Genomic DNA, 142,021 nt, shown 5'->3' with positions numbered 1-142,021 from the left:
GAACACTACAGGTAGGAGACAAGTATTCAAGTGGGAATTTGTAATTCAGCAAAGGGCCATATTATGCCTCCCCCATTAAAAACAGAGCACTGACGAACACAAGTGGCTGTAGTACAAGCTGTACTGCATTACATGCTGGTGAAAGCCAAAGACTGCAGCTCTACAGGCTCCTATTCCTTTGAGCAAAAGAGAAATTGCTAGGGGTGACTGGTATGGCTAGTTTCAGAAAGAATTTTTCTTCTTCAGATTAATGAAGAGACAGAGCTTTTGCTCTCACACATAAAAGCATCTCTAGTTATAGTCTAATTTATTCCTCCTGGAACACCCAACCATGACCTCTCCTGATCTATACTGCTTTTTCTTGCCTGAGCATGGCATTTGACTGGGAAACTAAAGCAAGAACTACTGCTGAAAACACCTTACTAAAAATATTGAAGTTGTAATAACCAGAGTTTAATCACTGAAGTTCAAAAATCTGGTATGTATATCCCCTCTAAACCACACCATTACATTTACTTAAGTATTGCAATTTTTTTTTTTAATATAACATCAGGCAATTTCGCTTCATGATACTGCCTCCTAATTTTAGCCAATTGCTATTTCCTAACATTCTCTAGATGTAAAAATTAACCGAGAACTCAAATGCAAGTTACTTTGTTCATGCTACTTTTCTAATACTAAAAATCACAAGTACTTCACCACAAATTGCTGCCGTGTTATAACTTGTTTTAAGAAGAGGAGTTAAAGTTATATTAATTTCTCTGAAAGTCTACTTTGAGGACCCAAGAATAACAAAACTTAATGACATCAGGTTTCACAGCTTGAGCCAAATTATCAGATTAGTCCTTTTAAAAAAAAAAACAAAAACCTTATTCGCCAATATAAACTGATCCAATAAGACACATACATTCTGAGTAAGAGCTTGTTCTTCAATTGGAGAAGCTGATTTAGAAGTAGATGACTACCTCTATGTGATTATGTCTGCAAGAACTTTATATGTGTAATTTTCTATCAATGTAGCAGCTTCTGGTAGAAGTAATGGTAGAAGCTATCCTATACACACAGTACTGAAATTGCTACCACTGTATCACATCTCCCCAGTCTAGACAAGGTCTGTAGGATACTAACTGAAAGTTAAAAGGATTTAAGAATTTTCTTCCATTTTGTGCAAGAAAGCATGTTTACTGCTCCACTACTAACCACCACCCTGTAAAGAGACCAAGTAACATCTGTCACACTTGAACCAAGATCAGTAAGCTGGAAGACCTGCCTTTGTAACTGAGATAACATGCATGCTGCTTTCTGAGGTAGTCATGCAGTGGGTAAACAAGATCTTGTTAATGCTTTGTGTGATTTTTGTCTACAAGACTTCACCCTAAAGTATGCTTTCATTTTATCTAATCTTGAAAAACTGAGCTACTCTGTTTAGGATAGAACTGACTTAGCATTTTCTGAAAGGGTACTATTTATGTTAATTCTACATGGACGTATTACAGAAAAGTGGAAATTTACTGTCAAGATGCTGATCTGAATGAGAGGGAAGCACAGAACAGATGGTCAGCCCCATGATGACATCCCGCCATATCCTTGCGTGCGGGCAGACAGCGGGAGGGGGGCAGATGAGATTGTTCAACTTTATAAATGCTTAAGCGTAGGAAAGCTTTAGAAGAATGGGGTCAAACACCCTTAGATAGTCACACTTACTAGCAAGTCATGAACTTGATATTGTCAAATCTAGTATTTGAATCTAATATCTCTGCAATAAAAATATAAATAAAAAGCTATGTATCTTCAAAAATCATAAATCATTTTGAAAGGGGCTGTTTCAAATTACCTGTTTTAGATTAATCGATATAGTATTAACTGTTTCACATTACCTTTATTTTTAGCAATATGCATCTAAAAATACTTTTTTTTTTTTAGTTACTATACAAAGGGAAAGACTTCAGTATGTTCAGGCTTTGATGCAGGCTTTTTCCTTTTTCTTTCCTTCAAAAGGAAAAACATCCCTTTGAGAAATTTTACATTTATGTTGCATTTGCTCGAGGTTTTGTCATTTGTCATCAAAATAACAAAGCAATCCACAGCAAAACTACTTACAAACTATCTACAGCTACTTCAGTCACATCTTTCATAGACACATTTTTCTGTTCCATTATTTGGACAATTTCACCTGTAGAAAAATGTATGACATTTTACTTTCAACACAAAGCAAAATGCACTTGCTGCGTCTCCATTTAAGAGATCAATATTCCAACACCTACATGTTTACATGTTTACAGATGTTTACAGTCACATCCTCCCATTCTTAGTGTTGGTTCCCTCCAGTAACCAAGAAGCCTGGCACTTCCAGCCCTGAAGGCCTTCAATTTCCTCCAAACCTTAAATAACGATATCCTTAGCCTTTCCATGGCATAAAATTTGGAAGAAGTTTCTATACCGCAGGGAAAAAAAAGGAGGATACATTGTTTGGACATTAGACCTAGAGACAAGAGCCACACCAAAAAGCCACTGGTGCCATGCGTTTGGAAAGTTAAGAATAGTTCCAGTGGAGATTAATTGGTGAGCACAAACGAGCAAGATTGTAATATGAATTTGCATAGCTCTTGCCTTTCTCAAGGGGTTAACAAGAACAAATATCTGAATCTTGTTTTCGGATGAGTATCAACTCAAATTGTGTTTCTTGCTTGCACTTACCCTACACAATACCTCTACTGCCAGAAGCACAAGAAAGGATACTTCTTTTTAAAGCAGAAAAAAAAGCCAGCCTTATCCTTCCACTAAAACAGGCTTGAAAAAACAGAGTCCAGGATAAAGGCTATTCTAACAATGCAAATTCATGTATGGCTTTATTAATAGTAAGTTTAAAGAAGTTTTAACCTGATGTTAGAACACAATCAACTTCTTGAGAATTATACAAGGCAGTGTAGAAATCTTCCCGCAAGGCTTCCAATTTTTTGTCATAACAAGGCGCCACAATTACATGGAAAATTTTATCAGGAGACAAATTCTGTGGGACATAAAAAAAGAACATGCGAACTCCATGAAGAGCAAAGACAGCTTCAGGGATGACAAGGATGAAAAATATCACCATAAGCATTATACAGGTAATACTAATAATTAGCCCCTGGTGATAAACTGGAAGACTACAGCACACAGACGAAGTCATTTGCCAACAGTCAAAGCATGAGCAACAATCATCCAAACTCAAGAGTCTTCTGACTGAAACTTGGGCTTATTCCTTCAGACCACATTTTGCACAGCTTTTATTGCATTTGTTTTTCAAGGCAGTCAGAAGGAAGTCAAGACTTCAGAATTCTGTTTTCCAGCTCTGTCACTCCACTTTCATCCACAGCAAGTCCATCAACATTTCTGTATTCACGTGGAGAAAGTGATACTTTCCTAAATTTTACTGCATCCAGATTATATAAGTGTAATATGTAAAAAGAATGGCAACTTTTTCAATATGCACAATTGAGAAGAGAGAAAGTTCAGTTTCTAGGATGCAATGTTCTTTCTTGATACAGGAAAACAGAATAATTTCTACATTATTTTCCTCTGCTCCCTGTTTTGGCTATGGTATAGAACTCCAAAGGCAGCATTTAACAAGAAATCTCTTTAGCCAACCTGGATTTAATATTATGCATAAATATCTAAACCCATATTGCACTGGGAGCACAAGAATTGCTGCCAGCTTACAGCACATTGCATAAAATGAGGTTCTTTGTACTTTTTCTGTATCATAGATACTTGCATAGGAACAGAGCACAATTCATTCCTCAAGTGAAGGACAAACAGTCCAGAAAGATGCTTGATCTTTTTATAGCACAGTAAGATGCATGTTTCAGTATTAAAACCTATTAACCCATCTTTTTAGAAAAATGTAAAGGTAAATAAAGCAAAACTAGTTACCTGCTGCCTGGCAAAGTAGCCTTTCACCAGGGAGCCCATGATCTGTTGTGGAGACTTTGCAGTGCAAATGTGAGAGGTCACAAGATTGGTAAGTACCCTTTCAGCATACCGGATCCAACCTAGAATGACAGCAAATCAAAGTCAGTGAAGCGGAATGTAAATGTGGCAAGCTGACAACAGTAATAGCAAAGCTCTTCTTAAAAATGAAGAGAACTTCACAGTAAGTAGGATGTTTCTGCAAGCTATTATTTATGCAAGTAGAAGCAACATTTCTGCTTTGAAAATGCAGTCTGTGTAGACTGGAAGCCCCGCCTTAAGAACTGTAGAAAACCTCAAGACACTGTTAACAATGGTTTACAATTGGCTATGGATAATCCAGCGTGTCATTAATTCTAGACCTAAAGACCACTGAATGAACAATCTGTTACACCCTTTTGTTAAATCTGTACTTTAGAAGAAGAATAGGACCCCAGGCAACAAAAAATAAGCTGATATTCTAGACCTCACCCTTGGATCAGCAGATACTACAGCAAGCGTACTCTGTTCAGCTGCTTAACTGTAACCTTTTGCTTCCTGAGATTTAATATCCATGTACCAAGCTTGCCTTCTCTAGAAGAGAAGAATGAAATGAAGTATTATCTAAAATGGACGTGGATTATGCCGGGGGGTGGGGGGGAAGGGGAGAAAGGCTTCTTTTACTATTGTCAGGGTAGCCAAACCCTATTTAGAAACACCCCCGCCACACAGAGTCATCAACTCAAATCTCTCTATATTCAACATTCAGTCTTAGATACTTAAGACTCCCTCTCCCTTTTACCAAACTCCTTTGGCATTTTGACTATTAGTTTATCCTCACATTACCCCCAATATCTAGAGCAGCTCTATTATTCCCCATTTTCTAGAAGAGGAACTAATTAATGAGCAGATTAAGATATCTGGGGTGTGTATCTCTTAGGCACTGTAACTCTTACTGAAAACAAGAGTCCAGCATCTTTCACTGCAAGTTTGGAACTATTTTGCTTCATCTACATGAACTCAGAACCAGGTAGCTAAGTGGTGCAGTAGTGTTAGGCCCAGCCCTCTAGGAAGTTTGCTGCTTCTGGTGCTAAGGAGGAGTCCAAAAAAAAAAAAAAAAAGTCTCATTTCATCTTTTATCTTCAATCAGACCAGTGTTTAAATAAGATAAAAACTGCTGCAAGGTACATGCTACCCAGGAAAGGTAATACCTGTAGGTTAACTGTTAAACTTGAATTCAAGAGATTATCAGTTATTTATAAATATGTTCAATTCAAAATACAGGCATGAAGGCCAGTGACAGCACAAAACTGTAATCCAAGTGGTATTCACATGGTTTGTCTGTATGGAAGAGCAATGGTTTTCTGGAGTTTAGCATAATAAACCTTTACTGATGAAAGTGGGAAGGTATAAATGTTCAGGAAACATGAGGATCCTCCACCTGCTTAATATGCCCAATTCAAGTATATACTTTGGGATTAAGAGATACTTGTCCACATGGAAAAGCTCATCCAAGATGCACATGATCTTGCACAAGCATTCATTTATATTCTAAAAAAAAAGCTAGACTACAGATTTACATGTCAGGGCTGTGCTGAATTGCTGATTTTTTAATAGAAGTTTGCTTAATGTTCAATATCAACCAGCAGTATAAGTCTAAGGTATTATCTACAACAAAGGATTTCATTTCTTGGTGCTTGGTATAAAGGCTAGATTAGCATATTCTGCATGATGTGCATATTTAGTCTCACGTGCTGTCAAAACAGAACAAATGCTGCTTCAAACAAAACAAGGACAGTTTTTTCTTAATTAATAGACATTCTACCTCTGGTCGCTTTGGCAGCATTTCTGGACCTCAGCATTCTTCTTCCTTTAAACTGCAACTATGATTACCATTAATCACCACAGCACTCTTAACTATGCAGCTCATTTTCAGAGGCTGAATGTTTTGAATATCGTAGTCGCAAACTAGAAGAAAATTTCACTAAATCCCCCCAAACTGCTGCCAAATATTGCCTAAAGTAACTTAAATTGTTTCTTTCCTTTGCAGTAGACAGAACAAATGTCCAGTAGTTCCAGCTCCACAGTGACCATTAGTCATTGTTTAATTCTACAGGCAGCCTTGGTGAATGAGCAATACAAGGCTTTTATCTGCACTTCACACATGCACTAGCTGTTTCTGCCTAATCATCGACAGGGCTGAATTCCACAGCCACAGTTACAGGAAGCCTAAAATACTAAGTTCTTACATCAACGTACATCTGTACCCGTACAGACTTGCACCCTTCATAAGTTCATTCAGATTCTTGGCCATTTGCTGCTTTGTGTTAGGGTTGAAGAACAAAAAGAAACCCTACAAATCACTGTGTAGGTTCTTACAGATGTACTTCAGAACATACATTATTTTTAGTGGCTTATTGCAAACAGGTCATGTACAGACCTATGCTATAAATATCGATGCATCACTATAAAGTGCAGAAAAAATAAGCAGAATAGCGTTCACTACTCTAAAACCACATTCCTGTAAAAGGAGATGAGTCTGATTCACTGGGACATCAGCATGGGAATCCCCAATAGTTATGCTCTTCCCATATCTGTAAGCCTGCCCCATTTATCTTTTAGGAATTACCAGAGGTTGACAATGCTTTAAAAACACTGGCTGGTTCCTAGAGCAAGTGCTCAATGTTGGTTACTAATCTGGTAAACTAAGGAAGAGAAGTAATTATTTCTGAGGTATTACACACAAAATCAGTAGTTGCCATGTTGTATTTTGAGCAGGAAATAAAAGCAAAAAGTTTTTCCACTTTTTTTTTTTTTTTTTTAAAGAGAATAGCAGGAAAAGTAAAAACAATTAAGACAGACAATAAAATGCCCTTTTATCTGGTTCTGGGGCTATGCCTGCTATGCTCTTTCACTCGGGGTAGATTTTATACCACAGACCACTACTACACAGGTCAATATTTCAATCTGTGGAAAGCTGCACCCAAAGATAAGTAAGAGTAAAGCAGTTACACTTCAGTTCCCATTGACCTTGTATCTACAAAGCTATATAAAAAACAATCTTGTGATAAACAAACACACTCAAACAACATTTCTGGGAAAATGTTTGTGTAATCTAGGGACAGACAGGGGGAAGGAGAACAAGGAACAGAAAATGGACCCAGACCACTGAAGTCAGGAAAAAAAAATTACTTTAAAGATGACCAATCACGAAATTTTTCTATACTTGCTACCAATGGGAATGAAGCGTCACACACTTTCAGGATGGTTTTGCTGTGGTATTTCAGTTCAGTTTTTTGGCACTGTAAACACCCAAGCCTCTCCTCACATCTACACCACAGCAGATCGCTAGCAGCATGACTAGCACTGAAAACAGGAACAGACAAGGCCAAAAAGCTCTCCACTACCTGTTTTTAAATAATTCCAATAAAAGGGGCAGATAATCTCAGCTCTGTTTCTAGGTGCAGAACATTAAAATTATTCCAAAAGAAGTTCTAAAAAAATTCCTTAGGTTCTGAATTTAAATCAACCAACAACAAGACAAAGATGAGTAATAGGGGGATGTTTCAACTTCACAGGTTGCATGCGAAAAAAAAAAGGGGGGGGAGCAGCATATGGCATGTCTGCTTCTGAAGATAGGAGATAACACTTACTAACAGAAAAGCCTAGAGGCATTTTCCTCCCGATACATATATACAATTCCTAATGCATAACCCAGATACTTCCACTGGAGCATACAGAGAATAAACAAAGTACAAGTATAATTCTCAGTAATTAAACTTTAAACTTTACATCAAGGACAATAGCAAATTCTGGAGTCTACCGAACACATACTCTAATTCACTCTTTAACTGTAACATTTCTTTAAAGGAATATAATCCACTTCAGTTATTCCAAAGTTAGAAATATTTTTGTATTTCTCCTAGAAAACCTTTTGAAAAGCACCACAGCAAACTTATTGGGGCGGGGCTGGAGAGGGGAGAATTAGACAAAGGAATGACTTTTGCCCCCTTATTCATATTGGTGTTTTAATTAAGACACTGACTGATCATACAGGGAAACTCAAACTATAGTGTGCTAATAAATGCAAGAAGTAAACAACCAGGACAGAGAAAGACTGGGATGTACTACATCTTTTCAGTTGTGATAAATGCAGATTCTGTTCATAACAGAACATATCTCAGGTGCAAAATTCTCAGAAGTGTGACATTTCAAGTTGGAATTATTTTGCAGGTTTTAGACATCACCTCTCACAGTCAATAAGAATGTCACTCTCTACTTTCCCCTAGATGCAAGTGACAAAATGACAAGTTCAAAACTTTGCATAAGATAAACATAGTTACGGTTTAATCATATCAATTAGCAAAGGTATTCTTTCCTTAAAGGTTGTTTTCAATAAGGGAAGGATATGTTAAACTTTGTGGTCTGGGCATACACACAGCAGCTAGCAACTCTTCAGTCTTAACTCTAGTTCTGTCAAATTCCTCCTAAGGCCTTACACAAAGCACTGAATACTTCAGTGCTCCTGTACCTGTTTTACTATCCAGACACTCACATATATTCATATTTCACATGCTTCTTCTATAGAAGCGATGTGAAATACAACTGGCTACTAGATTCCAGGTATAAGCACTGGCACAGGAAATTGCTCATTCAGATTCCTTTTCTAGCAGAAGCTGTGAACTTTGCAAGGTTCATTTTCAGAAAGAGCAACAACAGACTTCACACACCATACCTTTCTCAGAGCTCAACAGGAGACAACTGTAAGATGAAGATAGGGAACTTATAGGAACCTTTGTATCTGACTGCACAGGAGCTGTACTGAATCAGCACATACCTTATCCAACATGATCACACACATTCTTGTCTGCATGGTTCACATTTATGGCTGTGCCAGCTTACTTGCATATGGGAAACCTGCTGATGATGATGTGTGGTAACAAACTCTGCCCTCCCAATAGCTCAAAGAAAACAGGACAAACTAACACTGCATTAAAACACACCAAGGACGACCAGCACGATAGGTAGCATATACCATGTACTGCAAGATTCAGTGTCTTTCAAAAGCAAAGCCAAAAAGCTGCAAGTTCTGTAAGGTTTCCAAATAAAACCACTCTGTTCTTAGTTCCTTGGTGGTTCCAGTGAGACTAGGCTGAAGTGCAGAAAGGTTTGAGAAACCAATTCTCACCAGGGCAAGCAGAGGCAAACATTGGTAAGGCATGTTCCTCCTGGTTCCTCTGTTGATACCGCTGCACAAATTCCCTCTGACTCTCCAGGATACTGAAATCGGCAGCTATAGTGGTGTCAAATACATAATGCACCCCTATGAAACAAAGTGGTAAGGAAAAGTGAATTATTAGAACATTTTCTATCTCTCAGGTTTCTTCCCAAGTCCCAGGTCTATTAAAAAAACTAATAAGATCAGTGGACATACTCTTTATCCTCTACAAATTTTCACAAGTAGTACAGTCAAAAATGAAAGTCATACATTGAAAAGACTATCTTGTTTGTGTCCTGAATTTAAAAGAAGTAACAACTTGTTAATGCTGACTAGCAACATTTCAAATGGCTGTCTGCTTTCTTATGAAAAGCTTGTCATTGAGCACGTATCTGCTTTTTAATTGAAGGGTATCTCAAGATAGCAGGGCTATAGGCAGTGACTCTTGAAAGTGAGCATTCTTTTAAAGACATGCTAAAGTCACATTTTTTATCCACAGAAACTTACATATCCCACTAACAGGCATATCTTCCACTGCTGAAGTTGCCTGTGAAGGTACACAAGTGTATCACCAACACAGTAAAGACCTTCCATCTGTTTATGTACTCCCTATACACGTACGTAATACTGAACACGTCCCTGCAGCAAGGGAAGCAAAGATAATTAAAGTCTTCTAAGAAAACTGGGACCCACCAGAACTTAGCATTCCTTTCTGATGAAGAAAATACTGTATACTGGGTACAGAGATACATAAAAACATATTGTAAGGAAGACAACAGTTTACAGGTTTATTACCCTCCTTCCTCCCCAAAGTATGTTAAAAAACAAACAAAAAAACATACACACAAAACAAAAACCCACTAAACTACAGGCAACAGGCAAACTGTAAACTAAACTACATATATGTATTTTTTACAATTTCATAGAGCATACACTATAAAGAACAAAGGAAATACAACTTTAACATAAAATAGGCAGATACAGCACACTTCTTGCAAGTTATTTCAAATTACAGAGAAAAACAGAATTAAGAATCTTCTACAGACATAAAATGTCAAAGGACCAGTAGCCATTTAGGGTAAGAATTCCCCTCCTCCCGAGTTACAAAATAATCTTATTGAAACTCATGACCAAACTCTCTTTGATCTTTCGGTAGCAAAGGCTTCACCCATGAGAAAAGTCAAATTAAAGGACTCACTTGTTTTAGTTATGGGAAAACATACTAAAAAAAATAATATGAGTTTCCTCTTCCCCCCTCCCCCCCCCCCCAAAAAAAACAACCCTACTCATCAGTTAGGCTTCCTTACTTTTCTGTTTGTTCAGAAAATCACATGTTGCAGTTCTGTGAGGGTATGTATTGCCACATTGTTCACCACACATTTTCGTTTCTCCTAGGTATGTCTTCCTCTCTTGGAATGCTACAGAAATTAACTGAAAAAAACACCTTGCACATTTTCTTTCTTTCCATCTCCTAATGGATGCAGAGGAAGACAACTCCAGATCTGAGGAGGCTGCTGATTTGCAACTATTTCCTACCTCAGCAAAATGACCTCTTATGGTTGCAGACCTCTCTAAATTCAGTTATCAGGCATCTAACAGAAAAGAAATAAGCCCTCTTTCTTCGGCATATCTATTTATACCAACCCCTTTACTAAAAAGGCTTGCACAGCAACAAGGCATAACAGCACCCAAAGGCATTTTTACATGCCTTTCACAATGTGTAAATGGTTTTAAATTCTGCCTGTTCATACAAGTCATCTTTCAAGGATAAGCCCTAAAAAGTCTCACTTTTAAAATTCTGCTTCTTAAATGGAAAAGAAAATCTGGGTACCTGAGACATCTACTTTCTGATGGAAGCTAGTCTGCTTTAAGCAGCACAGATCATGTGCTTTGAATTAAATCAAGTAAGAAATGCTACTGTATTTTACTTTTTCTTGATACACTCAAAATAAAACTGATAACTCAGTCTTTCAGAACGGAATGAAAATGTCTGTAAAGAAAAAAAAATTAAAACCTGATCTCAGTGTGAAGCTTCTAGAGAGCCTGCAGAAGCAAGGGGGAAAAGACAGACAGCTAAGACAGCTCCATAATGTCCTATTCTATGACCCCTATCATCATGGTAATGCCTCACATCCATTTCTGAAACTTGCACCAGTATCTCACTAATATCACAGAGCACATTTTAAATTGAACTCTAAACCTGATTGTGTAATGGCATTTTATGACTGCATAATAAACATAATTCTGCTGGGGAAGCAAAAACCTAAAATAACCTCCCTTTTCCGCTCCACCATCATAATAAACTCAAACTTACCAAGACTTTTGAGGAAACCACAGAGTCTCCTGGCTGCATCATTCACAGAGAGACTGAATTTAGCAGCAAAATAAGGCAATGACTGAGGGCATATAGACACTGCCAACACTTTGTGTTTTGAGGTATCACATTTCTGGTAAACAAAACAGAAAACACAGAAAACAAGGTGTGTAATTACAACAAGGTTAGTTCTCTATTCTCCCTCCCTCTTCCACTTCTGAAAGCTATTTCTCAGTATCCTATGCTTCAGTGGCCATACCATGAAAATCCCTATGAAACAGCTACCATGTTTCCTGAGGACAGAACAGGATGTTCTTCTGGTCCTGACAATGCTGAGCTGTAATCACCTTGTTTTTGTATGATCCAGAGAAACCCATCCCTTCTAGGACAATCCTGTGTTTGGTCTGTTAAGGGCATAAGGAAAATTCAAAGACATACAGCACCTACAAAGTTTTGATTCCTAGCAGAATCTAATATCCCCAAATAGGAAAAAAGCAGTATGTTTAATATTAAAAAGCATTTAAAACTAATGTTTCCAGGAGTGTGAGCATCTGAAGTTACAAATGCAACTGTGCAAACTATGGATCCGATTCTTTTTGTTAAAGGTTCCTCTGTGGTTCTCTCATTGGAGAAGTTGAGGAAAACCTGCGAGAACCCCAAACAAACCAATTCACAGCACAATGTTTTGTTAGCGCTGAAGAACCATTTGAAAATATCTTAAGTAATACACAGTTGTAAAGCGCTGGTGACTGTGGCATTTATTTGAATATGAATCTTGTGTTTTAGTTGGTTTTTGTAGTCATTAGAGTTTCGTACCTACACTGGCGGAATCCCTGAAAGAAACTAGGAGATATGCCACAGACAAGCCTTGCTCTAGAAATGTTAGAGATCATAGTTTGTACACCCTAAACACTACACAATGGCCCTGAAGTAGAGCTCCTCACTGACTGGTAAGGTACCTTCCTTGCTCACTATCCTATTTAGGATCCTCTGAACTTCTGTTCAGGGTACCTGGCTGCCTCCAAATTGTGAACTTTGGACTCTCTCTGGATAGGATCCCACATGACCTAGTATTTTTTCCTTGATCATCTCCAATTGCTATTTCTTTTTGTCATGTACATCATCATGCTGTGCAGAGATTTAAACTAGTTTTAAGAAAAATGAATCACTATGTGAGGATACTCTTATTGATGATACTTAGGTATATATTAAGAAAAAAACAGCATCAATTCTGAAGTAGCTTTTCCCTACCAAGTAAGAACATAGAAGTCTGGAATGGAAGCAAAAAAATTAAATCAATATCAAGATCTGAAGATTTGAGCACTGTACGTATTAACTACCTTCCAGGGAATCTAGATCTCAGTAGACAATATAAGACAGCAACAGAACACATTTATCTGTTTTGCATGAGTCTTGACCAACAACTTATGTTCCAAATCTAGACTGCTCAAATATGTACTAAAAACGATTCTACTTTCAAAAACTAGGCTTTGGTAACTTCATATTATGTGGACACATTGCCATGAGAAACATCCAGATAATCCCACTAACTAGGATATACATATTTATAAACACTGAACCATAGGCTAATTATTATTACAGTAATGAGGTAGTTGTGTTTTGTAAAAACTTTGCTTCTGTAGGTACAGTAACTTTCTTCTGGCATTTAGGTTCAGTGCTGTGATATTGCCTCTTTGCTGCAGAATTATTTTAAGTACTTCACTATTCGTCTTGTCTTTTGTCCTCACTTCCTCTATATATAAAGTACATCCTGACAAATCTTCACATTATCTGCCTCGGGAAACCAAGTTGCTTAGTCATTCTGTAATTTCCTCCTCCTCACAGAAAACAGCGTACTATTTCTGTCAATTTACCTTATTAAGGTTGAGTATGCGAAAGAGCTCCTTCTGATTCTGCTGGAAAACCCTTACTCCTTCTTCTGATGTCATACAACTGTCACAAGCTAGGCAGTCGCTAAGGAGTATTTTAGCAGTAGCCAAAGTATGAAACTCATTTTTCTGGGAAAAAAAAAGAAAAAAAAGAAGTGTATACATACACATATGTAAATAAATAAACATTTAACAATGATCAACCAATTTTCAGGATATCTGTAATGACACATCTAAAGAGCAAGCACGCTCTATTTTGTTTAAAACAAGACAATCCATAAGGCCCGAGTAACATGTAAGACTACTTAGAAATAATCTGTTCCATCCTTCCCCATGGCACTGCTCCTATTATTACTGTGAAACTGCAAAACACTTATGATCTAAATTTAGTCCTGAAGTCCACATTCTAGTTACCTGATTTGCACTGGATTTCAGGACTGACAGTCCCCATCAATTTACCAAGCAATTGAGAAACCTTTCATTTGAATTATTAAACCTCTTTAATAGCAACACAAGAACTGGAACAACTAGCTTGTTTTTTTCCCCAAGCAAGTACTAGCAGTGTTTGCAATTAAAAGAAAAAAACATTAATTTTTTTTGAACTTTGTTCGCTTCACACAGCAGGATGACTTTGGTAAGAGCAGCTTTTGGCAAAAAACAGAATATAGCTTTAGAATTGACCATTTACTATAATATCAAGAGTTCTATAATTCTGGCTAAAATATTGTCAGCAGCACATCTGTGGATAGAGGTGGACAGAAGTGCAAGGTTAATTAAGAACCCATTCCCAGGGAAACAGTTACAGATCACATACTGTTCTTTGACAGATAAGTTTGTCTCATGTAGAAATGAAAACACATTTTGTGCATTTTAACTGTCAAGCACCCCTCTTTTCTCCCTACAAGCCCTGTTCTGATTATTCGAGGCAAGATTTGCATTCTTTCTGACACTCAAACAACTTTAGACAAACAAACCTTAAACTTCTGTTTAGTGCTTGCATACTAAGGGTTTTTTATTCCTTTTTATAAGGTTCCTTATTTTCATATTATGAGATACGTAGAAGTGCTCATAATTTTCTACCACTGCTTGTTAACTAGTGTGCTTTATGCTCAGTACACTTGAAAACCCTCTGTAACGCCATCCCTTTGGGGCATGCCACAGAGAACAAAAATAAGAGCATACGTTTGAATTTTTTTACAAGGATTATTACCTCTGCAAATTCGGCATTTGAAGTCAATGCATTAACAGATGTATTCTGTGTATCATCATTTTTCTGTTTTTTACTGCATTCCTGAAGCAAAGAAAATCCATAGATTAAGCAAAATGTTAGTTGTTCAATAAAATGAATCTTTGCTGTTCATATCATCAAAAAATTATGTAGCTTTTTAAAATGGTTTTGACAGTCAAATGCATGATGCTGTATTTTCAATGTGCATTTGCCATAGCGAAAACAATTCCTCAGAAATTCACTTGCTTCAGTTTCAAAGTTCTGAGTGTTTTTATCCCCCAAGGGGAAGATTAAATAAAAAACAGGACAAGCCCCACATACAGCGCAACCACAGTCCTACGCGAGCATTCGAGGCAACGTGGAACACCCGTGACACGACAACATTTAATACTTTTCCGGGGGGGGGGGGGGAAATCCCCTCCTTTGTGTGCTACCAAAACGTGCCTAGAGAAAACAAAACGCAGCCGGGCAGCAGCTGAGCGAGAAGGCACGAGGCCACCCGGGGTCACTGCGGCTGGCAGAGCGGCCGGTGACCTTGGAGCCAACACCGAACTCCTGCCTCGGGGCAGCGCAAGGACCAACACGGGCCCGCAGCCGCCTCGGGGGGCCCCCAACGGCCCCGCCGCGCGCCGCCCCCCCCCCGCCTCCCCCAACGGCCCCGCCGCGCGCCGCCCCCCCCCGCCTCCGGCCCCTAACGGCCCCGCCGCGCGGCTCCCCCACCCCCCCCCCCGCGCGGCGCGCGCCCCCCGAAGCGCGAGCGCCCGCCTGAGGGGCCCCGCCGCCGCCGCACTCACCTTTTTGGTGCAGTTCTCGCACTTCATTTGCGAGCCGCCGGCACCCTCCGGCCCGCGCGCGGCTGCCCAGCGGTGCTCCCCGCCGCCGCGCCTGCAGGGCTGGAGCAGAGCGGGGGCAAGGCAGGTAAGCCGAGGCCGCTGGGCCGCCCTCGCGTCGCCGTCGCCCCCGCCCGCCGCCCTTTGTCGCCGTGCCCGCCTCCTGCTCCTCTCGTCGCCCCCGACGGGCGGGCGGGCGGTCCCCGGCGCCACGCCGCCCCGCAGCCAATGCGCCCCCGGGGCGGGGGCGGCCCCGCCGCGCCCCTCACGTGTTCCGCAATTTACTACGGCTTAATTAGCCAACAAACGCCCGCCGGCCCCTGCGCTGCCGGCTTGCGGCCCGGGCGCCCCGGCCCAGGCCCCCACTCCTGCCTTTTCCTCGCCCTTGCCGCGCTCGCGTCTGCAGCCCTCGCTCGGGGAGGCAGGGGGCTTTGCGGGCGCGTACGTTTGGCAAAGGGGCTTTAAGCTTTTTTCGCTTCGTGCAACAGTCGTGAAAGAGATACAGGGTAAAACCCTCATCCCTCTAAAAAAAAATAAATAAAAGGCTGGGAGCCGAGATGCGCAGGGGAAAGCCGGCTCCTCGCAGTGATACCCACGGAGGAAAGGTCTCCTCTGGAAACGCAGAGACGAGACCGCTCCACAGCGCGGCCCCTCCGCACTGCGCCGCCAGCGCCCCCTGCCCCAGCCCCGGGGCAGGGCACAGTCCCCGCCGCCACCCAGCCCGGGCAGGGCTTCTGCATCGCCCCCAACCTGCCTCCCGGTCCCCGGCTCCGGCTCGTAACAGCCGCGTCTCCATCGCGGCAAAGCCCGCTCCCCGCCGCAGTCACAGCGCGCTGGGGCGAGCGGCGGCGCCGGGCCGGGGCGCCCACCGCGGCCCGCCCGCGCCGGACGGGCAGCCCGAGGTGCAGCTCGTTAGCACCGTAAAACAAAACAAAATAAAAAAAAAAGGAAAAAAGGGGGGGGCTGGGAGAAGAAGAACCGGGCACCGTACCTCGCTGCTCGCTTTACCGGCGGTAAACCGCGTCCTCGGCAGGCACGAAGCGCATCGGCGAGACAGCCGGAGGCGGGCAGCGCGCAGCGCCAGGCGTGCCGCGGCGGCGAGCGGGGCGCCCCTCCGCCTCGCCGGCTGCTCCCCGGCACGTTCCCGGCGCGGCCCGCCGCCTCCCCGCCCCCCGCGCGCCGGGGCCCATTGTGGACCTGAGCGCCGTCACGTAGCCGCCGCCGGCGGCAGCAGCGGCGGCGGCAGCGCCCCCGCGCGCGCCCGCGCCCCCCTGCGGCAGCGCTCCCCGCGCAGGGCGGTCGACGCTCCGGGCCCGCGCGCTCGGGAGCGGGGCCGCGCGCTCGGGAGCGGGGCCGCGCGCGGCACGTGATCGCGGGGCACGTGTCCGCCCCCGCCGCGGGGTCGCGCGGAGCGGCCGCGGCCGCGGCGCGACCTTCAGCGCCCCAAAAGCCCCGCTGCGGGCGCGGCAGCACCCGAGGGTGGGGTCCCCCCGGCCTGGCGGCCGCAAAGGTCACAGAGGCGATTTGCCTTCACCGGCATCTCCGTGCGGCTTCTCCCCGCGGCCAGCCGCTCCCTTGTATTTTTTTTTTCAGTCCTGCACAGTTACACCAGATGAATTTGCATTTTTTTTCCTCTGATATTTGTTCTCTCTCAATTATTTTTTACGGAAGAACGGTTTTGAAGTTACTTAACACATAAATTGGCAGCAGCATTTTATTTAGCCAATATGCTATGATCTCCCATTTCTGTAACTACACTGAGGCTGTTACCACACAGACATCAAGAAGTCTCATCTATAACAAAGTTATTAAACGTGCACAGCACCCTTCCAAAACCTCTCAGGCCCCCAGAGCATCAATTCAGATGACTATACATTTATGTGAAAATGCTTGTCCTTCTAAATATCAGGTTATAATATTTAAGCACAAAGGTTCAATTCACATTTTGCTCACTCTCTTAACCCTCCAGCCTAAGAGATATGCATAAGCATACACCTACATCTTTGCAGAGAAGTTTTTCAACTATAAAATGGCTTTTTTAGGAACAAAACCACCAAACTTCCAAAAACCATGCTATTTTCACTTTAAAGTGCAACTTCCCTTTATCAAGTGCACTGGGTAAATCTCTTCCTATTACAGGTTAGGTCTAAATACTTGAATCCACAGACAAAACTATTCGTTAGGCATAAATGATAATGCTGTACAAGAACTACAGACAGTCATGACTGCAGAAGTTTGTAACGGAAGAACATAACTCTCCAAATGCTTGTTTCACTGCAACTGTCTGTAACAGGCATCACAATCCAGAGAAGCAAATGTTTGTTGAGATGGCTGTTAAAAGTTTAACAATGTAATTACATTAGTGTCCTTAAAGATAACGTCAGGGCAGAATGTAAAAATAATGGTGTTTCTTTGTTTTACATGCACAGACTTTAGGTGGAAGTTATCTTATCCTTGAGGCCAAGGATACAGGAATTTCTAGCTATATCATAATGAAAGCAAATACAAACACTATTTATTACCTATTTTTTAAAAAAGCTGATGTTCCTGTACATAGATGCTGGAAAAACTAGCACTAATTCTTGCTTGAGGTGAAAGTTGTAATAGTTGTAATGATCACAATTTCTTGTGCTTCTGCTTTCTTCACTCAAAATGCTTTCACATTCACAGTTAGTATATTAATGCATGTTTTTTTAAGGCACTGTAGTCACTCTAAAGCAATCCCTGTGCAACTTAAGACTTTGGGTTTCCTACAGAATTACTAGAATGCAGCATTAGCTAACATTCAATGTTTTCTGTTCCTTTGGATGAATATTTTCAAACTAAAAAGCTGCATCAATCTTGCAACTTATTCTACATGGACAGAATGGCCATTGTTGCAGTGTCGATTATAGTGGTAGCACCGATGCAAGTTCTAAATTAAGTGTTGTGATTTGTACTTAAAAGCATGGCTCAATCCTTCTGGTTCACACTTTGATGACTGTGCTTATGACATTTATTATCCAAACTTGATACAGTGATTCTTCAAAAGATATGAAAGCTTTAGATAGTTTTATCTCTCTGCACATTTTAAAATATTATTTATTTTCCATTTTATTTTTTTTATAGTCACAGTGCAAAACACTTAACTACATAAAAATTGAAACATGTATGGAAACATTGAAACTTCTGAAAACATCTTAAGTGCACTGACCCATTCCTCTGGTTTAGGAATACATGAACTGAATTAATTTCAATTTAAGAATTCAAGCAATAGAAAAAGAAGAGCAAAAACTTGGATGGACTGGAGGGCACACAACGAATGAATGTTTTCAATGCATGCAATAAAATTATACCTGTGTAATCATTAGATAATTAGATGTCCTTTTTATTTTATTGCCTGGAGTAATTTCTGCTTTCCATTATCTCTTTATAACACTTTTCTACAGAGCATCTGTTATCAGTTACCATCATCACAGTGCCCAACAACCTAAAAAAGAAAGCACCATCCAGTTCTAATCTACTCCTGGGGAGGTAACAGTATGTACCTTTGCTAGACTGCAAGGCTACTTCTGAAGAAATTCACTATTTGTAGCACTTAAGAGTGTTATTTTGCTTTTATGGCCCCTGTTGCTATATTTACCATTTATACCTGTACCTAAAGCGTTCATACTAAGAGTGAAATAGAAGACTAAGTATTTCTCTATGAAAAACCAGTAGATGCCGTAACCCATTTTAAAAAGCTTTAAAGGTTATGCCTCAGTCCTGCAAAGATTATCAGCTCTAAATGCCTCAAGTCAGTGATGGCAGATGCCACTCAACAGCTGTCAGAATTAGCCAATAAATCTTAGTAACAAACTAGAAAACATATTCCATTAAATGAGTACTCTACAGGCTTTATACACAGTGTTCCCATAGAGATCGGGGGCACCGTGCACAGCTCAACAGGATGGTCTCATTTATAACTGGGTCCGTAAAGCCAACTCAGTCCTGTCACAGTACACAACATGTTGGTTTGGTGACTTCTTCCAACCAATTAAGATCAAACACACTAGAAATTTTACCCTGGCATCTTAATAAGATTACACACTTATTGTACTGCTGAATTCCTAAGTTTAAGAGAAGATCTTGGGAAACATGAAAGGAGCTAGAAGAGGTTATTTAAGAAAATGGCCTGAAATTAGAAGACAGGAATAGAAATATAAGTAGTACCAAACTACTGTAAAATAAAGAACAGTTCTGTTATATATGTATGCATGTTCTTGGTTTTGGATCAATGACTTAAAAGTTACAAGTATATCTACTATACAATGCATTACAACAAAGATCTATTTTTATATTATTGAGCAAGGAATCTACAAGTAATCAATTACATTTTTCTGTATGTTTCTTCTGGCAAATAGCTTTTGTTTCCGCAGCGATATGTTTTCAAATTTGTGCTGTTCTTTAAGTCCACATTCAGGCTTTTAAAATGTGTTTCTTCTTGCCTTTTTGCATTGGTAGGGATAACACCACTTACCTATTTCAAAGTAGTGTAGTAAAATCAGGGATTATTGCAGAAAATAATTTCTAACTTCATAATTACAAATCATACCAGGTATCATGTTGTGGCCTTTGCAGAACTGAAGCAGCACATGGTTGCTAATATTCCTGGCAGATAGGTACATAAGAATAAAACAGATCCTCACTTGTATACTACATGGTGTATATTGAGTGGAGGGGACAGGCGAGTTTCTTATGTTTCACTACTGCTCTAGATGCAAGAAACCTTTTCTGTTTTGTATTATTCAAAGTAGTTCAAGCATTTGGTTTCCAGAGAAACTGATTTGTTTGTAAAACCTGACTGACCACAGCTCATAGAAAAACTAATTTCTTCTCAGAAGACTCAGAAAGTCAGCTGCTTATTTGGGTTCAGAACAAAGATACTTAATACTTCCTATTTTTCATCAGGACCCAGCAGCTGGTACCTCGTGACTCACAAGCATGCCAGTTCAGCCTTGCAGTTCCTCAGAGCTCTTTAGGCAACACAAACACTGCAGGTCAGTTTGCATTTTCTGCAACTTCCAGTCAGTTAATTCCATAATATGGGGGCTGAGCTTCTATCTTTAAATAGTTCACCCTGGGTGGTTAGGAAAAACACCACCTCTTCAAAAATTCAGTTACTGCTGACCAACAGCGATGTTCAGGAACAGCTGAACAAACTTCTACCATTTAATGGCCTCGAGCAGACACTTGGGAGTATCTGGATTCTTTTCACGAAAAAAGCCAGAAATTGAGCATGTCATTCAGGAAGGACCACACTCCTGAACAAGAGAGGACTAAATATCTTTCATAAAGTGATATATTGGCTTACATAAAGGGCATTCAAGAAGTTAAGCTAGAGGACAAGTATCTGCACTTTACCCATTTTATCTCAAATATTACACAAGCAGACACCCTAATGGATTAAACAGAAATAATTTTCTCATGTTAGTAGTGTTTAACTGAACTAGGAGGAATACATAGGATTTTTCAAGTGTAATCTACTATCCACAGCAGAAAGGGCACTCAATAGTTTGCCTGATTTGAAAACTCTCCTCCCCAAACAACAGATTTTTCCAAGCCCAAGCCTTCAAATGACAAATGATTCCCCAAATCACAGCATCAATGACATGGTTAAACCAATAAGATTATTGCCCTTGTTGTTTCTTTGCATTTCCCTCTCTGGTTTTTGAACCCTGGCATTTTTTTCAAGACTGTATACACTGTTATAATGACTATTCAAAAATGGATTGCATTCAATTATCATAACTACCGTAGCTATCAACGCTAAAAGCTAAAGCTTAAAAACTATCATATATTTTAAAACAACAGAATTTAGCACCAGCGTTGTAATTTAGCACTGGCAAAAACAACAAAACCCCTCTGGAGTATCCAGAATTCTATATCTGGAGGAAAGAGAAACTTCAGAAAAGTCAGTCTCTGCTTACAAACGTGCAGTTATTCACACATACGCATACGTGCCCCTGACAGCAGGTGCCTGGCGCAGGAGCCCCCGGGCGCCGCGGCCTCCGGCACTCATCGGGCAGCGCCAGGCGCGCAGGGGCGCTGGGGCGGCTCCCGGGACCGCCACGGCAGAGGTGTGCGGTGTGCGGTGTGCCGCGACCAGCCGTGCCAGCCCCTCGGCCTGCCGCACCGCGGCCTTGGCGCCTCACATCACTCAAGGGGGGCAAGGCCACGCCACCAAAACCAGGCCTAGCCGCTCTCCGGGCATCCAGCCTATCTCCGCAGCGCCCGGCCTCCCTCCTCTGCCACCACACAAGCTTTCCTACCCCTTTTCCATAAAGCTAAAACCGTGCAACCTAAAAAAAAAAATCAATGCTCCTGTTTGTGCAGAAGGACCCCCGCGCTCGGCCACCATCTTGCGTGAGACTCTTCCTCTCCTGCTCACAAACTAAGGCAGAGCGATTGCCGTGCGCGGCGAGGGAAGGTCTATTTATGCACTTGTTTGCCCTCACTGAACATGGCTGCTGACGTCCTCCATCCGTCTGAAGCGCGCGTCTCGATGGTGCGTCCTGGCGGCCGGTTTGGCGTTGCTCTATGGTTCGGGGCGGCGGGGCTCCAGGAAGTGGCGGTGCCCGGGCGTCCCATTCAAAGCGCTTCCCCGCGCGGGTGCCGCCGCGCGCCGGGCAGGTAGTGCTGCGGAGGGAGGGGGGGAGGGGACGGCGCCTCTCTCTCTCGCGGGCGGGTGGCGCCGGGGGCGCGGGCGCAGGCGGCAGAGCCTGTGGCGGGGCTGTGCTGCGCGGCTGTGCTGCGGGGCTCTGGCAGGCGCGGTTGCGGGCCGCCGTTGGCGCTGGGTCTCGCTGGCGGCGCGGGGGGCGGCGGGGGGCGCTGCGCCGGCCCCGGCGGGGGGGTGCGGCGGGGAGGCCCCCTCCCGGGCCGCGCCGGCAGGAAGCGGGAGCGCGGTCTCCGGGCTCGTTGTTCTCTGCATGCTGTTGTTTTTGTGTGTCTTTTCCTCCCCCACTGGGTGCCCAGCGAGGTGTGATGTCGGAGCACTCGCCCCGTGTGCTTCTCTGACCCGCAGGAGGCGGATTCAGAGCGGAGAGGTAAAGACGGGGCAGCCTGGTGGGTCGCCCTGAGCTGATGCATCTTTGTTGTGACGCTTTTAGGACGCTCTCGATAACTTGTTCTCGTGCAATAGTTTGGAGGAAGCATATAAGCGTTTATTTTGGCTCTGGAGATCCGTTTTATGTTAAACCCAACAAATTGGGTTGCTAATGCTGTTTGTAAAGCAAAAATATATCTTCCTCTGTAATCTTAAAACTGTCTTAGCAAAACTTCTGTGTTCACACGCTTCTAAAAGCAGACTTAATTTATTATGTGTGACTTTAAGAAGCTACTTCTGTGCTTTTTTATTCTCTGAGGCACTTATCTTGCAAGTAACCGTCTGTGGGAGTATGCCATTAGCTTCAAGTGTCCAAAATTAAGCTGACATTGGCGTTTGCATGACTGAACGAATACTGCAGAGGGAAAGATATAGAAGTTTACATTAATGGACTAAACATGTACAGAAGTGAATTACACTTTAAGTAGAGTGCATCCTTTCTGAAAGAAGGCCAGGTTTCTACAGTGACCTTTATGCATTTGCTACCTTGTTGACACTTTCTAGGTTGTAGGCGGGAGGAGGCTTTGTACATGCAGAGCTACTTTTGGATGTATTGAGAGCACCTTGCACCAGTCATTTGAAAATCCAAATTTGATTCTTGACATCCGGAGGAGACGGAGCGTGTCTTGTGCACAAGTGGCTTTGTCTCTTTCTGTTTTGCGTTCTCTTGGATGTGCTTCTAAGAGATATCGAAATCAAAGTTGTATGTATTCTTGATTTAAATTAAAAGTTTGGGCTAACTCTGCTCTATTAAATACAAAAAAAATCCCCCTGGAGCTTTGTATCTAAACTAGCCAGACTGTGCAGAGTTGTGGGAGCATCATGTAGTATCTAGGAACAGCAAGATGAGTAAAGAACTGAAAATTGCACACTCTTGTTCTCTTGGAACCAGGATGCACCTGGGCCTGCTCCGTTCTAAGTGTTTTCTGTGGCTATTTAAAGCCTTGTTGAATGTGGACATTCTTCTGGAAGCCTGTAACATAGGCAGGTGATACCTACTTAATGCTGAGCTCCTGCTTAATGATTCTGCAGGCAGAGGAGCTGGCTACTTAATGATTAAATTACATCCCTGGCTTGGTGGCTTTTTTTTTTTCCGATAAGTACCAAGTCAATAGGAGGAGTTGCTACTTACTGTCTCAGAATGCTACAAATATTAAGCTTCATCATACAACAATCAAGAAAGTTGATATTTTTAAAAATCCCTCTCTTGAGGAAGTGTGCTTAAAACCCCTTACCTCAAGTAATATAAAGGTTGCAATACAATCATGGATTTCTCCTATTTTGTTTTTAAGGTCAACGTATACCCTGCTAACATTGTGATGCAATACTTAGCATGTGCTTGTATTTCTCATCTCACTTCTGCCAGATTAGGGTCTTCATTAATAATGACAAACATCTCTATCAGTCTGCTGAAAGAGAAGAAAGCAGTAAGCAGCTTGTTCTTTCTCTGGTGATAATTAATTTTGAAAAGATCAGCTGGGTCCTCATATGCCTATTGCTATGCCTTTAGTACAAATCACTTTCTATGCTTGTGCAGATATTAGCAGAATGGAGCCCACAATCATGGCAAAATTCAAATAGTTTTATGCTGTAAATACTAGCTAGAAATGCTGCATGTTTTCAGTTAGTACCCTTTTTTAATCTCTCATCAGATTTTTTTGATCAGTTACTTTCTGTCTCGGTTGAAGGACATGGTCTTGTTGGGGAGAGTCAAGTATACTTGTTGCTGGAAAATCTTGGTTTTATTCTGGAGTTGGCTTGAAAAATGGGAATGCCTTATACGGCACCATATGACACTGGTACTTCACTGTTGGGCTGAGGCTGCAACTCTGTAGAGAAACTCGGTGTCTGTACTGTAGAAGGCTTCAGTATCCTGCTTCAGCTGCCAGGCTGGTCGGTTATGGCTACCATTGCTGTTAGCAGAATAAATGCTATGTCAAAGAACTTCCATTGCTCTTGCTGTTTTATGTTTTTGAAGAGTCGCTAATTCATGCAGCCCTAATGTTATTCCAGGGTCTTGTTTTCCACATTTGCTTCTGAAATCTTTCCATAGGGCTGCTTATGGTAGGAAGGGATTGACTCTTACCTCCCCAAATGAGAAGTTTCTTGGAGAGTTTAGATTCCTGTTGTCTTGTTTTGCGGATTTCTACATGACTGTTTTGTTTATACTTTTAAAGTATGCATTTTTTTTTTCCTGTGAGAAAAAGACATTTTTTTCCTGGACAGTTTTTATAGCTTAATTTAAGACTTAATAAGGATTGGAGATAGTTGGAGTCAGCAACAATTTTAAATTCTTATTCCTCATTTATTTATTTAATTTTTTTTGTCCAGCAGGGTTTTGAGTCTGGGCAGTTGGGAGCTTCTTCTGAAGATGTACATGTTGATTGAAAACCGCACAAGTTTCCTTCTCCATCTGAAGAGGTCACCTGGCATCAGATCTTGGTCTCTCTTTGTTGGTAAGACCATGAGTATTCCTGAGTTTATTTCAGTGCCTGCTTTAAGGGAAGTGGTCCCAGAATAAGTTCCTGAAAGAGCCTCTAACAAGAAATGCACGTGTCTTTCAGGCGGTTTTCTGTGAGGAAGGGGAATCATCATGACTTGAACTTCTTCCTTAACATAGCCCCTGAATGAGTCTGGACTCTCTTCCTCAGTGTGGTCGTTTCAGCTGTAGGACTGATAATTTTTCAGTCTGATCTGTAGAACCTCAGAGGCTCATAGATTGATTTTTTTCCTGGGACCCTTGAAAGATGACCAAGAAAGGAAAGTTAAGTGTATGCCATATAGCAATATGAATACATGAAATTTCCAAAGGGATCCATACTTGCATTGGAAAACCTCTAGGTTTTCAGAAATTGAAAAATCTTAAAAGCCACTGCCCTGAAGCAATGCTGGAGATAGATCTATCACGTGTCTGACAATGAACTTTTAAGGGCACTGTGTATATGTGAAATAGGAAGTCAGACAGGATATTCTGAAAGGTATGTGGTTTTTAAACCTCACTGCATATGCAGAAAAAAAATGGAGTCGTATTTATTAGGACCACCTTGAGAGAGCTGGTAGGAAAAATATGGCATCTCCTGCTTGCCAGTGGAGTAGATGACATTGCAATAACATTGCAGTGCTGTCACTGCTTTCAGTGACATAGTCTTATCAAACTCTCATTGATGGGACAGGTTCTTTACAGTAGCAGAGTCACTCTGGGTCATGAGGCCCTCTTCCACAGCTTCCTCCTGAATGGGAGAAAGCAGTTAGCAGCTTCTGACACAGCTTTATTGCAGCAATTTCCTTTTGGTTCCACAGAGCACTTTCAGGGAAGAATAATCTTGGTAGTCTTTTGTCATGCTTAAAGTTGTACGAGGCGTGAGAGGAAGTATGGCGAAATGGTTACGCTTGAGGGAGTGGGAGTCGCTCTAAAATTTTGTTCCTTGTTCTGTCACTACCTTCTATTTCTGAGCTCAGCCCTCGTACTCTTCTGTTTCTTTATCTGCAGAATGGGAGATTATTATATGAAAGAGGCAGACAGATTTCTCTGAAGTCAGTATGATCAGTGTTGCAATCAAATTTGTTCCTTCTTTTTGAAAAGTAATGGACTTGTGAATATTCATGTGTGTTTCATTAGGGAATTTTGGATGGTTTGAGTTGCCCGTTTGTATCCTAATTTTCTCCCCTTTTATTCTAGGAATAGCCTCCATAGGTTTGGCTGCTGCTTATTATAGTGCAGGTAATGGCCTATCATTTTCCGAATAATTGCTTATTTCCTTTTGGGATATCTTTCATGTGATGTTGACTCCTCTTTGTAGCCTCTGTCTAGCATTACATAGCCTGTATAAAAGTGCCTGTCACACCTTGTGGCACAAATATTAGAATTCAGTAACAACTGTTGCCTGCATAAGACTTACCCATGCTTTAATTCTCTAGTCCTTACTCAGCTTCCCTTTCAATTTGCAAGAGTATTTCTAATACTGATACTCAGTACTCTGTGGCATTTTGCACTTTCAGTATGTTTTTATAAATGTGATTAGCTGATCCTCGCACTCTCCTGGGAAGATACATAATGATTGTGTGCCACCATAATGAAATGATTACTTTGCCTTTGATGGAATTGCTCTATTTCTCTGGAAAATGTTAAATCATTACTGGCAAAAATTACTCATAAAAACACCTTTAAAGAACAGATAGCTGCTACTGTTCCCCCCTCCCAAAATTGAGCAGCTTGCACCAAATGACAGCTATCCTTCCCTCGTTTGATGGAATTTGTTCTGCAGGCCGTCTTGCAGTTCTCTTGCTGCATCTTCTTGTGCCTGAAATTTTAAAGCTTAGTACTGTGTAAGGTTATGCTACAATTTTAGTCAATATATGTTTATTTTAAGAGCAAAGTCCAGTGAAAGCTACTTGAGACACAAGCTGTATCCGCCAACGTGTTTTTTGTTGGTGGTGGTTTTTAGGACTTTGCAGCAAAGTTGTCTCAAACAATGCTGAGCACTATTCTGCTCTGCCTTTACTAGAAGCCTGAGTAAGCAAATTGCTTTTTCCAGTCTTCTGTACCATTGGTTAAGACAGGCTGCCCTATGTAAACATTTCCAGGATGTAAAATACAAGTGTTTGTTTGTCAAGAGGGCCAAATGCTTCCTTTCATGGAGAAACGTGTTTGTTTCAGTGGCTTGCTTTCCATTGTCCCTCACCCTTGTCCTCCGCAGCACAAATATTTGGTGGTTGATGGCAGGTTGAGAGAATGTTTTGCAGATGCTTTTTAAGATGCCTTTGCTTTTAGGGAAGAAGGAAGGATGTGTAATGGTGTTTCAACCTTGCCAGTAATACACATGCTTATAACTGTGCATGATTTGGAGCCCAGTGTAGATGGAGTCTAGAAAATAAGTAAAGAATTTTTCCTTTTTTGAAAGCTATAAAAGCGCAGTAAAATAGCTTGCATTGCAATTAAAGACAAAAATGTTGCATCAGAGAAACCATTTTTTCCTTTTGTTGCCTTCAGAGGGAGTGTGTAGCTCTTGAAAATAACTGCTTGAATATCAAAGAAGGAAAAAAAACTCTCTAAACTTGTGCATTTGCCTTGTTCAGACAGCTTGGCATGGAAACTCTTCTATATGGCCGGGTGTCTCTTTGTGGCAGCACAGAATCTGGAGCAGTGGGAGGTAAGACGCTGAACTCAGGAAGTGACATTGAGCTAGTTTAGAAACAGCTGTCAGATGCTGATTTCAGCTGTCTGATGTGCTTCAATATTGTGCAGTCCAAGCAGACAAGTTCTGCTGTTAGTTTTGAGAAACTCTTTGGAATTGGTATATTAGGACTCGAATTAATAAGGGCAGTGCAATTCTTGCAATAAAAGCAGGAAAAAGTAAAACTGAACATAAGTATGCTTTTTTTTTTTTTTTCTCCTAAGGAGAGACTTGCCCAAAACTGTCTTGTGGCATTCTTTCCCCCCCCCCCCATATGTAAAAGAAGGAGAAAGAATAGCATGTTCAGCTGCTACAACTTGCTGCTTGTACTTGCTGCTCCTGCTGATGGCAGAAGAACCATCAGATAGGGTAGCTCCCTGTTACAGGCTACTCAGCCCTTTTCCACTGGGGAAAAAAATGGTGTTTGTGAAGCTGGTTTCTAATCTTGTGGGCGTTTTTCTGTTGGGAGTTAGGCTGAGAACAGTAACCCACTATATAGGCTTGTCACTTTATTGACCTGAGTTGTTATTAAAATAAGCAACCCACACATGAGACTTCCTGTTCTCGCTGACTTTCCTCAGGGATGTTTTAGATCTTGTGTAAGCCTGGCCCATACAGTACAATTCTGGAATCTTGGAGGGGTTGGTGACTGTCACTGTGTTAGCAAAAGGTGTCAGTAGAACTTAGGTTCACTGTATGCTTATGCTGTAGGCCAAAAGCATACGCCACAAGTGAAAGTTACAGGAAGGCTAGTGTTCAGATCTGATTCCAGGCAGTTTTTATTGCATAAAGAATGAAACAAGCTTTAACTTGCTTCTGGAAATAACAAAGGAGATATGGTAAAGCCTCTGTTAAAGCCAACAGCAGCAAGACTTTGACTTTCATGGTCCAATGATAGGAGAGGAATGCCTCTAATTGAAATAGTTGATTAATTTTTGTTATCAAGATTATTTCCATGTATTATGTTTTTTCTTTTGTCTTTTGAAGCATAGCAATTGATGGTGTTTCTTAAAGTCTTGATTTTATTTTTTTTTAATCTTACAGGAAGCTATATTTGATAAGAACAAGGGAACCATCTGCCTGAAAACATTCAGTCTTTACAAAAAAATATTGACCTTCTCAAAGGCAGGCAATGAACAAGGTGAGAGAGCAGTATATGTACTAGCAACGGCGTGTGCTAGGCAGACAGAAGAAATGCATACATGCCCATTTGATAAGCTATTCCAGAGCTCTGCATTTGAATTAGTCGCATCCATTTTCATCTGTTTCACTCCCAGGCAGCAGATGGCATCATCTGCCTCTCAGGAGCCAAATGCCTTTTCAGTTTAGGGTGCTGAATGCATCATGTTAATTTTTTAATTTATTTGTTTTTTTATCCAAGATAACCAGACTTACAAACTGTTTGTCTTCCATAGTAGTTCATGCCATCCCTTAGGGATGCTAATATGCATGGTAACATTTCCCTGGCTAGCCTGCTTTGCAAGTGGGACTGGTGAAAACCTGAAACTTTGGATATGGGACTTGACTTCTAATCTGGGTTTGGTAGCAGGTGAATTCTTATGTATGGTGTCTGCTGGCATAGGATATCTATCTTGTAGTACTGATGACAGGTTGGGAAAGAAATTTGAGATCTTGGGAGAGGGTGGATGTATGGGAAAACTACAAAGTTAGTGGCCATCCTGTTTTATGCTTCTGTATATATCTTGTACATGTGTGTATGGCTCAATATAGTACACGGGGGTTCCTAACCTGTGGTACACACCCCATTTCAAAGAGAAGTAGCCTAATCCAAAGCAAAGAGTTCCTCACAGCAGGGCCAACTAGAGCAGGTTACTCGGGGCCTTGTCTGGTTGAGTCTTGAATAGCTCCAAGGACAGACTCCACAATCTCTCTGGGCAACCTGTTCCAGTGTTTGACCACCCTCATAGCATGCATATATATATTTTATATTTAAGTGGAATTTCCTGTATTTCAATTTGTGCCCCCTGCCTCTTGCCTGTCACTGGGTGCCACTGAGAAGAGCCTGACTCAAGCCTCTTTACGTCCTCCCATCTGGTATTTATACACATTCATAAGATTGCCCCCTCAGCCTTCTCTTCTCCAGGCTAAACAATTTAATCTCTCTCAGCCTCCCATAGCCTCCCAAGCCCTTCATCTTAGTGGCCCTTTGGTGGACTCACTCCATTATGTCCATGTCCTTCCCATACTGGGGAGCTCAGAACTGGGCACAGTACTCCAGATGTGGTCTCACCAGCGCTGAATAGAGGGGAATAACTGCCTCCCTCGAGCTGCTGGCAGTGCGCTTCCTAATGCAGCCCAAGATGTTGCTGGCTGCCTTTGCCGCAAGGGTGTGTTGCTGGCTCATGTTCAGCTTGTCCACCAGGACAGGTGGACCTCAGGTCCTTTTCTTCAGAGCTGCTTTCCAACTGGTGAGTCCCCAGCCTGTACTGCTACATGGGGTCATTCCTCCCCAGGTGCACAACTTCGTATTTCCCTTTGAACTTCATGAGATTCCTGTCTGCCCCCTTCTCCAGCCTGTCAAGGTCCCTTTGAATGAGGGAACCTGAACCAAAAGCCCAACTCCTGAATGGGTCTTATCCCTTTACACAGCACAGTTGTTTCTGTCTCGAGTTCTAGAACAGATTAGATGAAGGAGGGAAATAAAGACCTGATAGGGCTGTTTTTCATAAACTTTTGTATCAGAAATCAAAAGCAGGGAAACTGAGTCAAGGTTTTCTTATGCTGGAGAAGAGGATGTATTCCAGATCTTGGAGTCTGCATTGGAGAGGACTGCTTTCAATAAGCCTGTCTCAACTGTAGCTTATTCTTTACTGCTGGAAATCTAAAAGACAGACTGCTGTGGATTGTTAAAATCTTGGACAGCTACAGCCCTAAATCACTAAGTGCCTCTGTGGTTGCTGTAGGTTACTTTTTTGCCTTCTGTATTGTGCTCTCTATTAATCTATCATACTGGTTTGTTAATCTTCAAGGCAGTCTTAGCTTTAGTTTTATATTAAGCACTGGATAGATATAAAATTATATCATACTCCAGAAAAAAGTGCATTGGTAGTATGCTTACTTAATATAAAGTTTAAAAAATGAACCCTCTTGACTATTCTGGAAATAAAGCATATGAAATGCTAATGTCCATTTAAAACAGCATAGTCAGTAGGCCCAGCTTAATGTGTTATCTTGTTTCTGTTGAGCTTCCTGATGGAGTGACAGAAGTTGAATGAAGTGTATTATGTGACTTGTTTGAAGTCACTGAGAGACAGGAGCTCCATTGCAAACTGCAGTAGGATCCTCTTCAATGTCAGAGACTTTGCTCTACTTGATAGTCTAAATCAAACCAACTCTAGAGTATGTTCATATGTTGGAGCTGAGCATATGGCTTCCTGAGAGATTTGGTATTTGCTCTGTTTCAAGGACAGTTAATGTGGGGATGCCAAGCTTAACAGATGCTCTGATATGAACAGTGACATTTTTCAATATTTGTTCAATCTAAACTTAACAACTGTTTGCCTACTTGTACAGATAAATAGTTAAAACTAATTAAAATAGGTGGGAAATGTAAATAGTAAACTATGGTCCCCAGTTTCTGTGAGGCAGTATAACTTGTTCGCTAGGGCAGACTATATCAGCTGGTACGTGCTATCTTCCCTCCTTATTTGTCTTGCCAGAGTTGATCAGCAATTGTTTGCCATTGCAAGATTGCCCCTGTTGTATGGGATCAGAGCAATAGTTCTGAAGCTACTCAGGGAAGGGGAGCGTAGACTTCCAGTCACACGAGCCACTAGCAGTAGTAGTGCTGGGAGCTTACTGCAATGCTAATAATGTCTTCTGTTCTTCCTGTCTGTTTACAGTAGTGGCTCTGCTCCATGAGATCAGAGATGTGAATGTGGAAGAGGAGACTGTGCGTTATTTTGGGAAGGGTTACCTGGTTGTGCTACGATTTGTCACTGGATTTTCACACCCACTGACTCAAAGTGCAGTGTTGGGCTGTAGAAGGTGCTGTGTAGACTTTTTGTTTTTTAATTGTAATATGTAAGGTAGGAAATACCAATCATGTGAGTCAGTAATTGCCAACTATTGGGAGAACCATCTTAGCTCCATTTCTGTACTTACTGAATAACGCAAGGAGTTATATCTTTTTTTTTTTTTAACCTCGCATGATTTGAATCACAGACACTTGTGAATAACACAGCCTTCATCAGGAAACTGATCATATTTAGAGATCTAAGACTCCTTTAATCCAGCATTTACTCTAATTCGATCACAATGGTTCTTATTTTTGCTATTTATATTACTGACTGAGTTGCATATTAGAGATATAACTAGCCTATGCTTGTCCTAAAGACAGTCTGAGTAAAAAAGTGAAACTATGAAATCACAATATGCTGAGAACTTTAGGTGTACCAGCATTGGACACTACATCAGCTACTTGAACATAATGGAAGATTTCAGAGCATCTGAACAAAGGTAGATCTTAAATGAGAAGTGTTCAGTAGAGCAGGAAGTATGTTGAAAACCCAGCAGTAATAGCACCTCTTGCTTTTAAGTACACCTAGGTAGTGGTAGATGTCTCTCTTCAGATCTAGATGCACTGGTGAAAGATATGACTACCTTTAGCCAGTACTCACCACTTCTCTATTGAAAGTTACCGCACCAATCAGGCTGTGAACTAAGCTGTTCCAGCTGAACTGAGCTGTTAGCCAAAGAAATTCTGCTGAAGAACTTTAATAGAATACCCAAATGACTGAGGATGTTTTCCCTGAAATAGACTGAGGTGTGTTCATGTGAGCAGCTCTAAAAGGGAGGATATGCTCCAGAAGAGAAGGTAGTGACAAGCTGCAGGGGGGAGGGATTGGTGTCAGTTGAATCTTCTGCCAGGAGAGCTGATCAGAGCCTATTTCTCTGCACTGATGCTCCCAGCAATTGCTGCTCTGGCTGCTTTGAAGTTGGAGCTGTCAGAACCACGTCCACTGTAACTGGCTTCACTGGCTCAGCTGTGCAGTGGCAGAGAGGGCTGATTCCATTCTGTTTTGCAAACACTTATTGTAATTACCAATTAACTGAGGATTTTTAAGTACTGATGATAAAAGCAGCAGCTCACACAAGGAACTTTGCAGCAGGGACTGTTAGAAAAGGATTCCACTTGTTCTGATATGGAAGTAATTGCTTGGCTTGATGCACCTTTACAAGTGGGGTGCTGTCAATAATTTATGTCATGTATTGACTGGCCCTTCAAACAAATGTATTTTCAGGGAATATAGTGTGGTGCTGACAAGAACAGGCACAACTCCACTAACTCTTACATTGTTTGTTCCTTTCAACAGTGATGTGGAAGCAGTTGCCAAACTCATCACTAGTTTTCTGGAACTGGACAGAGTAGAAAGCCAACATGATCTCTCTCAGAGCAGTGAAACAGAGGCTAGTGATGCTGATGAACCAGAGGATCAGTATTAATAGTCATCATGAGCTGAAGAAAGCAGAGGCCTTCAAACATATGGAAAACGTGCTGTTTGTTCTTCAGGAGAAAAATCCCTTGTCTTGAGCTGAGCGTTTCTCTACATGTGAATTTACAGTGGGAGGAATCTGTCTTGAGGCACCTCTTAGTGTTAAACTGCTTCGAATTTCCGCACACCCCCTCCATTCCAAATATGGCCTTTGTAGAGTCCAAAGCAAATTCTGTTTTATTTGTTCCTTTGACTTAGTACCTGGTTGGGGCCAGTGCTGACCTTTGAACTTCATCAGCTCATCTAGGAATAACTGTTTAGTAATGAATTGGTTTGAAGTCATTTATTGCTTTCCCATTAATGAGGTGGAGATACATGTGTAAACTTCCAGTTATCACACATCTGCTGCAGGTACAGTATATGAAATGTAGAAGAGATGAATTTGTAACTCATAACAGTGATTTTTATTTTTTCTTTGAAATAATATAAATGACTGAATATTGCTAACTTGGTTTTAAGCAGTTTAATATATGCAATAAGTTGATGCAGGATAAGGGCACTTTTGTTACAGTCTTTACTACTGACTTGCCATTAGAGACCATTGGAAATCAAAGTTTGAAAGTAACTGTCTGGAACTTTAAATATCAGGCTGGTCAATTTGTTATGTGGTCTTATTTCTCCTGGACTTGCCAAGGAGCCATAAATAATAAATGAAAAATGAACATAGGGATCATTCAGCAGCTTTGACATGTTCTATTTTAATCCTGTTCTGCTTAACTTCTGGGCATAGGCTACCCCTAAATGGAATAGCCTAATTCTGGACTTCAACATTTACCATTTTAACTGCCTATTTAGAAAGATGGGTGGGGGAAAAAGCAAATCTGTTATTTTAGGTAGGGAAGGTACTCATGTCCAACAACATGGCAGCCTAGACTTGTTTAGTATTTCCTGCTTTAGATTGTACTGAAGTGCTAAATAAAAACTTTATTTTTGTTAAGATAGCTGGGATAGTTCCAATGTCAGAGTTGTGCCCAGGTATTATTCCAGATGTGTGTAGCATCCTCCATTCTGCCCTATGGTTTTACAAATGGTTAAAAAATAGTATGATTTTTCCAAGATAAATATTTTTAAAGAAGTAAAGCTACCTCTGTTAGTCAACATGTTTTGTCTAGAACTAAAACTTCATCATGCTTATATCAACATGTTATTACTATGAGGGAAAAAAGTTTTAAAGAGCTGAAAAATCCTTCAACATGCTAAAACTGCTTGCATTAAAGTTCACCTAGTGGTGTTAATGAATTGTATGGTGTTAAGACCCGAATTAGAAAAATGTTTATACAGTTTGATCTAGGAGATCTGAATGGGGTACGAGGTAACTAGGTGATCTGCCTTCAGACTTGCTCAGGAGTAAACGTCTTCTGGCAGCTGTCTCTTCTGGGCTTACAGGAACCTGTATTCCTGTTTCAAAGCCCTCTACCTCTAAAGAAGTGAAATCTGTGAAGTGATTTCAGTAGAAGCTAGATCCTGTAAAATGTTGTACATTCCAGCCCTAACTGAAACTGAGCAAATGCTTATCTGACCAAAGAACAGACTGCACTAAGATTTCACTTCCAGCCATTTAGACCTAGTATGTGAACAGCTGTGAGACAAACATGTTCTTACTGTTGGTTTGAAATGGTGAGTTGTAACATGAAGATAACTGTTCGTGCAGCTTGACTGCAGCACAGAAGCAGGTCTATTATTATTAGACAAGAGATTTGTAACTGTGGCAGGCATCAAAGCAGGCATCTGCTGATGGATGTGCTTGTGAAGTCCTCTGAATTGGTTGGCTAATTACATGGCTTTTGGTCTCTGCCCGCATCAGCTAGAATCGGGAAACTGCCATGTACTAATATGGGAAAAATTAGGTTGCAGTTAATTAAATATAATCATCAAACCTGTTTTTTGAAAAAACTGCACTGGGTGCAACACTGGAGAGATCTTTAAATCTGCCCTAATACACATCCTAGATAAAACTGTTTTTGGAGAGAGAATGAGACTGGGAATTTGGAGAACTGTTTTTCACCCCTCGGAAGTGCTCTAAGGTATTCTGGTACTGTAAAAATTAAGGTGTATAATGTGAATACAGAGGATCAACCTGCAGATGCTTCCTTCTTTGTAGCAAGGATATTTGGAGGAAAGACATAGTAGGGCTGTGCATGGTACTTTGAAATTCTGAGCCCAGATTTGACCATAAATCAATAAAACACAGATAAAACTACTTGCAATCAATCTTGGCTATACTGGGCTGCTGCTGTATTTCCATGAGAGCTAACACCACATGGAAGATACAAACAATGTTGTGTTTTTTCCCATTAAAAAAGTTTAATAAAGGCTTTTTTTATTGACCTAACCCTACATTGCATCATCCTCCCGTTTCTGCTGAGCTTTTTTGTGCATCCAACTTGCTGTACATTCATGATCTGTTAGTAATGTACATACTTCTGATGTATCATGAAATGCGATCATAAAAAGACTAAAACAGAAATGTAAATAAGATTCAGAATCACAAGAAAGTGGAATGACTTATGCTAAGATGTATCATAGTCTGAAATACATTCTGTGGAATAAGTTAGTTGATGTCCAAGGATAGGATCAGCTCCTCAAAGATCTTATAGAGTGCTTCCCACCCCCTCAAGGCATAGTGAATTTTCTGCTGATAATGGGTAGTCAGTGATGCATGCTGGAATGCACTGTGTGTATAGGAAAATATTTTAAAGTCTCAGCCTTGCAGTTAAAACAGCTGGTATAATCCTCTCTTGTAGTGTTTCCACTTTGCATTTGGTGGCTCTTTGTTGCCATAAAAATTAGAATTATTTCAAATGAGAACCTGAGTTCTGTAGAATGAGCTAATATGAAGGGGACTGAGTAAATTCCTGAAATGCTCTGGATTCTACCTGCAGGCCATATGCTGGACACAACTGGCTTGATATGTACAACTAGGACCTCAATATATAGTGATACTGACCTACAGTGTAGGTAAAGAACTTCATAAACTTGGTTCTTGGATGCCATACATGCATGTATATCACAATTTGGTGTTATTTCTCCTGCTCCAGGTTTTGAGCTTCCTGTCTTCAAAAACTTTTTGTCTTTTGTAGTTGGAAGATGTATCCAGATTTTTGTTTTACAGTAACCATGTGTATTGAAAATTAACTTGCAGATTGCAGTTAACATTTGGCTCCAGCAACGTTTGCAGACTCATCAGTGATCTGATGCAGAATGAAGGAAATGTTTAGAATAGCAGATAGGTTCTGTTCTTACCTCTTTCCATTAATCCTCTTTCAGCTCCTCTTTTCTTGTCACTTTTCACTGTTTTGCTGAAGACATTTTGGAGCAGTGATATTTTCCCCCACTTCTGTTGGGCCTAGCATATTAAAAAGCCCAGTAAATGTAGCCTTTGGGGCACCTGATGTAAAGTGGCTTGTACTAAAAGGAATGATGAATGAAAGACTAGTTTTGGCTAGGAAATTAGATGCTTTTCTAAAAGTATTACTGGAGAGTTACTTGCTTAGCTTTTTACATCTCAGGCCGTCTAATAACCTGAGTCTAGACAGCTGTAGCTTATATATGACTTATTTATAAATATGATTTGAAAACCTTTATAACTGACCTTAAATTAGATTCATCCCTGTTTCCCCATACATTTTTCCATTATGTCCTTTACAACTGTATCATGAGTATCATTTGGCAGATGCTTCAACTTCTTAAACTTTTATGCACGTTTGAAATTACTCAGTGTATGCAGTTTGATGTGATCATGGTTTTAGTTCTCATACTGAAAAAAGCTAGACTGAATATTGTACAAAGGGAGAAAGTTACATAATCTAAGCCATAATCCAAGGTTCTGTTATTTCCCAAAATGTTACTTGTTTCAGTAACTAGTATCAATTGTGTAAATCTCAAAGTAAACCAAAGTATTTATACTGTATAGCTGAGATCTGACTTCTGTGCTGTATTTATGAAGTTACATAGATGTCAAAAACCAAGCTGGCTTACGTACTAAATGACGAGCGCTAGTTCTGACACTGTAGTAGATTGCTCAGAGGCAAAAATACTTCTAGAAAATGTCTAGAAATTACTTTTGTACTTTAATATTGCAAGTAGAATTTTAGCAAGGCCTCCTATATTATTAAAAAAAAAGACCATCAATAAAATCAACTTTGGCTTGTTCTGTGTCAATGTAGTCTTTTTTTTTTGTTTGTCCTTATTAAAATGTATAGAAATACTGATGTCTGTCCAAACTACCACTTGGTACAGGCCTATTGAAGGAGTTATTGGGGGTGAGGACAGAAGGAAGGAAACCCAAATACCTAACCTATTACTGACCCTGCTTTCTTTTACAGCAGCCCAGAAGCCTGAGTTGTCTTGTTTTCACATAAGCTACTAAGTGACTCTTCACTGGTAAATATACTTAAACATTTTTTTCTACTTTAAACCAAACTGACAAGCCACATGCAAAACAAGGGCAAGTTTCAAATAGATACTGTATTTTGAATATTAAAGGATTTATTATGGTAAAATAAACTAAGATCTTGTTTAGTTCAAGGTATGTGAACTATTTAGTCCCAAGGCATGTGACTTTAACATGTACATGGCAATCAATTTTTGTTAATTAAAAATCTGCATATGGAGTTAACTCTTGTAGCTTTTCCTCATATAACAGCAGTTAAAGATTTGTCTTATACTGTACTTGTACTTTCAGTAGCTAGATCTATACTAATGTTAAAACAAATCGTTTCAAGAAAACGTCCATATGTGTGCTTCGTACACAGAAGACTTTCAAGAAAGTAATAGACAAAGCAGATGAGATTTATTTTCCCTTGCAGTGATCATCTCAATGGTATTGCTATAGATTATTAAATGTTCAACACAAAAGCAGAATGAAACTTTAGCATTTTTCCTTGAAATTCAGTAGACTTTAGATTCGCTTCAAATATGGAAGAAGCTGTAGTTCTGGTCAGATGTTGCATAGCTAAGTTAGTATATGCCTTAAGTGATTTGGATGGTGCTTCTCTGTGGGCGTGAAACTACGCTTAGCTTAGACAAGGTTTAGTAAAATGTCAAGAAGCCCAATGTGTTAAGGCAGTTTTTCCTCAAACTCATCTTAACTATTGGTAACAAGTTCCTTTTCTGAAGTTCTGTCATGCTGTGTACTGTGATGGTACTGGTCCTCTTTGTACTTCCCCTAATTTAGTGAGCACCTATGCAGCAATTCTGGCTTTTTGAAGAAGTCTGAGCAAGGATGTTCATCTCCTGATCTGAATTTATTCAAAGCTGGATTTAGGACTGACGGTTTTATATATTTCAAAAACTGAAAAGTCTGATCTGGAACAAATCCACTGCTATGTGCTGCTGAAGGACTTGTTGAGATGCTATGGTAGGACACATCTCTGAACATAGCTGATAGAGATATGAGAATGTGATTAAAAACCTAAAACACATGCAAAATATTCTAAATCTTTCTAACTCTTATGGAAGTTGTAAGGACAGCACATGCTGGCCACTGACTAGAACTTCTTGGGAATTTCTCCAGGTCATTGTTACATAAGAAAATGCATATTACCACAAATACAAAATCTGGAAAAAATGTGTTATTTTTCTCCTGTCTTACCAAAGAGCTGAGCTCTGCCTCACTCCTCCTTGCTGTTGCATAGGGGACCAGATCTGATTATTTACAGGGCAGGTGATTTAAGACTCAGTGTTAGAGGAGAAAATATAAAAAACTGAAGCCTATTTCACTAACATTCTTTTATGCCTTCAGGTCACCTTTGTTTAACGACAGTTGTTGCTTCAACTCTTAAGATGACAAACTTTGATTAGCTGCAGATTTCCACTAGCTAAGTTCCCAATAGAGTAAGACAGACTGCAATTAGAACACTCCTAATTTTGAGCTTTTATTGCTTTATCTAAATCATCCACCACTTGCTGCAGCTTTTGTAGGCTGGGGTGGACGTTCTCCTCCATCCACTCATCTATAGTACACTTGTGGAAAACTTGCTCCATGGCTGCTTGGAGATCTTGCACCACAGCATTCCACTTGGATAGAAGACTAAGCAAAAATCAGAAGGAAGAAGTGAGCATAGGGTGCCACAGCATACAAGGCACCAAGCATGTTGGCCAATAATTGCATTTGCAGGTAAGCTCTGCCTCGAGGAAGGACTAGCTACTGGGCCTTTTGAAGGGACGACAGTCCTTCAAAACTACTTTACAAGAAAAGAAGCAACTATTACAGGAGGTTAAAGGACTCTGCCCTCTGCTGATGGCAGAAGGTTGATGCTTTTTATTTGCTGTTTGTGTTTCTGGGTACCATTAATCTTGGCACTTTTCTTATGTAATAACTTTTAAAGTGCAGAAACATGAGTTCAAAAGACTACATACTTTTTCTTTAAAGTCTAACTGAAACCTGCTGTGGGTCTAGCTAGGAATTTTAAATTAAATCCAAATTTATCAGCAGGAGTCTGTGCAGCAGAAACATATAGATTAGCCACTTAGCATGAATCAGCATTATCTCTAGGACAAATTTTGAAGAGCATATGCAGTGACTGGGAGCAGGGGAAATGGATCTGTGTTTTATAAGCCCTGCTTGGAACCTGGCCCATGGTGTGCTCCTATGCTGAGGCTAATGACTTCTGTAAGATGTATTGTATCTGTATAGGAGTAACTACATATACAAGGGAAAGCTTTCCAGAGACCAATTTTGTACTTGTATTCTATGAATTTGTTCAATGGAATTCAGACAAAGATTGAACGTGTTGTTCTTTTAAACTGCATAACTTCATAGTGATTTTTTTTTTTCCAGTGATGCTGCTGAAATATTAACTGCGGAAAGAGGCAAGAACTCAAAGCTATATGTACTTGAATGTCTAAATTATGACAAAGTTTATTTCCCCTATAATGCAAAATAAGTGGCATTACCTTATTGCATCTGGCTGAAAGTGATGCATTATTATAGGGTGAACCATTTTCCTCTTTCTGTGGTAGGGACTGAACCAGCCTGTGACATACCTGAAAATGGATGTCAGTATGAACATTTTTGGAACAGCAGTGATATAAATGTTTGTAGGCTGACAGGGAGGTGATAGAGCTTTAGCTGGACTTCTCTGACACTGATACAGATAATTCCTAAGGAGTAAGTAAAACTGTATTTTTGCTTCCAGTAAGGCTTAACTCACCAAGGAACTTATTTCAAGAATTAAGACAGCACATAGTGTTTAGGAATTCTGCTTAAATAATTTGCTGAATTTGCATCTAAATACTAAGTTCTGCTGAGGTGTCAGTATACAGAGATGTGATACTTTAAATGGGGAGTTTGATTGGCTAAATGACTAAGCACCTTGCTGGATTTACTTGAATGCATATCCTCACTTCTGTAATATATAGTCCCCACGCTCTGGTAAAAAGCAAGAGAATCAATATAAATCTTATTACCTGTTCCTTTCAAGAAGTTCATCCACTGATGATCTGAGGTAGAAACTAACTTGCGTCACAAGTGTGAGGATATTGCTCCCTGGAAAGGTCCCCAAACTTGTGCTGTCCAAACAAAATCCATTAGTTTCTGAATGTACCATGTAATAAAAAGCATCTGAATGCAGCAGCTGGCAGTTTACCTCATGAAAGTATCAGTTTCCAGATTAGACATTCCCAGGAGCTTTTCCACATTTTCTTTAACCTTTTCAGAATAGCCACCTGGGCAGAAGACAGTGGAAGTATGTAAAAGGAGCCTAATCAGAAAAATACTCTTTATGAGCATTTTGGTTAGAGTACTTGGTATTGGCCTAGTTCTTCTCCCTGGATGAAGATTTTTTTACAGAGTAAAAAAGGAAGCAGACCAAGGAAAGAACTGCTGGGATGGGGGGGGGGGGAGGAAAGGACATATGGGGATAGTTGGGGATGGCACCTTAAACATCATTCACAGATTACTTGGGCTAGCTAAAGCACTTTCTAGCTATGAGCTTCTTGTTCAGAGTACTTAATATTTTTGTGCCTTGTTTAAAAATAAACAAGCTGTCTTTATTTTGAAAAGAAGAAATGCAAAATATATTAGCAACTGCCTGGAAAGAAACCAGAAACTACAGGAAGTATTTACCAGACAGTATACTTGCATCCTGTATCAGTTTTTAGAAAATAGGTTAAAATGACAACTTTTCCATGTAAACAAGATCTAAATCTGAATGTAATTAGTCTCACTTATGTACTGGCAATGTGTCAAGTCAGCTTCATAAGCATAAGGAAGTTTGTGACCATCTGCAGGTTAAGACATTATAACAATAATATGGCTATTTTTAAATACATAGGCTACAAGGCTTTCCCCCTCCCATATTGCAAATATGGCAGTTGCCATCATCTGAGTCATGCCAGATGTACAATTTATTGTTTGTAATTCAGGCCATGATCAGTTGAACAATTTGAAAATGTAATAAGCCTATGCTACCCTTGGGGCTAGGCCACTTCACTCTTTTGGTCTAGGCATTAGCTCAGAGAATAAAATTGTCATTATGTACCATTCTGTAGTGCCTGCAGGCATATAGCCAGCGATGGAATCCCCACAGGGAAGAGCTCACACAAAACAGAGAAGTGATCATACCTAAATAAGAGAACATTAATTAATTAGACATTTTGCTATTAAAGTGTTAATAGTTCAATCACTAAAAGTCAGAGAGACATCAGTTTCTCTCTCAGAGAAGGTACCTTTCTACTTCTTAAAGGCTCAGCATTCCTGTTTAACTAATGAGAACAAATTCCAAAACAAAAGACCTACTTGAGCCAAATTAGGGTCAGAAATTGGAATCCAGTTCTCCGGTCTTCTCTTAGACCACTTGACTTACATAAAAATCTTTTACTCCTTTCTTTCTTTGATAAACTCTTCCCTCTCATGGAACTTCATTCTATTCAAATCCACATAAGACATTCAGATATAAGCCAGGTATTGCATTGACTATGCCTTTCATTTTCTTGGGCATAATTAGGTACTGGAAGGAGCTACTCAGAAATACTGCTGGATATTCATTTTAAGGATTCAACAGGGCTGCAAGAGTGTGTGTAGTCCAAATTGTGTTTAAATTCTCTGGTCCTGTACAGCCAGTGTACAAGCACTTGAAAGATCTTCTGCACCTGAGCCGAAACTTTTTTTTTTTTTTAATATTTCATGCACTGTTTTTACTTGTTCCTCTGAAAGTTAAGAGTCAGGGTATTACATAAACAACATAACTTGTGTGGATTAAAAACAGTCATACAGGCATCTAAAAGCAGTCCAGGGTTGCACAAAGTGCAGTCAAGCCTTCAAATCCAATCCACTATTGTTGGTGCCTGCTGATTAATGCTGTAGCAGGGGTTGAATGGAACTTGGGAATCTACCATTTATACTCAGTCAGCTGGGTGAGGCCCAGCAGTAACCAACAGTAGAGGGTGCAGGATTGCAAAGTTCCCATGAGAATCCCCAGCCTCCTTGCACTTCTTTTGGAGTTTTTGAGCAGAAATTTGCTTCCATGTAATTCTTGGAAACATTTAAAAAGATGCTCCTTACCTTTGCCAGCCAGTCAGCGCGATACCTTGAAGCACATCAGCAGGGCTATTGCTTGCCACTTTCAGCCATTGAAGATGGTTTTTTAAGTGATGTCCTATAAGAGTTAGAGACTGATTCACTCCTGTAGCTCCTTTGAAAGCACTAGCAAACCACACCTTGGAGAAGCCACATCTACGATACTTCTCTATGAGAAGCACTGAAATAAGACACAAGAGAACACTTACAGCACAAGTTTTTCTTCATTTTCAGCCTAGACTGTAATGCTCCAATTAAAGGAATTCTGAGCTTGGAACTCTTCTGTTGGAGAGGGAGCCATGAGGCTTCCTGGCATGGGAGCAACTGGGTCATTTTTGCTGATAATACACATTATATGCATTATAAGCTTTAAGAGAGGCAGGCAACTCTCCTTCACTTCTCTGTAGAAATTAGAGTCTGGTTCTTAAAGTATTTCATCAGGGGCTGTACCTGTATCTGCTGCCTTAAAGGGGTAGTTCACAAAAATTCTCACATGGTAAGAGTTGCAGAGCTGATTTCTTGGAAAATACCTGTGGACTGAGTCTGTAGAAGATCACCCCCTTCTCCACTAGTATAAAGCATACCTATTTTTTTTTTCTCCAAGGATTAGAGACTGATCAGACTTTGTTCAAAAAAAAAAAAAAAAAAGTACTCTGGAAACTTCTAAAGGAAGCTTAAAATGTTAAGATAATAGTTAATCATAGAATCACATAGGTTGGACAGGAGCTCCAGAGGTCATCTAGTCCAACCACCTGCTCAGAGCAGGTCCTGTTACAGCAAGCTGCACTGGGCCTTGTCCAGTTGAGTTTGAGCATCTCCAAGGATGGAGATTTGACATCCTCTCTGGAAGCCCATTTCAGTGTTTTATTGCCCTCCTGTTTTCATGTGCCCCGGTACTATATTCTATTTCCCTTGAATTGCTAAATTGTTGCAATGCTATGAAAAGTGGGTATGTAATGAGCACATGCAACATCTGACAACTGGTTCATGTTTCAACAAATAAGTATTTGCATACATTAGATGGCTGATCCATTCTCTCATGGGAATCTTTAGTTTTTCTTTTGAATTCTGTAGATGTATGAAGCCTTGAAGCTTCCTTTGTAGAACTGTTCAGTACTGAGCTATCTGCTCAGTAGTACTGATTTCAGTACTGATTTTAATGCGAGATGAGTTAATACAAAAAACGGCTTCTGAAAATCCCTTACTCTTCTGTCAGCAATTCTACAGCCCTCTTTTAAAGAAACGAGCAGCAGACAATGAAAATCCTTTACAGAAGAAACATGATGAGAAAACTATGTGAAATCAAACAAGATGTCTACCTATGGTATGTTTTAATCATACTAATTTGTTATGGCTATTTTGTTCTATAGGTAACACAGCTTTGCTTTTTCCAAGCAGCTCAGCAAAGTAGTACAAACCTTTGCTCTCCACATCGAGGTCTGCTGCATAGTCCCATATCATTGGCTCCACAAGCTGCGGGACCCCAGACTCTGAAAGGAACAGAATTCTTTTAAGTAATGCAAAACGGCCAGTTAAAGGTGAGAACTAAGTAAATATTAGTGGTGCAGTAACACATAACTAAAACTACTTATGGCTTGTCTCTAGAACTCTTCATCTACAGTTGAAGTGTCCACATGCCCTTTCAGCCTGGCCAGGACTTTGCACATGCTGATTCAGTTCATGTGCCGGGGCTACTAAGTCCTTTGACACCTTGAAACCACTAACACGGGGATCAGCAGGGACAATTCAGAGATCCCCTTCATCCCAAGCCCATCCCATTCTCAGTCCTTTGAATCTATCTGTACACCAAAGGGTCTAGAGCTGCAAATTTTACACACAAGATTTCAGCTAAATTCAAAGGAAATAATCATCCTTTAAAGCAGAGATTGTCTGCACAGAACTTAGCATTTCAAGATGCCTTGAAAGTACAAATGAAGATAGAGCTTTAGCTTCAAGTTCCTTTGTAACCAACTCCCTAACTAGATTTAAACATGAGAAACTTTTACCCTTGGGGAAACTGTAGTAAATTGAGTATTTTAACTGCAGATATTCAGTATTTTAACTGCATCTCATTTTAATTTGTTTAGTCAGTTATTGGCTGTGGCAACAGAGTGCACTGAGCTAGAAGCTGTATTTCTCTTGTGGAAACTGCATGGGTCCTATCCACATTTTTTGGATGATTTCCTACTCTCACAGACGTATGGGTAGATAAATCTGTTTAGAGCAGACCTGTAAGGTGGCTCTGAAAATGCTGAAACCCTGTCTTTATTAAGATTTTACTAGGACTACTCAAATTTTAGCAGTACTTGCCTATTTTTCAACAGACAAGGCTTACGAGTATCAAGGTCATGGAGCTATCCCACAATTCAGTGTTGAGAGATCCTCATGATGTGCACTGTGATCAACTACACTGTCAAAGATGCAAGGTGACAGCTTCTCCTCGTGAATCTGCACCACTGGAACACAGCTGCTGCTGCACAGAGCAACAACTAACCTCAGAAAGTGGTGAGAAGCTTAGAAGCTTAGGCTGAGACCACAAATACTTTTTTTTTTTTTTTTTATGGATAGAGGAAGTAGAATTTATGGCAAAATCCCCCCATGATGACTTATCTTAGGTTTGTCACCTATGTATTACCAACTGGAAAACTAAAGCACATGCATTATGAGACTTGCCCATGGTGACAAAGAAAGTCTGTGACAAAGCCAAGGACTAAATACGTGTCTCCACTTTCTAGTCTCATGGACCATATCTCAGCTATCCTTAGATTTGTTTTTTCATTATTTTTAGCTGCCAGCAAATCTGTTTCAAATGCTTGTGTAAACTTTTTTGTATGCTAAAAAAAAAAAAAAAAAGACTGACTCATCCCATCACTGATCACACACCTGACAATGCTTCCTCACTAATTCCTCTCAGCATATCATCCCACACAATAGGTGTCACGGTGGGATAAGATGAGGCCAGACAACTTGCAACTGCTTTTATGTGGGACAAGCACAGCTTCTCTGGAGTGTTCTCTTGTTGCTGCAGCCACTGTTTTGACTCCTCTCCTTCACCAAGGTAGTAGACCTGAAATACCAAGCAAATATTCCTATACAAGAAGTGAGGATTAAGGGGAATCAAATTTGACAGTGTCATGGAATCATACAATATTCACCAACTACTGCACAGATGTGACATACTGTGTGGATATATCTCAAAGCATCTCTTGGTGTTGATGACATTGCAAGCATCTCTGTCAGCTTGTGGGAGACTGGCCCTGACTAAATGTGTCAAGTAAGGGAACTTTCCTATAGGAACTAAAATATCTAAAGAATAATTAAAGCATGCTGGATGTGTTTTGGGGAAGTTTGCCCTTGAGGGAGTAGCTCTCACTAATTTTACTTGGTTCAAGAATTCTAGCAATCCAAGAGATCCTGGATTATCTAAAATGAGGCTCCTGTCTTGTGAAAGCAAATTTGTACATGAATCTAGAACTGACTTGGGAGCATGACCAAGAGTACTTAGTCCCATGCAGATAGAGGATTTGGGCCTGTTAAGATGGGCATGCATTGAAACTCTTTGATGTTTTAGAGTAGATTTTATCTAAAACATGTTTATTCTATGTAGGTAATATCTTACTTTATAAAAGCTGGCAGGTCCCTATTTAACCCTGCCATTGTAATTATCACACAGCAGGACTCGAATTGCTGAACTAATGCCAATACTGCCAAGGCGATCACAAGGAATTTCAGGGCTCTGCATGCCATAATAATGGCTTTAAGAAACCCAGAGAAAGGAGAAAGCTCAAGGCTTCCCATCTCAGAGAGACAGGCTACTAAAAGAACCAAAAATACTTCCCACCACAAAGAGCTTACTCTGAATGAGATAAAATTTGTCCAGAACAATAAGCCAACATTCTACATGAAAACTCACATGATTCTTAAAGAATATTTCCAATCTATATTTCAGTTTAAATTCTCATTTGACATAAAACCAAATGCTGAGTTAGCTTTAAGAAACTGCATTTAATACTTTGGGTTTATAGCAGTCAGATCAATAGAATCTTGTATGCTGGAATCATTAGGTGCTGAAAAGACTTTTCTACATTGGCTTCTTTGAAGTTGATGTCTTCTGTCTCCAAAATTCCACCCAAACACGTCCTGAGCACCACTGAAACACAGGAGCCTCAGACCCTCATCCTCATTCCTCACAAAAGAAATTCCTGCCTCAAGAAAAATCCCACCTCATCACATCCTATATGAAACCATTTTAAGTCTTCATGCAGCGCCATGACATGGTCAATCATGGCTTTGACCAGCGCCCGGGACTCCTCTTTGTGTGGGTTGAGGGCGTTGGGAAATGTCTTCACCTCCCGGAGATGAGAGAACTCTTTGTGCTTCAGTACAAACTGTAAGGGAAAGGAGAGCTCATGGACCAATTGCAAAGTGAAGGCAACTGCAGGATCCTCCCGTGTCACCAGAATGCTAATAGTTACACAGCGAAAACCTGAGGCGGACTTTGGCTGTGTCTGTGCAAAGGAGAGAGCAAGAGGCCTCTCCCCAGGGGGAGGTTAGGGTGCACCCTGCTGCCACCCCTCTCTGCTGCTCCACAGCGCTCTGGGGTCACCAACCACTAACTGCCCCACGGGGCCACACAAGCAGAACGGACACTTCAGCATCGCTTCGGTGTCTGAAATAGTCAGCCGAAGGGCTTGACCAAATGGAGCGTCAGGATTTAAGACGAGGCTTTCCCAAAAGAAGAGATCCCGCCAGCTCGGCCGCGAAGGAAGAGCCGACGTCGGCACAGCGGCGGCACCAGGCGGCCCGGCTTCATCCCTGCGGCTGCCCCGCACGCGCGCGCTACACGAAGCCCCATCCTCGCTCCAGGCCTCGGCGCTGCCCGCCGGGAGCGGGAAGCAGCCACCTCACACGCCGCACTGCGACGGGCGTCACGGAGGACCAGATCGTCACCGGCTGCGAAACGCCGCAGCGGGAGACGGCCAGAACCGCGGGGTTTCCTCCCGGGCCCCGGCGGCGGGCGCTCACCTCCATGTGACCGAAGGTCTGCACCAGCGGCACCACGTCCAGCCCCTGCGCCTTCGCCAGCCTCAGGATCGCCCGGATTTCCTCGGGGCTGCGGAGAGAGAGGGGGGAAAGGCAGACGGGGCAGCGGCGCCGCGGCGCTCCCGGCCGTTAACGCCGCGCTACCTGTAGGCGTGCTGCGCCCGCAGCGGCCCCAGCGCCCCCGCGTAGGGAAACGCGTCCTCGTACTCGAGCAGCAGCCCAGTGGCGCCCAGGGCGCGGAGCAGCGGCAGCACCTGAGGGAAGGGGAGGCGGCAGGGTAGGGCGGCGGGCCGCGGCCGGGGCCGCCCCCGCTGCGGCCCGCTGCCCCCTTACCTCCGCCACGTAGGAGACGCGGGGCGGCGCGCCCTTGAGGTCCAGGTGCACCAGGCGCCTCCTCAGCCCGCTCGCCTCCATGCCCGCCGCCGCCCAGCGAGCGAGCGCCGCCGGCATGGATTGCTCTGGTCTGGAGAGCGGCTCCTGCCGCCTCTCACAGGCAGCTGCGGCGCACAGCGCTCAGGCCCCTCGCGCCGCTGCGGCCGCGGTGCTCCGTGGGGCCTCCACGTCCTGGCTCTGTAATGGATTGCTCCTGCCTGCCCCTCTGAGGCAGCGCCGCTCGGCGGCGGATTGCTCTCCCCTGCTCCCCTCGCAGGCTGCGCGCGGTTGGCCGAGAGCGTCGCTCTGCGACGGCAGCGCGATGGCTCCGCAGCGGCGAGCGGCGCCGCGCGGCCCCGAGAGCGGCGGGGCGGCGGCCGGGGCGGACCGCGGGGACCGCCGCCGCCCCGGCAGGTACCGGCGCGGCTGTGCGAGGGCGGGCAGGGGCCGCCGGGGCAAGGGGGAGCTGCGGCTAGCGGCTGTTCCTAGCTGCTGCTGGCGGGGTCGGAGGCCCGGCCCGGCCCTGGGGAGCGGCCGCCGGTGCCTGTGGCAGCGGCGGCGACGGGCAGGGCCGGACCCGTAACCTCCGGGCTTAAGAAGGGGGGAAGGAGCTGTGCGCGCGCCGATACACGCGCCCTTGGAGCGAGGGCTGCGCGGGGCCGCCTCCCCGGGGCGCGGGGCCCGGCGGCCCGAGCGGGTGGGCGCCGCGTGGGCGAGGCTCGGCGCGGGCCCCTAACGCGGCGCTGTGCCGCGCTCTGTCCTCAGCGGCAGGAGGAGCAGAGCCCCGCAGGAGCCGCGGTGGCGGTGGCTGACGCCGGCCTTCCTCCTCTTCTCCGCGGTCCTCGGCGGCCTCCTGGGCTGGAGCTACCTGAGCGCCGAGGAGGGCGTCACGGAGGTGCTGGCTCGGCACCGGGAGCACCTGCAGGACAGGTTCGTCGAGGTGCCCTGCTCTGAGGACTACGACAGCCACAAAAGATACGAAGGTATTTGGGTACGATTTGGATGGAGCAGTGTGTGGAGGACCATAGCAGGCTGACTGCTGTCTAACTGTCGAGCCAAGTCTGTCCTGCAGAACTCTTACGCTTCTAGCAAACGCCTGGCTGCTGTGCACATTAGCTAAATCCCCACATCTTCACGTGTCTTGGGGCAGCCCAGAAGCTGTTGTTTCTGAGAGAGGTTTTTCTATCATTCCTCTGTAATTCTCTTCTGAAGCTGCTTTGTTTAGGCAGTGTGAAATAAACCTTTCGCTAAATCTGTTTCTCTCTTCTTTTCATATTCTGCTGATTCCTGTAATGGACTTGTGGAGGAGTTTGTTACCTGTAAAAACCATATGAAGTATGGAGTGGAACTAATTTAGGATATTGTCTGTGCTGCCAGCATGTGGTAATTGCACAAATGCCAGCTTCCAGTACATGTTTTGAGATGTGTGTGGTTTTAGTTTTAAAAAAAAAAAAGTCTGTTTTCCTGTTAATGTTGTCACTGGTTGTGAAAACAGCTTTTGATGCTGCCTGCAATAAGCTTCTCTCTTCCATCTTTGCATCTTCCAGCTGATGGTGTTTTCTGTCAAATAGGTATTTGTCTCCCTTGGCATTTTTTTTCTTTGGAGTCTTGGTGTTGTATTTTCTAGAGAGGCAAAAGATTTCCTTCTGCAGTAATGAGCAATGAGAGTCTAACTTGTGTTCTGCTGAGGATGAGCTATGCTGATTTTTTTTTTTTTTTCCTTAGACTTGCGAAGTGCGTCTTGATGAACACTTTAAGCTGGTACTGCAGCCAGAAAGCAGCAAATTCTTTGTTTCTGCCAGTCTGCCTGTCTATCTAGCTGTGCATTCAACTCGATTGGTGAATTATTCCATCTGAATTTTTTTTTTCTTTTTTGGGTTAGTTTTCAGCCAAATCAGTTCTCTGATCTGGTTCATTATGTGGCTGCCAAAACACTTACTGACACAAATCTGGTGGTAGTATGGAGGCTGGAGCAAGTTACTGCGTGCGGGTGAAGAACGACTTTCTTTCAAGGCTAATTCTGGTAGGAAGTGTTCATCAAACTGCAGTCTGGATGTGGTGTTCCAAAGATGTGGAGGTAATTTTCCCTTCCTCCTTCAGGCGGCTGTGCTGGGTGCTGTTGGTTTGTAACATATCAGGAGAGGTGATGCATAGTCTGTGGTCAGATAGTTTTTCTCAGTGCTGCTATTGTAACATTTGCTCTGGATGAGGTGTTTGATAGGATTTTGGAGGATTCATCCTAAATGTTATTGAGGACAACTAAACTGCTGTCTGAAAGCTACCAGCAAGAGAGCTTTCTTAGTCTGGAGACTTTTTAACTCTGAACCCAGGAAAACACATGTTCTGTTGTAACTTTTCATAGTTACCATGAGGAGAAACTGGTTTTACTTCTGCAGTTCCACAGGCCAGAGAAATTTGTGCAGCGATTGTTGCTGCAGGTTTGGTAGTTATGACTGAACTAGGGCTGAAACTACCTACGTTCTGCTATTGGGGTTTTGGCTTTCCAAAAGAAAAAAAAAAAACACAAAAACTTAAGCTTTTTTTTCCCCTCCTCTGGTTTGTTAGAGGAATTTTCCAGGCTGGGATTTAACTTGCTTTTGGTCTTGGTAACTCCATCAGCTAGTCTTTTCATCAAGAGGAAGCAAAGAAGTTCAAGTACACCTCTGCTTGGGAGGAGGAATGAGCACATTCTCTAGTCTTGTAATGTGATGGGGAGCACGTTCTGCAAATGCTAGCTTCAGGGTGAAGTGCGACCTGCCTTAGCTTCATGTGAGAATGATTGACGTGACTGGCTCCAAACCCAAGAATGTGATGGAGACACAAAGTGGAGTCATCTTGTACAAGTTTGTATCCACACTCTCTAATTCTGCTTGCCTGTTCCTTCTCCAAATATCTTACATGCTTGATTTTGCTTTTTAGCAGATGTTTTTACATGTGTTCCCCTGCGTTGTGCTTTCAGAAAGAGATCTATGATATTAGATATGTGTGAACATCTGTTCTGTTTAGCAGTGAATTGAATCCATACTGTGATAATGAACTTTGCAGGGTTTTTTTTCTTGTCTTTTGCTCCGTGTCCGCAAGAGGGTGGTGGTGAGCTGGCTAAGCTTTCCTCCCTGTCCTGTGACTGCCATGCTCCTTGCTCCACGTGTGGGTTGCTGATAACTTTGTGAGGCAGTAAAAAGTGGATTACAGTTCTCTGCCAAACTGGATTCATCTCTGGAGCTCTGGTCACTTTGTTGGAAATCGCTGTCTATCACTGAACAGCTTTTCATTTTCTATCTTTACTCTGGCTTGATAGCCACAGCTGCTGTATCTGTTTCAGAAGGTGGCACATTTCCATCACTGCTTGGGGTCTGATGCTCAACTGCAAGGTTCTCACAGTTAAGATGAGCTTTATATTTATGCACTTGTCCCTGACTCAAACTGAACTAGTCCAACTGAGCTTCTAGTTTGCTTCAGTGGATACGGTAGTTGATGTCACACAGCAGTGGCATATTTTAATAGCAGTGCCTGCCAGTAGACATCTCATACAGAAATGTAAGGCATTATTTGTCAGAGGCCAAGCGCTTAGCTTAGCATATTTGCAGAAGAAGATATGGTGTTCTGTGAACAGAGTCTGGTCTGCATTCTAAATCCTGCAGCCAAATCTCAGCTATTTCTGGCTGTCCTGAGACATGGTTTACTCCTTAAAACTACTGTGGCTTCTAGCTTGTCTGATGAAACTTCTCCATAGTCTCTTGTGTATGCTGACATTTTCTGTGTCAGGGTACAAAGCATCCACGATCGCTGCCCAGGAGGCAACTTTAAAATGCTTTTCCAGAGACCAGACCAATGGATGTGGAATGCAGAGAAGTGTATGAGCAGTGGAGGAAAAGGTCCAGCACCTAGACTGCTGCTGTTGAGCATCATGATGGGGGAGAGTCATCCCAGTCCCTGCAATGTGTGGTGCTTGAGCAAGCACCTCTTTAAGTAGGAGACAAAGCTGAGGTCTGGGCACTTGGACCCATGCCCTGTTGTTACATTCTGTCCTCTGTGTGCTGAATAGGAAGGGTGGCTGTGGGGAGTGCTTGTGTTGTTGCGTGTTTTGGTATACACCTCTTGCCTTGTCAGAAAAAATATAGCGCTCAGACCCAAAGCTGAGTAGCTCTGCAGCACACCTAGAGATGTAGCCAGAGCACGTCCGCTAAGATAGAGTGTGAATTCGTACAAAGCACTCACGCTGCGACAGATTCCTCTTTCTGCCACTTTGTGGTCATTGTTTTAATTAGTTGCTTTTGATCAGAGCAGACTGATACTTTTGGCTTGCATGGGTGAATCGATTGATTTTTCAGGAGTGCTTTGCCCCTTATATTGTGTCCTGATGAGCAAATAATTCTCCGAGAGGAGCTCAGTTCAGCAGCAGTAAGTGTATTGGCAGATGTCAGAACACACATTAATCCAAATGTTTCTATCGCTTTACATCTATACATGGATTTTCCCCAGCACAGTGCCAAATGCCACATCCCAAGGTCACTGGTGGCTCAAAATTGATCTTTGCTGTTGTTATTGCCTAAGGGCTGCTCTGGACTTCTAATTCCATAAAAACTTTCGTATACTCTTTATCTGGAACTCTTACTGCTGGCTTTTTTCCATAAGCTTTTAATATTAAATGTTGGATTTCTCAGAAATAGACTTTAGAAGGGTTTTTTTTTTTTTTTTTTTTTTTGGATACATGTCCAAGCTGTGTGCTTTTGGCCAAGTCACTTTTATGCAACATCTTGTATAAAAAGCTGCCTTTCAAGATATATTTGTGTAGACACCACATACAGAATGCCATTAGCTCTCTTCTGACTCTTCTGCATGTTTTTTTTACGCTGCTTTTATTATCCCGACAGTATGGTAGGAACATCGTTCTGGAATTCTAATTCACTATTTTCTTATGTTACCGTTGCTTTTCCAGTGACTTCCAGTGGGCAAATACAGTGGTTCTCAGCACTTGCCTACAGGAATCTTTGTTAATAAACTGAATGATTTATGTTTGTCTACAGAAACACAAGTTGAATTAAGTTCCTTGTGTGTTAATACATGAAATAGCAGTGTAAGCTAAGGCATATTGGTACTATACAAAGACCATATATCTATGGAGGAACCCTTGTTATTTATAATATCTTCTTCATGGCTTGAACTCTTATCCATTTCTAACATTTTTCTTCTGTCAAGCAGTGACTTCACTCCTGTGTGCAAGGCGTTCTCTCTCTCTCCTGTTAGCCCAAGAGTTTTTCAGCCGTCAGAGCATTAGTGGCAGATTGAATCAGTGACGCAGATACAGTACAAATTATAGAGAACAGCATTAATTGTAATACAACTTGGTGCTTTGCTGGGCAATGGCCATGCTTCTCTGGACCAAAATCATTACAAATGTCACTTGATTCTTGGTATTTCTCCTTTTTTTTTTTTTATCTTCTTTTCTTTCCTTTTGCTTGTGTCTTTGCCCAGTGCCAGGATGACTCTTAAAGACAGGTGGGAACAAAAGGAATAGGTGATCATTTCACAAGTTAGTTACAATGATTTTGAAAGAGAAAGCTATAATTTGCTCCTTTTCCAGATTTTTGTGTAACTTCTACTGTGATCAACTGCAGGGCAAGGTGCTCTCCAGATCCTGAATCTGGATCTCTTATGTGGCATGCTGCTGCTGCAGTGGCATGTCCCTTGTTGTCTGCATCCAAATGTCTCTTGTCTTCTGCAGCTAGTTTTCTCTCCAGGACAGTTCAAAAAAAAATGTTTTTTCCTGTTGAGATTCTTTGGTTTAGGGACAGAACTTTTTGTTTGTTTGTTTTTGTTGTATGTTATACCAGAGTGCTGTGTGTTGGATCTTTGTCTATGATTTGAATGCCTATGTGGGCTGTAATTGAAAACCCCTTGTATATAGATACGTGATATTAAGTGGTTTCAGTTGCTAGAGATCCTGGCTGTATTTGAACTGTCAGCCCAAGATGGAAGGATCCATATGGCACTGCCGAGGTCTGAGCTCTCTTGTGTTCTTGCCCTGCCTGTCTGAAGGCTGAAAAAAAGAGTATGTAAGATCAAATCACCCAAGATCGTCTTCTTTCCAGAGAATAGTTATATAATCAGGAATTTTTGTTTTTACTGCTGCACTTGGCAAGAAGGGGAAAATCCCTGGATATATGTGTGTCTATATCTTTATAGCCATATAGAGATATATATATGTGTCTCTATTATAGCCTTACTGAACAGCTCTAAGCAGTTGACTTGCAAACTGACATCAGTAAGTCAATTTTAATCCTCTATTGGGATTATTGTAACAAACTTGAGCAACAAATTTTTAGCAGACTTTTTTTTAAGAAAATTAAATGATTCCAGGAATTATTTTCAGGTCAACAGGAAAAACAGTTTATTTTTAAAGGCACAGCATTGCTCTGCATTTTGCTTAACCTAAAGGTCGGAAGCTCTGGGTCATGCATGACAGAGAGCCGTATCTCCAGTATATTGTTTGTACTTCTCCAGTATATTCGGTTTGAGATTCATTCCTTTTACATTATCTCTACTGTGTCGAAGTGCGTTATGAACTTAGCCATTTTGACAGAAAATAACTTTTGTCAGCTTAGTTGGTGTAATTCAGGTGGGTGTAGGCTGGCAGTGCTGCTCCTGTACTAGAGGACTCTGCCAAACCAGCCGTAGCAGGGAAGGTGCTATAGCTTCGATGAGCCTGAGGGACTTAAGCCTGGGCAGAAGCAACAGTGCCATTGCCTAGCTTGTCTCCTTCTCTAATGATCGAGGTGCAAAAACCATCGAAATGGAGATGTAACATTCTTTTAGTTTGAATGATCTAAAATATTCCGAGACTGGCAATATCCCTTCTGAATGTTGTGAATCTGAAAGGGGAGTAGGAAAATATTAATTGAGACTTGTTCTGAACCTCTTTTGAAAGATTATCTTGTTTCTTTTTCTTTTCCTTTTTGTGATGCAGGGTGCACTCCTAGAAAGTGTGGAAGAGGTGTAACCGATTCAGTAATCACCAGGGAGGAAGCCGAAAGAATCCGTAGGTAATCTTTCTTTTCTTTTTCTTTTTAGAAGGATTTTAGTTTGAATTATAGAGGAAGCAGGCCCATGCTGATGGTGTGCCAGTGTTTAAGGTGTGCCTGTGGCACAGAGCTCATTAGCTGAAGTACTGAGGGGGAGGGGTTAAACAGGCTAAAGCATTGACCTTGTTTTCTAAAGCCATTTTACATTTTTGCTTTCATTGAGGCTTTTCTCTTTTGTACAGAATCTGCCTAGTTCAGTGTGGGGCATGGGGGCTGTAGAGAGTAATTCATGTCCAAAAGGAAGATAGTATTCTCTGAATTAAATAGGTTTTTAAGGATTTTTCACTTGACCCTCTGTTCCACATGGTATTTAAAAACAAGAAAACACCAAAACCCTTCTTTTAGCCTCGTCTCTTTCTGGATAGTCGTGAGCTGGTGCTGACCGTGTGACATCCTTTATGAATACGAAGTGGTGGGTTTTAATCAAATAGTAGGAGACATTGTCGAATTACGCAGTTAGGGAAGTGATCGGTGTCTGAGTGCTGTTTGCACGTGACAGTCATGTAAGTGGAAAATATCACTATAACAGTCATCATGCTCCCAGTCCCTAAGCTGATGTGCAGCTAGTGTAGTGCTTTGTTGACTAGTCAGGCTGGTACTTTGGCCATTTCAAATTCTGGCCTCTTATTTTTGATACAGCATCTCTGTGTTATGCCCTTTAAAATCAAAATCTGATTCTTTTTGTGTGTGTGTGTTTTATCTTATTTGATCAGGATCTATTTGAAAACCAACTTTTTGGGGAGGTGTTTTTGGGATTTGTGAAAAAGGACTACAAGCTCAGAAATGTTCTGCAATGTAGATGCTTTATTTTCATAACAGGCTGCATGATTTAAAGGGTTTCAAATAAATGGCAGCTTCTCCTTTCCACTCAATTAGCTTATATGTGATGCATCAACTAATATTTACTGAAGATCTGTATGTTGTAAATAATGACATTAAAAACAAATCAGTTCTCACCTGAGGTTATTGTTTTGCCTGCAGAATAGCAGAGAGGGGACTGTCCTTGGGAGGATCTGATGGAGGGGTGAGCAGTGTCCTGTTACTTTTTACATCCTTCTACTGTAAGGCAAACTTTGAGATTATAAATGCATTTTGGGGCTAGAGGGGAGAGGAGCTGAGATGGAGAATTTTTCCTTATATTCAGATTTGGGAAAAGTTCATTGGAAAATTGGAATTTGGGAAGTTTCCTTTCCCCCATCAATTACCTCTGCTAGTGGTAAAATTAATGACATTTACAATACAGTTGACACATTCTGTATTATTCAGTTAAGTTAGTATTTCCAGTGCCTCTGTTGAACTGTCTGATATGGTGCATGGTTTTGTCTTCTGCCTCTGGAATCGGTTACTACAGCAGAACTGCACAGGTTTGATTGCTTCTTTTTGAGAAGGTAAATCACAGTGGACCACAACTGTCACTTAAAGATTGGTTTTGTACAGTGGCAAGAAGTATAATGTAATGTCTCAAGTAGAACTTTGAATAGCATTCTTTAAAAATAAAAACAAAGCCATTTCTCCTTTAGCAATTTCTCTTCCCCCTGTCTTTGTTCGCAGGTTTTTATTGTGAATGAACAGAAACTGTTTCTGGAGTATTTGTAAATATAAGCACTGCTTCAGGCTTCTGCTGAATTGGGGCATATATTAGAAGAAGAAGGGAAAGCAGTTTCACTGAAAAAATAAGATGCTATCATACTTATAATTGCTGAGAGAAGTGTGTGAAAAATGTTATCCGAGCAACTTATGCAGTGTTGCCAATCTGAAACAATATCTTTAAAAGATTTAATGATCTCTATTCAACTCAGTCAGGATCCCTTGGATTTTTTCAATTTTGTGGTTGAAAAATTTGCCATTTTGACTGGATTACTCAGCCTTTTTAGATCTACTGCTTAACTCCTGACAAGAGTGCTGTCAAGATCGTTTTCTGTCTTCCTGTTCTTTTGGAACCTACATGTGATTTTCATTAGACTTCCATAAAGAGGGGTTAAAACAGCAGTGTATAGCACAGAGACAGCTTTATGGATGGACTTGGACCACAGAGGATTGAGAGTTAGTGTCCAGTTGAGGGTCAGGGAACTGGGGAAGCAGAGGCAGGGAAAGCTGGGAGGAGTGATGAGGGAGGTGAACGCTGCGCAATGCACAGAGATGGGCAGGGCTCTCGAGCTGGGTTACTTGGACAACAAGCAAGATTATCTGACAAATATAAATCCATCATCTAAATCATCTTGGAAGCATCACTGCGTGGATTTTTAAAGGAGAAAGAAACTCGGGAAAAGAAGATTCTATCTTTGCAATAAAATAAAGTTCTGTTAAGAAATCTGATGTCCTCGGGTCTGTGCTGTGATCCAAATCTTCTCATGTTTCTCATAATGTGCAAATGTGAGAAAGTTACTGTATGCTGTTACTCCACAGGGAAAGGTGCAAGACAACAGTTGTGTGGTGCTGCATTGAGGCTTTATCCAAAGTAGTGGATAAGCACCGAAAGATGCTAAAACAAGAGCTGACCAGTGTTTCTTGGGTGTCATGTTTAGGAGAAGCTTTTGGACATAGTCTCTTTCCTTGTTTTCTTTTATGCTTTTTTTCTCTCTGTTCTGCCTCTTTCTCTTTGTTCTCTGATGCGTATGTTTGTATATTCTCCGTGTCATGGAGTGAATCAACTCCTGATATTGCTATCTTGGCTCCCAGACTTTGTCAAATATTGATGGATGTGGTCTCTGCAGCTGTAAAATAGTTTTGCACTTTGTTCTTTCTCTCATTCACAGAATGTCATTTGCATTAGTTATTCTGAGGCTGTTTGCCTCGGCCTCTTTTTTTCTTCTTTATAACAATAATGATCTTCCCCTTTCTTCCCTACCTAATATTTTCTTGCATGCTACTCCTGCTTGTGTTACCCTTTCAGTCATGACTCATTCATTCACGTCTTGATAGGTGCTGTCGTCATAACTTCTCTCTAGTGTAAATGAAACTCGACTCATTTATTATCAAATCTACTGGCATTTTTTTAGAAGAACCAGAAGAGAAACCTGTTGGTGCAGCCAGTCAGCTCTCCTTTGTTTCCTGCGTTGCGGCAAGATTGGTAGGAGTAGCTACCTGGACCTCTCTTTTGCAGGGAAAATTAAATATCTTGGTCACTGAGAGAAGCAAACAGCATGTGTATCCCAAACAAGGGCTTCTGATGTGGACACACAGGCTCATGTGTAGAACAGCATTTCTGCAGGCAGTATCACTCCTTGCTCTGCCTTCAGCCCTCCCAACCAGACCCTGAAGTCCTCAAAGTGCTATCAGTTCTGCATTTTCTAGGGAGAGGATAAAGCCTCTGCATAATATTTGTCCTATCATATACTTCTACTACAGGCCACATAGTTTCCATCCTTCATGTTTAGCCTCTTAATATCATTTGTAAGTAGCTGCCCCTTCATACTTTGCAGTGCATCTCTCGCTTTACTACTTTCTCTCACAAGTGGGTGTTGGTGTGATTAGACTTATACTAGACAGCTTGAGAGGAACTGGTTATGTCTAATCTGTATCCAGTGTAAACTTGCACCAGGCACCGTAGCCAAATATTGCATTTAGTTTCTACAGTAATTACCTGCATTTCCTGAAAACTGGATGATGTATAAATTAGATTAGTTACATTTGTGTCTCATAAGTAATCAGTGTAACTTTTAAAAGAGGCATGACCTTAAGAAGAACATTAACTGTTGTCCTTCTGTGCTCAAGAATCAAGTAGAGAAAGCTATTTAAAGATGGCATTGTTTTGAGAACTCGAACATGACTGTTAAGGCTGATGTTGCACAGGAACAGGTGGTAATGTAGAGCCTCCATTGCTCTTCCCTTTTCTCAGCTTGAGCGTAGGAGTGTGGGCGCTGGAGGAGTGGGGAAGGTTTTGAGCTCTACCAGCTTCTCTATAGAAAAGTGGAAATGAGTTTTGCATTTTCTCTTCCGGGCAGCTTGTGTCTGCTGTTTTCTTTCAAAATCTTAAACTTTTTAAGGAGTGGAGGAACAAGGTAGAATTGTTGTAGCAGTGAATATATAGTTAATAGTTTGCAGTCCCTTCTGGTGAGGATCAAAGCAAGGACCTATGGTGCTTTGTAAGATGGGGAAGGTGACGCTTTTTGCCATCTGCTAGGAAGTGCTGGTTACTTGCATGTCCTTTTTGAATCCTTTCACCGGTGGGAGGGTGGAGAGTGTGAGATGAGCAATATTCAAGGTCTGAAAGCACATACATTTGTACTTTGTTCTTCTAAAGGAAGTCCAATTTCCTATCTGTAGAAGTCCTGTAAACCAGGATATTGGGGTAGTTTTCTTGGAATTTCTTGGAAAAAAGTGCATGGGTGTATGTGTTTGCAGTGTTCCTGCCATCTTTAGATAAACTTTGTAGAGCTTTCAACCTGGGACCACTTACCTGGACTACAGACTGGTGGACTTCGATCAGACACTGAAGTTGAAGTAACCGTGTTGACATAGGCTTCCACCAAGGTGTTCTTCCGAGTGTAGGAAACGGTGCTGGAAGTGTTTCATGTTCTGAAATGGCAGAGGCCAACAGAAATGCATTTCAGTTTCTTTCCAGGATGGCCATTAAACAAATAGAAGCTCTGTGCTCAGGTGTAATCAAGTCCCTGTCTGCCTCTGGCATTGAGTTGTTCTCCCCTGTCTGAAAGAGCCCTGAGGAGTATTCTTTCTCCTTCAGATCTCCTTTTTATTCCTTTTCATCTGCCTTTGCAGGCTTTGTACTGTAGCCATTACCTTCTCAGCTGGGAGTATCCACAGTTCTTGGGGAGAGTCTTTCTTGATCCAGTTGATCATTTTGGATTCCCCACAGACCTGTGAGCATCTGCAGCTTGAGGAAGCAAGAAGAAATGCATCTGTTTAGAAAGCATGCTGGAAGTACTTGAGAGACAATTTTTTTTATTATTATTTTTTTAGTTAAATCTATCTTTTCAGATGTGTCCTGCTACTTCCCTTTATAAACCACCTTGCCACGATCATAAGCATGTTTTTGCAGCTAGGAGGCAGCAGTTTTACTTGCTCCATCCGTCACTTAGGTTATTGCACAGACCCAGAGATTGATGAAACGAGAATATTTTACTGATGCTTGAGTAGAGCTTGTCCCGAGAGCTGCTCTTGGATGAGTGTGAGATGACTCTTTTCCCTAACATTCCTCTGCAGCTTTTGGAGAACTTCTGTGAGAAGGGGAGGTTTGAAAAGCTCATGCTGTGTCCATTGAAATAGCTCATTACTTTATACATTTTTAAAGGTTAAGGGGTAAACAAAATTATTTGGATAAGGTTTATTAAAGGAAGGTTGTTATTGTCTCTCGCTTTTAAATGGGAACTTCAGTGGGGTTCCTGTGTCACAGTGCTGAAGCTCAAGGCAGTTGAGTCTGCAGCAGTTTCCTTTTGCTGAGAGGTTGTCATGGATGTCTTTCCCAAGCGTGATCCAGAGGAGGAGGGAGAACAGTGCTTGGAGGCTCGAGCTGAATGTGAAGCTGTACTGCTAGCCCAGCGTTGCGACTCTGACCCTTCTGTGTGTTGAAGAGTTGCTGCTGCTCATTCTCCAGCCCATCCGCTTTTGGGTAAAAGAGAGCACTGTCCCAACCATGCCCACAAGCTGTTGTTGCTGGTCAGGTGGCATTTAGCATTCTTCGCAGGCAGCTCGCTGCATCAAGAGATGCCAGATTTCAGGACGAGAGTGCTTTTTTCAGGATATTGTACATCAAAGATGTCAGTATAATTTTGGTGCCAGTGATATTAATTGACTAGTGCTACTTGATGTTTTCAGTATAGAAAATAAGACCTCTGTTAAGCAAACAGATTTTTAAATATTGTTTAACAGATGCAAAGTGAACATGTATTTTGTGGACAGCAAGGAACATTCAAAAGCATACTTTGTTCAATTTAGAGAAATATTTTAAAGTCTTGTGAGGTATCTCTCTGCCCTAGCAAGTCTTAATATTTGATCTTTTTAGTTTGGTCTGGAGGTGAACAGAAGTGTTTGGCTTGAATCAGATGGAGAAATGGATTTAATTTTCATATGAAAAGACTTCACCCTTTGTTCTTTTACAGCAATCAGAAATGTTTTAAAAAAACGTGCCATTTGGCTCTAGCAAGCCTTAGAGTTGTAATTGCTCTTTTAAACAGGCTTTCATGTCTATATTATTTAATATGAAAGTGCACAGGAACTGTGAAGGAGGAGTAGTTTTAGTAAAAAATGGTGGGCAAAATAAGTATTAGTGCTATCCAAGCACTTGACAAATACTGGAAAATTAGTCATCTTTGTGTAGGAGGGAAGTGTCTTCAAGAAGGGAACCAGGAACACTGTATCTTACCCTAAGCCCATGGAGGAAGACTGGCAATTCTGTATGTCAGGTCTGAATCTCAGGAGCAACAGTCCTTTGTCTTATCCATAGTATCTTAATCTTTTGTTCACATATATATACAACAATCTGAGGGAGGCTTGCAGTAGTAAGGCAAAATAAGCATTAGTATTGTGAACATATATTTTAGAAACTAATAATTTAATTTGAGAGGGCAAGAAAAGTAGGAACCAATAGTTATTGAAGGTCATAATTAAATAATGACAAAAACTTTTTGTGCTCATTTTTCCTCTCTCTCTCTCTCTTTTTTTTTTTTTTTTTTTTTTTTTAACTTTTGTCTCCTTTCCCAGGCTTCAATTTTGGATTTACACTCTGGAGCTCTTTCACTGGGGAAGCATTTTGTCAATCTGTACAGGTAAAACGGGGTTGCGGCTTGTTGCCTCTCTTGTTATCCTACAGCTTCAGTGCCCAGTACCTTCTCAAATTTCTCAAGGCCACGTAGACTGAGGTTAACAGTGTCACACTAGGAGTTAGATTTGCCACTGTTTCCATGACCCGTTAAAAAGCTTCTTGGCCATGAAAACTGACACCATCTTTTTTTGAACTGGGCTCTTTAAAAGCTACCGGTAACTTTTTTTTCCCCCTAGAGTTCTTCATTCACCAGAAAATAATAGTTTTTTCACAGTTATGACCTACAGTTTATCAGTAGTGGAAGAAATCAAGCAGTCTGTGAACTTGTTTTAAAAATTTGAATCCGTAAGCTTATTTCATGAAGTGGGAGGGGGGATTTTTCATGCCTGGCAAATTCCATTACCAGTTGCTGCGTTTTGATCCTTTAGTCTTTAACATTTAACCTTTGAGCAATGCTTTGGGAACATCACACTTCCTACAAGTAATGATTTTTAGTATGTTTTAATTTATTCATTGTGGGTAAAGCAGGTGGGCATGAGAATGCAGCTTGCTATTACCCTGCCAGTCTGATTCAGTAACTCCTCTTTTAGACTCTTGTTTAATATTTCAGGTACTTTGGGGACAAAATTCAAGACATCTTCACAGAAGAGGATTTTGCATTATATCGGTAAAGAATTTCAATAACTGCTGAACGAATGACAAAATAGAATTTGGCTTTTTGTAGAGTTCAGGTTGGGAGGGGATTGTCCTTTGTGATGGATTGAGACATACAATTTTATTTGCAGCTCAAAATAGTCATCTCTGTGAGAATTAAGCAGGCACTGAGGAAAATAAGTAAAAGGACCTTTTGGTAACTACCTGGTAAGTTCAAAGCAAGCAGATGTTACTTAGCTGCATCTCTGATGCCAGGATAATATAGATGATGTAAATGTAATCAGAACCATGTCAGCTCTGCACAATTCACCTTCTTTAAAGGGGTCGATGGTGGAAATGCTAATTTGTGTGACTTATCACTGCAGACTATCTCTGTAATGCTGGGCTGCCACGAGGCCTATGAACATTGCATTTTCCCCTTTATTGATAAAGGGGGCAGCAACAAAAAGATATATGTAATGGTGAGCTTATCTGACACCTGTACTTAATCATCTGTTGTTTTCTACCATTTTGGGTAAAATCTCATCGCTGTAAGACTTCATATCTCTACTGGGCCAGCCTTTCAGTAATCAGTGATTTGAGGTATGCCCAGTTCTAGTGGACGCTCGTCCTGCAGACCTCTGAGCAAGGAGAGCTGCTCCATCTGAGTTCTGTGGTTACTTGCCAGAACATGTTAGCTGTAAATGCAAGACGTAGGGATGTAAAAGACTTTAGCATCGACTCCTGTTTCACACCCATTTTCCAAGAGATGTTGCATTAGGTGATAAAGACAGTCATATACTGTTACTGCTTTAGGAACTTGAGTCTTTTGTGATGTGAAGTATGGCAAAACATTAATAGTGGTAAAACAGGAAGAGGAAGGACCTCACATTCCTGATGTTCTGGCTAGAAAAGCAGAGCATATTTTCACCCCTAAGAAGAAAGAATATGACATACTGCTCTAATGTAATACCTTTGGCATCTCGTTCTTTTAGCTTTCCTGTAGACCTGCACATATACGTAACAAAGACAACAAAGTTAACGAGTTTCATGTGTCTATGAAGGTGTGTGGCAAACATTTAGGAACAAGCGTTCTGTGTTGACTGGACACAATAAATCTTTAGCTATGCATTTGAATTGTTTTCTGTAACGTAAAATGTACTTGGCTTGAACACTTTTAAAGTCCAAATTTAATGTTTTCTAATTGTTTCTGTAGTTTTTCTTGCCTTTGTGAAGGAATCTGAGCTCCCTCTAGTGGCTGAAGTAGTATTAAGTAGCCAAATAGATTCCTCAAAAGTGATGTGTGAGTGGAATATATGTATCTTGTTAGTTTTATTACTATAGTAGTTTTGTCTTAAGTATTAACCATTTAAAGTTTAAAATTATTTGACTTAACCATTTTTAGATACTGTTATCTTATAGATGAGTTTCTCTTTCAAATGTGCTTATCTCTGTGCCCAAACACATCACAAAAATATGATGCTTTCTTGATCAGTAATGAACTTTGCCTGAATACGGAAAAATTAGTCTCTGCCTCACTATGATAGTGGAGGATGATTGGAAGATAGTAGTCTTTGTTTGGCCTTCTGTTCTGTAGATAATCAAAGAACCTGTAGAAATTATGTGAGTGCCTGGCGGGGGGGCGGTCTTACTAAAGAGTTTGTGTTTCATATGAATTGAAATTCATACAAATTATGTAAACATTGAACATTTCTGCTCCTTACTCTGTGGGATGAGACAGCTGCCTGTGAATATGTATTCTAGGCCAGTATAGGAGATGTTTCAATCTGCTGGATACAAATCTTATACAGCATGTATTGTCAGTAGCAAGAGGAAGACTAGGGAAAATGTGGGCCCTTTGCTGAACGGAGTGGGTGCCCTGGTGATGAAGGATGCAGAGAAGGCAGAGTTACTGAATGCCTTCTTTGCTTCAGTCTTTACTGCTCAGGCCAGCCCTCAGGAACCCCAGATCCTGGAGGCAAGAGAGAAAGTCTGGAGAGAGGAAGACTTTCCCTTGGTGGAGGAGGAGTGGGTTAGAGATCATTTAAGCAAACTTGACACCCACAAATCCATGGGCCCTGATGGGATGCACCCACGAGTGCTGAGGGAGCTGGCGGACATTATTGCTAAGCCACTCTCCATCATCTTTGAAAGGTCATGGAGGACAGTAGAGGTGCCTGAGGACTGGAAGAAAGCCAATGATGTCACCCCAGTCTTCAAAAAGGGCAAGAAGGAGGACCCAGGGAACTACAGGCCAGTCAGCCTCACCTCCATCCCTGGAAAGGTGATGGGGCAGCTCATCCTGGAGGCCATCTCCAAGCATGAGGAGGAAAAGAAGGTGATCAGGAGTAGTCAGCATGGCTTCATCAAGGGGAAATCATGCCTAACCAATCTGATAGCTTTCTCTGATGGAATGACTGGCTGGGTAGATGAGGGGAGAGCAGTGGATGTTGTCTACCTAGACTTCAGCAAGGCTTTTGACACTGTCTCCCATAGCATCCTCATAGACAAGCTCAGGAAGTGTGGGTTAGATGAGTGGACAGTGAGGTGGATTGAGAACTGGCTGAATGGCAGAGCTCAGAGAGTTGTGATCAGTGGCACAGAGTCTAGTTGGAGGCCTGTAGCTAGCGGTGTCCCCCAGGGGTCAGTACTGGGGCCAGTCTTGTTCAACTTCTTCATCAATGACCCGGATGAAGGGACAGAGTGCACCCTCAGCAAGTTTGCTGACGATACAAAACTGGGAGGAGTGGCTGATACGCCAGAGGGCTGTGCTGCCATTCAGAGAGACTTGGATAGGCTGGAGAGGTGGGCAGAGAGGAACCTCATGAAGTTCAACAAAGGGAAGTGCAGGGTCCTGCACCTGGGGAAGAATAACCCCATGCACCAGGACAGGTTGGGGGTTGACCTGCTGGAAAGCAGCTCTGCGGAGAAGGACCTGGGAGTGCTGGTGGACACCAAGTTAAGCATGAGGCAGCAATGTGCCCTTGTGGCCAAGAAGGCCAATGGTATGCTGGGGTGCATCAGGAAGAGTGTTGCCAGCAGGTCGAGGGAAGTGATTCTCCCCCTCTACTCAGCCCTGGTGAGGCCACATCTGGAGTACTGCGTCCAGTTCTGGGCTCCCCAGTACAAGAGGGATGTGGCACTACTGGAGCAAGTCCAGCAAAGGGCTACAAAGATGATTAGGGGACTGGAGCATCTCTCTTATGAGGAAAGGCTGAGAGAGCTGGGCCTGTTTAGCTTGGAGAAGAGAAGGCTGAGAGGAGATCTTATCAACGTGTACAAGTATCTAAAGGGAGGGTGTCGAGAGGATGGGACCAGACTCTCTTCAGTGGTGCCGAGCGACAGGACGCGAGGCAACGGGCACAAACTGAAACACAGACACTTCCATCTTAACATGAGGAAAAAGTTTTTCACTGTGAGGGTGACAGAGCACTGGAAGAGGTTGCCCAGAGAGGTTGTGGAGTCTCTATTTCTGGAGATATTCAAAACGCGCCTGGATGCAATCCTGCGCAATGTGCTCTAGGTGACCCTGCTTGAGCAGGTGGGTTGGACTAGATGATCTCCAGAGGTCCCTTCCAACCTCTGTGATTCTGTGATTCTGTGATTGTAAAATGCTTTTGTTCATATTAATGACAGTGCTTGAGCACAAGCTGTAGTAGCTTGTCTTTAATGAATGGTTTTGTGCTATTATTGGGAACATTTATTTTCATTACTTCCATTTACCTACCAAGGTCTGTTTTTAAAAATACACCCTTGAGAGAAATAACTAAATATAATTCGTGTCTGAGTATTACCGATTACAACAATAACAAATCTGAGTAGACATCCTGAGCCAGGAGGCTGGTTTCTAAACTGTCTGTGTCAAAATTATGTTGCTTCAGAATCAATTATCATTTCTAGGCTGATGCTTTATCTGCTAACTGCCAAGCATATTACAGCAATTCCTCTTGTTTCACATAACAGATATATCTTTATCCAGAAGAGAGACCTTTAAATCTGGATGCTTGGTTTAAAGGTTGCAACTTCAGCAAAAAATGGCAGCATCGAAGATTTATTCTCCAAACTCCTCAACTCGTTAAGGCACAAACACCAAATGAGTAGAGAGAGCTGGTGGGATTTGCTTTTCTCCCTCTTCTTTCTGCGCTTGTGATGCTAGAAAAGCATTGCTTTGTCTGCTTATACTGCTTTTGCTGCTTTTTACTGGGAGCAGTGCAGAGACATAGGCAAGTGGGCTAGAAAAGTTGTATAGTTTCCTGGAGCTTTGTGAGCATGCCTGTCACCATACTTGAAATCCCACTTTGCACAGCAACTCTTAACAGTGCTTTTTTTTTTTTTTTGCTGATGTGACGGTGTTTGTATCCTACAGACTTTTACGTGACATTTTAGTTCTTTTTCTCCATCCTCCTTTATGCTGCTGCTGGTACTTTAAGCTGGAAGCATCATTATCTAGTGAACATCCTTTCCTTTTAGTTTCATGTTCCTTAGACTTTGAGCTACTTTATTGGCTTTTTAAAATTTTACTTCATTCTTTCTCATCGTTCTGATTACAAAATAGGTTTCAGTAACCGCTTTTATAGAAAGTGGTCAAATGTTCTTTTCAGTGAGTTCTGCTCTGCTTTTCCCCAAGTCTGACCTGTGCATTTTGGTATCCTCCAGTGATTTACTGAAAATATGCAAGGATTGCTGCTGACAAATTCTGGGTGGGGTTCAGTTTTTACTTATACTGTCGACTGGATTTTTTGCTCATTTATTTATTGCAGTAGCAGAGCTCTGTTTAGTGCATCTGATCAGAACAGGGATACACCCTGAGCAGTATGAATGATGAAATAGTTGCGGTGTTCGTGAAAATGAATGCTTACATTCTCCAGCATAAAGAAGTATTTTCTTTGCAATTCTAGTACACCAGAGGTCTCCCAAGAGTTTTTGAAGTATGGAGGACAGGGAGGAAAAAGTGTAAAGGATGAGAGGGCAAGAATTGAGGATGGGTCCTGCCTGAGGTTCCTGCTTCTCATGGATGTATGTGAAAAGTACCTGAGGGGATGTTGTGGCTCTTACTGTCCCAGGTCCAAGGTAGCCGGAAGTCTTGGACTTGTTCATTACCTATTTGACAGCGTTTTCCAGGCTGAAATTTGGATAATCAGCTTGCCACATGAGTTATAGATGACATACAATGTTAGTCCTAAAATACTTTACCAATAGAATATCTGGGCTACATCTGGAATAGCAATGAAGGGAACAGAAAGAAAAAATTAGTCATATGAAATCGGAAGGGCCAGGTCGGTGAAAAGCACGCTGTACAGAAGAGATTATAGGCAAAGGAGGGTGACCTTATACTGTCTTTGAAAAAAGTTACGTGCTGTATTTGGCATGTTTTTGAAACATGCTTTATAGGATTCTGAGGAACATTCTCACCTCTAAAAGAAGACATGCCTGTGCTCCTATGTCTAGGTAAATGCTCGATTCCCATGTGTAATGTTTAATTTCCTATCACAGAGCAGGACACAAGATACTTGCCTTACGGTGTATGAAGCAGAGTTGATGTTTGCATTGATAAGTTTATCAGCCCCTGGAAATGGGGTGAACATGAGCATGTAAACCAAAGGGTAACTGAGGCTATCACATAGCACCTTGCAAGACATACCTCCTGCAGCACACAGCTAGCTTAGTCTTTGGCGCCAGACTTGTAAGTGTATGTTTTAATGCATTTTTATATCGAATACAACCTAAGATCTCCTTGCCATTAATTACAGTAGTGCAATGGAATATGTTCTAGTAAAATTTTTATTCTGCAGCTTAAATCCCACTCCTAGCCTTATCCCCTAAAATATTAAGTTCTTTCATACTTTATGTGGCTTGCTTTTTTAAAACGTGTTTTGAATTGCTGCCGCTTGCATGTGATGAAGTCAGAAATCCTAGTTGTTATTGACATGCACTAAGAAACATAGTCTTCCCTTGGCATATTTTCCATTTTCCTCTCTAAGTTATCATATCTACATGTCTGACTGATCCCACTTTAATAGGAAGTATATATTAAACACCACCTTTGTATAAAAATAATTTCTGTGAGCTGGCTCAACTATGAATTTCATGGAGTTTCTGTAGCTTTCAAACAGTATGGTACATACTCAAGAAAAAGAAACATTTAGGCCCTCGGATTGCTCTTTGGAGCTTGTTTCCAACAAATCTTTGTCATATGGGCTATTCGTTCAAGTATCATATATACATCTGCCATTTATTCATGGACGATATACCCTTTTTAGAGTTTTTTCCTGCTACAGTTCTATAACTGGGTTATTTATTGCACTGAATTACCGAAGTCTTTTATTGCACGTATTCATATACATAGTTTTTCTGATTTAGTAGTTCATATTAAATATAAGTTGTTTGGCATTTGTTGGAGGTTTATCAGATGAAATAGTATCCTAATACATAAAGTGTCATGCTTAAAATTTTAAGTGTATCAGTAGGATATGAAGATTTAGGGAGGCTGAGATAGCCTAACATTATTTGCTTCATCATCTGCTAAAGAGATACTACAGGAACCTGGCTAACTTTAACCCTGAGCTTTGGGAATACCCACTTTAAAGCAGTGTAGATTTATTACATGTATTTTTTTGGTCATGTATGTACATTGGGGAAGAAAAAATTCCAATCTTGAACACTGCTTTCTGTCCCCACCATTTCTCTTCAGAAAGCGTATCCTGTAAAGGGCCTTTCTTATAAGCTTGCAGGAAGGGGTCTTGTTTCTAATGGTCAGTACATGAGATGAGGTTGGGTTGTTCTGCTTGTGTTTCGAATGCTTGATTTGGAGTTCCTTGAAACTAATGGGTTCCCACTGACTTCAGCATGTGTTGGATTAGGCCCTGAAAAAATAGTTGACTGTTCCCCTGTTCTCACAACTATGTCTAAGAGGGCAGTGAAGGCAAAGTGGAAGATTAAGTGTCCTCTCCCACTAAGAGACTTTTCTATGATTTTGCAGCCCGCACATCAGGCAATGTTACTTTTGCTTCCTTAGTTTTCAACTTTTTTTATTATAGGCAAGTTAACCCTTTTGCTCATTGAGCTCTGGTGTGAATAGTTAGTATCCTTTTACACGTTGACCTCCTTTTTTTGAAGGAAGGCTGTTGCTGTAAACTTACTCCCTGGACATGCTAAATTATGGTGCATCCATATTGTGTGAAAATGCAGCTGTAAGTGCCAAGGGTAAGTACATGGGGTTTGGAGCCTAGTCCAAGATTCATTACTATCAGTCAGGCTCTTTTAGTTTATTGTTCACTTCGTTGAACAGCAAATGTCTGGTGTGCATAAAGTTCTTGCTAATCTGCTTAATCTTCACTGACTGTTTTCATTAAGTTTTTGAGAGTGATGCTGTGATATGTAGTGTGTTGGCTTGCAAGAAGCAGAAATAGTGGCACAACACTGCCTTAGCTGACCTCTGCTCAGTTGCACAGAAGTAGGCAGGAGTACACACAAGTTAACTCAAGAAATGCAGCATTGGCACATGCTTGGCACCTGGTGTATTTGGAGAAGCTGGTGTGATTAAAGAGTAGCAAAATTTGAAGCCAATAGCACAAAGGGAAATAAAAAACCGGCAGCAGGCTCTAACACCCAAAGACCAGTTACCTGGTCATGTGTGGATCAGCTGAAGGCCGATGCTTCTAAGAGAGCAGAATAGGACATAAATTCATGCCATTAGACCTGTCACCTCAACTGCTCCGTTACTCTGTTTGCCCATTCACTACTTCCTTTGCCTTCTTAATTTATAAACAGGAAGCACAAATTTATCTTTTGAAGAATGTGCTTATTTTCTCTTTGCAGCATACTTAAGCTTTTGAATTTATTTTCCTTTTCTTTTGATAACCCACTGGCTGGCCCAAAACAGCTGGATTTTTGGTTGCCATTTTAGTATATTGGAAAGAGTTGAGTAGAGCTTTGTGCTTGGTTTGCAAAACATGCAGTCGTGCTTCAAGCCATTGCGCTTATGTCTTAAAGAGGAGTGAAGCTTTAACAGGGCCTTTTCAAGACTACGGAGCAAATCTTAATAGAAAGATTTTAAAAGTGGAAAAGGAATCAACCTAGAAGAGGAAATAGTATTTCTTGGAGAGTAATACAACTACCGAAGATTTAAAGTTATGTCAAGACTGTTGCCTAGCTACTTCAGAGTAGATATATTCCAGCTGCAACTGGCTGCACTGCATCAGAGCCAGAGAATATACTTTATTATTTGTGGGTTAGACTGTTAATGTGTTGGATTGTTCAGAGTGCCAGCTGCACTTTGGATGCAATTCATGGTAAAGTGAAATGAGTGGTTACATTTAATGCTTTTTGGGATACATCGGGCAGCCTCTGCTGAAGTCCTGCTTCTTGGAAAAAAGAGAGACACAGAAAGACTTGTTGGTCCTTTTCTGATGTCAGTCTTCCAAACTCTTTGTTTATGTAGCTCTCAACTTGAAATGTCAGTTCGTTCAGCCATGTAAATACCTGCAAGTCTCAGCTCTCACTTCTTTTAAAGGTTTTGATATTTTTCATGTAAAATAGCTTGAATGTGTGACTCCTAAAAACTTAGAATAAGATGGGTTAAAAGTCAAATCTGTATATATTTTTTAATTTATTGATTTTTGGTGGGGGGTGAGATGTGAACAGAATGAATATTTAGGATTTCTCAGTGCTTGTGGAAATAGCCTTTAAGAGGTGCCTTTCACAGTCTAGCACTGTGGATCTGGTTTTCAGTTCTTTCGCTTCCTCTTTCGCGTCACTGTTTAAATTCTCTAGAGGAATATCTGGGAGGAAGAGTTTCTTGAAAATCTTGCTGAAGTTCAGTGTATCCTAGTGGAGAAATGTCTAATGCATAAAAGATGCAGAAATACTAATGTAATTCTGTGAGAAACTTCACAAGTGTGTTTACTCCAATTATCTTTTTTTGGTGTGCTTCTTCTGAAGCACTTGGGAAAGAAGAATAGAAAGACTAATACAGTAGCCAAGAATGTGTTAAAACTGGGAGAAAGCAATATAAAGATTTTTATGAAGTACAGGGGATTAGATTTTAAAAGAAAATAATATTTGCATTTAATCTCACTGTGTTATTGCATTCTTTGCTTTTTTTCATCTTTTTTAAACTTCCTCAAGGTTAAATGCTATCTGTATGTGTTTACTGGGGGAATTAACAATGATATTCCTCATTGTCATAAGTTTCTTTAAGGTCATTACTTGACTAATGCTGGGAGTTCTGGACAGCCCTGTTCTAGCTCTATATGTAGTTATCTTTGTCATGAAAGAAAACATAGGATGCTACTATATAAGCAGTACTGTATAGTAAAGCATGTGGGATTATTACTGTCTTCCTTCTGTTTTTATGATCTTAAAAAATATATATATATTTTTCCCCTTTTTCCCCAAAAGTACGTACGAGCAGCCAAGGCAGAGATATATTGGTTGAAAATTTCAAATGAGTTGGGAAAGACATCTTGCATTCAACTTTTTTAGGGAAAATCTGGTTATGATATCAATACATATGTTGACCTAGAACCCTGAATTTCTTGGTGCCTGAAACTTCATCGGTTAGTTTTAAAATAGTTGAAGAAGGCTCTTCTCAAGAGGCAACCCTTTAAGAAGATGCAACTTTCTAGTCATCTACTGTGGATTGAAATTGTGTCACTCTACGACAGTTTGATAGTAACGACTGAGACAGTAATGTAACAAAAACTATGTTTACTTCCTCACACAAGCTCTTAGATTAGTAACATCCATTAAAATAATGCGATTACTAATTTAGAAAGGATAGCCCGAAAAAGGATAGCCTGAAATCATTGATTATTGATTCACAAGGATAACGCGAGATCATCGATTACTGATTTAGAAAGGATAACCCGATACAAGGCAATTACTGATTTAGAAAGGATAACCCGAAATAGTCAGTCACTGCGCTGAAAGCATTGCTCATCCCTACTTGAAAGCTTTCTTGTTCACTCTCTTAGCGAGAGGGTGCTCAACCTCGAGGAGTTACTACTGGCCAGCCTTTTGGTTCACTCTCTTAGCGAGAGGTCTCTCAAATTCGAGGAATTACTACCTGCAAGCTTTTGGTTCACTCTCTTAGCGAGAGGGCTCTCAACCTCGCGAGGAGTTACCTTAACCCAGCGTCCCAGGAAAAGGGGAGGGGGGGAAATACTCACGGTCCAGCCGGAGAGGATGGTCAGGTCACATTCCCATCCCTGCTCAAACTCTCCTGCTCAGTGACCCTTTTTTATACCTGGCTGGGATTCTGGGCAAATGTCATCCATGCTGATTCATGCATAGGTGCATATTCGTAGAGCCGCTTCTCATTGGCCTTTTTTTTGCTTTATTATTCGTTTCCTGCCTCTTCCTGATATGCTAATTAGGAGGGGGTGTGCAAGATAATATTAAAATGGGGTGTAATGAGCTGAAGGTTATCGTGGGTCAGAGTTAAGTTCTGTGATCATGGTCTTTTGCTCCTTGCGAAACAGCGAGGTGGACTGCAATGTCTTCACATCGCTTCCTCCTTTGCCTCGTTTGTCTCGCTGCCATCTTCATGCAGACAGCTTGACCTGACCATGCTCATTACTCAATCCCTAACTTCTCTAATTTCGTTAATTTGTGGGCTCATAATAATGATTTTGAGACGGTCTTTAGTATCCAAGTCTCCTTTTTTATACGGCTGTGACTCTGGGCAAATACTGTTTTCGCTGACTCCTGCGAGTTTCATGACAACAGGGCTGTTTGTCTGTTCGGAAGGACCCTGCTAGCAAGGCAAGACCACAACACCTCCGTATTGCTTCCTCCCTCCCTGCGGGTCCATGCAGACTCCTTAGTTGGCAGACTTTTTCAGTCCTGTTAACCCTTCACTCGCTTGACAAATTGTATATGTGAAAAATTTTCTCTTTAACTTTTCCATAATTAATAAACACTGAGATATGCATGGAATTTTTCAGAAAAACAGATTGTTTACACAAAGACATTTTAAAACCCAGGCTGTAGGAAACAAATGGTTTGGAAGAAGCAGGAGAGGTGTGTGGCTGTTTGAACTGCGTTTCAACACTTAGCCTGCTGTGCTGTGTTTGCTTTGCAGTGATGTGAGGCAGCGAATTCAACAGAGAATTGCTCTGGCGTTTGGTATCAGCTCCTCTTTGCTGTACCTGACGAAGCCAACGTTCTTCTCAAGAATAAATAACACGGAAGCCAAAACGACGCATGACGAATACTGGCATCCGCACATTGACAAGGTAAGTGGGAGGCTGAGACGGGAAGACAATATTTCCTTTTACTGTTAGATCCCTTCAAAGTCTGATTCCCCAAAGTGTTTATCATTAAACAAGCAGAGTCAAACATGTTTGATAACTAGTGCAAACAAAAATCCTTCAGTGGGAGGAACCTAGGGGAAGGAAGGAAACAAATTTATTAGAAGCACAGGCCAGGATTATTCCTTTTATTTTCTTTATTTCTGTTGTGTTCTGCTGGAATTACTAAATTGTGCGAATCACTACTCAAGAATCTCTGGCTTGTCAGAAATTTTGAATAAATTGACCCACACCTGCAAAGTGTTTCAGTTCCATCAAACCTGCATTTCCAACTAGAGCATTGCTCTTTCAGCCAGCAAACAACAGGAGCTATTTCAAAGATTTTAGATTTCAGTTACATGTAAACTGAGGGTTGTGGATTTTTTCTCCCCCCCCCCCTTTTTTTTTTAACTGCATGTTCTGCATGGTGTTTTGTTGTTTTAAGAACAGAAGTACTGTGACTTTTTTAACTGCATAGGGTCTCCTATCTGTAGGCTCATAAGTTAATACTTTGAGTTTCTGAATGGATTTAAGTGGTTTGGGATTGGTATAGAGTTTAACTGAGTTCAAAGGGTCTATACGTAATAGCAGAATGGAAAGAAAGAATGGAAAAATCAAATAGCTAAAAAAAATTCATGCCTTTGTCAGGATTTAAAAGTTAGAATTGCTCTAGAGTTATGGATTGCTCAAGATGGAACCAAATAAAACTTACTCCATCAAAATGCGTCAGTGTTACAACCTGTGTGTTGTAGCATACCTTGAAGTCTGTGACCCGAAACATCTAAAATTACAAATCAAATAAAGAAATATTCCTTACCTTGAAAATGTTTTGTGGTAAAAGAATCAGTCAGAGGGAAAAATAATGTCTGTTGTTTGTCACAGCGTTAGTACAAGCTCTTGTGGTCCTTTTTTGTCATGTTTGCTATACAGCCTAAATTTAGAAAGCACGGTGACAGAGCGATGATACTTGATGCAGCCTCTGCTTGAAGAAGGTGATGCCAGGGACATTGTGCAGTTGCTGATGTAGGAAAGATGAGACCAGCTTCTGGACGCTTGTATTTTGAAAAAGCTGTGATGTAAACATTGGATAGCAGTGGACCTAGGATGGAGAGGTAGGGATGACTTATGGGGTGCAGATTATCTTGACTTGTGCTGATAGGAACTGTTTGTAGGGTACAAGTCGTGCTGACGTGGTTGATGGGACTTCCATCGTGTGTTACTGTTGTTTCCAAGGAACAGCAAGTAAACTAGTGATCCTGCTTCTGGGGAGTGCAGTAAATTCATAGGTTTTTCACCGAATCAGATTTGACTGCTACAATGGAGGATGAAAGTGTAAATTTCAGTAGCTGGTGGCTATCTTCTCCTTTCTTTTTTTTCCCCCCCTTTCTTTCAGCCCATGAAAGTGTATTTTAGAATTTCACACTATCGCTTATTACAATAATGTGTTTTGTGTCTGCTCAAGCATTAGGTTTGCCAATATTCTCCTACTTTCTTCACTCTTTTCTACATGTGTTTTACATCAGCAAATGAATAGGGTGCTTGAGTAACCTTGCAGTAGTTGGGTGTTTCTACCTAAATCTCTCCTACAACGCACAAGTGATTTTGTCATTTGGAAGCAAATCTGTTTTCGTGAAGAGAATTTGTTTTCTTTGTGGAAGCTGCCTCTCTGTTATGGCATCCTGACAGTGCCTGTACCTGATGGACAGCAGGCTAGATGTTTTGCTGTTCTTATCCATCTGTTTTGTCCACATTTTGTTTACTGTCTCTCAGGCTGTCTCTTCTGGGAGCAGATATGCCAACTGATTGGCTTTGGCTTTGGCTTTTTCTAATCAACCTGCTCCCCCAAAAAGCTTCAGAAAGCAAAGAAATCAAACCCAAAACGCGGACTCTTAAATTCACCATGCATAACCTAAACCTTAATAGCTTCTCTACTGAATAATTGGGTAGTTTAATTAATGATGGCAATGAAGACATAATTTTCTCAGTTGGGACAGTTACAAAACATCCTGTTCATAATCATGTAGAATTTTGTCTAAAAATCGCATACCTGCAATAAAATATGAAAATGTGACTTATGCTCAAGTGGAAGCTATTTTCCAAGGAAAATGTTGTTTAGGTTGCACAGTGAGAGTTAGAACTGTAACCTGTTCTATTTATTATATATAGGTAGTTTGAACATTTTTTTCACTTCTGTAGCAGCTGTCTGATTTATGCTTACATTAAGCTCTCTGTATTGGGAAAGCTAGAGCCTTCAGCCTACCAAAGTGCTTTTTCTCTGTGCCTTAAACTTCTTTCACATTTGATGGGCTGTATTTCAAAAAGGTTATTTTCATTTTTGTTCTTCAGGAATGTTCCCACAGTAGGGATTGCATGTGAATATGCCAAAGCTGGGCCACTCTGTGCTGTCACGACAGCAACATTGTATGCTAAGCTGGGAGGCTTTCTACAAATAGTCTGGTAGCTCCTGGGAGGATGGAATTTATGGAGGGAATTTATGGTCGGTGTATGGATCAGTTCCTTTTTGTTTTGTGGGGAGCACAAGGGAACAGAACATCCCTGACCCCAGTGACAGTGAAGGGCTTTGTGGGTGCGGTGGACCAGAGACCTAGAGCAGGCTTCTTGTAAGGGCTTCTCGAGCTGGTGCTCTCCATAGTACCAAGAGGGAGAGAGATGGACAAACCACTGTAGGCTGGGCCCAATTTTGTGGAAAATGCCTCAGCTCAGTGGTTCATCCCTTCTCTAGGATAAGGGACTTCAGCTGATGCCAGGTAATGTAGTTACCTTTCTAATTTAAATGATAGCAATTTGCATTGCATGGTTGAAAAGCAAGAGTTTGAACCTGGCTAATGGTGCTCTAAGCAGGGTCTGGTATAGTTACATCCTTGACTTTGTTCACTTCTTCATGTCCATCTTGAAAGTCCTAATTACATCATCACATATCATTGCCACTGAACACTATCCTTTTTCAATTCTGGTACATCATTTGCTTGGAAGTAGCATCAAAGGATTAGTTTGAATCCTTTCCTTGCTGCATCCATTTTCTCTCTCTGTTCAAATTCTGGTTGTGCATCAAAAGGTCTAGCCTTATTTCCCCTTAAGTGCAGTTGGAAGAGAGTTATCTGTGGGTATAACATTTGCTTACGTTTGCCAAATCATGTCTTACAGAAAAAGTTACAGTAAGGGTTGAGTGTGTATATATGTGTGCATATAATTCTAATTACTACAAATGTACATAATATACATCTATATCTAGATTATGTGTATAGAAAAGGAAAAAATAAGCATTATGGCTGGTCAGGCAATACAGCATCTAGAATTCAAAGCTATGCAGAAGACTGAATTCTAATGGGAAGGTCGATAGGTCAGAAAATATTTCAGAAAAGGCTAAATAGGATAGACAGGTTGTGAAACTTCACAGATTGTCTTCAGCCTAGTCAACCTGACTTGTATTTTAATTTCTCCAGTACAGAATGCAAACTAAATTTCACTTAGCATTTACAGGCTGCAGTTGAAAACAAGGAGAAAATGTATAACTGTTGATCTGGAGTAAGAATTACTGTGCGGAGAGAAGTATTTCTACATGGCCTCCAAAATGGGTCTGAATACTAGGAAATTGAACAAAGATTTAAGCTTTTATTTATTATTTGTGCCAGTTTGTTGGATGCTTTGTGTGTTATCATTCTCTATGCTTTTCTCTTGTAGTAAAACAGATCACTTTGTTTAATTACTGTGCAGGACTGCTTAATGATGGCAGCTCCTACAAGATTTTGCAGTTTTTTTCCTCCTTCTTTGCAAAATAATAGTAAAATCAAGCCTTTGGGAAATTGATCTGACACATTTTTTTGTTTCAAAATCTGACACTGCAGATCCAAAGATCAGAACCACATAATATTTTGAAGAAAGTCTGAAACGAAAGGTTTTTTGGTTCTTTCTGCTTGTGGAAAGTAAGAATTAATGTATTCTTCTTGAACAGCCTGAAGGTGAGAGACAACTGGAGGGTGCTACTGGGCATGTACATGCGCAGATTTTCTCCTAAGTGAGGGTGCTTTTCTTGATACCTGTCTGGCGATGCAGCTGCCAAACTGCCATGTGTGCACATTAGTACGTGCAAATGTAGGTTTCTTGGACCACATAAATATTCCTCTTGCCTTTTCCCTGATTTGCTGAGTATATTGCAACTATGTCTCAATCAGAACATCCGTGGTTTGAAAGATTTAAATTGCATAATAGAGTAGCACAGATCTATTGTATGTATGTGAGGCTTTGTTTCTTCCCTAAAATATATTTGGGTTTTAGTTATACAGGAATAGAAACCTTGAAACCACCCAAACGAATTTATAAACAGCTAAATCAAATGAAGAGTGTTGGCTCAGGATGTGGAGTTTCATCTTGGACAGAATTTTTTTGGAGCTGAGCCTTTCAGAAGTCAAATGTGTGATTTCTAGTGAAATTGCTGCTGCATGCTCAAGGCCAACAGCAGAATAGTCTTACAGTGTTCTCTAAGAGAAGTAACGTGGGACTAGAGCAGTTCTGCGGTCCCCTGCCTGGACAAGGATCCTGTCATCCTTCATAGACTTGTCAAGCTCCATGATAAAATCAGTTTTATTTTATTTTCCTCAAACTGCCACCATAGAAAATCTCCAGAACTACACTTTTTTTTTTTTTTTTTTTTTTTTTTTTTTTTTTTTTAAGCCTAAATTTGTTTATGGTCTGTTTTGGTCCTATTTTGGTTTGTAACTTATGCAGCTCTTTTCCTCTCCTCTCCCAGTTCTACCTCCTCCGATTCCCATGCATTTTTAGGTAGCAGTCATATCCCTTTTCAGCCTTTCTTTGCCTAAGCTGAACAAACTAAGCCTTCACAACCTATCTGTGATCTGCTCTCCATTTCTCTGACCCTCCTAGCAGCCCTCTCTCCTCTGGCTGTTGAGGCTGTGTTACTAACAGTTGGGCTGAAGCTGCTGCAACACCAGACTCTCTTTTACTCTTCTTTTCCTTCTCCTCAAGTCATTATATATTTAACGAAGTACATCAAGAGATCTTGCTTCTGCCATAGGACAGCATCATCTTTGAAATCCAGGGAAGTTTCTTCTTGTGTCCCCTCAAACCTGCTACCTCACCTACAGACCCTCATAATTTAGAGAGAGACATATGTTGTCTAATAAACAGATACTACCAATATATAGAGCATTGGAAGTAGCTATTAAGGCCAGTTTTCTGATTATCTGCACAAATATGTAGGTGGAGCCTTACAGGAAAAGAACAGTGCAGGGTATCATGCATCTAGACCTATGCTGATTGGAAAGGCAATAAATACTTGTATTTTTTTCTGCAATGGAAAGTGGAGAAAGAGTGTTATATATCTTTCCTAGTACCTGCAGGCCTGTTGCACATTCCTACAACTATTCAGTTTGGAAATTGAGGAATAAATGTGTCCCCAAATAATCTGAGGGTATCACACTGCAAAATGTGGCTGTTTAATTCTGATAATTAGCTGTATTTATAATAATATCCTTTAAAGAAGTATTATAAAAGCAACATTACAAGCAGCTACCATTAAATAATAACTGTGTTTGAATTATTTGTGTAAAGGGTAGTCAAAAAGAGTGTACTAGTGAATTTAAGTTGTGCTCTGTGAATTATCAGACTGAACAGAAGTGCCTGCATCTTTTCGATGGAGTTGCTCCTAAGGAGCTATAGAAACGTCATGTGTCTGCAATGTGCCCGTATGGCTTATCACCTGGTTTTAATGGCAGCTCTTCTCACATGGTTTGAATGTCTGGTTCAGGTATTAATCTTTCTGGTACTGGAAATTATTAACAAGGTAATAAATACATTTGATATTCACAGAGGGCTTGTGGTATTTTATAGAGACTTCAATAACTAGGTATAATTTAGTGCCTGCTTTCCCCAGTGTTGCGTTTCTCAGGCCTGACTTACTTCTGAGAGTTAGTAGTTAACAAGAGCAGGAACAGAAAGGCCATTTTTCCTTTGCATACTTGACTCCCCAGTTAGTCTATAGAAATTATAAGATGTGTTTGACAAGGCCAAAATGGTTTGTAGTCAGCTCTTAAAAGTTCAGAATTGATAAGGCTATCCTGGGAAGGGTGGGAAATGCACTGACGGAGCAAAACTTGCTGCACCACTGAAGGAGTTCCATAAAAACAATTTTAATGCATTGGACTTGGAAGTTTGAGTTGATGCAGATCTCACTGAGCTTCCACACTAGTGCCTTCACTTGCCAGAAGCCTCTCTCAAGCTACCTGGAGGATTTATCACTGATGTAATGAAGGTGAAAATAGCTCTGCAAAGATGGTTGCAGTAGGAAGCTCCAGAATGGCTGCTTTGAGGTGTTGCAATGGCATGTGCTCAGTAATTCCCATTTATTGCCTTGTATAGGTTGTAAGGTTTGGGTAAATATGGTGAGAAGGGGATCGTTAAAATGTTTTTCTCATTTTTGTGATTTGGACTTTGTAGTGAAGCATATCACTAGATTTGACTTTTTTTCTTTAAGCACTTATGGTCAAAATAACAAAATGCATAAGAATAAAAATGTCTTCCTATTCCATCTGTTGCTGTGTTCTCTTTAGTTGTTGCTCATACAGAATAGTATGTACAACTGCTGTTGAGCAAAAATGTAACCAGCACTAATGAATGTAACTTTAAAAAAAAATGAAAATATTTAGAGAACTTCTAAGTTTGGAAGTAGCACCTACATCTACCAGTCACTGGGTCAGACAAAACACTCTGCAAATGCTGTATATTTATACAATAAATGCTGTATATTTATACAATACAACTTTGCACATTTTTCTCTTTGACAGTGTAACGCAGAACTTGACTGAGTCATGGTATGCTGTAAAGAAATTGGAGAATACAGCCATTTTAATGCTGTATCAATAGCATCTTTTAGGTAGATATGGAAGGGAAGTATTTTCAGAATCTAGCTAAAGTCTCTGGAGTATTTAGACAGCTTTTCTCTGAGCACTCGTATATAAGATTTCTTTTTCCATCTTCAACACATATCAAAATAAATAATATTTGAAAAGGAAGGAAAATCAACATGTTATGCTTAATAATGGGGTGTTTGGCCTGTAGGCTGAGAGGAAACAGACTTATAGAAAGCCACCTTTGAAGATTTTCACCCTAAACATCTATTGAAAAGAGTAGGAGTAACTGTGATTAGATAAGAGGTAGAATTAATCACTCAAAGTTTTGTTCTTGGATCTCATTACCAGCCGTATGGTGGGATTTTATCTTGATATAACATACATAGAGCTGAGCCCTTATATATCTTTAATGTGATGCAAAGGTGCAGTTACTCATGCTACATTGCTTTTTTGCTAGCTGTTTAGTAGCCTTAGTCTGACAGAGATCGATAGGGCAGTTCTATAATAATGGACATTTTGATAATAGAAACAATACAAATACCATATACTAGTCTATTATTGTTATATCTATCTAGTATGTGTATATATACATACATAACAGATTAGATGAACAGACTAATAGAAATGTATGCAATTCCTATAAAAGACTGGTTTCTTTCTCAGCTTTCAGAGACCCTTTATTAAATATATGAAGATTGGGGAATTAGAAGAGCCTATCAGATCCGTTTGCTCAGCTATGTGTGTTCTGCAGAGATGAGAGTAGAATTTGGTAATTTTAATGTTAACTTACTCCTAGGTAACTTACGGCTCTTTTGATTATACTTCGCTGCTCTATCTTTCTGACTACTCTGAAGATTTTGGTGGTGGACGGTTTGTGTTTATGGATGCAGGTTCCAACAAGACTATCGAGCCCCGAGCAGGTAAGATAAGAGTTTCAGTTTGCCCGCATTGAGGCAGACAAAACTCTGCCCTTTATTATCCTAACGAACTAGCTGATGTAGTGGGACTTTGTGAATGGTGGAAGAATGTAGCATTTGGGGTTTTTTTTGACTTGATAGAGTTATTTGGACTTAGGCTGCACAAAGTGACTTCCTTGAAAGCTCTAGGGCTCAGAGCTGTGATCAAGTTACGACAGCTTAGCAGGTTACTGTGGCGTAAAGAGCAAAGACAACTGTGAACATGCTTAGACTACAGCAAGTGCAAGATAAAGCAATTTAATTTAGGCCTTTTGACCTGAAATTCCTTTGCTGCTCATGGGTAATGACTGCAGCTCTGCTGACTTGCAGGAACATGGTGAACTGTGGTAACTTGCTTATAAGTCCCTAGCTCCTTTCAGCAGGTTTGACAGGATTAACATGCTGCTGTCAGTTTATAGCTAAGAAAGCCTTTCCTTAAGGCTGATCTAAGGGTTTTCTAATATATAGATCACTTGAAACTGGAATTACTTTTGGGCATTGTGCCTAGGAAGAAAGTGCTCAGCCTCAACTCATCTGTCTGGCAGCAAAATAGTGAGCCGAGAGCAGTGTTTCTCAACTTTTTCTAATGCAGGACCAGTCACATCTTGGGGGGAAAAAATCAAGAAAAACTTTATTCCTACTGTTTTTAGTTTAGAAAAAAAACCTTGGAAGCTGATTCATTTAAAGACAGCATCAGTAATCGCTGACAGGCATTACCCCAAGCAGAACTGACTTCTGGCTATTGCCTGCCTCCGGATAGGCAGTGTCTTTTTGTGGTGGGACATGGATTAGCAGTGATCCACTGACCAACAGTAGCACTGGTTTAGATAAACTCTGAGCTTATCTGCATTCTGGGTTTGGTATCAACAATTGCATGTATGATTATGTTGTTTTGTGGTTCAAAATAAATGCTAAATGAAAAGTACCTTCTCTTGCAAAATGCTGCTACCAGTATTTTGAAAGAGAGCAATTTAAACCCGTTCATTTCCAGACGCAATTCAAAGATGATTGAGTTGTTTTTATAGCTGTAGAGGTCCAAGCTGAATTCTGGGTAGCTGGGAGGGCAGCCATCTCCTTGCACAGCACTAGGGCACTCGGTCAGTCCAATTGCTATGTGCAGCATTCCCCTGACTTAATTTCAAGAAGTCTGCAACTGTGATTGCAGCCATTCAGCCCCATCCATTTAATTTGCAGGCTGTGCTGCAAGGCGTTTGCTCTTTGTGCTGTTCTTGGGGAGAAAGGGGGAGCAGATGAGGCTGAAGTGGGGGAGGGAAGGATTTTTCACAGCGTCTGGTTTTTGGCCATTGCCTTTGATAGGTTTTTGTCCTGACGGTGTGTTTGCGGTGGAACTGATTAAACACACCTTTTGAAACAAACCCCTGCAAAGCTGGCAGAGAACAGCCTTTTGGAGAGATGAAATGTGGCACATGTACGCGACAGAAGGGTTTTAGTGCTGGTGACACCTTCCTTCCACACCCCTCTGTCCAAACACAGTTTTCAGGGATCCCATGACAGTGTCACCACCTATGGTGCTATCTAAATAATGACTAAAATCCTGTGAGAAAAGGTGTAAAGGTAAAGCATAATGCGAAGGCAGCTGTGCTTTGTTTTCTGCTTGGTGATAAAATGCAGTTTGTGGGAGAGCACCGTTCTGTAATGAGGGAGTGACCCCAGGGTGTTTTATGTTGCTGGTACAAGGTGATATGTTTTTCAGGTTCAAAATAGTCCTTTGAAATGTTTGTCATACTAAGAGCAAGAGAGGGAGATCTTAAGATTCTCAATAGCATTTGTAGCACAGTCTATAATATTGACTAGTTTAATTATTAAACAAATACATCTAGCTTTAAAAGAGAATTATAATTTATTTGTGTAGAGGCTCCTAAGTTTTTTTTTTTTTTTCTTTTTTTTTCTTTTTAATGGACATGTATAAGTCACCACTGTTACACCAGTTCATACGTATAGACCTTTGGGCAGTGATAGCAGAGCCTGGCAGTAAGGGGACACATCATCTTTGAAGCCTATCAGGGCCCAAGAGAAATGCATACGTGTCTTCTGACTTAAGCTGGGAACCTCTGTCTACTGCCAGAAGTTCACTGCACCAAGAGTAAGAGGATTCTCAGCTCCAAGTGAAATACTAGTTTGAAAGAAAACATGTTTTTTTTTTTTCTTATAAAGATTCAGTTCTAAAGTAGTATCTGTTGTGTTTAAGTGCACATTATTTCTGTTTCTCAAACTGATGCATTGGCGTTTTGTTTTCATCCTTTGCTCCATTTGTTCCCACTCTTAAACTAACTCAGGTGGATTTTAATCTTCTGAAATGTAGGCTGGCAGCTCCCATTTTACTGCAGTTTCACCAGTTTTATTTCCATTTGAATGTTTGTTACTGACTGTCTGGGATCCTGTGATAGTCTCACTTTGCCTGGCATGCTTTTCTATTCTTGCTGGAAGTAGCTATCCTTTGGTCTAGGATTTATTTATTAAAAAAAAAAAAAATCCAGTTACTGACTTGTTAAGCCTAGTGCCAGCAGATGTGAATGCATTTGTGACTAAATCTTCTGTTGACTGTGTCCGGATTACATTTTTATTATGGACTTGTAGAAATGAGATTACATTCAGCATATTCAAATTAAATCAGATTCAGTAAATTTTAGAATCTAATGGTAAATTAGTATTTCAAGAGGGAAGAAGCTATACTGATCTTTACTGCTACAATATGAAATCTTTTACAAAATAAGCATATTCTGGCTGCATTTCTTTTCACTTTTTCTTTTTCTTTTTTTTTCCTTTTTTTTCCTGATAGCCAAGATTACAGTGAAATGAAAAAAGTTTTAACAGGCATAACTTTGTAGAATCTGAAGAGCTCTTAAGAAATTCTTGTTTTGAGAAATAAGAAATAAAAATATGACTTTAGGTCTTCTTTCCAGAGTGGAAACTCTAATGTTGTTGTTTTGCAGATGAACTGAGTTGAGCTGTTAAGGCTTGGGAAAAGGGGTAGCTCTGGTCCAGAGAAGAAAAGAAAGGGCACAACAGTTTGAATGAGCTTCTTCAAAACAAAAGCTGTGGCTCTTACAATACTGACCTGCCCTCGCTGGCCTTGGACCTGTTGCAGCAATCTTTAATATAGTTGGATTAAGAAGGCATGAGAGATGTTAAATCATTCCTTTTTTTAATATTAAAATAGTATATTTAATGCTGCTACTAAATTTTCCGGTGTAAACCATATTTAAAGCTTAGCAATTTTTGAGTCTGTTGCATGAATTTGGGTACTGGAAATATTGGAGATGAGTCGCGGACTGCGTTTTATGAGGTAGGTGTGGATGAAACTCTGCAGCTGGAATGAAATATCTGTACCTATGTTCTTAATGTGCATGTACATTTCTTGCTTTCTTTTTAAGGTGATCTTTACTGCACTTGTTTTCAGCTCACAGAAATCTTTTTTTTCTTTATATAAGTTTTCTTTATATAAGGCTGGAGGGAAACGTTGCAGTCGCGCTTTGTGTGTATGTGGAAGAAAAATAATCCATTTTGCAAAATGAATTCTCTGCATTGGAGAATGCAAAATACGACTTCTTTTCTTCCTTGAATATAAAATTTAGCATGTTTTCATAGCTATCAGAGGGAAGTGTGCATTTCTGTAAGTGTAAAAACACTTGTGATGAAGGTATGAACTATTTGGGAACTTGTGAGGTTGGACCATTCTTTATTTAGAATGGAAACAAATGTACGCTCAAAGCCTGAGCCATCAGTTTATTTCCTGCTCAGATAAGAAAAGCACACATTTAAGGATGCACACATGCTTTCCTCAGAGTCCAGGGCCTTCAGGGTTTCTGTGCATACATTTACAGATATAACTGTTGCTTTATTGCAGTGGTTAGATATCACATGATTGTCAAATCCCATAATCACAAGAATAATTGCAGTATTCCAAGTTAAATAGTGGGAATTTGTCATATCTTTATTATATTGTGCTCTTTAAAAAATGATTCACTACTACGTTATGAGGGAGCGCAGCATAAGGACAATAAACACAATGAAAAATGAGATTTCCAGATTCGGAAGTCCCACAACAACATTAACACAAGGTGTGAAAATTGTATTAAGTATATATTTAGTGATCCTATGTACTTTGTCACATAGGCCTGTTGTGCTTTAAGAATTCATCTTGTATTGTGGACTAGTTAATTTTTCACTGACTATAGGTGCTTTGATCTTTCTCTGCACTGACTCTAAATGATGCCTTATAGATAATCTTCTGTCATTTCTAGCTTTAGTTTTGCTCCAATCAGCAAAACTGGATCACATCATCCTGATGACAAATCAGTAACAGCTGAAAGCTGAGCATGATTAAAAAAAAAAAAAGCACACACCAGTAGTTGTCAATATTAGAGAAGAAAAAATGGAGCTGGCATTAGTAGCAGCAGTAATAATCAGCTATGCAAAGTTCATCGGTTCTAGGTGTGATGGCAGGTGTGATTGGTATTGCAAAGCAGTAAGAAATTACATATGGCACTAGTAAGTTGATTACAGAGAAATGGTAGGAAAAAGAGGAGCTGGTGCAATCATCACAAAAATAAATTGAAGCAGACACAAACAGTAGCTCAGTAGCTCCTCATTTCTATGCATAGCTCTGAAGACTCTTCTGCTTTCTGTTCTTTTCTCCAGGGAAGGATAACTTTCTTCCAGACTCTGATATCTTATTTCAGTGGTGCTTGGTGATAAGTTTGTGATGGTATTAAATGAATTAATCTCTTAACTGGGCCTTTAAAGCAATTAAGTAGCTGAGAGGCTCAGCTCAGACCTGCAGTTTACATGCTGCTTGTATGAATTACTTCATGTAGAAAACTCTGTCCTGTTGCAGGCATCTGTTATTCAGGTTAGTAGTGGTCATTTTATTTTAGCTGGACCACTGAAAGGATTGAGGAGTGTTTGTGTCTTGGGTTATAGTGCTCCACAGAGCATTGTGGAGCACTCTCAACATCAAAAGTTAGCCTCTAAGGCTTTTCCCTGCTATAAAATACTTGAAGTTACAAACGAGCAAATGTAATAGGCACCTTATTTGCTTTCCATTCCTTGCTGTATTTCTGTGGGACTTAGTGTTTCACGTAATGCATATGCAGGCTGATATTCTACAGATTTCATTTGATGCTGCTAGATAAATATACAGCAAAGCTGAAGGCATAAAGAGGGAGCAGAGGAAAATAAACTTCAGCTAGTTACTTGATGAAATCCGGGTAACATGACAGATAAAGTAAAACAAAATACCAAATTAGCTGCTGGCTCAGCTATCTTGTGCTGTATAGTTTAGTAATGATGGCATTTCATTTCTTTTTGGTTCCTAAGCTTTGTGACCATTAATGTCACACACCATAGATGCTATCATGAACTGTTTCTGCTTGAAGAATATTTCTGAATGAAAAATGAGTAGCAGAAGTTACTCTTGGGTTCACAGTGAGTAAATCATTAAAGCAGATTGTGCGAGGATGAAGTTTCTCTGTCAGAAGTCCAGAATCTAGAACTTGGGCATCCATGTGCTTTGACCACAGCTCTACTAAACATGCCATGTTTAGCAAGGTCAAGAAAAGTTAAATACATGATCCAGAGGTATTGCAAGTGCACTTTGTTCTTAGAGCCTTCTCTTGGTGACAGCTTTTTGTTGGAGTCAGCAATTTCCATCTGAACATGAGAAAAAACTTCTTCGCTGTGAGGGTGACAGAGCACTGGCACAGGTTGCCCAGAGAGGTTGTGGAGTCTCCTTCTCTGGAGATATTCAAAACCTGCCTGGACGTGATCCTGTGCAACATGCTCTAGGTGACCCTGCTTGAGCAGGTGGGTTGGACTAGATGATCTCCAGAGGTGCCTTCCATCCCCAACCATTCTGTGATTCTGTGAATAAGTTAGAAACCTTCTGCAGCTGCCCACTGTGCTCTAAAATGGGAGAAACAGAGCAGTTTTGACAGTGGTGGTTGGGTGAGATTGAGTACCAAAGGGGAAAGCTGGAAGGCAGAGCAGAGGTGATATCCCCATCCTTCTCCCTTAGCCGTAGGGAGAGAGGATGGAGCCAAAAGGCCTGGGTGAGACTCCAAAGGGTGATGAGGAGACAGCACAGTTATGCAGTTTTCACGTCTAAGACCTTCACTAGATTGTTAGACTTTCAGAAATAAGGTAGGGAGCAGAAACTGCAGGTATTTTGAGCAACCAACTGTGCAGATGGAAGAGAGGCAGGCAGGGGTTCTGTTGGAATGTAAAAATGTTCATGTACTTAGTAGGAAATAATTAAGCTGTTCATTTATTTTCTTTAAAAACTGTAATTTGGAAGTTTTCAGTCCAGGTGCTTCTGAATTTAAAGCCTATTTAAAAGTATTGATAATATTTTAGCAAATTACAAGCCAGCTATGAAAAGGTTCACCATATTAATCACTGATTTTTATTTATAACATCAAGTAATTTCTCTGTCTCCTAAATGAATTTGGAGCAACTTTGTAACTAGTCTTCATTTGATAACTGCTGTGGCTTTATTTCTTTTTAGACCTTTATACTTCTGCGCTTGGCATACTTTTCATCTATGTGTGTGGGGAAAGTGGCTAGAGACATTTGCCCCCTTCCTTCTAGCATAAAGATTAGCAGAATGTGCAGACTACTGTCCTTGAAGTGAGACCATTAAACTTGGTTTATATCTGGGACAAAATCCAGATTAGCAGAGCAATGGTGTGCAGGTGGGTAGGAAGTATGCACCAAATACTCCTTCATTAGGTCTCTTGTTGTTTTGATAATTTTTAGCACTCCTTTTAGAAAGGTTTCCAGCTCTTTAATGCAGCATTACCCAGTGGTGCTGCTGTCATCTGACACAGGCACCCAGCACACCTTGGACTGAAAAAACCTTGACAGTAGAGCAGTGACAGAAGTGTGACCTGCCCTTCATCTCAAGTCAAGGCACTTACAGTTGCTGTTGTTGCATATTAATTTTATGGGATTTGTGTAAGGGCTTGCTTAAAACCCTCCCTTTTCAACATTGCATTTATTTATAAGTAATTGAATAAGTATATTTATTAAGTAAGTTTTATTGTGTGATTACAGGAAGTATTATTGTAAGTTTATTTGCCTAAGGATACTGTGTTTTTTGGACAGTTTACATGAGAATGAATTAGCAATTAATCCTAAACAGATGACGAGGATAAGAACACAATAGTGGGTGTGCAGTTTCCCAGGCAGTGCTTCTGTCTTGGTGTCATTCAGCAGATGAGATGCAATTTTTCTTTCTTTCCTGAGCAGCATTTAGAGCTGGTAAATGTTAAGCAGACAGTCAAAGCTGTCAGTGCATCAGATGAAAGATGCTGAATAACTCTGTAGTGCCAAATAAACTGTTCCTGCTTCCCTTTAACCTGGGAGATGAGTTGCTTTATTCCCTTTTGTGCAGCAGGTCAGTCTCTCCGGTGCCCCAGGCAGCTGCTCTGGATGGGGAACAGAGGTGAGACCTCTTACGTTCCCCCAGCCCTTCCCTGTCACTGGTGGCAGGCAAAAACTGAATGAGCAGCCCTGGTCCTTCCCTGGTGACGTTCATAAGACACAGGGAGTTGGCAAGGAAATTTGGCAGTGAACTAAGCAAACTAGAAGGGTGGGTCAGAAGGACACCGCCAAGGAAGGCGAAGTGGTAGTCTCACATAAGGGACGGGAGCACGGAGCGTACTGCGCTGCAGTGGCAGTACGGGCACGTGGTGAACAGGGAGGCTATAGGAAGTGATTGTCACAGTGGATTTTTGTACAGACTAGTTGCAGTTGCAAGGGACCTCTAGACATCACCTAGTCCAATGCCCCCGCTCAAAAGATCTAGCATGGGAGACACTAGGGTAACAAAATACTCATGCCTGAGAGAGACCTCCAGGAGATTTTGGTATCTGAATGTGTGCTGATAGCAATGCAGGCCTTTCCAACTGCGTGGCTGCTGCTCAGGAGATGAGTATCCCGTGATGAGCTGATTTGGGTGAGAGTGATGCTGAGGCACTGAAAAAAATACAAGGCTTGTAAATGAAAATCATGTGAAATGTATAGTCTCACCCAGAATTAATGAGGGAGCAAAGTGATGGGGTAGAAATGTAACAAACCATTTTTCCCCCTCTTCTCTTGTCCCTAATTTGAGTAAAGTCAAAACTATTCTTGGCTTTGCTGTCTTTTAGATGCTTCTCAGCTATTAATGCTGCACTAATGTGCTAATGATGCAACCCTGAGCAACCTGGTGTAACTTTGAAGTTGGATCTAACTTAGAAGTCAGCCCTGCTCTGAGGAAGGAGGTTGGACCGGATGACCTCCCAAGGTCTCTTTCAACGTAAATTATCGAGTGGTTCTATAACATTAGAGGCATAACAATCTTGCAGTAATAATGCTTCCTTGGAAGCATTGTGGTATGTTAACACTGCATGGCTCTCAAAGTCCTTTTATGTGTTCTCTACAGCTTGTTATAATTTAAACTTGTTGTCCCTTACTATTTTTTTCTTGTCAGAATAAAAAGAATAGAGGATGCTTTTTATCATACTCATAAAGCAACTGAACGTGTGTTAACTGCAAAGTATTGTACTGATGTTTACTAATTAATTTTCACAGTAACCCTGTTAGAATGGGTCAGTACTATTGTCATTTTAGAGACAAGAAAACAAATGAGAGATTAAGTGGTTTCATTGAAGTCACAGTACATGTCGAGGACATAGTTGTCATTGACAATTAAAGGTTTCCTTTGTATATTCCTCCAGTCTATGTTGCCTCCCAGTACAGAGCTTAGGTAGCAACTTGTAGGCAATTTGTTTATGGAAGTGCCACCTAACGTTAAAATTCATCCTGGCTTGTCTCCTGAGAGCAAGCCTTATGCTGATGCTTTTACTGTGATGTGTGGCTGAAGGGATAATTCTTTCTCTCTGTATGCTGCTTCTTGCAGAGGTTATATCTTCTGAATTAATCCAAACACACTCATTGCTAAGGGGCAATTACCTGTGTGATTAAAAACTGGGAAGGCAAAGGCAGGGAAAAGCAAAGGCTTATAGTGTATACAGGTATTCCTCTACTGGTTTTGTTTGAGTAATTAAATGGGGTATAATTGCTGCATATAATGAAATATCCTTTGCTTTTGCTGCTTATTAAGTATTATTCCTAAAAATAACAGTGCTGCTTCATCAAAATTAGGATTGCATAAAATTCATAGCAGTGAGGCTTGTGACTGGCACTCATATATCTTTATAAATAATGATTCCTGTGGATGAGTGCAAAAATTGATTGTCAAAAAACTCCCAGGAGAATAAGTGGTTACCCTTAGTGTGATTAAGATCTTGCTCCCTGTATTTCCTGTCCTGCTTTTCGTACCACAAGCTTTTCTCAGGCTGACAGCGTTTCAGAGCTTGACTCCTGTCAGCAACACCGATGCCTGGACCCAGTTTTGATGGATGCTGCGGTGCTGATCGTGTTGGCAGCTCCTTGTCCTAGATCAGTGTGAGAGACTGGTGTATTTAAATGAGTTTGCATGTGAGTTTTCCATGACAGTAGTTCTCTCATCTCCAGCACAATTTATCCTTTGCGCTCTTGAGAACAAGTTTAAAAAAGCATACGTGGATGTTTAAGGGGCACCAAGGGATTGAGAGGCAGCTGCACCTATGGATGAAACTTTTGACTAATCTTAGTACAAGTTTTAAGTGCGTTCTTGTGGGCAGAAAAGAGGAAAGATCATTGACAGAAGCACTTTCAAAATGTATCTTTGTCTAGAATGAAGGCTGCGTGAGTGCAAGGAGTGCTACGTGCTCTGTGGCCCGCTCCACTCACCTCTGCAGTATGCCTTGCCCGAATTAGGTGTCATGGAAAGGAAGGTGGAGGTGAGGAGGAAGAGACAGAGGCAGAAGATGTGGGAGGGCAGCCCACACTTCCCTTATGGGGAGCCAGAACTCTCCCCTGAGGCTGAGGTACTGGTCAGAGCATGGTGAAACTGAAGAAGCGGTGGAGTTTTCTGCATCTTGCAGTGATTGGGAAAATACAAGTGAAATGTTCACATTCAGGATGAAATACTTCTCTGACTGTAGACTTGTCTCAATGAAAAAAAAAAGCAGAAAAAAGCCTTTGTTTTCACCCTCAGCCTGGGAGGGTTAGGCTTGTGAAAGAAGCTGCAAGAGAGTGATGTTCCTGGACATGAAGTCCTAACCCCAGGACACCTCCATCCCGGTGTCCATCCTCCAAGACCCTGCTCAGAGACTGGTGTCTTTCTCAAAGCTTAGAAACGTGGAGCCCGAAACAGGAGACAATCCCTCTCCTGTTTCTTCCACTCTTCAAAAGTTCATGCCTTAAGGATCAGGGGTAACATAACTTTCTTTTCTTGTTAGATAGTATCATCTTATAAAATTGTATTGAGTAGCAGCTTGTGATCTCAAAAAAGGCTACATTTTAACAGTAAGCATTCATGAATCTAACAAATTTCTGTGCCATGAAGTCAAAATTTCGTTAATGGAGCAGAAGAGTGTGCTGGAAAGAAATCTGTGCGGGCAGATTGTGGGAGGGAAGAAGAAAATGAAAAGACCCGTTTGAGGCAATTGTTAACTCAATGAAAGAAAAGGACAAAAGAAGCAGAATTAGAATTTTGTGCACTTTCCCCTGAGCTTTTGTGATTTAAAAATGTTTCAGTGGGGAAACTGCAAGTATATATATTATGTATTTTTGATGTACAATGAATAGTTGCTTAACCATTCTTAAGCATTTGTAATGCAACACTAATCTATTATGAAGCTCAAAAATCACTCTAACAATTTTTCATAGACCGGAGAGCTTAGTGGACCTGCCTTATGCCTGTCTTCCCCTTCTCATTCCCAATTACAGAAATCCTAACACGGATACATCAGTTGGCTGTATCAGAAGGTAACATTAAAAAATGTGTACTTTAAACACCTTGAATGCATAGCTAAAACAGATTCCATATTGCATATGGCCTTACACTTGCTAACATGGTTCATAGTTTGAAACTTAGAGGTTTACAATCTTAACTGAAAATTGTTCAGAAACTAGCCAGAACAAGGACAGATTATATTATAGGCATAGATACGCACTTTTCTACGGAAAAACTTGCTTTGTCCTGACATGTTTTCTTGTAGTGATTTCACTTTGAAGTGGTTTCCATATATTGTGTATTGAAGCAAGATTATGAAGGGTACGATCTCAGTGTGTTTGAAACTTGTGTACGTCACCCTGTAATGGTACAGCTTTATTTTGTCTTGTGTCTTTCTGCAGAAGTCTGTGGATAATGAGGTTACCATATATTCCTTGCAGGTTTTGTCAGCTGGGATTGGAATTAACGTTCTTTGCAGACTGTGCTCTTTTTGAACAGTTAGACTGTTAAGAATAGTGTAGCATGGAAAGAGTGTGCTTTTACTTCAAAGTTTTGCAATGAAAGTCATTTAAAAAAGATTCTTCCCAAGTGAGAAAAAGCATCTTCAAAAACAGGCTGTGGCTTTGTTCAGCTACTCAATTGGCAGATAGGGGAAGAGATGCAGAAGTAGTTATAACATACCACATATATGAAGACGCATGTTTGTTAAAGAAATTAAAACACTTTCTGTATAGGCAAAGAATCCAGTTTAATTAACTGGCTTAAACAATACACTGAATCTTGTCTAACTTTACTTCTTCTAATAAGAGATCAAACAAAAAAGCTTGAAATTCAGTTTAAGGCAAAGCTTTAGGTGAATAGGCGATGGATTGATAATGAAGTACTTGAATGATGTGCAAATAGGAGTAAAAATAACATTTTCAGGACAAATGGACTTTGGATGAAATCCTTAAGAGGGTAGCTCTGTTCATTATAACATTCATAGGATAGGAATACATTGCCTTCATTTACAGTCTTTCATCCATAAGTGCAGGACACCAAAGTGTATATGAACTGTTTATATAAATTAATCTATTTGATATATAGCTTTACCCCCTATTGATATGCAGTCACAGGCAGAGAAGATTATGATATATGAGTTAACGGTTCTGCTTGGCAGTTAAGACTGACTTGTATGAAAGATTAAATGTGAACTGCAACTCAGTGTGCAAAGGGGCACAAGGGTTACTGAAATAAACCTCAGATATTAGTAGGTGAACCAAGCTCCATGAGGCCAGTCTAGTTTTGTTCAAGTCTCCCATGAGAGCGGCTTAAGAGTTTACAAGCACAATAACTTCTGTATCTTTTGGATCTTTTTTAGGTAGAAAAGAAAGCCTGCCACGTGGCTGGTGCCCATTTCTGCAGTGTAGATTGTGTAACTGTTGGAATAGTTTTGCCATGTTATTGTGCAAATTTTAAGTAGGCATTCAAGTGCTTCATTTTGCCTGATGAAGAATGTGTCCCAGGCAGAGTCAGATTGTCAGTTGAATTCCCCAAGATAAGTTTATAACAAACTTCAATCTAATTTGAATAGTGGAAAAATTGCACGAGTAGGAAAACAGAATACGCTATTGGGATAAAACAGCTGTGCAGGTGAGTATTATTGGCTTTCTAGGAGAGCTTGAGCGGTCCTGGAGTGCTGCTTCCCTTCTGGGTTACTTGCTGGACGTTAAACTCCTATATTCTCAAATTGTTAAATAATGTGAAAGTGTCTAGAGTGCCCTGTTTTGCTGTTTCAGCAAGTGGAATGCTAATAGACCTCAAATGTCATTATCAGAGTAACCAGATTTCACCTTAAAGCTGCTTAAGTCCAGCAGAACCCCAACACGGGGGGGGTGGTGGTGGTGAAAATTTAAAGTGATGAAGTACAGGAGTAAGCATTTGCTTCTATAAAACAGTTTTACTCTTTCTAAGGAAAACTGAATTTGTATACAACAGTGATAGGTAACTTTTTTTAACCTGGCTGAACAGTGAGTGATCTGACTGTGCACAGAAAGCTATAGCGAATATTCAGTACAAAGCTGAGAAGCTGCCACAGCTGCTTGTAAACCTCCTGGGTGTTTTTCCAATTAAGATTTTTTTGCCACCTGTGTAGCACTCCCTCCTTCTGTCTAAAATTAGAGCCCAGGTTAGGAGGGGAGCAGGGAGGAAATCAAAATACTTTGCTGACAGTTCAGCCACTAGAGGGTTTTTGTTTTGTTTTTTTTTTTAAATTGAGGCAACTCAGAACTGGATTTGAATGTTCTTGGATTCTTCCCACCTTTTATAAACTTTGAGATATGGTGAAATCATGTCTCCAGCTTTGTAACACAAATGATTAATGTGTGTTTTAAACAGTCCATAAAGCTGTCAGAGTGCAGCATAAGCTCATAACAGTTTGTCTTTGTGATGACCTCTGGGCTCTCGGTAGCTAGGGAACAGTCGGACTGAGACAACAATCGCAAAACTGTGTAGAAAGCCGACAGCTGAATGGCAAACTCCATGTCACTGATTCAATAATTTGTCTTTACAGGCCGGGTTTCCTTTTTCACCTCTGGATCGGAGAACCTTCATCGGGTGGAAAAGGTTCGCTGGGGCACTCGCTATGCAATCACCATCTCCTTCACTTGCAACCCAGACCACAGCATTGGGGATCCAGTCTTGATGTAATTCTTCTTGGGGTGAAGCGTGAGGTCAAATGGAATGAGAGAAGCCCTGAAAGGGAAGGGGAAAAATGGGTAACATCTTGTGTAAACTCGCGTTCAATTTGAATTTCCCAATTGGATTAATATTTTGTAATACATTTCGTTTTCACCATGTTGTTTTCCGTAAGTGTTGTGAACAGTGCCTTAAGGACCATCTTAAATTTGCTATATTCTGTAAATGGTTTGCCTTCATGTTCTAAGGGGATAGGTTGCAAACCAAGAAGAGTCCTGGGATGCTCTATTTTTTTTTTTTTTTTTTTAATAATTCTTTGGTTTAAAAGATACAAACCACCTTTTGGACTGTGTTCTGATATGACTCCCCATGCTGCTGTTAGCTGTTGTTAAATTCTTTAGTCTCTTCCGTTACTATTGGGATATAGAAAGTTTCACTGAAGTTAATACAGCAGGATGAACGTTATTTTGCTGAACATACTTTTTATTGATAGAGGAATGTATTCTCCCTGGCATGGGCATTAGTTGGCAATACAACTGTGGGTTGACCACTGGAACTTACTTGAACTGTGTTTTTTTGTTTGTTTGTTTTTTAATTTTTAAGTAAATTACTATGGATTTTCTGCTACAGACAGGGACTAGTTAATACAAAATCAGAAATACAATTCTTTGATTAGCCAGAAAGCACAGAGCTCTTGAATAACAAATGCTGCAGTACACTGGGGAATGGCACCGCTTTTGGTCCCTCTGACCAGAAAGCAGCATTCTGAACTCGCCCTCAGTTTCTCTGCACCTTCTTAATGAAAGTGGTTATAGTCTCTTGGTCCTTCAATTTAATGCCTTATGCGCAATGTAGGGTTTCACTGGGTGCCCAGGAAGAGTCCTGATCTCTGAGTACCACTGTCTGTTGTTTCTGTGCCGGAGACCTTCAGCTACTTTGGATGCTGCTAGCCCTGTAGCTTTAGCAGTGTGGAGCCGAGCAGGGCCTGCCAACTCCTCCTCTCTCAAGAAGTTGTCCAAATACTCAGGCAGCTAGTCTGAGCTCCATGCTGTGACAGTGGTACTACTGACACTATTTAAGCAAGTTAGTATATCCCTGTTGGACTGTAGTAGTGGAATCTTCAGAAGCTCTCAACATTGGTATGTTACTTTAATTAAAATATGAAGTCCACAGTGAATCAAATTAGCCAATGCTGAACACAAGCAAAAAGCCTCCTCTGTAGCAAGGTTGACAACCCCATACTATAGCTAAGAGCTCTTTATGGCAATGGCTTGACCATACAAGCCTGTCCTTGGAGCAAATATGAAAGGGAGAGACAGACAGAGGTAGTCAGTCTTCTGGATTCATCTGAGCGAGTAACTCCCTGTTAGGACAGTAGGACTTGGGAGAGGACACAGTTGAGAAGAAAGCTAGTTCCTTTGGTGGTTTTCCATGGGCCAGTTTTGGCCTTCTTAGACTCAATCCTGTAAACCCTGGCTTGCTGCTTGGAAGGCTGGGTAAGAAAACCACCAATGAAGGACATTGGTGTCCTTCTACATTTTAAATTGAAATGGTCCAGGGTTGGAGCTGTCATACATCCATGTCTGGCTCAGAAACAGAGACTTTCATTTTGAAGATGGTAAAATACTTTGGAAACATCTGTTTATTGAGCCTAAACTTAAACTTAAGACTAAATTGAAGGAAGCTCTGATTTTTGTTAATTGTTTCCACAATTACAAATCTTGTGGCATGAAATATTATGTTTATCTTGTCCAGAGCAATGTTTTAGCTGTTTCAAAAAGTTTCTCAGTAGGTCTTTTTAGACTTTTTTTGTTTAATATGAAGACTTTTTCTATTAACTATGATCATTGGTCTGTGGTGTTAATAGCATAATAAATTCCAAGAACTTCAGAAAAGAGGGGTTGCATCGTAATACAGATGAAGTAATGAAACAAATGTGTAATCTTGTGAACTACCTTCCTTTGTTATTATAGTCAAAGCTGTCTGCAGATCAGCACATTGATAAGTAAATGGTAGGAAAAAATAATGTTTTTTCCTCAATCAAATTCTGAAGCAAACACGTTGATTCAGTTTACTAATAATCTGTATCATTTCTATGAAATTCTTTGAAAATCTGGGAATATGGTTTGATTTTTCTGCACACAAGTTTCATCTTTGTTTTAATCTACCCTTCAGTGGAAATACTAAATATTGGGGGATTACACTGAAGATCAGTATAAAGAGGAATGATGACTGATCACTTGCATCTATTCTATTGGTAGTATTCTCAGCTGGCACACCAGCAAGATTAGTTTTCTATCATTTCATTTTCTCTGTTCTCAAACATGAAAAAGACTAAACACTTCCTTGTCCTTGCTACCAAGGAAAAATTGTTACAATGGCTGGATGCTAGGAAATAGTAAAGTTAGTAGCGCTCTGTATCTAAATACTTGTTTCAAAGGCTGTTAATTCAAAGTTTGCATTACACTTCAGTTGTTCTTCTGTATGAAGACAGACCAACATCACCAGCAACAGATTTATTGGGTTAAAACTCAGTTCCTACCATTATCTTGTCATTTAAATGTATGGCCTTTTCCACAAAAATATTTGATATTATTGGAAGCTAAATATCTGGGGAGCCCTGGATCTGGGTTGTGATTCTCCAGGTTGAGGTCCTCTGTTCCAAAAATTCTCACTTTCCTGTATGTCCTATCACCGCTCTGTAACACTGTCATATAAATTAATAGTGTTTTGCCACACTGGAAGTGTTTGTTAGTTCCTTCTGTCTGTCAGGCAGGCTTTGAGTTGCACTAAATGAAAGTGACACTTCTCTCAGAGCTGTCCTCCATAAAATGTTGCTTAACAAGAACATGTTAGACCTTGGGGGAAATCTCAGATAACCTCCTCTCAGGTTTTAATATTTTGGAGATCCTGTGCATTGTAATATCTTCAGATCACGGTGCATTTCTTCCACGCTGTGAACTGACTGACATTCAGAAATAAAATCAACTTGGTATGTGTGTCGTCTGGAGTTTTTAGCTTCAGTAATGTGTTCAGTATGATGACCAAACCTGTCAAATGCGATTTGTGAAAAACTTGTGTGTGCTGCAGCTGGTAAGAGAATTCATGTTTTGAAAAAAAAAACATAGTAGTTCAATATGTTGTGTGTTTCAACACTGAGATTTTATATTTGAAGCTTCAATATCCGGACCACTAAAAGCAATATCTAGACCTATGAAGAAATTAAATAACAAATGAGGAAATACAGGACCATCAAAAAGATTCGGATCATAGCCTCCAGCAGGAGAATAATCATCATAGAAAGGCTGGTGTTCCTGGAGCAGATTGGAATTTGTAGAATTCAAGGACCATTAGAAATAATCTCGACTAATTTAGTCCATTTAAATACAAGGAATAACTTTTTTTTTAAAGGTGTCCCTCTGCAAATCCTCGACCAGTAATTCTGAATTTGAAACACTTTTTAATTTCTTTCGATATCTCTGTTCTCTGTCAGGTTCAGCCTCCCCATTGCTGCTGGGAAATGCAGTGCTGTTTCTTAGAACTCCGCTTACATTAAAGAAAGAATCTGTTTGGTTAAACTAGTGCAAATCTGATACGAAGCTGCTGAAGACAAGCGCTTTTCATTGAGCACAAGGTAACAGCAGAATTTGGCTTGATGTTTCCCAGTCGTGTGAGAACCTTTCTAAAAAGCCCTCACTGCTCAAACAGGGCAAAGAAAGGTCAGTGCATGTTCGGTGTGAACTGGGGCTAACTTCTGGCGTGAATTTACAGCCTCGTACCTTAAAGTGTACTTGTTTTAAATCTTTGGGAATGTTGATTTGTACTTCTAAATACAAGTATTTTGTAAAGAAAGGTAGAGCCTGTTTGTGTGAAACATCCCAGGATGAAACAGAAAAAATGGCACAACACCAAGCCAAACTTTGAATCTCTAATAAGAGATTAAGCGAGGCTTTCTGAGGAGCTTAGTGAAATTGTATTACTTCTAAAGGTTTTGGGGAATATCTGAAACTTCTGTAAACTTAACAGGTATATGAGCAGACTATCGTTAACATAATCACAGAATCACAGAATCACTGAGGTTGGAAGGGACCTCTGGAGATCATCTAGTCCAACCCCCCTGCTCAAGCAGCGTCACCTAGAGCACATTGCACAGGATTGCATCCAGGCGGCTTTTGAATATCTCCAGAGAAGGAGACTCCACCACCTCTCGGGGCAACCTGTTCCAGTGCTCTGTCACCCTCACAGTGAAAAAGTTTTTCCTCATGTTAAGATGGAAGTGTCTGTGTTTCAGTTTGTGCCCATTGCCTCGCGTCCTGTCGCTTGACACCACTGAAAAGAGTCTGGCCCCATCCTCTCGACACCCTCCCTTCAGATACTTGTACACATTGATAAGATCTCCTCTCAGCCTTCTCTTCTCCAAGCTAAACAGGCCCAGCTCTCTCAGCCTTTCCTCATAAGAGAGATGCTCCAGTCCCCTAATCATCTTTGTGGCCCTTCGCTGGACTTGCTCCAGTACTGCCACATCCCTCTTGTACTGGGGAGCCCAGAACTGGACGCAGTACTCCAGATGTGGCCTCACCAGGGCTGAGTAGAGGGGGAGAATCACCTCCCTCGACCTGCTGGCAACACTCTTTCTGATGCAGCCCAGGATACCATTGGCCTTCTTGGCCACAAGGGCACATTGCTGCCTCATGCTTAACTTGGTGTCCACCAGCACTCCCAGGTCCTTCTCCGCAGAGCTGCTTTCCAGCAGGTCAACCCCCAACCTGTACTGGTGCTTGGGGTTATTCCTCCCCAGGTGCAGGACCCTGCACTTCCCTTTGTTGAACTTCATGAGGTTCCTCTCCGCCCACCTCTCCAGCCTGTCCAAGTCTCTTTGAATGGCAGCACAGCCCTCTGGCGTATCGGCCACTCCTCCCAGTTTTGTATCGTCAGCAAACTTGCTGAGGGTGCACTCTGTGCCTTCATCCAGGTCATTGATGAAGAAGTTGAACAAGACTGGACCCAGGACTGACCCCTGGGGGACACCGCTAGCTACAGGCCTCCAACTAGACTCTGCACCGCTGATCACAACTCTCTGAGCTCTGCCATTCAGCCAGTTCTCAATCCACCTCACTGTCCACTCATCTAACCCACACTTCCTGAGCTTGCCTATGAGGATGCTATGGGAGACAGTGTCAAAAGCCTTGCTGAAGTCGAGGTAGACAACATCCACTGCTCTCCCCTCATCTACCCAGCCAGTCATTCCATCATAGAAGGCTATCAGATTGGTTAGGCATGATTTCCCCTTGGTGAAGCCATGCTGACTACTCCTGATCACCTTCTTTTCCTCCACATGCGTGGAGATGGCTTCCAGGATGAGCTGCTCCATCACCTTTCCAGGGATGCAGGTGAGGCTGACTGGCCTGTAGTTCCCTGGGTCCTCCTTCTTGCCCTTTTTAAAGACTGGGGTGACATTGGCTTTCTTCCAGTCCTCGGGCACCTCTCCTGTTCTCCATGACCTTTCAAAGATGATGGAGAGTGGCTTAGCAATAATGTCCGCCAGCTCCCTCAGCACTCGTGGGTGCATCCCATCAGGGCCCATGGATTTGTGGGTGTCAAGTTTGCTTAAATGATCTCTAACCCACTCCTCCTCAACCAAGGGAAAGTCTTCCTCTCTCCAGACTTTCTCTCTTGCCTCCAGGGTCTGGGGTTCCTGAGGGCTGGCCTGACCAGTAAAGACTGAAGCAAAGAAGGCATTCAGTAACTCTGCCTTCTCTGCATCCTTCGTCACCAGGGCACCCACCCCATTCAGCAAAGGGCCCACATTTTCCCTAGTCTTCCTCTTGCTGCTGATGTATTTGAAGAAGTCCTTCTTGTTGTCCTTGACATCTCTAGCCAGATTTAATTCCAAACGGGCCTTAGCCTTCCTCGTCGCATCCCTGCATACTCTGACAACATTCCTATATTCATCCCAAGTGGCCTGTCCCCCTTTCCACTTTCTGTAGACTTCCTTCTTCTGGTTGAGTTTTGCCAGGAGCTCCTTGCTCATCCATGCAGGTCTCCTACCTCCTTTGCTTGACTTCCTACTCATAGGGATGCACCGCTCTTGAGCCTGGAGGAGGTGATGTTTGAATATTAACCAACTCTCTTGAACACTCCTTCCTTCCAGGGCCCTCACCCATGGGATTCCTCCAAGTAGGTTCCTGAAGAGGACAAAGTTTGCTCTCCTGAAGTCCAGGGTTGCGATCCTACTTGGTGCCCTGCTGCCTCCTCGCAGGATCCTGAACTCCACCATCTCATGGTCACTGCAGCCAAGGCAGCCCCCAACCTTCACATCTTCCACCAGTCCTTCTTTGTTTGTTAGTACGAGGTCCAGCAGCACACCTCTCCTTGTTGGCTCCTCCACCACCTGGGTCAAGAAGTTGTCACCAATGCTCTGCAGGAATCTCCAGGACTGTTTGTGCCTAGCTGTGTTGTCTTTCCAGCAGATATCGGGGTGGTTGAAGTCCCCCATGAGAACCAGGGCCTGGGATCGTGAGGCTACTTCCAGCTGTCTGTAGAAGGCCTCATCAACTTCCTCTTTCCATCCTCTAGCATGCATTTATTTTTTAAATCCCATACAATCTGATCCTAGTAGCTTTGAGTGGACTTCTTGGGATTTCTCACATATAAATTTTTCATTTGTGAAAGCAGTTGTAGAATCACTGAGTTTTGTTTTTAATGCCCCATAAACCAAGCAAAGGCTTGGAAAGGTACATTAATGTTGAGAATGTATTGTCCGCCTGAAGTATTATAAGCTCTATCTTAATGAGTTTCAAGCCCAGAAATGTTTACCAGGATACTCCATTTACAAGATATTAGCTTTAGCTTCGTATCAGCAATTTAGCTTCATTTCTTAGTTATTTGATTTTATTCATAAGGTCCACATCTCAACAGAGCAATTTTCGAGATCATAGCACACAATTATACACTGGAATGAAAGTGTAGTTGAAGTGGCACCGATAATGACTATACTGTCAAGAAAACCTGATTTTGTTTCTTCTCTGATTAGAATTCTAAGTACCTTTGAATTTCTCCTTAATAGCTTGCCTCTCCCCAGTAAATAAAGATGGCTTTGTTTTTAATACAGAATTCTTCACGTTCCATCCCAAAGAGTTCAGCTGTCCTTACACAGGGTTTGCATGTGATTTTGATCTCTCTGAAGTGCTCGTGTATGGCTTTGTGCAATATTTCTGTCTTGTCCTAATTCTAGGAATAATAACCAGGAAACATTGCTGGAGGTCAGGGTTTTTCTATGCTAAGTGCTGAGGAAAAAAAAAAAAGCAGCCCCCTGTCAGCACTCCAAACAAACACAGAAAATCCCAGCGTCTCCCTCTCCCTTTTGTGTCTATTGTGTGGAAATCCAACCAAGAGATTCCAAGAATAGCAGAACGGCTCTTGCTTTTATGAACCACAGATGCCTCTGGCATGCGTTGATCATCTTAGCCTCATTCAAAAAGGCAGTCTTCTCTGTTCTTCCTGAATTTGTTTAACCCAAAATCTCAAATAAAAAGGAAATCCAGCTAACAGAGTGATCATAAAGTGATGGGTAAGTCCTTGGCAAGTGCCTACTACTCTTCATAAAGTACTGTGAAAGACTAGGGCATAGTCTGCTTTATCCCTGCTTTTGTCAACAGTCTTAGGAAGCCGAAGACTAACTTTACATCATGTTTGCTGAAACCTGCCACTCGGCTCTGTTAATGACAATCCATTTATCCCTAAAGTACCTGTGCAGGCACTTGATCTCTAATCTTCCGTGTGAGTGTTGGTGGCTTGTACTAAAGCTTTTCAGGACAGACCGTCCAAGGAAAAAAAATCTGGCCTATTCCATAAACGCAAATCTTTGTTAGAGTCTGTCCATCGTCTCCCCTCAAATAACTTCATCTCTCAGTTCTGTCCCAGAACATTTTGTGCTTTTACCTATAGCATATATTGAATAGTGCAGTCTTATTTACTCGTAAACTGACTCACTAAAACTGTTTGGGACGTATGTAAGATGCTATGCAAACAAGTAAATGGTGCTGCTTCCATATGAGTATTTGGAGAATCAGGAACTTTTGGTAAGTACATACACTGGTGTACAAATAGGAGAAGTGTTTGACTTTTCAGCCTTTGATGGAGGCTGTAAACAGCCTGGCCCCTCGGGACACTTAGAGCAGAGCCCGGGGCAGGGACGCGGGGATGGGTCGCTCCGGCGAGGCCCGTGCTCGCCCCGGGGCAGGCTGAAGGCTGGATGTTGGAGGTTTGCAACGCAGGCATCAGTACTGCTTCATGATGAGGACTGTCTTGCAACAAAATTTCCCCAAACTGGGCGGGATTCAGAGTGTGCAAGTCCTGTATTGTTAAAATAATTTAGTCATGCTTGTAGTTTTAAAATAGCACCACTTATGGATATTTTAATTTTTCATCCTATTTATTTTATTCATCCTACTTATTTGAGTGGACAGACCCTGCCATATCTAGAATTTAGCTAATCTTTCTCAACTGCACTCGAAAGACCTGGCTTTTTCCTATAACCCTTTTAGCCCATATAGTCTATTAATAATCCTCTTTAAAAGGATTTTTAGTGGTGGTGGAACTGTTGAGCATTGCTCAATTTTTTTATAAGTTTTTTCATTGTTTAGCCTTCATTTTTTCCAAATATTCCTTTATTTTTCTTCCATTACTGGCATTGACCATACTTGAAAGGTCACCCATTATTTCAGAGATAGATTTATTTCCATCTTGCCTGTTTTCTTGCATCCCTAAAATAATGACAAGGTAGGGATCAGTGCTACTTGCTGTTAAGCGTTCTTGTCTTTTCACGATAACTTGGGGATAGCAAGTATTGAATTATGAAACAAAGACTAGAGAAACTTATTATTACGCTATTTATCCTGTCCATATTCTATTTTAATTAATCCAAATGTAGAGTGTGCTAAGGCATGTTGAGAAGGCTGCATCCATCTAGTAAAAAAAAAATGAATTAAGCTTTCCTCAGCATGTATGTTACATATTGGCTGCATCTTGTATGCTCCTGAATCATCCTATAGCATTGGTCTGCTGTATCTCATCTAGCACTAGGCAGGATCTAGATATGTAAAGAGCAAAAGTCTAAGGAGAAATTAAGACAGAAATATTCACGAAAATATGGAGATGAATATTACTCCTATACTCGCACACAGAAAAAGTTTGGTATTCTTGGAACCATAGGGAAGGAAAAAGTCTTACTCATTTTGTAATCCTTTGGCGGAGGCGTACGGGACAGGTACCTACTCCTCTGGGCTCCCCGTGGATGTCCTGCTTCGCTTTTCGTGTCTGTCCGCTAACTGCAGCTCTAGGCCTCTCCTTGCTCTTTTCCCTTTCTAGTTGCGCACCCATTTTTTGGAGTGCTTCTTCCATTCAGACCACACCAAGGCAGGAAAACGAGACCCCACCAAGGCAGGAAAAAATCTCATTTTCCTGCCTTGCCGCAGCCACAGAATGGGGATTTCTCAGCATTGCTGATCTCATCCTGAGGAGTGCTTGCCAGAAAGCGCGTGGCCCTGGAGGTGATGAAGGCACTCAGATGTGTCACATTTACTGACCAAGACCGTTGAAGTCCTTCGTCTTCACAGCTGCTTGCCAGCTACCTTTGAACCTTGGTATTTTCATGTCAAGACCTGGCACTTGAGACCTCTTGACTTTGTTTTCTAAAAAACAGATGGCTTGTGAGTCCGTGAACACTATCAGGCTGCAAAAATTATCACTTTCCAGAGAAATTAAACACATTTCGGCTCTGTAGCTGAGATTTTTATCTAGGCTTTGGAGCAGGCAATTAAAACTTGTCCTCTTCCTAATCATTCTCCTTAAATTAAATACTTGCCATTACGCGTGCATGGCAGGACAGTAATCAAAAGCCTTTCCATAGCTCAGCCCTGCGGGGAGATGCTTCTGAGACGCTCAGGTCTAAACAAATTATCCTTTGCTCTTGTTGGGGCAGCGCTGGGATTTGCGGGAAGGGGTTTGGCAGCAGGCTGTGCTGTTCGCCTGAATCCCTGGCGTGGGAGCTGGAATAACAACTGCAATGGTGTGTGTGTTTATTAACAGGGATCTATACATTAATGTTCGAAGCGTGGCGAGGGTTATAAGGAGAGCGTGTCGCTCCTGCTATACCAGTTGTAAGCGTGTCCATCTGAGCTCTTTTCGCTCTCGGTGTGCACCAGCAGCTCAGGTTTGTACCGGCGAGAAAAGCGGAATTGATCTTTAAACTAGCTGCTGCCTCTGGCGTGGGAAATACTATTTTGCTAGGAAAAACACAGGTGTGGAGAGGACTTTTGGCCTTAGGGATCTTATCTAAGCTCAATCCAGGTATCCTACAGAAGAGCTACACTGACCCTAAATAATAACTTCAAGTACAGTACATTCTTTTTAAAGATAATAGCCAAGAATGCTTTCTAACTAGTGTGAAGATTTCACCGTTGAAAAATAGCTAAAATACTGGAGCTAATCTGAAATGGGAAACTGCACAGAGCTGAGCTAGCATTTTGCAACGCTGAGACGTGGCAACTAAAAGCCAGCCTCTGCGTCTGGGCTTGGCAGGATTTGTTACCAGCGACTCGGGTGCGAGTTGTTAGTCCTCTGCGTTCCTGCTTGTTCTGGTACCCGGCTCCTCTGCACCGGCTGTTTTCTCGGCTCAGTCCCTGTCGTGGACTGATCCTGGGCATGCCACTGGCAGCAGGGGAGGGTTTCTGCTGGCGTCCTGCCACCGGCCCGCAGGCACCACCTGCATCGGCGCGTTGCTGCGGGCAGGGAGGGCGTCAGCCCCGCTCCCCTCGGCCGATGGGACCCTTTGCAGGCGAAGAGCTGCTGGCGGCATCCCAGTCATCCTGCTCCTGACACAGAAGCTCCAAAATCCTGCAGAAAACTTAAGGGGATGGGACAGCATGTGGCTGCCTCAGTGGCGTAAATCTGCAGAAACCCGAGAGACGCCCAGAAAGCACAAATGCAAGCCTGAATGATTGAAACAGGCTTTTTACATTGAAAGCTCCTCAGGAACTCGCTAAGCCCACCTGCGGAAATGTGCTCTGCATAAAGCCTTGTCCTAAAACAGCAAGTTTCAGGAAGAAGCATCCTCAAAACTTTAGCTAAGGAGCCGTTTTGATTACGTACCGCTGCCTCGGCGAGACCCACAGGCGGATCAGCCGCTGTCTGGCCGGGCAATCGAAATCCAGCGTTTGCGCAGCACCGCGACCACCGGCGCGGCTGCCTGTGGACCAGGCAAGTCCCTGGCTAGCTAAGAGCAGCTATGTGGTTGACGCACCCTTCAACTGTTTTGCCAAAGTCGATGTCTCAGCCTCATTAATTGAAGCCTGTATGTGAGCTTGGATCTTTTCACTCAGCAGCAGGGATGGCGGGGGGAATATCCTGTGTTGCTTCTCGAAATCACAGGATCTCTTGAAGAGCTGCTTTATGCATGGCCCTCCTCTAAAATTAGGAATATTTATAGTCAACCAGACCCCACCAGGAGCTTCTCTGTGCCCTCAGCAGCCCAGCGTTGGCCTGGCCAAGGTCCATTAATTTGGAGCAGGCTGGCAAAATATTCAGCGAAGGACCCTGGGGCGCACTTGCCTAGTTACCCTCGCAGAGCATTTGTTCTGCCTGTTTGAGTTGCAACCCTTGGCGCATTCGGATTCCAGTTCATTCAACAATTCTGTAACCATGGGTAACTGCCGAAATGACGTGGCTTTGCGTGGCTGCAAGGAGGCTGTCAAGGTTGTCAGCTCTTAAAATCAACTTACTGTGACAGCGCATGTGTTTTGCAGAATCTACCTTGCACAGTCTGGCTGGGAAAACCTGTTTAAAAATGGTTTTTGTCTTTTTTTTTTTCTTTTTTTTCCCCAGTTTTTAAACTAAGAGTCAAACACAATGAGCAGCTTGTGAATGGCTTTGTACCTGCCTTGCCTGTCTCTGGAGACACAAGAGCCGGATTATTTTTTCTTTTTATGGAAAAGACATTTGAATAAGTTTACTTTCTTCTGAAGCATATTATGAAGGATGAGGTTCAGTACAGACTCATCTGCTTTTTTTGTCACTCTGGGGGTATTTTGGGCAGGATCGGAGAAGCTGCCACCCCTTGGAGGTTCTAAACAGTTTTCACTTTGGAAAAGCAAAGAGGATAAATCTGCCTGCAGTCGGCAAGGGTTTCACGGCTTTAATTTTTCTTTTCCTTTTTTCCTCCTTTCTGGACACATGCAGTTGACTTCCTCTCTGCAAGGAGGGGGTGCCCTTTTGCCTAGCGTGTGCCTGCCGACAGCCAGATCCCCTGGGCTTATTTGCAGCAGCAGTTACAGCTGATTGATGCTGTGCATGGAGTATATCATACGCTAAATTAATCGAGGATAGAGGATAAAAACATTTAAAGAAGAAACCCAAAGCAAAATAATTATTTTAAGTTATTAATTATTTTAGGTTAAGTTGTACACATCTCGATTCAAATACCTCTCCCGTGTAAGTTTTTTCCTAAAGGAGTCTCTGCAAAAGTCCTCAAATAAAACCTTCTCAGTTACAAGCCTGACTGAATTCTCATACAGATATTTGCTGTACTTGGTGCCACAAAAAAACCATGACAATAAGCTGTAAATGCTTTTTTTTTTTTTTTGTCTTGAGCACTGCCTTGCAGACTCCCCAGAGCCCCTGAAGTTAGGCTGGCTCCAGAAAGCCTCCTCTGGGTGATAAACTTGCTTCCTAAGCCTTAAATTATCAGAAACCGTGAAGCGATGAAACGTGAGCCCAGCACCTGGGTTAGATCAGCAGGAACAGAGAAACGACAGGGGCGCGAAAGCTTTTCCCTGCTCCAGCTTCCTCGGCTCTATTAAATTCTCCTGCTGTGCCATTCTGCCTGGAATATGGCTTTTTCATCAGATGACAATTTGTCTCAAGAACGGCCCAGGTGCTTACACGCGAATTGTTTCTTGTCAAAGAGCTCACCGGAGACTGACAGCACCAGAGGGCTCTTACTGCCCGTGAAGAAAAAACACGGAAAGGTCAGAGCTAGCAGGGAATAAGGACCCCAAATATAACACTGAAAGCCAGGGCGCAAGTGCCATCCTGATAATTTAAGGATGAAGAATAGGGGGAAAGTGCTCCTGCTTCCCACTGGCAGTGCTGGAAAGCAAAGGTTTTCAAAGCCGCGTAAGGCGAACTCTGTTTTGGAATGAGAAATTTAGCAGTGATTAAACAAGCTCTCAATTAACCAAATATTCCCCCCCTCCCGCTTCCCTTTCCAAATTATTCCATAACTGAACAATTATAATGAGCTCAGCAAGCAATTATGATCTGTTCAGATATTGCCCTTGCCAACTGCAGCTTTCTACGCCACCAGCTGTTAATGTGCCGAAAATGAAGTCCACAAAGTGTGAGTCAAAGAATTGAAAACTGAAACAGGAGAACACCCCCCATTTGCAGAGGTAGTGTAAGGAAAACTGCTGCCCCACGCTGACTCCTTAAGTGTTTAAACTTTACCTCCAAGACTTAGGACTGATCGTAAAAATTATCACGGTGGATTGCAGCTGCAATGCAATGCTTTCAAGGATGCTATAGCAAAGGCATAGAAGTTTCTGATGTCCCTAAAAGAACCCTCATCTTTATTCTGCTGCACGCAGCCTCCCTGGGGGCCAACATACGTCTCCGGAAAAGGAAGCTGCAGCCTTATTCGCAGAGCAGAAAGGAGAAAACGGGAGGTAAAGCCCAAATCAACCGAGAACACAAGGATTAACTAGACTTCTAGTTGCAGTGGGCTAAAAGTAGTTGGATCGGGATTTCAGCCATTTACCATTCTGCGTGATACTTAAACCAGCTCAAATGCATTGCAGCTTTTCACCCATATAAATAGACTGATTTTTTTAAAAACAGATTTTAAGATGTAATTTTACAAGCACTTCTTTTCATGGCCTGCCAGTCGTGTTGGTTTAGCTGCCTGGGAGCAGGGGCTGTATGAGGAATCCGATGGGGACATTGATTATGCCAAAAATAATTATTGCAACCCCCCCTCCAAACTAAAGCAGCTCAATCCTTACCCGGCTAACCACAAGGCTGCAAAACCAGCCCAACTGAGGGGACAGGAGACGTTTAAGCTGGAGCGACAGTAAGAAAAAACCCTGTCAAATGATGCTCCTCGTTATGCAGATGTAACTGCTCGAGTGTAGCTGAAGGACAGGCTTCTAGCAGTGCCACTTGCAGAAACACGCCTGCTCTCTGATGAGGTTGTGCAGATCCATGCAGAGCCGGGCCTTCTCATCAGGCAGCCTGAAACTGCAGATTTGAAAGTCAAGAGGCATGAAATGTCCCTAAAGGCTTGAAACTCTCCCTGGGGCATTGTAAAGTCTGACGGGTGGCATTTTTAGCTGTGGAGCAGAGGGAGGATAGAAGTAGTCCCTAGGAGAGGCCGTAACTTGTTGCTGAGACGGAAATGTAACACAGAGAAAGGAGAAGGAGAATACAGGGAAGGAAAAGAAGAAGGTAAGTTTGAAAAAAAAAATCCACATCAAAGACAACAATTTGCTGAAGACAGACATATTTTTACTGAGCACATAAATTAAGTAGTCACATTTGATCCATGATGTTTCTGTAAAAGCCCTCTTCAACAGGGGAAGGAGACAGTTCCATCTGAACATGAGGAAAAACTTCTTCGCTGTGAGGGTGACAGAGCACTGGCACAGGTTGCCCAGAGAGGTTGTGGAGTCTCCTTCTCTGGAGATATTCAAAACCTGCCTGGACGCAATTCCGTGCAACATGCTCTAGGTGACCCTGCTTGAGCAGGTGGGTTGGACTAGATGATCTCCAGAGGTGCCTTCCAACCTCAACCATTCTGTGATTCTGTGATTTATGGAGAATGGCAGGAATATGCAGTCCTAAATGCAGGTCCTGGGGTGAAGTCTATAATTACAAATTGACCCTCCACAGACCAAGTTGGAAACACATGCCTTGGAGCTCTCCGAGATAAGCATTTACTGAAGAATGTGTTGGAAGAGGAAAAACGTCCATTAAGATGCTTATTTGATGCTGCTCTTGGGACCTAAGTGAATGCCCTCCTGCTAGCGAGCAAGCGGCAGTACATCTCTCTACATCCTGGCGCTCTCAGAGGGGCAGAAACTTCCGTCTCCTCTTTCCCCCGCTGCGTTCGTAACCCCTAAACCTGCCCTGCTTGGGCTGAGGGTGCGCAGCGGCCGTCGCAGGCTCACGTGCTGGCTTTCCTTGTGCACAAGGCAGAAAATGCTGCTTGAGCAGGGCACACAGCTGCCGGGTCAAATGCTCTTTCTCTGCACCGAGCACCTGCGGCGAAGCAAGATTTTGAGAACCTGTAAGTGTCCGACAGTCACCCACGCCGCAGCGCTCCATCATGTCTGCATCCTGCTCAGGGGGGCCTGTCTGTGCTCCTTGCTCTTCCCAGGCCAGACCTAAAACCTCATTACTAGAGGTAGCATGAAGCTGATGTAGCAACACCTTCCTAACTCCCCACTTAGCCTCAAGCAACTTCTCTGTGCTCTCATTAAGACTGATGAGTAAATGTGACATATTAACTGTTTCACCACTGCGTTTTGCAGGGGGTTGCGGAGCGAGAAGGTCCCGTTTGCCCCGCAAGGGGATGCTGTGAAGATGGAGGTGGCACATTGGAGTTAGGGAGGCATTTGCCATAAGAAACTTGCATTTGTATTCAAACAAACACACACAAACAGCAGAGTAGAGTTGCTCACTTGCTCTTTCCATGATGATTTTTTTTCTGTTTGACCTTCTTTGCATCAGGGCCCTGTCTTTAGTGCTGCCTTCCCCTTCACCAACCCTAACACTTCTGACCCCACGGTGGTCAGGAGGTAAAGAACAACGATTTTGCTTCCCTGCCTTGTCTCCTGCTATTTCCTTACCCTGGGAGAGGCTTGGGAGGGGGTATTGATGCAATGAAATGCTGCTGCAGGAAAACCATTTCAGTTGTACTCCCAGCGAAGCTAGTCCAGCACAGCTGCCTCATTGCTGGGCACTAAATTATAACCTTAGCTGACTGGCAGCTGCTACTCTAAAAATGGCATAGGAGCGCTCCTGGGATGCAAACATTTCCCCCGTTAGACTGTTAGTAGTTAACTGGAATCGTGAGTTATCCCTAAAAGGAGTGCTTTTTCCTTTCCTATGTAGCACCTCTCATCCAAGGATCTCCAAACATTTTGCACACGTTACCTGACATCTTAAAACCCTTCTGCAAATTCTGGAAATAGCATCTCTGTTTTACAGACAGTCAGCTGAGCAACAGGAAGAATAAGCAGCTGGTCCAGGGCTGCACAGCAAATCAGGGGCGATTTTGAAAGAGAAGCCAGGACTCTGCCTCTCCCCCTTTGAAAGCGTCTCTCCCTTCGGCTCCGACGTCGAGTGCTGCCTCGATGGGCGTCTGAACCATCCAAACCATTGTAAATCTATTTGGGATTTTATTAGCCATCTCGCCCGCGTGGGTTACATACCAACAGCATGCGCGCTTTCAGGACTACCACCGCTACCTTACAGTTTGGTCACCCGCTCCGTCCTTCCACATGTTCAGAAGGTGCCTTTGGTGCAGCCTGAGGAATAACTCCCAGGAGGCATGTTGCAAGAGCCACCCTTACACTTCTCACATGTAAGCAGATATTTTTAAAACCTGGAAGGCAGTAGAAATGTAATGAATTTGATGGCAGTCGTGGAGGAGGCTTGCAGGAGCACGTGTATGAAGTCGAAACTGCCCCCAAACACTGGGTTTATGGACACCCCCCATTTAGTCTCAGGAATCTCCCTTGCTTTGCATGGGTGAATCATATTTGGTTTTAGCTGAGAAGTCAGGTGCTGAAGCCAAGATCCTAGCAGGAGTGTGCAAGGAAAGGCTAAAAATGCTGTAGAAGGACCCTGGCCTAAACAAGCCAAACAAACCTAACAGATTTTCCTGTTTTACTGAGAGGCAATTCTCTACCATTAGCACCATTTTGCATTATATCATCTGCCAAGCACAGCTAACATCTGATGCAGTGTAATACTAGCGGAGCATATGATATTGATGGATGGTTTGATTTTGCACAAATTTATTTGCTGCTTTCTCTCCAGATATCGTCCTGGGACTGGGGAGGATCTTCCACATTATAAATTCAACAAGTGCTTCTAAACCCTTCACCTTGTTTCTCACTGAAGAAGTGCTCTTAATGTCTACAAGAATGTTTTACTTAAATTAAAAATTAAATTAGAAATGAGTTCCAGGGAGACCCAGAGAAGTAGAGCCCAAATGCCATAAGACTTTTTCAGGATTCATTTTTCCCTTTCCTCTTCTTAACTGCTCCCTCTCTCGAGCAGGGGGGAAAGGGGAAACGTTGCAGTAGTTTTGCTTCGGTCTGTCCCACTGGCCCCCTTTTCTTGGGAGACAGAAAGGCTCAGGTAGGGCCTGCAGCTCACATAGCTCCATAAATCCATGTGGCTGGATACCTTAATGGGGCTTTTAATAACCTCGTCCTGTGCGTTGCACTCAGGGGTGTTCAGAGACTGTCGCTGGCGTGTTTAAACCCAGAAGTTATGAGAGCCTTGGGGTCACATCGCTCCGAACTTCTGCTTGGCCAAAGTCAGGCAGTTAGTCCTTGGTTATAGACAGAGCTTAGGCAGTTGCTTTACTTAGACTCCTAGTGCTTAGCTGGCAAAACTCGAGGAGACAAATCTCGCTTGAAGTGACCTGCCCAGAGTCACAGAGAAATCTGTGGTGGAGTCAGGTCAGCCTGGGCTGTCCAAGCCCCGCAGCTACTTTGCTAATCACTGAGGCATCCTTCTTCTCCATCATGTTGCAGATGCATTCTCCAGCAAGGCAAAAAGGCTTGCATAATAATGATTTTCAAAGGTACTTATTTCTTATGAAGCTGCTGCTGCAATTTAATTAAAGGCAAACCAATATACTGCAGGCCAGAGCAATTAACTCCAAGTCCCCCTGCATCCCCTAACTCCAATTCTCCAGAAAAGCTGAAAACTAACAGTAACAACCCAGGTTACATGGCAAAAAAACAGCTGGGCTAAACGCTGGTTAGTCAGCAGCTGTTTCCACGGGTGCTGCCAGGGAGGATCCTGTGCAAAATGACAGGAATAAAGCTAGTTTGGGCTCTGCACAGACAGAAATGTGGGCAAGGAATGTTAGCGCTTGAAAGGAGGCTTTCCCTTCATAACCTTTTTTTCTTTTATTCGTGAGACGCAGTAAAATTATATTTTAAAGAAATTGAATGCTATTGTATAGTTAGCTTGTGCCCTGATTACATCCGACCGCCAGCTTTTCAGACCGAAAATAAAAAGCAAACTTTCCCCTCGAGATGTGCACATAAAAGATTGCTGCTGCCACCAGAGGGACTCAGAAACACCACGGGGGAGCTGGGCACCGTCGGACCGGCCAGGCTCGGAGGCACGGCCAGCACCGAGGGCTGGCGCTCCCCGGCGCAGCCCTCAGGGTTTCCGAAATGCTGCGTTAGCTGCTCGAGGCCGGGGTTCAGCAGTGAAGTTTATGCACTTTCTCCTCCCACCATGCTAATGGGGGACCTGATCATGATTCGCTTCTGAGCGACTCGTCATCCCGTCTGTTCGCCTTGGTGCACGTAACTGCTCAGCGGGCCGTGCAAAGTACAAATCGCTCGTAAAAATCCTCGCTCTTGCAGCGCCTTGCCTGCTATTCCATCACATATTAAGCACTAAAAATGGCTGTTAATGACAGGGGTGAAAATGTTAATGATTTGGCCTAAATATTACCCTATGTGCTCGCGCGCATTAAATGTACTGTGGGGCTTATAAGTATTTACTGCAAATTTATTTTGAAAAAGTGGGGAGAGAGCGGATCAAAAATTCCAAGTCAAGCCAGCAAAAATTCAGCAAAGTTCAAACGTGTTCTCCTGTATCTGGGGAGAACGAATATTCTCACTTGTCCCACTAAAGAATAGTGTTCTCTCTTTTCAGCTGAAAACAGAAAAATTGCAGTTGCTGCAGTAGAGGTACTACCTCAGATTAAAGGAAGCAAAGAGCCCTCAGGATGAAACCGCATTTCTTTCTCTCCCCCTTTTTTTTTGCCCTAAGACCTCTGTGGGTATTGGAAAAGATTTTCTAGTGATCAGACTGTTTTCTTTTTTAAAAGGCATGTAGAGAGTTTTTCAGTGACAAGCTCGAACCAGAAAAGAAAAATGCTGTTGTCTTTCTTAAAATTTCCTAAAATTTTTCGGAAAAACTAGCTCTGTACTTATTTGATCCGGTAACCTAAAAGTCGTGCCAGCCCTCGCTGCGGCTCTGTGCTACGGCAGGCAGCTATTATCTGAGGCAGCAGCAGCCCCGTTCCAAAGCTCTGCGAACTACCAAGTTAATTCATTTTTATCATTACAGGAGACTATATGAAGCCTGTCTCCTCATTTCCAAAACTTAAGCACCTACAGAAACAGCTTGGCTTAACCAATTGCAGACAAGAGCAAGTCAGTTAAAATATCTCCTTTTGCAGGATATTTATTATAGAAGCGGGTCAAAGCTGCTGGCTTTTGGCAGTTTAACTGTTCCAGTGAGAGAGTAAGAGGGATAGTGTTTACATAATTCATCTTTTACGTCGAGCACGGGTCCCTGGGAGCAAGCGAGGCTGCCGAGGGAGCGTCTTTGCCAAGGGCCGCGGCTCTGCCGGCTCCCTGCGTGCCGTGGGAGGCTGTGCCGTGCGCGGCGCCACTGCCCAGCTGTCATTTGCTGCAGCGCAGCGGGGCTTGCTGATCGCTGGCCAGTTCTCCTTGCTCAGCAGGCTCTTCTCTGCCCGAATGACACGCTTGGTGGCTGTCAGCAAATTTACCGGTTGCCTTGCTAGGGTAGGGTGGACAGGAGCCCACCAGCTGCCCCGTGGGAGAGCAGGTCCGGATGGGACCTGGTTAAAGCACATCCTGGTGGAGAAACCTCACCAGAGACAAAGATGTAATAATTCTCCTCTCGTCTGGACGCTCCTCCAGCAGCCCTTTGACGTTGGGTGCTTGGACGACTCGGCACGGAGAGCATGTTCCCCACGCGCCGTCTGGGTGCTGAGCAGAGGCACAGGATCCCCTCGGAGGCCCACGATATGGCGGCTCAGAAGCACGGCCCACCCCAAACCCAACCTGTCTCTCTTCTACCCCTACGTTATGCTACATGTGCATAACCTGCTCTTTGTTTTCATCCCATTTTTCTTTCTTTTTTAAGCTTAACTCCTTTCCAGCTTCCCCTTCCTGTTAGCAACTATGTGTTCAGATTGTTCGTCATATGACATTTAGCGTGTGTTTTTTTGAAGCAGAAAGTGCATTCCCTAATACTTTCTGAGACCTATACAGTTTTTCCTTCATTTGCTTCCCCTTACATACTTGGCAACAGATATACACTGCACCTTGCAACTAATAATTTCACGTGATGCCATCATCCATCCTTCAGCAGCCCTGTAACACTGTAGTGGGTAAATAGCCTTTCACAGCCCTTCTCCTCAGGCCAAGCGATGGAAATCAACACCAGCCAGTATGGTATCAGATCAGGCTCCAGATCAGGGTGGGTTTTTCTTTGTATGGCCATAAGGAAATATTTTTTTTTTGCCCAGAGGTGAGCAAACTGCATGGGTGCCACCGGGAAGGGATGCCGCCTTGCTCGGCTCTGCAAGGCCATCCGCCCAGCCATGCTGTTGACTTCCTCAGCAACAGCGCAGAACACCTCGCAGATGATGCACAACCTTCAGCCTTCCCACACCGCCTTTTGAGTTAACTCTTGTCTTTGTTACTCTTAAATGGGTGCGACTTCTAGGCTTGGAAATGGGAAGCGGCCTAAGAGTAACAATGACTTCAAAATTAATAAGAAGATGAACTGGTTCCTAAAAAGCCTCTTAAGCAGTTGAAGCACACTATACCCTGCCAATTCCCAGCATGCGCTGTGTCTTAGTCCCCCTAGTTCACAAGGAAATTGGGACCATGGGGTCTGTTGATACCACCTAGCCAGGTAGTCTGTGCAATATTATTAGAACATGGCAAAGTGGGTAGTCAGTGGCTTGTCATGTGGTTAAATGTCATATGAGCAATATTAAAGCGAGTTACTTTTTTTCCCCTCAGAAAAACACCCCAGCCACTGTACCTGTATGAAGCATGCCTGACTCCTGGCACAGTAATATGGGTCCCTGGTCTTCACCCAACATGTGCCTTGGGGGGTTTATTTTACTTTTTTTATGCTGAGTGCATGAAACCCAGAGTATTTCTGTGTTGTATTCTCTGCCCTTCAATCCTTTGCTGTGGTATAGGCACTTTGTATAGGTATAGGCCTCTGATTTAGCACAAACATACCTTAAAGTTTGGCTTGTGCTGCAAGAGCATCACCCAAGGATCCAGAACCCCATTAACGCTGGAGTGCTGCAGTGTTACTCCTGTTCATCGGATGGGGGTAGGAGTGTGTCGTCAAAGAGAAGGGAAACGACTGTACCTTAAGCAACTATTGTTTCAAAAGTCCCTGGAGTTCCCTACTTGCTGACAATAGTTTAAGCAGCTCTTTTCATGCTTTCCTTTTCCCCAGAGTCTGCCCCAGAACAGAGGAAATTATGGCTCGAAACCAACTTTAAGTCTACTTATAGGAGCTCCCTGGAGGACAGCTGAGCCTTTCCTCTTGTACCTGCACCCCTCTGTGCGGGGTAAAGAGACCGTGGGAGGAGAAACCTGAGGATGGTCCACTTTTTAATCATAATTTATTTAATGAATGGAGGTTTTACAGTGGTTTAGATGTTTACAAGCATGTTTAATATCTCCTGTGGGGGTGTACTACTAAATGCTAAATGGGAAGAAAATGAGCAGAGTGCACTGAGACAAAATGAATACATTTATCCCTTTTATAATGAGTCTCACAATACAGTGTTCAGTCATTTTTCTTAAAGCCTCAGACCTTTGAGCCATGGGATTATATGAAAATTTCCTTTCTAAGGTAAATTTTAGGTTTTTGAAGTGCTGATGACTATAGAGATAGGGGCTAATTAAAAAAAAAATCAGTGGCAAATTAAAATCACCTCAAACAGAAAACTTAAAAAATTACCAGCCCTTTTAGATAACGCTGGGGTTTCTGACAGCTTACCTTGTGGTTTTTGAGTGCCTGGAGTTTATAGTGCTGCTACAGTGAATTTTAAAATAGAGACTTTAAGCTCGATCAAACTGTAGTGCACTGTAATGTAACAGGAAATAGAAAAAGGACTTAAAGGTCTCTTCACACACCCTGTGAACAGATAACAGTAATATATAGGGCAAAATCAAGGCCTGCAGCTAAATTAAGCAAGACTAGGACAGTTTCAGACCTTTGCAGATCTGACCCAACTGTTGCCTGAGGACAGCACTGAGAAATCACACAGGGAAAATAGTGCAGAGCTGGAGCTTGGCAGAACTCAGCAAAACTTGAAAAGAGTTTGTCAAAGAACAGAACAGCGTCCACCTCATCTTCTGCACCCAAAATGCCAGAAGGATTTGTCTCCAGCATTTAGGAGCGGAGCCCTGGCCAGACAGAAATTCAAATGCGTTTCACTGTACTTGGGTACACACAACTTACTGCCTGGTAAATAGAGTAGCCACCAGAAATGAGTTTTTAGGACCCTGCTGGGCTAGGGGGTCTCAAAGTCCTACCTTGGACAGATGCTCTTCTGGTCCTGATGTCTCCAGAGCGCCTCCTCTTCCTCACTTGTCCTTCAGCGTGGCCATGCCCAGGGCCTCTGAGCTGTAGTCATACTGGTTGCTGGAGGACATGGACCGTCCCCAGGAGCACTGCAGGTTGGAGCCCCTCTTGCGAAAGGAGGATGTGAACCGGTAGAAGTTGCGGTGCCTGTTCTTCAAGTATTCACGGTAGTTTTTGGTGAGCAGGGTGTAAAGGAAGGGGTTGATGCAGCTGTTGCTGTAGGTCAGGCAGGTCACCAGGTAGTTAATGCACTTTTGGGTTTGGGCGGTGAGCTGCAGGGAGCTGCTGTAGAGCTGCACCAGCTGCCAGATCCAAAAAGGCAGGAAGCAGGCCCAAAAGACCAGCACGATGCTGAAAATCATGATGAGGACCTTCTGCCTGGGTGATCTCTTGCTCTTCTCCTTGTGGGGCGGGTTCCTCTGGGACTCCAGGTAGGTCCTGGCCAGGCGTGTGTACAGGAAGCCAATGATGATCCCCGGGGCCATGATGCTGGTGCTGAACAGCACTGTCAGGTAGGTCCGGTAGGCATCCACACTCCAGGTGGGCGCACACATCCTCTTCACCTTGCCCTCCGCTTTGCCACCCTCGGTCAGGGTGACCATCAGCATCATGGGCAAAGTGAGGAGCAGGGAGATGGACCACACGGCCCCTGCCGTGACCTTCCGGTAGCCGCGCGACCGCTTCAGGGTGTCCAGGGGCCGGGTGACGGCCAGGTAGCGTTCGGTGCACATGAGGGTGAGGGTGAAGATGCTGGCGTGCATGGTGAGCAGGTCCAGGCTGAGCAGGATGCGGCACCCCAGGTCCCCGAAGTACCAGTCCTGGGCCAGGTAGGTGCAGACGATGAAAGGGATGGTGGAGAGGTAGAGCAGGTCGGCCAGGGCCAGGCTGATGATGGAGCTGTACATGGGGGCCGCGCAGCGCGCCGAGTGGCACATCACCACCAGCGTGTAGACGTTACCCGCCACCCCGGCCACGTACATCACCGAGAGCACCGTGCCGAAGGCCGAGGGGAAGAGCAGGAGCCCGCCGCCGCCCCCGGGGGCGCCGCCGCCCGCCGCCGAGCCGTTGCCCGCCGCCGCCGCCGCCGTCCCGTTGGGCTCCATGGGCGGCTCGGGCGGCGGCGGCCCCGCAGCGCCCGGCCCCGGCGGCCGCTCCGCCCCCGCGGGAGGCCGGGCGGCGCCGGGCTGCGGCCGCCCGCGCCGGGGGCTGCGCTGGCGCCGGCGGCCAAGCCGCCCCCCCGGGCGCGGGGCTGAGCGGGCAGCGGCGGCGGCGCGGTCGTACGGCCGCCGCCGCCGGGGGCGAGGCACCTCCGGCCCCGCCGCCGCCGCCGCCGCGGCTCTGCCCCCTCCCCGGCGCGGGGCCCCGCCGCCGCCGGCTCCGCGCCCCGCACCCGCCCGCGGCTCCGCGCCGCCGCCCCGCGGAGCCCGGCGCGGCGGCTGCTCGCGGCGCAGGCAGGTGCCGCCCGCAGCGCGGCCGCCGGGCGCGGCGCGGGGGCAAAGCCCGGCGGGAAGCTCCGCGCAGTTTGGGCGAGCCGCGTCTGGTGGGAAGGACGGGCTCGGGCTGCGAGGGGTGCGGAGGAGGTCTGCGGGGGACGGGGGGATGCACAGCCTGGTCTTACGCAGCTGGCTGTACTCAGCCTGGCGACGCTGTCCTGTGCGAAGGGCCGGGAAGACGCGGGCTCCCGTCCGGGAGGCTGCGCGGGACTGTGACCGGCAGCAAAGTTAGTACGGTGTCCTCCCTGCTCCCTGCGAAACAAGAACTAACGCCGAGACTTAGGCTGAAAAGTTCTCTTTGCCACTGTACTGTAATTTGTTTTGTCTTTCCAGGGTTAGCTTCTCTGGCAAGTCGGAACTCATTGCTTTACTTAACTCTGCAGAGTCAGGTGAAGAAACCTGTCTGGGAACAACTGTAGGAAGAGACAGGGATCCCTCTTGTGTTTCTCAGGTACATAGTGTTTTAGATATATTCAGAGATAGACTTAGATGGAGCCGGATACAAAATTGGGGTAGAAATAGTCTCTTTTTCTTTGAAATAGCTTATATTTTAAATGCATTTTTCCTTTACTCTGAATAGCATGGCAATGTTATAGTAAGGTTTTAATTTGAACTTTAGTGACAGCTGATTCATCTGAATAGCTTGCAGTACAGAATGTGATGAATGAGGTTTACAGAAACAACTTTTCCAAGCAGTTACAGACAGGAAATCTGGCGACAGTTGCAAAATCAATGAGAGCCTTACCTTTTGATCTTATTTTAAAGAAAGAAGAGATTAGAGCAATCCATATTTAAAAGACAGCTTTCCACGGGTACAAGAGAGAAGTATTTCCTCAGTTGCCATTGATTTCCAATAGGAATTAACTGCCTTTTGCACCTTCAAACAGTTTTGTGAGTTACTAGGCTGCTAAACTGATGGCTATGTGTTTATTTACTTGTTTTAATCCCCGCTCAAAGTGTTTTTGTGAAAGCTGTCTCTGATTCCCTGTGGCATGCTACAAAGTGGAAAAACTCCTGTCGACTAGTATGAGCAGGATTTAGCCCTATAAAAATATTGTATTGAATACTCAGTTGTAATTCACTATAAAGTTAACCAATGCATGTTCAGCTCTGCGTCCTACCCAGTATTGCCCATGAATGAGTACAGGCATGTTGCCAAAGCTATCCAAATACTTAAATTACATTGAATAAAGTGGCCAGTGCAAATATGATTTGAATACTGGTGGGAGAGAAGACTCTCAAATGAGGTTTTGTCAGACAGGAATTCGCTTTCTGAGATTCAGCTATCGTGCTGAAATGCTTAGACCCAGCCGCTAAGATGGGCATTTTCTTCACTCCAAATTCGGGCGCCGTCCCAGCTCCTGCCCTCTGCGGCGGCCAAGCCGGCAGCTGGGAATGCAGGCACATACTTCACTGGGGCTGACTCTCCACTGCACGGCACTCGATGGGATCAACTGCCACAGGCTTCCGGTAGGATCAGGATTTGGCATGAGACTCTCACGCACCCCGAGAATTAGGCAGTGCGAAACTTTTGCCATCCTTTCTTCTTTTTTGGTTTTGAAGCTCTTCTCTGGATTGTTTTGTCTTCCATCTTTGCTTTAACTGCCAGAGCAGGCGGCCAAAAATTCACTGCCATGTTACCTGATTTGTTCTGGGTGATCACATGAGATGGTGGAAATGAGCAGACAGATGCTTTCTTCTAAACAGAGAATTACAGAATATGTTTAGTAAGTATCTACTTCTAATTTTCCTTTTTTCCCCCCCCAGTAGAAGAGTATTTAATTGAGCAAAGCTAAGCATTAATGAGTCCCTGAGACACTTGTTTTCTTAAACATGTAGGATGCCTTACATGTATCCATGGGCACTTATTCCTACTTTTAAAAAACAGTTTGCTGCCTGAAGTCATTCTGCAGCAGAGCGAAGCCTGTTCTTTGAGCAAGATGCACTTCTTCCCTCCCATGTTCTGCTCTCGCCGTCTCTTCCGCACACCCGTAGGGATTGACATAGCACTTAGTACCTGATGGAGTTGGGCCTGGAGCATAGGACAACTGTGATCAATCAGAATTAGAAAGGGGACGATGTAGGAGTCTGGAATACCAATGTTTTCTGTTTGTCTGAGTACACAAGAAACACATTTTAGCAGTGTGGGTGACAGGTTCCCAAGAGAAGTGGTGAATTTTCCATTTTTCCAGATGATGAAGAAAGGACTGCAGGTGCCTTTCTGGAAGATATATTTTAATTGAATAGAAATATGGAGCTCCAGGCAGAATTATTGTCAGAATAAGTCCTCAGGGACATATTACACACAAAGCCAAGTCATCAAGGATCTAATTGTCTCTTACAAACCTCAAAAATCTGTTAATCCCATGTGTTTTTTCTTGTAATATTCTAAAAAGTATTGATATGAAAATGATTAATAATGTACTTTATATGCAGAAGTTCCCCTGTGGAGGCATTTGTGCTACTGCACAAAAACATATCCAGCCATCTTAAAATATAGCTTGATTTTTGCATTTTATTGCCTGTTTTGAATAGGAAGTTTTTTCAGGTGCTCAGTGCCTAATTTTAGAATTTGCTAACTAAATAGTCTGCTCCTGAAGAGGTCGATGATAGAAGTAGATAGTGGTTGACAGAATGGGAACTATTTAAATAGTCATGTCCGATGTCATTTTTATAAAACCGTTGGTTTGCTTACTGAATAGCTGGTGCTCCATTGTTTAGTTATGAAGGTAAGTATATATATGGTGGGCAGCTGAAAGCTGCAGTCTTTGCAAATTGAAAGCAAGCTCTGATTACTCCGTTCAGTCGTGACAGACTTCAGAACTAAATGCAGGCTGGGCAAGGAGAAGGGGGTGACTGAGCCTATGTTTGGAAGCAGCGGCTCACTGTCACTGTAGTCCTCTTGAAGTGTAGTCCTTACTGAATTTTACTGTAGGGAGGGAATTTTGCACTTGAGGATAGGGAACATGTGAAATGCCTTCTTTTCCTCTTTCTCAGGGTACTTCAGACTCTCGCCTTCCAAGCTGAACGATGCCGCGGTGCGCAGATCCCGCCCTGGGACGGGATTTCTTTCAGTTCCACTAATGCTGCCTCCTTACTTGGTCAGGTGAGCACTGCCATTTCTTGTGATGTTGTTGTGCCCCATCACCACGTAGCTGCTACCTTTCCTGTTGGATTCCTACTCAGCACAAAGTGAAAGGATTTAGCCAATCACCAGACAAAACACCAGGAAAGCATTTAACTCTGCTAAGTTCAGAGAGTTCCTGATACAGTTTCCAGATGAGACAGGCAGAGTTTGAGCCAGCTCTGGAGAAGCCCAAGGGTGAGGTTCATTCGAGCTCTGAACACACACTGCCACATGAGACCCATGCATTCATTTCTTAATCCTAAACTGAGGGTCAAAGCTCCAAGTAATCAACTGTGAGTTTAGAGACTATAAATGAAATGTAATGTTCTAGTGGAAGTGGATGACAACGAGGTATCGAAGGCAACTGCTGCATAACATCCCACAGGACACCCAGCGATTGATTCAGCTGCACTGTTTAAATGAATAGCCTGTGTTATACAGAGCCTTTTCTCAAGTTACTAACACACCAATATGTAATCTCTGCAGCTTGGCAATTGAATCTCATTGGATCAATGTTTAGACTCTGCAATGATGTGCATAGTTCTTCATCTATCTTTGAAATTGTTTCTGAATTAAAATCATCACTCAGGTGCAAAGGATTATTCAAAACCATGGACCATGCACAGCATAATCCATTGATCTCAGTGGAATCACTCCTGGTCTGCAAAGCTGTAAGCAAAAGCAAATTTGGTCCACTTCTGAAATCTTGTCATTAATACTTACATTTCCATATGTCTTAATACAGTTGAACATCTGCTTAAAAATAAATTTAGAGGTATACTTTAATTTAAAGTTGCAGCTCTCTCTTCCCACTCTAGTCTATTAAGAGGCAAGTTTCCTAGCACTGGAGGATTCACTGGAGAGAATCTGAACCCTCTCCAAGATCTCTTAAGAAGACTGCGTAACAGATTTCAGGCAATGTTATTTCAGGAATGTATAATTGAGTGGGCTTTTAAAAGCCATCCCAGATATAAAGAACATATGAGGGACTCGATTTTGTACCTCTTAATCACAGCGCTCATAAGCAAGTGCATTGCTTTCTCATTGCTGCTGGCTGCATGTGAAGACTAGACCACAGCCAGCATGAGAAGCTGTACAGCTTTGCACCAGCAAATCTGGCCCGTGGTGCGTACTACCAGTTGGAGGCATACTGCAAACTTTCTATAGGGAGGCACAGTCAGGGTTGCCAAGTCTAGTTCCATGTAATTGCAGACAACCGTTTAGTAGATTTTAGTCCAGAAAATCTTCTCCTCATCTCTTGTACCCGCAAAGCCATCAAAGCCTCTTTAGAGTGCTACATTAAGCTTGAGGTTTTTAGCACTGAAAATTAAACCTAGCAAAAACTACAGTGCACCACAAGTAGAGAGGGGAGACCAAAGGCTTTGCCCTAGGTTCTTACAGTAGTGTAAGAGTGTAGATTGTGTGCTATTATAGTGACGTTGAGCAGCAAAGGCTCTGGCGGGGTTTTTAGGATCTTCTTGTGTTAGACCATTTGAAAAGCAATCACTTTACAGGGGAAAAAATACATGTTAATAACCCCAAGTCGTTTCCTGTAGAGACTCAAACCACCGTTACACTGAGATTTGAACTCTCTCTCCCCTATTTAAAAGACAAAGCTGTACGTTGAAAAAAAAAAAAAAAAATCATCCTTTTTCACCATGCATGCTAATGCAAAGGGGACAAAGTGCTGGCTCTGGAAAAGTTTATTTTGTTATTGCACAGTGCATCAATCTACACTGCCCTGTACCCTAAAGCGATTGTGCCGAACAGTTAGCAAATATTGGACCTGAAGAGTGAGGGGTGTTGCCGGGGATGGTAGCAGGTTTGATTTGGCAATCTAAATTGCCTTTCATGTTGCTGAAGCTCTGGAAGTAGGATACTCAGTGTAGTGTTGCTTTTGGTACTTGATCATCTTGCTGATGATACAAAACTGGGAGGAGTGGCTGATACACCAGAGGGCTGTGCTGCCATTCAGAGGGACCTGGACAGGCTGGAGAGTTGGGTGGAGAGGAACCTCATGAAGTTCAACAAAGGCAAGTGCAGAGTCCTGCACCTAGGGAGGAATAAGCACCAGTACAGGCTAAGGGTTGACCTGCTGGAGAGCAGCTCTGTGGAGAAGGACCTCGGAGTGCTGGTGGACACCAAGCTGAGCATGAGCCAGCAATGTGCCCTTGTGGCCAAGAAGGCCAATGGTATCCTGGGGTGCATGAGGAAGAGTGTTGCCAGCAGGTCGAGGGATGTGATCCTCCCCCTCTACTCAGCCCTGGTGAGGCCACATCTGGAGTACTGCGTCCAGTTCTGGGCTCCCCAGTACAGGAGAGACATGGAACTACTGGAGAGGATCCAGTGAAAGGCTACGAAGATGGTCAGGGGACTGGAGCATCTCTCCTATGAGGAAAGGCTGAGAGAGCTGGGTCTGTTTAGCCTGGAGAAGAGAAGGCTGAGAGGGGATCTTATCAATGTATACAAATATCTAAAGGGAGGGTGTCAAGAGGATGGAGCCAGACTCTTTTCAGTGGTGCCCAGCGACAGGACGTGAGGCAACGGGCACAAACTGAAACACAGCAAGTTCCATCTGAACATGAGAAAAAACTTCTTCGCTGTGAGGGTGACAGAGCACTGGAAGAGGTTGCCCAGAGAGGTTGTGGAGTCTCCTTCTCTGGAGATATTCAAAACCTGCCTGGACATGATCCTGTACAGTGTGCTCTAGGTGGCCCTGCTTGAGCAGGGGTGTTGGACTAGATGATCTCCAGATGTCCCTTCCAACCTCAACCATTCTGTGATTCTGTGATTTGTTTTTGTTCAAGGTGGGAAGGTCTTTATTCACATTATATTCTCCATTCTACTGATAGAAAAACTCCAGCAACTGCATCTGCGAATTTCTCCCCCAAAGAAGGTTTGACTCTTTCTACAGTCTACACTCTACTCAGAGCAGTGTGTGAAGCAGTGTGGCTTGCCTTCGTCACCATAACACAATATTTTATTAATTAAGGACTTCAAATACTGGAAACACTCTTTTATTTTATGACTTCTGTAATATTTCTCCGTATGCTTGTCCACACAGAGAAATTAAATGGCAGGAAATGGTCTGTCTTTCGCAGGGATGACCGCATGGAGAGTTAACGTGGAGCAGCCAGGTGCGGGGAGGGCACACCCTTGCCATAGGAAGGGCAACTCTTACTCCATTTTGGAGGAACATTTAATAGGAAAATGGGTGTTTTTCATCTTGATTTTATAAGAGTTATATAAAAATACTTGACAGATGTGAGAAAAAGGTGGAAGACCAACGAACCTCCTCTTGCTAAAGAAACAGTTCCCAGTTGAGCCTCATTCTTGGTGTCTGGGTCAGAGCTCACTTGAGTCAGCAGGAGCCTCTCCCTGGATTTCAGCAGGCTTTGGAGGAAGCCTGTGATTTAAAAACAAATCAACAAACAAGACATTGTATCTCCTGTAGGCAGAGGTTCAGACCAGAGTTGCTTCCAGCTTTGAGGATATTTGAGTTGAACTGTGTTTCTGAATTGGCAGACTGGCAGCACGGGAGCCCTTTTTTTGCTGGATCATTAGAACCTTTTCCAAAAGTAACCACACTCAGCACATCCAAAAAAGCAAGGAAAGCTCTTTGGTAGCGCTTTGACTCTTGGCCCGGCTCTGGGTGAGGGTGATAGGGGTGTGTGTGTGTGTGTGTGTGTGTGTGTGTGTGTGTGTGTGGTCAAACCCTCTCCTCTGCTAAGTTGTTCCTCTCCTCCTTATCTACTTCTTTCTATAGATTTTTTCCTCTCAAACTCCATCAGAGAAACATGTGCATGTGTGAATGTTATGGAAAAAAAGAGACTATGAAGCAGCCCAGCAACACGGCGGAGGGACCCCTCATGCTATCCGCTTCTTCCAGGAGCTGGCTTTTGCCTCCAGCACTCCAGATTTTCATGCCTCTGGGGAAGCCAGGAATAGTTTGTGATATTTTTATTCTAATGTTTCTTTGTCTTAATTATTTGAGGGTATGTGTCTGGGTCTATCACTGCCAGGTGATAGATCTGCTGAAAGGAGATTTCAGCCAGTGAAACCTCGAGCTGGGTGGGAACTTGCACAGGCTTTAGTAAGAGCAACGAAGTCCTCTTTGTTCCTGTTTTCCTGTTGCCTTTGGATCAGGCTCAGACTTTGTCTCTGTTTAGAGCTGCATTAAACTTGTTTTAAAAAGCCTTGAGGAAACACCAAACCAAACAGAGCAGAAGATTTCCGCCATGTGCTCTACTTCCAGTTCTGAAATTATCCTCAAAATGGTTCTGCTAGTAACCTTTGCACCGTGGACTGGCAGCAGGGGTCCCTGGGTGGAAGGATTTGCTCAGAGGAGGCCTGGAGAAGCTGTGCTGCACCACGGCCACGTGCCACTGGCTGCTCCCCAGGGCCACACACTCGGAGCAGGGGTTGACTCCAGGGTGTCACCGTGCTGGGCGTTGCATGGTCTGGTCTGATGAAGATCAAGAGGAGAGCAGGAGAAGGACAATGCTAAAGGAACCGTGGCATTTGTTTGTTTTTGGAGGGACTTGGGGGTCCATTTTTTAATTTCATTACAACTTCTAGACAGTCAGAAAATCAGTGTTCAGAAACTCAAAGACTTAACAACTAACCACTAAGAACACAACCCTCTGGGCTGTGCATAATCAGGTACATTTACTAATCTTTACTAAGCATCCTGGGACTAGATCAGCATATTTATGTAAAAACACTAATACTTTTATTACTGAAGTCAGCTCAGAGCTCAGGCCCCTACAGTTTGAATATAAGATGGAATATTTGATTTTTCCCCTGTAATGTTATGTTTTTCTTGTCTCCTGGCAGTTTGCACAGAGGCTCTGAAGTACGTGACATACTGCAAAGAGAACATCAAAATCTGCTGTGCCATATGATCAGATCACATTGCAAAAGGCAAGTTCCTGGTTCTGCAAGGCTTCAGAGCCATAAAACTATTCCTTGCTTCCTGATGGGAATTCATGCCTTTGCCTTGACTGTCTGCAATAAATTGTATGTATTTGCTCTCATAACATATAATGTTCATTTTTCATTTTAATATAAAATGTTCCTAGGGTCAATAAAAGGATGGTGCAGTAGTCCTGGGGACTAATAGTAGTCTAGTCATCTCCAGAAGAGACGCTATGTTGAGGCAAGCGTCCTCAAGTGGTGGGTTTGATGTGAAGAGCATATCTCTGAGGGCAAGTTTGCCAGACATCCTCTTGCTGGCCATGAACAAATCTTTTTAAACTTTCATTTCTTACAGGCTCCATTTGCAAAATTAGGATAATTTCTTCTGTGATTTCTCCATCAGCTATTTGCAAATCTTCCAGCTCAATCTCTGTTTTGACAGAGGTTGGGCCACATTCTGGCAGCTGTGTCCCTCTGGGAAATCAGTATTTGGAGAGTCAATTGGCATTCTGGCAGCCATGAAGGACTAGGGTGAAACCTGTTTTTCCCATTTGGGTGCCAGGTATGATGCTAATGTGAGTCCCAGGCAGAGCTCTCCTCTCTTCAGTAGGATTTTCCTGCACTGGCCTCAACAGGCAAAATTAAAGATAAACATCACTCTCACAAGCAGAGTCTAGGGAGAGAATGGCTGGGATAGTGCAGCTAAATAGCTTAGGGCTTTTTGTGCCTGTTTGTGGGAAGCTGAGAGCTCTGGATGAAGGGCTGCAGGAGCATTGCTCAGAGGAGTGGAAGCACTATGTGGGGAGTTATTGAACTCAGAGAATAAGCCACATATTGGGGCTGTTTTTGTCAAACTGACAAAGTCAGCCTTTTCGCCCCCCTTAACTGCAGATGTAAGATGCTATTGTGGTGCCTGGAGGCCAGTGGCTCTGGCATACTCTTCCTCTTCCTGAGCTGCAAGCATAAACCTAACAGCAAGGTTATATGTCCTTTGGCCTAAGATCCTGGGCAACAGCTTGGCTACAAATTTTTAAAGAATTGGTTTTGTAGTTTTCCTAACAGAGGCACAGGGAGTATATTCATCTTCTTGCCTGGATTTGGAAGCAGGATTGTTGTTTAGTCCTACAGAGTGCTGGAGGAGAGTCCCTGGACCTTGAGATACAGGTAGAAGTAGAAATATCTCTAAGGGTAAGTTGCAAAATCTAGGCTAAAAGTAGTGTTTGTGAGGTTTCTGGAAAGAAAGCATAAGAGGCTGTATTGGAGAAAAGAACTGACCTGACAGTTTTCTTCTCAGCCTCCAATTAGGGGACAGACTTTGCTGGAGTCCAGAAGAGGGGCTGGGATTTCTACGCCTTCCTCAATGCTCAGAGGGAGGACTTGCAGGGACACTAACAGTTTTACCTGTCAACATCAGATGAGATTTGACTGCTGAGGAAGAGCCTCACATTTTTTCCCGGATAGCTTGGACAAGAGAAAGACAGGAAATAGGTATTCTCTGTTAGGGGGAATAATCAGTTTTTCTCTTTCAGAGTGCAGGTTGGTGAGCTGTGGGCTGGCTGGAATATCTTCCTCAAATGGGAGAAATAGCAGAGGATGTGTGTTTTTTCACTTCTCCAAAGAGCTCTCTTTTCCCCCCTATCCCTTCCTAATCTGTTCAGAAACATCTCCCTGTTGCTACCACGGAGAGGATAGAAAAATATCTGACAGAACTTAATATGTTACAATTCAGGTAGCTTTTAGAGAGTGTTGTTAGATATTGGTAGAATGGTGAATGAATAGCGCTAAGACATTTGGCAGCGTTATGACTTGACTTGCCTAGTCTTTATGCTCTCGATAGCCCCCAGGGGTTGTTGTTCCTCTGCATTGCAGCTCTGAATTAGCAGAATACCAAAGGAAGGAGATGATAAGAATATTTGTCTCCCATCAGAGTGAAGAGACATTGACTCATGTTTGGTTGTTGTCCTAGCACATTGTTTGCTCTTTGAAGGTATTACCTCTGCTCAGTCCTTGAGGTGTCACAGCACTGCTACTCGGCCAAGATTCGAACAAGCATCTCCAAAAACTCAAATATTGACTGAACATTTGAAAGAAATAGCTGGTTTACCACTTGGTTTGACAAAGGCATGTCTTAGTGAAAGGAAAAGCTTCTTCCAACCCCTCTGTTGCTCTTCGAATGGGCAGTTTTTTACCCCTAGAAAAGGGAGCCAATGTAAAGGTTTTCCAAGCAGCCTAATATGCTTTTAAAGCTAACACATTATTTTTTAAAAGGGCTTAGATATGTAGGATCATACATTTGATTGAAAATCAGTGGAATTTAGGCATTGAACCAGTTTTGAGAGTCCAAGTTGTAAGAGAAATGCAGAGCCTAACCCTCCAGTGTCCCTGTGGAGCTCCTGGCTCCTTGGCAAGTGCTCAGACTCATCAGACAACGTGGGGGGAGACCTATGCACCTAGTGCTGAGAGTAGCCATAAAAGGAGTTACCTGTGACAGAGAAGGAAAGGGGTTGAACATTGTCACAGTGATCTGGCCAAATACAGATCCCTACTTGTAGTACCTGCCTCTGCTCAGGCTAGTCAGCTCCGAAACTCCTTATTATTGCTGTCAATGCTAGATTTGCTGCTGGGATGGTCCACGTCTTAGTTTCCCATTGCAATTATGAAAGACCCTGTGGAGAGAGAACAGAACAGTGAATTGCCTAAAGAGCAGATTTGGACCAGGCTGGCGGGATGGTGTGGCGACCTCCTGAGCTGCGTGCTCTCAGCCACGACTCTCCTGGAAGCTCTCTGCTTAGGGGAGGAAATTCTCTGTAGATCCTAAATGGGATCAACTTGAGGGAGGGCACCAAGGAACCCATGAGCTGTCTGACGGTATTATACAGCCTTGCATGTGCTAACCCGCAGAAACAAAAATCCTTGTGGGGCTATGTAGCAGGGTTTGATATCGGCAGTGGCACATAAATATTGGACTTGGGTGCTAGAAGAAATAGATAGTTGCCTAGGAATCCTTGATTTAGACCCAAGCACCTTTCAAAAATAGGATTTAAGCATTTTTTTAAATGTTACTCTATATGTGTTATGTGCTATTTTTCTCTGGCAATGGAAGCTGTCTGCACCGCATTATATATTAGGCTCTTGAAAACATAACTAGTTATATAATTATTAGAATTATATCTGCATTTGCAAGTAGGATGTATGTTAGCATACCTAGTATGTAATGCATGCTAATTAAATACCAATTAATCATTTTAAAAAGTGAGGTTTGACACTATGCAGCTATCACTGGAGTAGTAAATACTCATTGCTTATGAAGAATAAATCAGGTGTGTTTTAATATGCAACTCCAGTCCTATATAAACACATATTGCCAGTTATTTAGAAAGGATTTAAATTGTTGCTTATTCATATTACACAGCTACTGCTGATTGAGTGGCTCATGTTTCAGCCATCAGAAAATATACAAATTCATTAAGTTTTACCTGATGAGGTCAGTGGTTTACTCATGCTTAATCCTTCAGATAGGCCACTGAAAAATGGTCTTCTTTGTATAATTTGAAGCTTTATGACTCTAGCAGGGTATCTTACATAGCTTTTTCTGCAGGCTTCAGAAACTCTGGGGAAGAAAATCAAAGTCCACACAGAGCTGAGAGCATTTGATGCTTCTAATTTAAGAAACATTCAAAGTTGCTGTTGCCAGGAAGGGAAACAGGCTTTTGTGCATTCTGTCTCTTGTACAAGTTTCAGCTGTAAATTTGGAGTCATGTTGTAGGCTAGCATGGCCTTGGGTGGACTAGTCCAAGTTAAACCAGCAGAACATGCTGGCTGCTCCCTAACGTAACCTGATAAGGAGCAATCTGAAAGGCCTGTAGTGTGTAATCAAGCAGGGCAACAAAATTAAGACATTGCTGGTAACACTTCCAACAGAGCCTTGCCCAGTCCTGAAGATGGAGGACACCATGTTTGTCCTCCCATGCCTAAGTGTACCCAGGATAGGAGAAGGCAGCAGCACAAGGAAGTCGTGGAGGTGAAGAAGGAAAGCGGAGGGTAGCCCAGATGGAGCTGGTGTGGATGGGATGGCTCAGCTCTTCCTATTAGACCTGGAGCTTGGTTTGCTGGAGTATTTTCCAGCCTTTTCCCATGCTGGGTGTTTGCTTTTGAGCCAGTTTTGCTTTGGAAGCTGTTTCCTCCAAGAAGGAGCAGGCTGGGGAAACGAAGCCGTTTGGTCATCACCAGGTGCCTTCCCAACGTGCTGAGGTGCCTGGGTGCTCCCCGCCACCGAGGTGGCCTGCAGCATTCGGCTGGTGCCAAACCTCCAGGCAGGAGATGTGGCCCGGCATCTAACGCTGGGCTCCAGTGCACTTCCAGGCACCTCAGCCATATGCACTGCAAAGGTTTTCCCACATTGAGGTAGGACTAGGACTTTGGGGATTTCCCCAGATCACCCCATATCACTCCCCAGAGAGTCTGTGGTGCTGGGCTCCTGGCACTTCCTCTGCTGCTCCCTGAAAAAAAGGGGGGAAAACCCAGCGAAGGTGCTGAGGACGAGGGCGCACCAAGGACAGGCAGGAGGGATGAAATTAATTGTACCTTGCTAAATTATCACTTTTTTAAAGTGCCTGTAACTTCTGTAGTTGGTCGTTGTGCTGTGTATGCACATGCATTCCAGCATCAGTAGAGTTAGTGTTTACTTGCCACTCTTCTTTTCTGTTTACTTTGTTTATCCTTAATTTTAGGATTCAGATTCACTGATTTTCAGGAGCTTTGCCTTTAATTTCCAGAGAAGGTGATATCTTAAATGGATGGTTTCAGCTCATTTGGTTTCATTCAGAAACCAATCAACCTAAATCATCTTCAGTGGTGAGTAATGAAACTAAGTTCAAGCACTTTTCAAAGTGTTTTCCTAAGGTGCTCATCTGAGTGCAAGCTGTGCTGCATTTATAGGACAATTTAGTTGTGAAGCTCACTTGAGACTTCATCAAGAGGATAAGAGAGTACTACTAATTATTCTAATTTTTCAAGTCAAGATATCAGTTTACCTGAATGGCTCTTTCAAGTTACTGGAGCTCTCCTCTGTTCCAGTAAGCAGGAACAAGAAGGATAAATATTCAGTTTGGTGTTATTTATTCTTCTGATCATGTTATTTCTCAGTGGAGAAATACAAATTTCCTATTCTGAACAGTAAGAATGATTGATGTATATTAACAAGAGAAACGCCATTAAAAAAAAAATCAATTTTGATAACCCTAACCAAAACCTGCTCTGGATGGAAAATTCAGAACCAGCAATAAGAGTAACATGATCACTCTTTATTCACATTAGTAATAGAAATGTAAAAATAATGAGGATGTTAAAATAGTTTACCACTGTATAATCCAATCATAAGCCTGAATCTCTGGGAGTTTTTTGGTTTAGAGAGATTAGGTTGGCTAGTTGCACTCTGACAGGCTCAGAAAATGTAATGACCATGTAGTAAAACAGTTATATTTTTATATGCTTCAAGCAGGCAGGTTTCTCCCTGACAAGTCCTTCTCTCTTCCATTGAAGCATAATCCTGGCACGTGCCCGTAATGGATTCTGCCAGCTCGTAACACATATTAATCACTGCAAATTACTTCAAGGCAGTCTCCGTGTGGATATATCAGGAGAACGGATATGGAGCCTTTAACCTTTGAATCCCTTGTCCATTTGTGAACCCGGCTGATGTTAACCTGAGTAATTACTGTTCCATGGCTGTTTGGTGGCTTGGGTACAATCTGCGGTGGATCTCAAACTGATTGCCAGAGAAAACAGAATGCAATAGAAAACCACCAAGGCTGAAGCTAATGGAGCTGGCCTGGGATTAGATTAATCACAGAGAACAAACTCAAAGCAAATTGGTAGGTCAACGTGGGGAATGTACTTAGGCTGTTTCTTCTCCAAAGATAAATGGGTGATTTTAAATATCATCACAGACTTCTCTCATTAGGCTAAATTCACTTGAGAGTGCTTTTTCATTCAGAGCATCATGTGGAATAGAAATTGCTCAGCAACAAAGCAGGATATAAAACGGTTAATGATTTTAAGGCAAGGTTAGATATAAGCACTGGTAATATTACAAGTTGTGCTGTTCTATTTTCTGTGACAATGCATAACTGTTTTTTTTTCATTTCAGTGCATGTTTTTGTCTGCATAAAAGAGCTCTAGGTTTGGGAAGAGAGTTCCTGACTCTGCTCTTTTGTTTGATGTTTTCAAGGCCTGCAACCTGGCACTAGCATTTAAGCTTTTGCTTCTAGTTTTGTCTTGGGAACAGTGAGCAGCTCCATTGATTGACAGGTGGAATTAACTGGTACTTCTCCCAGATTAGAAAACCTTGTCTCTCTGTGTTTCAAACAAACTCAAAACTCCTGTCACTGCCTTTTCAGTCACGGTGTCTCAGTGGAGATGATGGTAACCCAGATGAGGAGAAGAGCAGGACCCTACGGCAGTCTCTGGTGGTGAGGAGGTTGGGAGAACACTTGCTGCTCCTAGAACCTTCATGAAGGTGGGAGAATATTGCTGCTCCTCTTCTGTATGGGTTTCAGAGCCTTGACAACTGCTTCCCTCCCAGTGGTGGAATTGGGGGTCTTGGGTAACTTATTCTGCTTTTGGGTCACTCTGTGGAGCTGTGTGGCTTGAAGGTGGTGAGCCAGGACAGGGTGCTCTGGTGTCGGTGGCTATTTTGGGAGAGGAGTGGGGAGCGTGGCAAGCAGGAAGGAAGACTCTGCCCAGAATAAAAGTGACACCATGGAACAAAGTGTTCCCCTTAAATGTGTTCTGCAGCCAGAATAGCAGCAGCGCTTCTGCCAAGTGAGGGGCCTGCTGCAGGAACAGTTTGGCAAAGGGGAAAAATACAGCCAAATTTGTGTTAAGCAGCCTGGTAGTGGGTGGCTGGATTATGCAAGAGATAATGAATTCTGAGGATCAGCAAGATTGCAAAGTGTCACTAAATGAAACAAAATGGTAGAACAGAAAACTCTCCCCCCCCCCCCAGTCCCCCACCAAAAACTGTGTATTTAAGCACCTCCATTCAAATTCTTGCAACTGGGAGGACAGAGGCTGTAATAAAACCCTAATCGGGAACCTGAGGGCAGAGCTAAAAGAATGAGCTATTGCAATGCCAGATATTCCTGGATTTGTTGAATCTTTGTCCTGGAATGGATGAGCCAGAAAGGAATCCTAAAAAGAGTGATAAATACCATATCCTTTCCCTTCGGTGTGCTCTTCTGTAAGTGTAGTCATTTCTGGGAGACGTATCAAGATTTACAGCTATTCTTGATGCTGCTGTGTGGGATGAATGAGTTCCCATGAATGGAAGAATCATCATCATGTGGAAATCACAGTATGTTTTTTTGCCTTGGAAAGTGGGATTTTAGTTTGACAGTTGTGCTCTACAGCTTCTACAGTTTTGCAGCATACACATAAGAATCTTCTGTTAGTTGCCTAGCTTGCAAATTAAGGCAATCAGGCTGAATTATTGCCACTGGGAGTAACTTTGACTTCATGAAGGTGGATTTTAGATTAATATTAACTAAGGGTTAATTAAGAACACATCTGCCTTGTTCCTTGTGAGCTCTTACACTAGGAACAAAGAAGGACTCAGCTTGGTTTTCACATCCTACAGAGATGTCAGAGCTGAAAGCTAGGAGAAGGTTGCTTGCAATACTCTTGCTTGTAGACCTAAGAAGTATGGTCTGGAGACCTGGGAGGTGATAAGCAAAGGCACCCCACGGAGATGTTTTGCACTGTGGTAGCTTCCAAAGTACATCTCTACGTGGAAGCACAATGTTCCCATGAACAATCTTAGAAATGCAATGTAGTATGAAGCTGAAGTCTTGACTCTTCAGGAACCAATCTTAATTATTATCTCCAACATTAATGAACCCTCAAAGAAATAAATCAGAAGCAAGAGTGACTGCAGCAGCCGAAAGCTTTAGCCTCATGTGGCCCCTAGGGGCTGGGGCAGGCCCCCTTTGCACTCAGCCTCTCACTTTAGGCTTTTCCCACACATTAAAACTGGTCTCCCAGCTCGCACAACCAAATGAGCATTTACAGCGGGGTGGGGGGGGGAAACCATGTATGATGTTGCCTTTAGGATGGAACCCCAAGGCTGCAGGTTTTGGTGTGGAGCAATCCTGTACAGGGGTTGAGAACCTGCTTGTGGCTCCAGAGCTTTGCTGTCCTGGAGCTGGTTCCTCCTGGTGCTCGATGCCCGAGGAGGGGAGCTACAAATGGTGAGAGCTGAGCATTCCTGGGGTTCGGTCTTCTGGCTTCCTATGTGAACTTGGAGCAATTGCTTCCACTTCCCAAGCTCCTGGGAGCAGCTCTGAAACGAAAGCACGCTTACTAGAGATTTCCAGTGCCGCTTCGGCAGCCCAAGTGTTGCATTTTCCATTTTCCTTTTCTGGGTTCTGTTTCCTTTCACCTTTTATGTTTCTTCCCCTTTTCCCTCCAATGGAACGCTCATGTTCTCAGATGAGAAACAGAAGTTTGTTCAGCTCTCTGTGAAGGCTGATTTGTTAAAAATACAGTTCCAGTATCCTTTCAAATGGTATTTTCCATACAAAAATGTTTATTTTAGGGAAACCACATCTGATAGAATAAAGTCTGCATTAAAAAAAAAAAAAAAAAAGTCTACCACTTTCTAGCAGCTTCAATATTTAAACGTTTCTATGGTTCAACTGTGGTTTCACGGAGTAAAATAATTAGAGATAATGTAAGTTCTTCATTTTAGCTAAAGTTAATTAATTAGATTATTTCCTCCTTAATTGAGGAATGAAGGCTTCCTGCACTAGCGATTCATTGTGACCCTATGAATCCTAGAAATGTTAATGTTTAAGTTGAAAAGCATGGGTATTTTAAGAACTTTTATTGATGTGGTAAAGGAGCAAAGCAAGCTAGGTAAAATCTTGCTGAAGTTTTGCAGCGACCTGCCCATAGATAACTAAACTACAATTAGTAATTGCTTGTTATTAGTAAATGCAGCTTCATGGTAGTCTGAACTGGAGAGTTTTAGATCTTAGGTCTGAGGAACCAATCTCTCCATCACGGAAACGGTTTCCAGAGCATTGACTGAAAACAGACGTTTGCAAAGCCTGTAATAAATGCTCTGAAAGCAGTCTGTTGGGTTTTGTAGTCCTTTAACACTGGAAATGCTTTGCGACGGAACTCTGTTTTGGAAGAAAACAAAAAAAGGTTACTTGGAAAAGACTTTTGGCTGCTGTTTTGTTGCACTGATTTTATAGACTGCAGCAAAAGGACAAAGTGAAAATGAATTTGAGATTTTTCCTTCGTGATGCTTGGGAACAAAGCCAGATTTCAGAATCTGAAAATCCCTGGTGGTATCAAAAAAATCTCCCTCCTGCACAGCAGTAGCAAGAAGAAGAAATTCTGATTTAGTGCTAACCCTAACAGTTTAACGACCAGAAGTGCCCAAGGGGCCTATTCCGGCAAGGTGAGAGTGTGAGCACTGTGTAGCGCGGTGGGAGAGCTGCCCCGGGGCAGACCCGGGTGCATTTCGCCCCGAGCCGGCTGCACGGGGAGGCAGTGTGCAGGCCACGCCAGCGCCAAGCCTGACCTCCCTCCTGCACGGTGCTGACGGAGATGCAGCCACACGCCTGTGGGGCGCTGCGCTGCTGGCGCCTGCCCCATGCATGCTGCCTACGGTTACATTCCTTAAATGCACAAGTCTGGCCTCTGGGCTGACTGCTCCATTGCTTCCCAGGAGCATCGGATGATTGCAATTTTTTTTTTTTAATTTTATTTTTTTTGGACAGTTCTTGCTGAAGGTGGCTGTCCATATGGCAATTAATAGGTATTCATATAAAACAGGCAAATAATGCAAAGGCTACTTGAACTCAGTCAAGATCCTCAGTTCAAAAGCAGGCACAGCACAGGGTGCAAGCGGGAGAAAGAAAACTAGTGACAAGCTGTAAAAGCACAAGGAGTAGAAAAGATGAGAGGGTGCTATGTGGTTAAGGGAGGTGTAAGGTCCAAGCTCCTCCTCTAGTGAGAAAGGACAGGTTTTGTATTTCCTTGGGAGATTATGTGCTATTTTGTGTATAGGTCCCACGCCACTATTTTAGGATATCCAAAGTTTGGAAATTTTGCTTTTCTCCTATTATTTTTTCCCCATGCTGTATTCATTTCTGTGTCAGAGGGTGTGGGGGACCCTTCTCCACTTCTTTGAAGGAAAGTGTGTTTAATAAGCAGTTGAAATACTTTTTTTTTTTTTTTTTCTTTGAAAGATGGCAAGGACTGGAGAGATGGCAGGAACGTAACAACACAAGAAACAATACGCAAGTGCTGTCCCCTTTGCATTTTTAAACAACAGAACAGATGAATAAGCTAACTCAGTGCAGTTGATTCCCAAAATTACTGGATTATTCGATACATGTGAACAAGCATCACCCGTGGCTCCTCAGAAATGATGGCTGGTTTCTGGCAGCTTTGCAAACCCAGCAAAGCAAATACAAATCCACAGCTCACAAATATCTTAAGGCAGTATTATTCTATCCCTATGCACTGCTTTAAGTAACTGAGAGAGCAAGTGTTTTTATTAGACTGCATACAAATCTCCAGTGAAGTAGATTTAAATTTTTAAAAATCAATATAAAGAGTCAATCTATGGTATGGATAAAGTCTGTTACTGATTAAATATAATTTCATCCTCATTTCAGGACAAAATGTTTACCCCTCTAACTGCTTGAACTCTGAAAGACACTTCTGGGGGGAAATCTTCATTTTCTTGATTTTTTGAAGGGTTAAACCCATCACACCTCCTTCAGTTCCTCCCTGCTCCCCAGTGCATATTCTGATTAAAAAGCTCAGCCTGCCGGATCTTGCTAGGTTTGTCGACCTCATTAGGAGGAGCATTAACTGATGCTTTTCTGTGCATTATGTTGCTGGAGTGATGCTCCCCAGCAGCTGTAGGTGCGCAGGAGTTTTGAGATGCCAGGCAGTGGGAAATGTGCCTTTTTTTTTAACCTTTCAATATCCTGGCTTTTGAGACATGACCAGGAATATTTCCCCTTCTGCAGTAACATTATCCATTTTACAGGAAACAACACTGAGAGTGCAAATATACAAGGTTTGCTTCCTGGGCCGTGTTTCCAGAGGCCAGGCTGGGACCTACCTCTGAACAGGTCCTCTGCTACCCCCACGTCCCCAGGCAGTTTGAAGACCTAGCTGCAGATGGGGACTGCAATGTGTTATATGATGTACAAACCTAGAACCGGCATGACAGTCTCCCCTCCCTTGTGCCTTGCAAATCAAGAGCGAGAAAAGACTCCTGGCAGCCCAAACAGGGAAATATCTGGCCTAAGAGAGCAGAAAGCTTTCCCAGGAGAAGACTGGTTAAAAACTTCCAACTTCTGGTGGTACAAAAAGCTCCCTGCCAACCCACTTTTTAATTTCAGCTAGAGAGGAATCTGCCTAAGTTCTGGGCAGGTTTCCCTGGGGTGCCGGGCTGCTGCTTGGGCTAAGCTCACTGTGCTGGGAAAGGAGGAGAAAGGAGAGAGCTGGGCAAGGTTGCTGACAAGTGAAAGCTGCCGCCAACTCCTGCTTTTTGCAAACGTCACCCAGAGTGTCATAGAAAATGCAGCTGGAAGTGTCTGGAGGTATAAAAGCAAGTTAGACCACCACACTGATGCCGACCCCAGGCCCTTCTCTCCCTTGTCTACCTGTGACCCCCTCTCTGCTCTCAGCAGAGTCTGTGCAAACTCCACCAGGCTTATCATATATCTTAAAAAGGGAGAACAGGAAGGTAGCAAATACCTGCTGGTGACACTATGGAATTTGTTTTAAAAAAAAAAAAAATCACTGTTTTGGATCCTGCCTTTGTTTTTATACTGTATATCCTTCCCTGTCTCAATGTGGTAAAAGTGAGAAATTAGCTCAGGGACAGTTCATTGTTAATAGCGCTTGAAAGCAGATAATCTGGACTACTTATTTAATTGAAATCCAAGCTTATGATACTTCACGTGTTGCATCGGTAGACAAGTTGTGGGATTGAAACAAGGCCATGTGTTTGCAGTAGCAGGAAACTAAAACTTCCAACTACAGGCTGTTGCTATGTGCTGGTGAGTCAAAATGTCATGACAATAGAAGCTGAGTTTCAGAAACAAAATATTAATATTATGTTTTTAACTGTCAACAAAAGAGGGTGCTAGTTGTCGAAAATACAATCCCTTTTAGGTTATAACTCTGTGAATTAATTTTCTTAAAGAAGTGATGCATATTTTCATGGATAAAAGCCCATGTTAATTATATGGAAGGTCTGCAGAGAGGTCTGTGCTATAGTGTGCAGTAGCATGTGTAGATAGGCTAGCTAGTGCTCTATATGGTCACTGTCACTTGTGCATCTACATACATCACGATCTTAAATTTGTTTAGAGTGTTTTTTTAATATTCTATTTTTTTCCCCAGCATCCTTGACATTTGCATGCTGCTGCTTTGCTGGCTGAAATTAGTCAGATGTGGTCATAGGCACAAAGGAGTTTAAACATTTCAGAAAGGTCACAAAAGCTGACAGGGCACATCTATGCTGATGTCTCGCTATGTCTCTTTTTTTTTCCCCTCTGCAGAGGAATCTTCTTTTGAAAACAGGGCACTTTCTTTCTAAATCTTCATTCTTTTGTAGAGCACAAGCATCATCCAGCCTGTCCACCTCCATTACAAGGACATGTTATGAGGGAAGGAGTATGTCATTCCTGTTTCTTTTGTATTTCTTAATAAATCAATTGATTTAGAAACATGACTATAATAGCTTGTGCAATTGTATATGTGCTAAAATGATTATTTTGGAAGTGAAGTTTAGATGTTACATTTTTAGACATCGGTGTAAAGAAATATTGCTTGGCCACCAGAAGTGGGGATTTTTTGAGGGGGACGAGTGTGGCGGAACGGGAACATGGTTTTTAATCTTTCTGCTCTAGCTTTTATCACAGTAATTAGGAGAAACAGCAGAGAACTGTCTAATTTGTCATTGTCCCTTCTTCCCTGTCCAGTGTCTTGGAGTAACGAGAGAAGCTGCCAGAGAAAGGGCACTGAACTCAGCAGTGTATTGACAGCAACGTGCAAAGACAGGTTGTCTTTATTTATAGAAGGGTTCAAGGTGGATATGTTGATGGTGGGGTTGCTCTGGTAGGAAATCTTGAAGAGGGGAAAAACATGATGTCAGGAGCAAGCTCTCTGGAATCGGAAGGCTGCAAACCCTGGCTGGGTCACCTGTTTCTAGGAGCTCCATCTGCAGTTTGGTGGCGGTTCCTCCCTGGGCTGCGATTCAGAATCGTGTTTGTGCAGGAGTGTGATCTCTCTTTCCTGGCTATGTGCACGTTTGCGAGCGAGGGTGCATGGTGAGCAGAGCCGCCAGGACCTTCTCACTGCTGGAGGCAATGCCAGCTGGCGCTGGCTTTTCACACGGCGCTCTCTCACCTCGACACTGTTTGTAAACTGAAGCTCATTTGTGATTAAATAGGCGTCTTTCAGGCCAGCCTTTTATCTGGAATGACTTATCCGTGGCTACGGCAGGGAATATACCAGTCATTGCACCTTCGTTTGTGGGTAGGTCACAGGTGTGATTGCAGCCCCAAATTGGTTGCTGCTGGTTTTTTCTGTGGAATGGATTCATTGTGGGAGGCAGTTTTCCACTCGCTTAAATCCTGCCAGGCTGGGAAAGAGGTGGGAAGTTTGTTGGCCTAAGTATGTCTGTTAGGAGCTCGAATAGCACAGTATCTCAGTGGACAGCTGAAGATTAGTTAAAAAAACAAACAAACAAACAAAACCCTGGTGGCTGCAGCAGGTGAAATAAATTTTGTGAGCCTGACATTTTAGTTTGTGTGCTGGGGTAACTCAGCACTTTCTGTCATGTGCTGTGTTTGCAGTAAGAGATTGCTTTATATTTAAAGCAGCAGTAGGAAAACTTTTCATTTGTTTCCTGGCTTCATCTACATTAGAAGACTTTCAGGCCCTCAGGACTCCTGTTGGCAAAAGGTGGGTTTGGGGCAAGGGGGGGGCCCTCCGGCGGTGCCGGTTGTTGTTTATCCAGCGGCCAAGTCCCCCGCTAAGACGTGCTATAGAGCAACCTTCCTCAGCATGGCGTTCACTGGAGAAATAACTGAACTGACAAATCACTATTCATTTATTTAAAGTACTGTGTATTCCTGTGGGAATAAAAACAAGCATGAGGCACCAATATGCTGACAACATCTCACTAAACCCAATTCTCCCTCTGATCTAAGGGACTATTTGTGATAGACATACTCTTTTCTTTTCTTTTCTTTTTTTTTTTTTTTTTTAAGAGCTGGAGAAATCAAAATGACCTATTGTATTCCCATTCCAGGCAGAGAGATTCCTAGGAAATATGTTAAAACATCTCTTTATAGATCAGATAAAATGGGTGAAGTCAAAAATTATGCTGCAACATCATTGTTTTTCATCTTATTTTTAATAAGTGAAGGAATAGACTTAACAGTTTTGTCCCTCAGAGGAATCTTACTCAGTTTATTTTTAATTCACACTTCAGACTTGCCTGGATTATT

At 42.4% G+C, this 142,021-nt stretch overlaps 5 protein-coding genes across 13 annotated transcripts in view; 2 read left to right on the top strand and 3 right to left on the bottom strand.

Moving 5' to 3' along the window:
• Window positions 1-16,568, bottom strand: part of NARF (nuclear prelamin A recognition factor) — a 21,975-nt gene extending 5,407 nt beyond the window's left edge. The window contains exons 1-9 of one of the 2 annotated variants that reach the window (XM_067308656.1): window positions 16,398-16,568; window positions 15,371-15,469; window positions 14,559-14,639; window positions 13,334-13,477; window positions 11,460-11,592; window positions 9,116-9,250; window positions 3,913-4,031; window positions 2,881-3,010; window positions 2,101-2,173 (exon numbers count right to left, since the gene is read on the bottom strand). In XM_067308656.1, the coding sequence (XP_067164757.1) occupies window positions 2,101-2,173; window positions 2,881-3,010; window positions 3,913-4,031; window positions 9,116-9,250; window positions 11,460-11,592; window positions 13,334-13,477; window positions 14,559-14,639; window positions 15,371-15,397 (842 nt within the window). In that variant the 5' untranslated portion in view covers window positions 15,398-15,469; window positions 16,398-16,568. Of the gene's footprint in view, window positions 1-2,100; window positions 2,174-2,880; window positions 3,011-3,912; window positions 4,032-9,115; window positions 9,251-11,459; window positions 11,593-13,333; window positions 13,478-14,558; window positions 14,640-15,370; window positions 15,554-16,397 lie in introns of those variants that run through there. The other variant, XM_067308655.1, reaches the window with a different exon arrangement.
• A 5,446-nt stretch (window positions 16,569-22,014) lies between these two features.
• CYBC1 (cytochrome b-245 chaperone 1) lies at window positions 22,015-37,380 on the top strand. Of its 3 annotated transcripts, XM_013960877.2 has the most exons (8): window positions 22,015-22,057; window positions 22,400-22,470; window positions 24,864-24,985; window positions 26,209-26,250; window positions 27,606-27,679; window positions 28,748-28,844; window positions 31,567-31,711; window positions 33,040-37,380. In XM_013960877.2, the coding sequence occupies exons 3-8, from the start codon at window positions 24,901-24,903 to the stop codon at window positions 33,167-33,169; spliced, it is 573 nt and encodes a 190-aa protein (XP_013816331.1). In that variant the 5' UTR covers window positions 22,015-22,057; window positions 22,400-22,470; window positions 24,864-24,900; the 3' UTR covers window positions 33,170-37,380. The 3 variants fall into 3 exon arrangements, with proteins under 3 accessions (XP_013816331.1, XP_013816333.1, XP_013816332.1); XM_013960879.2 differs by lacking the exon at window positions 22,400-22,470 and having other exon boundaries at window positions 22,049-22,057; window positions 24,861-24,985; XM_013960878.2 differs by lacking the exon at window positions 22,015-22,057 and having other exon boundaries at window positions 22,319-22,470.
• A 335-nt stretch (window positions 37,381-37,715) lies between these two features.
• HEXD (hexosaminidase D) lies at window positions 37,716-48,322 on the bottom strand. 2 transcript variants are annotated; one of them, XM_067308507.1, is made up of 12 exons: window positions 48,116-48,322; window positions 47,927-48,036; window positions 47,765-47,852; window positions 46,963-47,127; window positions 45,623-45,806; window positions 44,158-44,229; window positions 42,725-42,920; window positions 41,703-41,785; window positions 40,809-40,887; window positions 40,630-40,731; window positions 40,117-40,206; window positions 37,716-39,250 (listed from the first exon to the last, which is right to left on the bottom strand). In XM_067308507.1, the coding sequence occupies exons 1-12, from the start codon at window positions 48,230-48,232 to the stop codon at window positions 39,082-39,084; spliced, it is 1,455 nt and encodes a 484-aa protein (XP_067164608.1). In that variant the 5' UTR covers window positions 48,233-48,322; the 3' UTR covers window positions 37,716-39,081. The 2 variants fall into 2 exon arrangements, with proteins under 2 accessions (XP_067164608.1, XP_067164609.1); XM_067308508.1 differs by having other exon boundaries at window positions 42,725-42,818.
• A 154-nt stretch (window positions 48,323-48,476) lies between these two features.
• OGFOD3 (2-oxoglutarate and iron dependent oxygenase domain containing 3) lies at window positions 48,477-98,245 on the top strand. Of its 5 annotated transcripts, XR_010886097.1 has the most exons (12): window positions 48,477-48,568; window positions 48,920-49,137; window positions 55,122-55,197; window positions 56,218-56,260; window positions 61,897-61,961; window positions 62,568-62,624; window positions 73,674-73,827; window positions 81,565-81,688; window positions 89,896-90,032; window positions 91,076-92,047; window positions 92,564-92,602; window positions 95,122-95,153. XR_010886097.1 is itself a non-coding variant. In XM_067308509.1 (10 exons), exons 1-10 carry the CDS (start codon window positions 48,477-48,479, stop codon window positions 95,256-95,258), a joined length of 1,005 nt encoding a protein of 334 aa, XP_067164610.1. In that variant the 3' UTR covers window positions 95,259-98,245. The 5 variants fall into 5 exon arrangements, 4 of the variants coding, with proteins under 4 accessions (XP_067164610.1, XP_067164611.1, XP_067164612.1 ...); XM_067308509.1 differs by lacking the exons at window positions 89,896-90,032; window positions 91,076-92,047 and having other exon boundaries at window positions 95,122-98,245; XM_067308510.1 differs by lacking the exons at window positions 89,896-90,032; window positions 91,076-92,047; window positions 92,564-92,602 and having other exon boundaries at window positions 95,122-98,245.
• Window positions 98,246-117,934: 19,689 nt separating this feature from the next.
• LOC106499389 (urotensin-2 receptor-like) lies at window positions 117,935-119,035 on the bottom strand. The gene has a single exon (XM_013960858.2). The coding sequence runs from the start codon at window positions 119,033-119,035 to the stop codon at window positions 117,935-117,937; it is 1,101 nt and encodes a 366-aa protein (XP_013816312.2).
• Between the last annotated feature and the right edge of the window lie 22,986 nt (window positions 119,036-142,021).

This window comes from Apteryx mantelli, chromosome 19, assembly GCF_036417845.1.
Source record: "Apteryx mantelli isolate bAptMan1 chromosome 19, bAptMan1.hap1, whole genome shotgun sequence".
Taxonomy (NCBI): Eukaryota; Metazoa; Chordata; class Aves; order Apterygiformes; family Apterygidae; genus Apteryx; species Apteryx mantelli.
The sequence above is the reverse complement of the archived record's forward strand: the minus strand, read 5'-3'. Positions and strand labels throughout refer to the sequence as shown.

Bases quoted from the DNA above. Each gene is read 5' to 3' on its own strand.
- CYBC1 (XM_013960877.2), top strand. From the start codon at position 24,901: ATGTACATGTTGATTGAAAACCGCACAAGTTTCCTTCTCCATCTGAAG. The intron at 24,986-26,208 runs GTAAGACCATGA...CTTTTATTCTAG, and splicing joins ATCTTGGTCTCTCTTTGTTG to GAATAGCCTCCATAGGTTTG. The intron at 26,251-27,605 runs GTAATGGCCTAT...TGCCTTGTTCAG, and splicing joins TGCTGCTTATTATAGTGCAG to ACAGCTTGGCATGGAAACTC.
- HEXD (XM_067308507.1), bottom strand. From the start codon at position 48,232: ATGCCGGCGGCGCTCGCTCGCTGGGCGGCGGCGGGCATGGAGGCGAGC. The intron at 44,230-45,622 runs GTGTGTGATCAG...TGTTCCTTTCAG, and splicing joins TAGTGAGGAAGCATTGTCAG to AGTCTGGGGTCCCGCAGCTT. The intron at 40,732-40,808 runs GTAAACTGCCAG...TTGTTTGGACAG, and splicing joins GAAACTGATACTTTCATGAG to CACAAGTTTGGGGACCTTTC.
- OGFOD3 (XM_067308509.1), top strand. From the start codon at position 48,477: ATGGCTCCGCAGCGGCGAGCGGCGCCGCGCGGCCCCGAGAGCGGCGGG. The intron at 48,569-48,919 runs GTACCGGCGCGG...CTCTGTCCTCAG, and splicing joins GACCGCCGCCGCCCCGGCAG to CGGCAGGAGGAGCAGAGCCC. The intron at 92,603-95,121 runs GTAACATTAAAA...TTGTCTTTACAG, and splicing joins TCAGTTGGCTGTATCAGAAG to GCCGGGTTTCCTTTTTCACC.
- LOC106499389 (XM_013960858.2), bottom strand. From the start codon at position 119,035: ATGGAGCCCAACGGGACGGCGGCGGCGGCGGCGGGCAACGGCTCGGCG.